Source organism: Melanerpes formicivorus, unplaced genomic scaffold, assembly GCF_026170545.1.
Source record: "Melanerpes formicivorus ecotype bairdi unplaced genomic scaffold, bMelFor1.0.p_v2 SCAF_105, whole genome shotgun sequence".
In the NCBI taxonomy this organism is placed as follows: Eukaryota; Metazoa; Chordata; class Aves; order Piciformes; family Picidae; genus Melanerpes; species Melanerpes formicivorus.
The window spans coordinates 1,543,053-1,683,725 of record NW_027142457.1 but is presented as its reverse complement, the minus strand read 5'-3'; the positions used below and the strand labels follow the sequence as shown (position 1 = coordinate 1,683,725).

General features: G+C 47.4%; 5 protein-coding genes and 1 non-coding gene across 15 annotated transcripts in view; 5 read left to right on the top strand and 1 right to left on the bottom strand.

Moving 5' to 3' along the window:
• PLAG1 (PLAG1 zinc finger) overlaps positions 1-36,820 on the top strand; it is a 48,862-nt gene extending 12,042 nt beyond the window's left edge. The window contains exons 2-6 of one of the 4 annotated variants that reach the window (XM_068166743.1): positions 14,820-15,225; positions 18,033-18,267; positions 27,339-27,438; positions 31,151-31,509; positions 32,202-36,820. In XM_068166743.1, the coding sequence (XP_068022844.1) occupies positions 31,268-31,509; positions 32,202-33,465 (1,506 nt within the window). In that variant the 5' untranslated portion in view covers positions 14,820-15,225; positions 18,033-18,267; positions 27,339-27,438; positions 31,151-31,267 and the 3' untranslated portion in view covers positions 33,466-36,820. The remainder of the gene's footprint in view (positions 1-14,819; positions 15,226-18,032; positions 18,268-27,338; positions 27,439-31,150; positions 31,510-32,201) is intronic. The other 3 variants (XM_068166744.1, XM_068166742.1, XM_068166745.1) reach the window with 3 other exon arrangements.
• A 10,729-nt stretch (positions 36,821-47,549) lies between these two features.
• On the top strand, positions 47,550-49,506 carry MOS (MOS proto-oncogene, serine/threonine kinase). Its single transcript, XM_068166726.1, has one exon. It carries the CDS (start codon positions 47,623-47,625, stop codon positions 48,670-48,672), a length of 1,050 nt encoding a protein of 349 aa, XP_068022827.1. The 5' UTR covers positions 47,550-47,622; the 3' UTR covers positions 48,673-49,506.
• Positions 49,507-55,766: 6,260 nt separating this feature from the next.
• RPS20 (ribosomal protein S20) lies at positions 55,767-59,215 on the top strand. Its single transcript, XM_068166696.1, has 4 exons — positions 55,767-55,881; positions 56,845-56,944; positions 57,977-58,050; positions 58,991-59,215. The coding sequence occupies exons 1-4, from the start codon at positions 55,879-55,881 to the stop codon at positions 59,171-59,173; spliced, it is 360 nt and encodes a 119-aa protein (XP_068022797.1). The 5' UTR covers positions 55,767-55,878; the 3' UTR covers positions 59,174-59,215.
• LOC137455710 (small nucleolar RNA U54) lies at positions 57,817-57,881 on the top strand. The gene has a single exon (XR_010990878.1). It is a non-coding gene; the product is annotated as a small nucleolar RNA U54 (small nucleolar RNA).
• A 2,619-nt stretch (positions 59,216-61,834) lies between the features above and the next one.
• Positions 61,835-83,638, top strand: LOC137455681 (kinesin-like protein KIF20A). The gene is made up of 18 exons (XM_068166698.1): positions 61,835-62,104; positions 63,217-63,291; positions 64,214-64,333; positions 65,188-65,326; positions 65,422-65,606; positions 68,278-68,368; positions 69,157-69,351; positions 69,439-69,550; positions 71,513-71,584; positions 73,581-73,727; positions 74,774-74,939; positions 75,144-75,314; positions 76,067-76,206; positions 77,286-77,451; positions 79,451-79,562; positions 79,646-79,713; positions 81,469-81,588; positions 82,756-83,638. The coding sequence occupies exons 1-18, from the start codon at positions 61,973-61,975 to the stop codon at positions 83,029-83,031; spliced, it is 2,487 nt and encodes an 828-aa protein (XP_068022799.1). The 5' UTR covers positions 61,835-61,972; the 3' UTR covers positions 83,032-83,638.
• Positions 83,639-84,912: 1,274 nt separating this feature from the next.
• LYN (LYN proto-oncogene, Src family tyrosine kinase) lies at positions 84,913-135,739 on the bottom strand. 7 transcript variants are annotated; one of them, XM_068166741.1, is made up of 13 exons: positions 135,536-135,739; positions 111,632-111,768; positions 109,341-109,389; positions 109,142-109,247; positions 107,560-107,658; positions 107,349-107,452; positions 106,058-106,207; positions 104,141-104,293; positions 99,158-99,340; positions 97,671-97,747; positions 92,244-92,397; positions 90,609-90,740; positions 84,913-86,478 (listed from the first exon to the last, which is right to left on the bottom strand). In XM_068166741.1, exons 2-13 carry the CDS (start codon positions 111,761-111,763, stop codon positions 86,276-86,278), a joined length of 1,542 nt encoding a protein of 513 aa, XP_068022842.1. In that variant the 5' UTR covers positions 111,764-111,768; positions 135,536-135,739; the 3' UTR covers positions 84,913-86,275. The 7 variants fall into 7 exon arrangements, with proteins under 7 accessions (XP_068022842.1, XP_068022839.1, XP_068022835.1 ...); XM_068166738.1 differs by having other exon boundaries at positions 111,695-111,768; positions 135,536-135,619; XM_068166734.1 differs by lacking the exon at positions 135,536-135,739 and adding an exon at positions 135,145-135,165.
• Between the last annotated feature and the right edge of the window lie 4,934 nt (positions 135,740-140,673).

Below are 140,673 nucleotides of genomic sequence, written 5' to 3'. Positions count from 1 at the left end.
TTGTTGTTGTTGCTCACACGGAATTGCGCTCGTGCTTTTTCCTCAGGAATCATACAAACAGCATTGTGCTCCTGCTGTGGTGGTTATACATAACACCTCTGACTCAGCAGATCAAAAGTTATGTTTATTGGAAAACAGAATTAACATTTTATACCTTTTTTGTTGGTTTTTTTTTTTTTTTTTTCCCAAAGACCACTTAAAAATAGCTGTGTCAAAAGAGATTATGCTTTTAACATGCTAATCCACTAAGCCACCATACATCACTCTGTAGGCAGGGCTTTTTATCCAGGCATCTACCTCTAGAGTCCATCTGAAAGGTTTCAGGTTATCACAGAGATAACTTGAATTCTTAAGGAGAGAGTCTTCTTTAATAAGAAGCTTAATACATGTTTTATCAACTTGCAGCCTTTTTTTTCCTCCCCCCACCCCCCAAGAATTGTTTCCTGTCAGCGTGGTCTGGGCTGCCTTAAGGCATTCTGGTTACTTGAGACAAATTGAGGATGAAAAACGGCATCTGCAAAACTTTCTCTGGGTGTGGGAGGGTAGCAGTTCCTAATTTTGCTGCAGAAAATGAAGTCGTGAGAGCCAAATACCTGAGTGGAATGCTTCACCGATCATGGAAGTGATAACGTAAAGGAGGCTGAGATTTTTCTGCCAGCTGGATTGGAGGCTGAGATTCACCTGGATTAGTAGTTTCAGTTGCTAATCTCACCCCATGTTCCCCTGCTGCTTTGTTTTCTGAAGGTGGATTTTCCTCATTCAGTTTCTGTAACTGTATCCTGTGGCAGTGTAAAGAGCCACACAGACGTGGGAAACAGCAAGACTCACTTGGCAGAAAATTGTCTGTCGTGTAAAAAATACAACAGAAACAGTATCGTTCCACTTACCTTTTGCCTTCAGAAATCTTAGCTGTTACTCGCAGGAACAGATGTGTGTTAGTCTGAAATGTGACTGCAGATTGCCTGCCCCTGTGTGCATCAGTGACTCCAATTTTTTAGCTGTCAGATACCAATAGAAGGAATTTGAATTGCAGTGCAGGGTTTGCCCAGGCAGCTGAGAAATAACCTATGCCACCATTTACTTTTACAAAGGTTAATTTGGGAAGGTACAAGAGGAGTGAGAAGTGTGGTGGTTGTTAGTGCTTGCTGCTCTGTTCTGGCTGGTTGTGGAGCTCCATTTAATGCTATCTGACAGATTAGGGTATTTAACTTGAAAATGTGCTGCTGCTCGACTGGCGGGTTGGGACATTGCCTACTGTGATTTCCTACTGGCAAGGAGTCTGTAAAGCCCATTTTGAGGCAAGCTTGGCCGTGCTTGAAGCTAACAGAGTTAGGTAAGATTTGAGAAGCTGCTTTCTTCTTCAGGCACTGGGGCCAACTGGAGAATTGTTTCCTATAACCTAAAGGACGCCTTAGTGTTGGTGGCATTAGCCCTGTGCCTTCAAGTGTGACTTGGTGGGGCTTTTGTTACGCTGGTAGTCTGTGAACATGTATGAGCAGACCTTAATATCTTGTGTTGTTCATGTCCATATACAACCATCTGCAAAGAACAGGACCAGGATGAGGCATGGAGAGAATATGGGAAGGAAGGTTGTGTTGAGACCACATCTGGAATGCCATATCCAGTTTTGGGCTCCTCCGTTCATGAGAGACAGCAATCTGCTGGAGAGAGTCCAATGGAGAGCTGTGAGGATGATTGAGGAATTTGAACATCCCTTCTGTGTAGAAGGACTGAGAGACCTGGGGCTGTCTAGTCTGGGGAAGAGAGGGCTGAGAGGGCATCTGATCAATGTCTATCAATATCTGAGGGGTGGGTGTCAAGATGAAGGTTGTGGCCTCTTCTTGGTGGTGCCCAGTGGTAGGAGAAGGGACAGTGGGTACAAGCTAGAACACAGGAGGTTCCACCTCAACACAGGGAAACACTTCTTTATGGTGAGGATGACGGAGTGAGCACTGGGGCAGGCTTCCCAGAGAGGTTGTGGAATCTCCTTCTCTGGAGACTTCCAGACCCCACCTGGATGTGTTCCTCTGTGGCCTGCCCTAGGTGATCCTACTTTGGCAGAGAGGGTTGGACTCGATGATCTTTTGAGGTCCCTTCCAACCCCTGACGTTCTGTGACTCTGTGAAGCCTCAGAGGGCCTGCGCTGGGGACTCAGCGACCATCCAAAGCAGATTGTCCTCCTGGTGTTCTGCTGTTTGGATGTGATAGCTCTTCCTACCCAGTGCCTTCATAAATAAAGTATTTTCACCAAGGAGTTCTCTGTATCAGCAGATGATCAAAGTGCTGCCTGAAGTCACTGTGCCAGGCTTCATGTAAATTGTTTTTAAATAGACTGTTGGATAAGGTGGTGTTCCAAACAGTCACCGTTTAAAATCCTGATAAGGAAGGAATTGTTGTAAAGTGTTTTGTTCCAAAGCTGTATACTGAACTGTCCTGGCAGACAGAGTTCTTCATTCTTCCAGGGCTGGATTTTCACTGAACTATTAGATGAAGTTACCTACCTTGGAACTGATTCCTGAAGTCTGCCTAGCAGGAGTGAAAACGATAACGCTGAAAAGCAGGACGTAACTCAATTTGTGGAGCTGGGGGTTTAACTGTATCAGTACAAAGTTTGTCCTTTGACTCACTGCTTTGAATCATAATAAAATAAAAATAAAGCACCTAGAGAGTTCTCTGTGTGAGCAGGATAGGGTATTACTCAATTTGTATGTGTAGCCAGTGCAGAAACAGAGAATGTCTCTAAATTCAGCAAGTGGTGTGTGTTGCTCTAAAGGCAGCAAGTGACTCATGTGACTGTCTTAGCAGCTGGGCAGTGAGATTAGAGAGCTACTACGTACACATTCCCTTACTGAGGGCTCCAAGCTATTGCTAAATGAAGCTGTGTTACTGCCAGCAGCTGAATAATGGGCATAAGAAAATAGAGTAAATAAGTGTGTCATCAGGTTAGTGCAGTAGTTATTTCAGACAGTTGTTCAAATGAAGGAATCCCTACCCCCACCCCCCCCCCGCCTCTAACTTTTCCATGATTTCTATTTAAAAGATATTCTTGTCCTTTTTTAAAGGACTGCCCTCACACAAGGTTATGTGTGAATTGTCCCTTGCAGTTTGCAGACTTGTAAAAGTCATCTTGAAATGGCTGTTCCTGAGACTGGGGGGAAGAGAATGTGAGTGAGTGAAGAAGCTTACTCCGAAGCACTCACTTCTTTGTGAAGGGACTACAAGTACTCAGTATTTTGATCTGAACTGAAGCTGGCAAAGTGTCCACTTCTTGGTCACTTGCTAATTTGAAGACTTATTCATGATGTTATTCCTCATGTATTTCCTAATTGTGAGACTTTGTGAAGTTTCTTCCAGATTGTCTTTAAGATCTCCTGGCATGCCAGTATGGCTTAGTGCAATAGGGATTCGTTCTGCTTAGTTTTTTTCCCCCCCCCACATTTCCTTAAACTCTTTTTAAACTCAGACCCTTACGTCTCTCAGGAGTGTTTTGAAACATTTGTGACTGCTTCTCCTTCATACATCTCTGCAGGTCCACATTGATACTTCAACCATTATTTATGATTTAAACTCCCAAGTATCACCTGTCAAACATCTCTGTAGGACTAACCCCTCAGAAGAGCTCCTTTCAGTCTTGAGGACCAGAGGACGTGTTGCCATCAAGTAAATTGATACAGAAATCAAGGCAACGTGGATATGAAGCTCCTTAGTGCTATTTTTAGTGTTCACTTTCAGACCAAATTCTGTTTTAAAGATGAGGATTTATTTTCCAAAGGGGAACTTTGCTGTTTAAAAAGCCAAGACCGGCGAGAGGTCAAGCCCATGATAAATTCCTTCAAGGAAAAGAGGAGCAGAGGAATGTGTCCCTAGCTGTCATCACCCTGTCCCACTGCCCTCGGAAAGATTAAACTGTTTGTTTGTTTGTTATTCTGCTCCAGCTCTGCTGGATTTCTGCTTTCTCCCTTTGCCTGTCTGGTGGTGACTTGTTCCCTCTCTTGTTGCTCTTCTTTTGTTTATTTCAAGTCTCTGCAGTTTTTTATCCTCAGTGGTGGTTTTCATTTCTGTCTCTTCAGAAACCCAGAGCAGGAAAATGAAGCCCGGAGCTGTCAGTGCATCTGAAGGCCACCTCCTCAAGGTGGACTACCATTTTAATAACAGTTCAAAACACTTTGTTGATCTGACCCTTTCATTTTTGCATGTGTTGGGATTAGAATAGATCAGACCAGGTTGGAAGAGACCTTCAAGATCATCGTGTCCAACCTATCATCCAGTACCACCTAATCAACTAACCCATGGCACCAAGCACCCCATCAAGTCTCCTCCTGAACACCTCCAGTGATGGTGACTCCACCACCTCCCCGGGCAGCCCAATAATTCCAATGGGCAATCACTCTCACTGTGTAGAACTTCTTCCTAACATCCAACCTAAACCTCCCCTGGTGCAGCCTGAGACTGTGTCCTCTTGTTCTGGTGCTGGTTGCATGGGAGAAGAGACCAACCTCTGCCTGTCTACAACCTCCCTTCAGGTAGTTCTAGACAGCAATAAGGTCACCCCAAGTCTCGTCCTCTCCAGGCTAAGCAGCCCCAGCTCCCTCAGCCTCTCCTCACAGGGCTGTGTTCCAAACCCCTCACCAACTTCGTTGCCCTTCTCTGGACTCGTTCCAGCAAGTCAACCTCCTTCCTAAACTGAGGGGCCCAGAACTGGACACAGTATTTGAGGTGTGGCCTAACCAGTACAGTGTACAGAGGCAGAATGACCTCCCTGCTCCTGCTGGCCACACTGTTCCTGATGCAGGCCAGGATGCCATTGGCCCTCTTGGCTGCCTGGGCACACTGCAGGCTCATGTTCAGCCTACCATCAACCAGTACCCTCAGGTCCCTCTCTGCCTGGCTGCTCTCCAGCCACTCTGACCCCAGCCTGTAGCTCTGCGTGGGGTTGTTGTGGCCAGTGTGCAGAACCCAGCACTTGGATGTGTTCAATCTCCTGCCCTTGGATTCTGCCCCTTGCTTCATAAAGAAGTCCCTTACTCTTTAGTATCTTGAAATTTTTGATTTCTAGGCAATGTTCAGTTTGGGGTTTGTCTTAGACTCAAAAGAATCATTTGTGGTGGGAAAAGACCTCGAAGATCATCGAGTCCAGCCATTATTTACCTCTACCAAGTTTTGATTTGTGCTCTCCTGAATGTTTCCTTACCACTTTCTACTTGAATGTACTGTTTTCCTGTAGCAGATTGCTTTGCTACTCTGCTTTCATAATGGTCAGTCACTTATTACTCATCGGTTGCAAAAGAAAAATGTTTATGTTCGTATTTCTGCGCTGCTGAGCCTGATGGTGCTCTGTGACACAGGAGCACTAGGAGACAGAGGGATATTTGTGTGCTGGCAAGAAGCTTACAGATAAAGCACCAGCAGATTGTGGCCAGGGATATACCTGCAAAACATGTCAGTCCTCTGACTGCTTGAAGGCCTCAGTGGATTCTTGCATGCTGTTCTTAGCACATTCCTTGAGATGAACCATCAGAAATGTCCATCTGCCAACAGAGCTTCAGGTCCTGGGTGGTCTTGCTGCCCTGTGTTCTGTGCCACAGCAGCTTCCTGGGCTTGCACTTCCACCCTTCCCCCTAACCAAGCCCCAGGAAAGAGCTCTGCCATAGTGCAGCTTGTGTTGAGCTGCTTCCCTTTTTTCTGCACCTTGCTGTTTCCTTAGAGCACCTTTTGCACATCTGCACCTTGCTGTTTCCTTAGAGCCCCTTTTGCACATCTGCACCTTGCTGTTTCCTTAGAGCCCCTTTTGCACAACTGGAAGAATTCTTTAAAACACAACAGCTGTCCTCAGAGGGTATCTGTGTGAACTCGGACTTTGCCTACTTTGTTTGTGCCTCTCAGAATTGCACCCAAAACTTCTTAGCCACAAATTCATGCTGCTCCACTGAACTGGAGAGGGAAGGATCTTCTCATGGATTCTGAGAAGGAAAGCTCTTAAGCTACCTCTAGCCAAAAATGCAGCATTTTATGTAATAAATTTCATTTCCACATGGCCAGGGAGAAACAGCCCAGCAAGATCAGCCAGAAATACCTTCTGTTTGTGTGAGATTGCCCCTTGTAAGCAGGCATGGCTTAAGAAAGGAATAGGAAAGGTTATTTGCTTGGTGTAGCCCTTCTCCCTCTGCTCCCTCATGCCATTCATGGGGTCTTGCTGTGCTGTCTGCTTCCTAGAGCTGTTAGAAAATCATGGGCATTTCGAAGGAAGCTGAGGTGCTGTTTGTGATTCTATTTCTGCCTTTCTGGTGAGAGATTCACAGCCTTACTGTGGTGGTGTGTGCCACCTGCCTAGTTTGCCTTCCTTTGACAGGAAGACCTACAACCAAGAATTTAAAATGGTTTGGGGGAAGTTGGTTGCCTGTTTTTTAAAAGGCTCAGCCTGTGCTCTCTGACAGCATTTCACAGGGCTAGAGTTGCAGTCTCACCACTTCCCTTGCATGGGACAGACCTGGCAAGTTGGCTGGAAGTTGTAAGTTGATCAGAAGCAACTCTTCAGCTCTTCAGTTTCAGATGTGATCTTGGTATTTGATTCTTGTAAGGAGTGACGAGCTTCCCAGTGACGAATTTCAGTAGCTGCCTTTAGAAAGAGAGAAATCTTGGGTCTGGTGTCCTCTGAGAAAACAAACCTTGTGGGGCAGGCTGGAAAGTAAAGCATGGGAAGGATCCGAGCCTAGATAACTGAAGCACTCTTCTCCAGTAACTATAGATACTGTGGTCTTTCACAGGAGAGCAGTGGACAGGAAGAATGTTTGTTTCTAAAGACTGATGGCCGGGTAAGAATAAATAGACCCAAAGGAGGCTTTCCGAGTCGTGAGGCTTTGTTCATGTCTTTTAAAAAAGTAGCATCCATTTTTAGGCTTCAGTGTACTAGAGGCTGAAAAGGAAAACACAGCAGGCATCTGTCCTCCCCTGACAGGCTCACAGTGTTCCTTGAAGGAGGAGAACTGAGACATGTGGAAAGGAAAGGAGAAAGAGCAGTTAAAAGTACTTGTGGTTGCCTGTATGTGTCCTGTTTAATTTTGTGTGTTAATTTAACAACAGTGGCTGACCCTCCTGTTTTTAAGTAAAATAGCAGCTGTCCCTCATTTACACAAAGCCAAGTTATGTTCCTCTCTGTCATTGCCATGGGCACTCCTATGCTGTCCTGCTTTTCAGGCCCTGGATCACCCAGTGGGATGCCAGTTCTCAGAGTTCTGTATATCCCACAGATGGGAGCTCCCAAGCCAGTTTGCTGACTGGAAACTTGCACAAGGATCCTGACAATGGAACATAGTTATACAGACTCCTGGGATGCTCTCTAGCATGTTTGATGTATTGCCTTGGGCTCTGGATCCTCTGAGAAGCCTTGTCCTACAGCTACAGTCCTTACCCTCATGAAACACCTACTTGCATGTATGTTGTTTGTGACTCACGATGGAGAGATGCTACCTGCCCAGCCTGCCTGCACCGTGGGGCTTGTACTGTGAGCACCCTGAGAGCAGAGCAGGAGAGCCTGCAGTGCATGACAGGATAGAATGCAGAATGAGAAGAAAGCAAACAGCTCCTGTGGGCTTTCTGAGGCTTGTTGTTTTGTTAAGACTCAAGTTTCATGGCTTTTTTTTTTTGGAGAACCTGTTCTGGGCTTAGCAGGCTGAGTTGTTCAAAGCTGTTGTCTTCCAAACCTCTTCAGTATGCAGCTTCCCCTGCAGCGGCAGGCACTAAGTGTTTCTGCAAATCACTTCTTGTAGACTCACGCCAAGGACCTGGAAAATTGACTCCTGTAGTGTTGAATTTAAATGACACCAAGATCTCTGGTAGAATCTGAGTCCTCTAGGACAGAGTTCAGTTATCTGAGTCAAGAGGTTGGTTTCTGAAGGGCTGAAGGACTTGTGGAATAAGTGATCAAGAAACTGGCCCAACTCAAGTGGAGTTCAGAGGCATGACAGCTCTACCACTATCCCTGTCTAATGTCAAATCCCCATCCCAAAGGGCAGGGGTTCAGAACTCTGGGAAAAGGAAATGTAGGACAAGTCTGCCAGGGTTTTTTTTTGACACAGACAAAACTTTTTTTTACATTAACCTTTTTTTTGTCTTTTTTTGAAGTGACAGCACTGTTTTGAGTGAAGGAAAAGAGAAGAAATAAAAGACTCAAGCAGACAGGAATTTTAACATCTCAGCCCAAACAATGGCAGATTGGCCGAGTCCTAAGCTGCCTTATGTAGAGAAGTTTGTCTTATAATGGCAAGTGTTTGGCAGCGTGGTGAAATGTGATCCTGCTTATTCTGCCAATAGTAAAATATGCTGGATTTGAGTTAGCACTTGTACCTGCTGACAGCAGTGTCAGCTCTCCTGTAAGTTTGCAGAGGAATTGTCCTACTTTCAGACCCGAGAGTTGTGAGACGACTGTTAGCGTAGGTATGGGCGGCCCAGTCGAGGCCTGAGATGACAAATAACTGCTTTTGATTAATCAACCTGGTGAATGCTGAAGGGATTCTGTGTTTGCATTTGATTTAATCAGAATCATTCCACTGTGTGCATAGCAAAGCCTGGTGTTCTGTTTCTGGCAGTGGCAGAACCCAAGGTGTGGTGAAAGGTCCAGCAGCAGGACGAGCATAGGCATGGCTCTCTGGGTTTCAGTACTTCACTTGTCAAAGGCTTCCTGAGCCAGATGTGGTGGGTTTGTGTTTACTAACCTTTACTGGCCTCTTTCCATAACCTTTTCCTGTGACCTTTTGAGCATTTGTAAACTCTCAAGTGTCTAATCAGACTGTGCAAGGAGTTCTAGGGCAGAAATGTTTGAAGGACAGATACAGTTCCTTCTTGAGCCTGCATCCTCCTCATTTCATTTCACATCTCCAGCTCTTTAGTGGCAGCAACTACCAAAGTGTTCAGCTTCACAACAGTCTCCAGGCAGGTCAGCCTGGGCACCCATCTGAACAATCTTCAGTTGCATCTCCCTTATCTACATGTTTATAGTTTCCTTCAGATGACTCCACTTGCTTTGTGGAGCTTGATTTCCTTTTCCAAGATGTGTTGCCTTTTTGCCAATATGTTTCATTTGTTCATGTGTCCTCTGCTGCCTCACATTGTTAATTACATTTATAGTGACTTGCCTGATGTAGAGGTCAACTTGAGTGGACATTGGGAATTAATGGTGGGAAAGACACAAACCAGGCAGCAGTCTGTGGTGTGGCTGTGTCCTGAATACTGTACGAGACGTACATGTGGAATGGTAAAAACACAGCACAAGGTGATGAATGTGAAACAGCTTCCATGCAAGGAAGGTCTAAGTGGGCTTAGGCTTTTTCAGCCTGGTAAGAGACCACAGAAGGGAGAATACAGTGGAGATTTCATATCACAGACAGCATCGTAAGGGAGTCGTGAGTGACATAAATGGGGGAGCAACACTGTTAGATGAGAGGAAAACGAAATAGTGGGAGGTGGGTTCAGAGCAAGCTGAAAGCAAGCCATTGATAATAAAATGTGAAATGGAGCTGTGGAATTCCTTGCCATGGGATGTTGTGAGTAAAAAAAATCTGGTTTTTATTTTCATGCCTTATCTCAGTCTGTTCTACCAGTTGATTCCCCTCTCCATCCTCCCAGACACTGGTCTGCAAGGCAGTGCCGAATCCCCTTCTTTAGCAGGGCGCTGAAGTTTCTGCTGCTCCTGACTCTGGCTGCTCAGTGTGGTAAGAGCCAAGAGACCATGGAAAATCTGTAGGTGCAGTTTCTGGGTGTTTTGCAGGTTGAGCTAGAACTGCAAGAAACCCAACCTGCTCATCCCTGTTTGAGGTGGCTCTTCTCTTCCTCCGCTTATGTCAACACCAGGCTGCTCCAAAGACTTACACTGTGCCTGTGGCCTGTGCTTGTTCTGGAGGCTTAAGTTGACCATTTTACTTCTCTGGGTTAATTGGACTGTTTCAGCTCTCTGGCCTGGTATGATGTGTTATCAGACAAGCACACTTCAGTGCGAGAAGGCAAGGCAGAGAGGAAGAAGCACAGTGTCTTCAACTGTTGCAGTGTGGAGGCATGCTCGAAATAACCAAGCTGTGGGCAAGCTGACAGATTGCTGTCTTGTGAGCTGGACAGATGTGTCCACCTCCTGTCCCAAAGTGCTGGCTAATGTGCTGTGCCAGAGCTGTTACCCCCTGCCTCCCAGCAGCTGGTGGGCACTTGAGCCGGGCACTTGAGCCTGGCACTGCCTTAGCCACGCAGCCAGGCATCCAGCGAGGAGGTTTCTTGTGTCTGGCCATCTCGGGGTGCTGGCTGGGCACGATTGTCTCTGCCTGTGGTCAACCCAGTAAACAAGGTACTTGCTTAGGTGGAGTGAGCTAATTCTGGAGATAGCTGCTTTGCTTTTGGGATTGAGTCCAGAGATCAGAAAGTAACTGCTGAAGCTGCTTGCCAAGGCAGCTATCAAATCTGATGAGGGATCAGGCCTTGAGGTTAACTGGCAGCAATTATCTGTACCGTAGCTATTTCCACACTGAGTGATTCTTCTTTGGTTTGTTTTGTGTCAGTTTGGCTTGTTGGTGGTTTTTCAAACAAAAAGGCGGTGTCTCACCGTTTTGCTTTTCCTGGCCCTGCAATTCAAAGGAAGTATCAGCCCTTTTCTTTGTGAGTGCAACCTTTTGGGTACAAACCCTAAAGTTTTGGTGACAAGTGTGGTGACAGGAAGACCGAAATAGAGATGTCTGACGCGTTCTCATGTTCCCATGGGATAGAGGCTCTGAAAGCACCTCTCTGCTTTGGTAAGGAAACAGATGATTTCAGAAAGGGATGTGTTGCAACCAGCAGGCTGTACCTGTTTGGGTAGCCTTGTCTCATTTTCCTTAGCCATTCCTTCACTAAGCCTAACTCTTTCAGATGTTTCTCCCCAGCACTGGTTGTGGTGGCAGCTTGCATGGCTGGGAGAGAGTGGTGTGTCTGGGGAGAGGGATGGAAGATTATCAGCACTACAGGTCAGAAATAAGTGTATTGTGTGTGGTCAATAATACAGCAGAAGAGTGATTCAGTAAAATGAGCTTCCAGCCCTCCCTGCAGGGGAGGGGGCTGCACACCTTTCTTGACTCCAGCAGGTTTCTGCGCTGGGATGGGAGGCAGGAAGGAGATGTGCTTTCTGCAGCTGAGTTTCTTAATACTAGAAAGCTTGGGTGGGTGCTCTGCTGTCAAGGTGTAGCACCCAGCCTCACATGCTCATCAATCCATGCTTCATGTCCACAAGTGTTTCTTTTTCCTTGCAGAGTGCTTGTTTGTGCAGTTACAAACACTGATGGCGCAGGCCTGAGCCCCCACCTCTGCCTCGCCTGCCCTCTGCTATTCAGCTTGGGTAAGCAGGGCAATTGTAGTTTGGAATCTGCAGTTCTAACTGTTAGAAGTAAAGAAAAAGGGGAAAGCAGAACTCCTGCTAAACCAAGCAGTGTAGACCCCACTAGATCTGCTTCAGATAAGTCTGCCCATTATTGTGTGCACTTAGACCAAGTGTTTCAAAGGCTTAGGAGATATTACCCAGAGGTTGGTTAGTGCTAGCAAGTAAGGCTGCCAGTGACATTTTTCTTCTGGAGTCCAAATGCAAAGATCTCTTATTAAAATTTATCCAGTTGTTTAGCTTTTCTTAACAGAAGGTTCATAGGTCACAGAAACAAGTGCAGTGTGAAGCCCAATTTTATTTATTCCAAGCCAGCAGTCACCTGCTTTTGGAGGGAGTTAGGGATATTGCCTCCAGTGAGGAGGCAGCGCAGTTGGTTAACCAACTGCTGCTTCGTGCTGTCAAAAGTATGCCCCTGTTTGTTTACATTCGTGTGTGTTCTAAACTGTTTTGATTTGGGTTTGTTACTGTTATTTTTAGCTGTAGAAGCCCGACCAGGCTCGCAGGGATCTTGTTACTTGGCTTTCTAGACACCTTTCCTAAGAAAAGGTGACCACAGCAAGTCTGAATAATCCTCTGTGTATTCAAATCAGTTGGATGGCAAGTGTTGCCTTGCAGCCTGCTGGCACTGCTGCTTTGCCCCTGCTGTGTGCTTCATTGCACTTTTTAGGCTCCCTTCTCTTCCACACAGGATTGTCCTTTGGGGGGATTTTTATGCCAGCTTGTCACCTGCCAGATAAAGGAGGAGCAGGGTGAGGAGTTTGCTTTCTTACAACTTTTGTGAAGAGAGTCTTGTTCCTAATCCACCTGGAATTTGTCTCTTTCTCCTCTGTTTTCTCCTTTTTAATCTCAAAATTAATCTTCTTCCCTATCTCCAAACCTTCTCACCTTCATCCTCATCGCTCCTCCCTCCCTGATCTTTGTGTTTGGAGGAAGCCAGGAGGCGTGGTTAGTTATTACTTACACAGGGAAACTTCATCCTGTCCAACAAGTATGCTATTCGTAGCCTTGAGGGATATATCTAAAGGGCACAGAGTTTCCACTCAAAATGTAAGTAGATTAGATTATGTATACATATTTGTTGTGACTTGGCAGGTATCCCAGTGCCCCAGGCCTTAAAACATACACTTTGCTATACTCCATGCAAGTTCCACTGCATGTTTCAAAAGATGCTCTGGAGAAATGGGAGGCTGCTGTTAAGGAGTGCACAGAAATGTTTTCCTCTCCAGATCTGATCCAACACAGGAATTCTGACTACTGCTCTGTCTAGTCCTGTATTTTGTCTTGGTATTAGCTGCTATCAGATGCTTCCAGGGGTGCTATAACCATAAGATACAGCGGGGGGGTGGGGGGTGGGGGGGTGGAATCCTCTCTTATTTAACTCTGCTGGTTTGGATTTTGTCCTGAACAACAAAAAAAGGAAGGATTGATGTTATTTTCTCTGAAACCCTCTTGCTATCATCATTCTGGATCAGAGGCATCCCTGCCCTTGGCAGGGGGGTGTGGAAGGGATGATCTCTGAGGTCCCTTCCAACCTAAGCCATTCAAACCTGTGTGATGGGTTGGACTTGATGATCTTGAAGACCTTTTCCAACCTGGTCTGGTCTACTCCCATTCCTATTCCTATTTCCATTCCTATTCCTATTTCCATTCCTATTCCATTCCTATTTCCATTCCTATTTCCATTCCGATTCCTATTTCCATTCCGATTCCTATTTCCATTTCGATTCCTATTTCCATTCGTATTCCTATTTCCATTCCTATTTCCATTCCTATTCCATTCCTCTTCCTCTTCTATTGTTGTCTGACTGTATCCTTCTGGCAGTGAAGGCCCCAGGCTAATACCTTGCTGTTAAAAAAATAGAACGTTGGTGCTTCTTAGTTGAAACCTGGCCTCTCTGTGGTTTCACTGGATGTTTCCTACTGTCATGAGAGCAGATTCAACCATCTGAGCAAGTTGCTCTACTGCTGATTCTTTTAATAGCTTTATCTTGTTGTTTAAGAAAAAAAAAAAACTAAGAAAATGCAGCCTCAAACTTCAGGTGCTGCAGATGTGCAGGAGGGAGCTGTTACTGAAACTAACTTGGCGTTAGGGATCTGTCGCTCTTACAGCATTTGATGCAATACTGAAGCTCATTAAGATAGCTGAGCTACCCAGCTAGCCACTCACTGCTTCAGCTGCTCATCTCTGGCACATTCAGTACGTTTCCTTTTCAATTGCTAATGGTAGCTGTAAAGAAATACTGTCTTCTGTAAATAAAGATAAACCTGTGTATCTGATGGAAAGCTCCAGCACTTGATCCATGGTGATCCGAGGGCTTTAGCTGAAGGGATTCCTCAGCTTTGCCATGAGAGCAGCAAAAGCTTTGAAGGAGGAGCATGGTGCTGTGGCTGCTGGGTGGTGGAGGATCTGGCAAGAGCAGAGTGGGTAGGGCTGCATGTGAGAAACTGGGATGGTTGGGTCAGCTTGCAAGAGAAGAGCATGCTTGACAGAGTTGGGCTGGGTTCAGTCACCTGGGTTTGTTTCTTGGCTGAGGACAATGCACTAGCTGGTATGCAGGAGTTATGGTGTGCTTGGCTCAAAACTGTACATGAGAGAGATGGGAGCAGGACTTAGATCTGAAATGGCTGTCCACCTGAGCCCTTCTTTTTTGGCATCTCAGTGGCTTAGAGAAGATATGCTTGCAAATAGGCACTACTGCTACTCAAACCCATTTGTGTTATCTGTTAGTCTCTTGAAGGCAAAGGATGAGGAATAATGTGGGGATTTTTTTGACCTTCTGCATGATATTCTTCCTGTGTGTTGGGGAGAAGGAAACAAACTGCATGCAAAATGTACTGCTTATTCTTGGTTTTTTCCCCTTCTCTTTTGCTTTTCTGAGTATGGAAACATAAGGTTCACTCAAGCAGATAATAGGTAGAATTGTTCCTTTGTGAACCTTAAAATGGAGGTAGTGAGAAAGAATGTCCAGGCTGTTGATCACTGGGAAATAATTAACAAAACCAATTTATTATGGCTCAGTCCACAGGAGGATGGTACCTTGAGCACACTCTTCCAGCATCATGTGTCTGTGCTGGGCTTAATGTCAGCAAGGACTACTTGCTGCTGCAAGTGCACTAAATGCTTGGGGCAGTGAGGTGGCTTCCTCTTGGAAGGTTTCTTCATGTCAGTGGCTTGTGGTGTGCTGGAGTTTGTATTTGTTCCCACCTGGCTCAGGACACATGTCCTCACATCCTTCTTCACTCCAGGATCCTCCCAACTGGAGGTGAATGCTCTGCACGTGTGGGCAGGTAGCCAAGAGCGCTGCTGTTTGTGGTTGGGGGTTGTAAGCAAGTTGATTGTAACCATTGATTAGTCTTAGAGAGTCTGCCGAGGCTCTGGTGGCCTCCAGTTCAGGTGTGTCTGGCCCTACTCAGATAGAAATCGTTGCAGGATGGACAGATACAGGTCACTGCCCACATAAAGGAAAGTGAGAGAGCACACCTGGACCTGGCCTCGGGGATGAATCAGCACAAAGGACCGCAAGGGACGTAGCAGAAGACAAAGAAACACACCAGGATTGTTGATCAGTGCCCTCCTGCGTGGCCTGGGCCGTGGGCTGGCGAATGACTTTGCCTCTGAACCCAGGAGCCGTTTGGTTTTGCCCCCCGGATGGTGCACAGTGCCCCAGCAGAGGCAACCGGGTCAAAACCCAGCAGCTAAAGGTCAGTAGCCTCACCTATGCTAGAGTGTCCAGCTGGGCTTGGGCCTGCTGCAAGCACTGTGACTCATCAGACGTGAACAATACCCAAGAAACGGCTACAGGATCCTGCAGAGGCTGGAGGAGGAAACCGATCCAGTAAGTATTGCATGCCCATTGCACAATAACCTCACAGGAGGCTTTCAGCTCCTTCTGCAGAGGAGCTCTCTTGCTCAGGTAGCAGCCTTCTCCTTGGCATCTAACTTAGCTGTCCTCAAACCTGGATCAGAGTATTTGTTGATTTATTTGCTGTGGACTCCTTACCCACCACAGATGCACTGTCACTCACTGACCACCTCCAAACTTCTGCCCTCCAGCTGCTGTCTACATCCCTCTGTGTCTCTTAGCCTCTTACCCAGAGTGACAACCTTTACTCTTGGTATCCCCTGCCCCCAAATGGTGCATGTCAAATCCAGCACATTCTGTTCAGTCTTCACTCAGCTACCCTTGTCTAGTTACCCATCCTGCTGTACTGAAGGACCTCTCAGAAACTTTACTGTATCAGCTCCCTCATACCTCTCTGTCTTCCTCACCTTGTTCTCTGTGCTCTCTGCCATCTGTGTGAAAGATCCATCCCATGAGGAGTGGCATCAAGTCATCTTTGCTGCCCAAGTCTTTGCAGCTCTATCCCATAGTTGCCTTGCCCTATTTGGGAAGTCTGGAGATCTCTAGAGGCAGAGAGGTGACCCTGCTCTTGGTGCTAAAGTCACAACAGAGCACACTCCCTGCCTGCCTTGGGGAGCCCGGAGGCTGTGGGAAAGGCACAGCTCAGTTAGACACAGCCAGGAGCTGGGTGTGTGGGGTGGCTCATCTCCATGCTCCCCGGAGCTCAGCTCCTTTGTGTGGCTGCTGCAGGGGCAGAGGGTTTGAAGGCTGGAAGGAGCTGAGTGTTCAGGGGGTGCACAGAGGATGGATGGGTGTTGTGTGGGACTCTCCTTCCTCCTGCTGCTGCCTACGTCCTGCCCATGCCACCTGTCCTTCAGGCTAACAAGTGCTGGGTTGCCTTCCTCCCAGACAAGTCTCATGTGTCACCTCTGTGCTGCTGGTTCAGAGCTTGGTAGTTGCTCCAGTCCCTGACTGCACAGAGCTCTTGCTTACCCTGTCAGAAGCTTGGATGGGTTTTGTATATCTTTGATCTCTTGCTCCTCTCCCTGAAACGGCATCCCTTCATCACTCTCACTTTAGAGCTTTAATGATGCATTTCTTTGCTGTGCCAAGTCCCAAACCCACGCTGCACTCTTCTGCCTCCTTTCTCAGCTGGTTTGATCCCTGGTTTGCTCCCGGCTGATCGCGGCCTTCTCCAGCTTTGGTTATGCTGCCCCCCTGCTCCAGACCTCAGTCATGCTCCGAGTGTCTGTAAATCCTGCTGCAGCCTCAGATCCAGCGCTGCGCCCTCAGATCCAGCGCTGCGCTGTCACCCGGCTCCAGCAGCCTGCTCGTGCTTTGCTCAGGGGGAGGTGCAGCAGGGCTTTGCAACTGGGGTGCCCTTCTGAAGCTTTTCTTTAGCATTGTGACTAACAACTGCTCCAGAACCCTTTGAGCTTTGCACTCTGTGTTGCAGGAACCTGTAGGAGCCATGAAAAGAGTAGCGGGGGGGGGGGGGGGGGGGGAAGGTGTAACACAAACACTGCAGGTTAAAAAAAGTGCTGGGGTTTGGGGTTGGCTTTCTTTGGTCTTTTCCCCCCTTGTTTGGTGTGTTTTGGGTGTGTGTGTTTGTTTTTCTTTGGTTTGGTTTTTTGGATTATTGGTTGTTTTGGTTTGGGTTTTTTTGTTATAGGATTTGTGTGTGGGGGGGGGGGATGTTGGTTGGTTTGGTTTGGTTTTGGGTGGGAGTGTGTGTGTTTGTTTGGCTTTGTTATTCCTTTAAGGAAATGCCACTCTAGCACTCCTGGGTGAAGCATTGCTGATAGAATAGAATAGAGTAGAATAGAATAGACCAGACCAGACCAGGTTGGAAGAGACCTTCAAGATCATCATGTCCAACCCATTAACCAATCCAACCCACCTAAGCAAGTAACCTATGGCACCAAGCACCCCATCAAGTCTCCTGAACATCTCCAGTGATGATGACTCCACCACCTCCCCAGGCCGCCCATTCCAATGGGCAATCACTCTCTCTGTATAGAACTTCTTCCTAACATCCAACCTAAACCTCCCCTGGTGCAGCCTGAGACTGTGTCCTCTTGTTCTGGTGCTGGCTGCCAGGGAGAAGAGACCAACCTCTGCCTGTCTACAACCTCCCTTCAGGTAGTTGTAGACAGCAATAAGGTCACCCCTGCGTCTCCTCCTTTCCAGGCTAAGCAACCCCAGCTCCCTCAGCCTCTCCTCACAGGGCTTGTGTTCCAAGCCCCTCACCACCTTTGTTGCTCTCCTCTGGACTCGTTCCAGCAAGTCAACCTCCTTCCTGAACTGAGGGGCCCAGCAGCCTTGCAGAGTATGACCATATTGTCTTTACAAATGAGACCCTTAAATGTCCCAGGCATTTCCCAGGGAGTAATATCCTTCAGCACAGGGACAGTGAGCTGCACATGTGTGCAGCTCCAAATGCCATGCCTGCTGTTGTTTCTTGTGTTTCATTTTCCTTTAAAAACCCAAGGAAATCAGAGCCCTTTATTACTCAGATGCCTCTCCAGCAGTGTCTGACCATTTCAAGTTCTGAAACAATAGCAACCAACTTAGCCCATTGAGTAGGTCCCAGCAAAACCTACTGCAGCATATGGAGTATGTGGAAGTAATTTGGAAGGCATCTTGCACTTCTGAAGGGAACACGGTGAAGAGAAAAGTTGGGGGTGGGGGAGTGGTGAATCGAGTGTGCTCCTGAGGGAAGAAGCTAGTTAGCATTAAAATAGAGCTTGGAATGAGTGGGGTGAGGAGTAACCTCTTTATTTCTTTCTGATTTCTCTTAGCACATAGCAAAGCTGCAGCCCATGTGAAGAAGGGAGAGTTATTAGCTAAAAGGTAGCCACCAGAGTTCAGAAGAGAAACGAAAGGTGCATCTGAACCTTGAAATTCTCAGCTCAGCTCAGCTCAGCAGGAGATTGGAAAGGCAGAGTGGTGAAAGGAGGGTTTCCTGCAGAGCTCCCAGAAGACTGCAATGGATTATGCCAGTCTGGAAGGGGACAAGAAACAGGCAATGCAAAGGTGCTGAACGTAAACGGTTGTAAACAACACACTGCTCAAGCACTTAACCTCCAACACCCTGCAAAATGCAGAAGATGTTCCACACTGAGACCACTGTGCCAGTTGAGCTCATTAGAAATGTTTGCTGACAGTGCCCAGGATCTGGTGTGCAGCCAGGGGAGCGCTCCCTGCATGACCCGCTTGGGGGTTTGAGCTCGTCATTTTTCACTGCAAAAGCACCATCAGCTAAACCAGTGAATAAATCCATTTTTCTAGACACCTCCCTTGAAAAGTGGCTGGAGCACATGGTGACTGTAACACTCACCTCTTCACAACCTGTTTGGAAATAAAATGGAGCTAAACCACCCCTTTTGGGCTGCACATTTTTTGCTAACCTACAGCTGCTTTCCACCTCCGTGAAGGGAGCTCAAGCATCTTGGCGGAGAGCATTTTAGATGAGCACGTTCTCCAGGACTCACAAAATCATCTCCTGTCTCCATCTGCCCTCCAGGAGGTTGTTTTTATTCCCCCCTGTCATTTGCACAAAGCACTGGTGCATCCCATACAGTCATAAGACCATTCCATCTCTTTTGTCACCATCTTCCTTCCACCTTTCGGGAAGCCTGCCCCATTGGCAGTCTGCAGCTGTTCAAGGCGAAGTCTTGCCTGGGTTTTTATCCCATCACTTAATGTAGGCTTGGAAATCAGGGCAGCAGAATCTGCTAAGTTGCTTTAGTAAAAGGAGCAGAGCTCTTAAATGGTTTCTTGGACTGTGGGGAACAAAAATGACCTCGCAGGACACAAGTCCTTCATCACAGACCCCCCTGGTAGTAGTGTTGGTGGATGTTTACTGTGGTAAAGCGTGTCCAGCAGGCCTGTGAAGGAATATGCCATTGATCTGATAAAGCCTGTGTGTTTGGGAGGTGGAGCTGGGGTAGAGTAGGGCAACAGGTATGCGTGTCAGAACCTGCTGCTGTGCCAGCAGGGAAGCTGATCCCTTCCGAGCTGTCTGTGACCTGCTGCGCGGTGACGCCATGTGGAGAAACCTCCTCATCCCTGTCAGCCTTCCTGCCTTGATTGCCCTGCCAATAACAAGCTGATTATCTTGTGATTGAATGATAAAGTTGTTTGGTGACTACATCATTATGACATTTCATCAGGCTGGCAGGACCTCCCAGATTGGTTTTCTGTTGGTGCAGCTCCAAGGCGGACTCTGTGTGGACTTCTGGCAGGTTCTGCCTTTGCCGCCTGAAACCGAATCCAGTAGTTGCTGCCAGTTACCTGAATCCAAACCTTGTACTCCAGGTGACTGTTGTGGGTACTGCCTGGCTTCACCTCCCTCTGCTGTGTTCAGTTGTGTAGCTCTCAATCATGCATGTCTGCTTCTAGCCGTCAGCCTGGCAGCACATCTCAGAACTGTTCCAGCCTCAGAGGTGCACCCCAGAATGTGCTGCCTGACAGGCTGAAGGGAGGTGCAACAAGGGCAGAGACGTGTGCTTGCCTCATGAATGAGGAGGCTCTCGGAGCAGAAGGGGGTACAAACAGCCTGTGAATCACTGCTCAGAGTAAGCTGCTTAGGTGTATGCTGGCACTGCTGCATAGATACAGCTGGACATCAACAGAGCTCCACTTGGTGTCTGTACTGTGCAGGTCTGCTGAGCACTGCTTAGAAGAGGGATTTGCCTTGATGTTACCCCAAGTGGTGTGTGTCTTCAGTTGTCCTTGCCTGAGGCTTCTGTGTTTTAGCACACAAGGTCAGTGATACAGTTGTCCAGTGTCCCAGCTGCAGCAGTAGTAGCAAAGGCCACTGAGACTAAACATGACACTTGTTAAAGTTGTAGTGATCTATGGAGTGCTTCCCCTTCTCAGGTAGAACAGCAGTTCTCCTCTGTAGGGTGCATTGGAAGATCAGTGGCTGCTCAGAAATGGGGCACTCTCTTATGTGTTGCTTTTCTTCTGGGGCTGGGATGAGAGGCAGAGACAGGTCAGCCAGGATCAGCACTCCAGTTGGAATAGCTCCAAGAAATCATATGAGAAGCCAGGGTTACAAGAGGCAATGTCACAGCTTTTGCCCCCAGGCAGTGTGGTTCAGGGCAGGACTGGGCTTCTGCTGTGTTCTTTGGAGTAATGTGTAGTTGCCACCTACACCTGGGATGTGGTGTATGTAGTGGGGAGACTCTTCTAGCACTCACTCACTTTCTCTCATTCAGCAGTTGTCTTTTTGTCCCACATGTGAGCTTCCCAACTATCTAACCTGATCTCTTGAGGGAAATCTCCTGTGAAAGGTCTTGTGCTAGGACAGTCACAGAATCCTAGCATGGTGGGAGTTGGAAGGGACCTCTGGAGATCATCTACTCTCTGCTAAATCAGCATCCCCCACAGCAGGTTGCCCAAGTTCAATGGAATTTGCAGTCACTCCAGAGAAGGAGATTCCACAGCCTCTCTGGACAGCACCCTTGGAGCAAAGAATTTTTTCCTTATGTTTAAGTGGAATTTTCTGTGTTGTGGTTTGTGCCTCTTGCCCCTTGTCCTATCACTGGGCACCACTGCAAAGAGCCCAGCCCCATCTTCTTGCCCCCTGCCCTTTAGCTATTGAGAAGGTGCCCTCTCAGGCTCCTCCAGGCTAAACAGCCCCTGGGCTCTCAGCCTTTCCTCCTCACAGAGATGCTCCAGGCCCCTCAGCATCTTTCTAGCTCCTGCTGGACAGTGGTTCCCTGTCTCTCTTGAACAGCAGTCCCTGCAGCTTCTGTGCAATGCTGGAGGTTTTTCAACTACCACTGCCTTGCCCCCTCTGCTTGAGCCTGTGTTAGCTAGATAGCAGACAGATACTGAGGTAGGGTAGAGGATTTCTCCCAGCCCAAATGGTGAGTCACAGGTTGGATTATTGTAGTCCCATATTTTCTGACTTACACTCCATGCTTATTTTACAGGCTTTGCTATTTAAAACCTGTCCCTGCCTTCTGGCATTCTTAATTCCTCCAGCACAGCCAGTTCCTTGATGCTGCCTGCCCTGCAGACCTTCTGAGCTCTTCAATAAGGTTCACTTTTTCAGCTTATTGAGGAGCACAGCACAAAGCAGAGTTCACTGATGTCATTGTGATATCCACCTGGCAGACCAGAGCAGCAGAAGCCCTTCTACTTGACAGACTCCTGAAACTGTTAAAAACATCTTGCACTTCAATCCAGATTAGATGACTCTGTCTCCAGAAGTACAACTTGTCACTTCTCATCCTATCTGGTTGTGCTCTGCAACCTAATGGTGGTGTTTAAAGTATATGCAGTCAGTCATCACAGAATCAGAGAATGGCTCACATTGGAAGGGAGCTCAGAGATCATCTGCTCCAACCTCCCTGCCATGGGCAGGGACACCTTTCAGCCAGACTTGCCTGCTCAAGGCCTCATCCAGGCCTCATCCAACCTGGCCTTGAACAGCCCTAGGGAGGAAACATCCACAGCCTCCCTGGGCAGCCTATTCCAGAGTCTCACCATCCTCATACTGAAGAACTTCTTCCTCAGCTCCAGTCTAACCCTGCTCTCCCTCAGGCTGAAACCATTCCCCCTTGTCCTGTCTCTGGACACCCTTATGAAAAGTCCCTCTGCAGCCTTCCCATAGGATCCCTTAAAGCATTCCAGTTTAGAAGAACCTTCTGCACAGTGGGTAAACATCATGGTTTGAGGAGTGGTCTGAGCCAGGCAGACCTGCACCAGGCAAATCTGAAATCTGCAGCAGGCAATTTGGGTATTGACTGCAGTGAAACACAACTGCTGGCCTCTGGGCATGATTTGGGAAGATTCAAAGCTGCATTTGCAGGAGTCCTGTCCCATGCAGCTAGCTTTGGAGACTTGGCAAGAATCAAAGGTGTTCTGGTTCAAAAATCAAAGTGAACTTGATCAAAAAAGCTTTTTAGGGAAACTAAGGAGCAATAATGCAAGAGGGAAGGTCTTTGCTTGAGTAGATGACAGATTAAAAGGTAGGATCAAAGGGTAGAAGGTCAGCTCTCAATTAAAGGAGGGTCCCAGCTGTCTTCCACAGAGATCTGTACTGTTCAGGACATTGGTAAATGGTATCTGTAAAGGGATGAGCAATTGGGTGAGCAAGTTTGCTATGAAGAAGAGAGCCAGCTGTGGAGAGCAGTAGAAGGACACTGAAGTGCTGAAGACTCAAAATGGGTGATGGAATTCAGTGTAGATAAGTGAGGGTAACTGAGAAGCACTGGGTAGAATACTCTGGTTATGTGTAAGATTATGAGCTTGAGCTGAGTATTGCTATTGAGGAGTAAAATGTGGGGATGGGATTGATGGTTCCATGAGATTGTGAGGTCCTTGGTCACCAGAACACAACCCAAATGTTACAGGAAAGAAATACAGCATAAAATTGAGAATGGCACTGCAAGAGTGTCTGCTCCAGTTGCTTGCCCAGGGCTGTGTGCAGCTCTGGAGCCTTCATCTGGACTATGGCTTGGAAAGGTGATTGGCTGAAAGTTGCTAAGCTGGCAGAAACCACATATGGGTCAGGAGGTCCCTGACACCTGAGTAGCTGGAGGTCAGGAGAGTATCAGTGAGCAATACCACATTTTGTGACCTGTTCTTACTTTAGACTGTTCCTGGAGCCAGAATACTGGCCTAGATGTGCCACTGATCTAACCTGCACACCTGGTCTCATACTAAGATGCCCAGGGACACAGGAAAGTAATGTTCCTTATGAACAGCCATTAATTCCTGGGGATGATTAGTGTTTAATCTCATTTGCACCTTCAAGATGTGTGCTTGCATTTACTTTGCATACACAGGATTTGCTTCTGCTCAGGGTTGCTTATAGAAATAACACATCCTATACATAGAATCACAGGATGGGAGGGGTTGGAAGTGACCTCTAGAGATGATTGAGTCCAACCAAAGCAGGATCACTGAGGGCAGGTCATACAGGAATGTGTCTAGACAGGGCTTGAAAGTCTCCAGAGAAGGAGACTCCACAACCTCTCTGGAGAGCCTGCTCCAGGGCTCTGTCACCCTCACCATACCAAAGTGTCTCCTTGTATTGAGGTGGAACCTCCTGTGTTCCAGCTTGTACCTGTTGATCCTTTTTCCTATCACTGGGTACCACCATAAAGAGCCTGGCACCTTCATCCTGGCACCCACCACTCAAATATTCATAGACATTGATCTGATCCCCTCTCAGCCTTCTCTTCTCCAGACTAAACAGCCCCAGGGACCTCAGTCTCTCTTCATAGCAGAGCTGGTCAAGTCTCTTAATGACCATCCTGATTGATTAAATGGTCTTCATAGATTAAACAGTCCCCAAAGGTTGCTTGCACAGAAGCACTCAGATTGTTCTTGGGGAAGGGAGGGGGGTGGTGGTGGTGTGATTCCCAAATCCATGAAAGCACTCCTGCAGGTTTTGAGGCAGCATCAATGTTGTTTGTATCACAGACTCTCCAAGGGCTTTAGCAGAACATCTCTGCAGTGCCACAGAGGTTCATCAGAAGCCCATAACAACCACAGTTATCAGATGGGTTAACTCCAGGCAGCTCTTGTTTCCTTTAATTTAGTATAGCATCAGGAATCCTTTGGAACCCTCAGTAACCAAAACTGAGCTCTCAAGGTTTAAAGTAGACCTAAGTAATTTGAAGCATGAAAAGCCCACGAGGAGATTGTGGAGAGTATTGTGACATTTTTCCTCTTCCCCTCTCCCACGTTAAATTACAGGCTGTTAGGTCATGGTACAATAACTGTTGGTAAGTTCATGTTCTACTTTTCTAGAAACTTAAGAATTAAAAGACAGGCACAAGAGAATATTCCCCCCCTTGTATTCTGCTAAGGCTATGTAGTACTCTTCCTAGTGTTGCATATCAGAAGAATGAGTTAAAAAGCTGCTGGTCCAGGGTTTGTGACACAGCTTTCAAAAACCTGATCTGATCCTGAGGTAAGCCAGGAGGCAGTTAAATAGTCACATCTCTAGAAATCATAGAATCACAGAACTGTCAGGGTTGGAAGGGACCTCAAGGATCAGCCAGTTCCAACCCCCCTGGCCATGGGCAGGGACACCTCACACCACAGCAGGTTGCTCACAGCCACATCCAGCCTGACTGCAAACACCTCCAGGCATGAGGCTTCCACCACCTCCCTGGGCAACCTGTGCCAGTGTCTCGCTGCCCTCATGGGGAAGAGCTTCTTCCTGACATCCAATCTGGATCTACCCATTTCTAGTTTTGTTCCATTCTCCCCAGTCCTGTCATCACCTGATGGGGCTAGGGGGAATGAAAAAAAAAAAAAACCACTTAAAAATACCTCAAAACCTGGCCTTGAACACCTCCAGGGGAAGGGATGTCCACAGCCTCCCTGGGCAACCTGTTCTGGTGTCTCCCCACCCTCACTCTAAAGAACTTCTTCCTAATTTCCCATCTAAATCTGTCCCCTTTGCATCTTAAATCCATGCCCCTCATCCTATCACAACAAGCCCTCACAGAAAGTCTCTCCCTGTCTCCCTCCCTGTCTCTCTTGTAGTGCATGTGTTCCCTTGTTCCCCTTATTTCACACTAGTTTGAAAGGCCCACAGAGGGGGGGATTCTGCTCAAACCAATTTCAGCAAATGTCTGTTAAAAACCAAACAACAAAGACTTCATTAAAATGTTGACTTGATGAAGCATCTCAGTTCTTGCATTTTTCTACCTTCTCCACAATGCTTTTTGCAGCCCAGTCGTTGCTCTGCACACAGCAGAGACCGTTCCTGTGCTGCAGACTGCAGTGGTTGCCCGGTTGTAGTTTCAGTGCTTGTGTTAGTTCTTTGTGTTAGGCTCTTTCCCTGAGGGGCAAAGTCTTCTCTGTTGTTATCTCCAAGTCATTCCTTTGTTTGCACCTGAGATTGTTGGATAGATCTTTTCACTGCTTTGCCCACATCCTTCCCTATTCCTGCAGCACCTTCCACAGGCAGTTCTGCTGCTGCATGCTTGGGTTGGGTTGTGTCCTCCTGCATCCTATCTTGCCATGCTGTGTACTCCAGGCCAGAACTTGAACCCATGGAGAAGGATTCCTCTGAACTCAGCTGCCTGCTGTAAGAAGTCCTGAAGTTCAAGGCAGGATAAACACAGCCTTGCATGGATTTGAAAAGCCCCCCTAGATCTCCTGCCCAAACACTGATTCATTGTCACAAAGCAAAGGATTTCTTTGTTTATTACCTGTTTTCCCTTAATCCTGTCAAAGGTAGCAAGTGTTGCCTTTCTTCATACAAACTTAGCCCCTTGGTGTGCAGTTTGTTAAGCTCTTTGCTTAGAAACAGCCCTGGAGAAGTTGAGATCCCAGCTGATTGTAGGTATAGCATTGCCCTCATCTGGTTCCACTGCCTCCTGCTTTTGCTGTGTTGAGAAGGTAATGAATGAGAGTTCCTGACCTTCCTCTTTCGTTCTCTTCAGCATTTTAACCACATCTGGTGTTTATCCTGCTTCAGTTTCCCCTGATACAGTCATCTTTCCATGCCCCTAATGGACTCTTCTCTGAGGGCATCTGCTTGTTGCTTGGATGACTTCAGATGTGTGGTGAGAACTGAGCCCCAGAAGCGTGTAAGAGGAAATGTTGAATGCTGTTGAGAGGGCACTGCAGTGTTTTAAATAGAATTTGGGAGAGGAAACAGTCTGTAAATAGCGATAGTGGAGGGCTACATTTATGTGGCTGTCTGAAATATTATCTAATTATTGTTGAGCTATGTTAGTAGAAACATCTTGATAGTAAAGCTCTTTCCTGCTGTGGCAGTGGAAGACGTTGAGAGAGTCCTCGCGCTGTGACTGATCTCTGGGGGTCTTGCTGAGAGAGGGAGCGAGGAGCCATCAGCATTTGCTCTCTGGAACAAGGTGATCTGGGGACTTCCAAAGGAGGAGGTGAGGGCTGTGTCCTCTCTCTCACTCCTTAGTTAGCTTTCACACTTTCTTTGGGTGGTGGAGCTGTTTCTGCCTCCTGCCCTGTGTGTACAAAGCCCCAGATAAGTGCTGCTCAGCTGTCAGAAGCTCAGCTGGTTGCTCTGAGGCATTTTTGCCTTTGCTAGGTGTCCAAGGACACTGCTTTGCTGACGTTCGTGCTTACCAGCAGAGGAGGCTGGGGCTGTGCAAAGCCAAACTCGGTACCAAAAGGAAGAATAATTTACTGGTTGGGAAGGGAAAGTGGTTTGTGCGGGGGGTGAAGGGGGGGAAAATGTTACATTACTCCAGAGCTCCTGCCAAGTGCCTTCAGCCTGTGGTGCCGTGGGGGGTGGTGGTGGTGATGTTCACCCTTACAGAACTGGAAGAGTTGGAGGGGATAAACCTCCCTGTTCCACTGAGGGACTATACCTGTGTCATCCAGGAGGCCTTCTAGCAAGAAAAGGAAGACGTGCTACGCATCTGCGGAAGGATGGTGGCAAGGAAAAGGGAGATGAAAGGGAAATTCCAGGAAGGCCCTGTGGATTTGCTCAGGCACACCAGGACTTGCCCTCTCTTGGGATTCACCTGTAGCATGTGCATCATTAACACCCTTTATGATTTTTCATTTATATTTTTTTTCCCTTCCCTTACATTAATTTTATTTTCCTTTGCAGGTCACCTTTTAAGCTGCTATTTCCTGTCTAATTAAGCAGAATGAAGGCATTAGGTTCTAGTAAAGCTGGGCCTAATCCAGAAATCCTCTCTTACTCAGTCCTTTCTGAGTAAGAAACCCAAGGCCGAGCCCAGCGTCTGACATGTCTCGCTGTTATTTCTGAATGATTTGTGGTCTGTGGATTCTCCTGTGTTTCATTTTCAACTTTATACCCGCAGCTCCTTTGCCTTTTGTCTCATTTTGTCTCCTCACTTGTCCCTGTCCAGCCTAGTGTTAGTTGAACTGCTGTAAGTATCCTGCCAACCGAAGCGCACACTTGTTGCTGGTAACGCAAGAAACGATCGATTCCCCTCCGGTTTGTCATTAACAGTCCGTAATGTTCTGTGCATGGGTTGGATCTGTCCCTTTTAACTTCTCCTTTCCAATTTCTTTCCAACCTCCCCCCCCCACCCCCAGTCTTGCCACCTCCCAGCCTCTCTGAGCACACTGGTTTTGCTGGAGTCTAGTCCCTTCTTCCTTTTGTTTTTCAGACCAGTAAAAATGGGAAGTACTGGATTCTGGTTTCCTCCAAGAAGAGTCAGCGGAACTGGTTAAGACCAAAATCTGAGGACTTTAGTGGGCAAACATCAGGTGTGCATTGAACAGCAGCTGTTTTAATCCTTCTTTTAAAGTATATGCTTCTTTAAAAGTAGTAGTATAAATTGGAGCTTTTGTGTAATGTGTTTGCTGTATTTGCTGCTGCATATAATCATCCATCCTGCAGTTGTGAAAGCACCAGTAAGAATGAGGATTTTAAGTGATAATGTGTTGAGGCACAAACAGGCAATGTTACTCATAAAATTCTTTCAGCTGGTCTTTGGAAAGTGTAATATTTGAGGATCAGTGGTTTTGAAAGTGTAATCTCCATTGCTCAGTCTGTATATCCACAAGAAAAGCAAAAAAAAAAAGGTGCTTATTTGCTATTCAGATCAATACAAAAGTTCTTAATTGCCTCATCTGTTAGAAATGGTACTGAGGGGATAGTGCATACTTGTTTCTTGTTAAAACACTGTCATTCTCAGAGAGTGGATCCACACAATATTTGTTCTAATGATGCAGTTTGAAGGACACATAAAAGCTGTTCAGAGTCAGCTTTATTAGTTTTGGTCAGAGAGGAGCAAAACCTGATTCTTCATCTGTGTGAATGTTCTGAGTTTCTCCTGGTACAGTAGCTAGCTTAGCTGAAGTTTTGGAGATGACAGTAATGTTCTGTTGGCCCATGAATAGGATGGCCTCCAGCCTGAGGTGTGGTCTTTGCATTGAGTAAAGGAGTGAGAAGGTGTCAGAGTTGTTAATTTAACAGTTAAGCCTCCTATGCTGTTCCACAAGCACTGCTTTGGGCTTCACGTCAGACTCTGCATATCACCCTTCTGCATGGCCTAACGTGCTGCATCTCCCCAGCCTGATGCATGTCCTGTACCTCCCCCCCTGCTCCCAGCATTGCCAGCTCATCCCTATCCCTGTGTCCTTAGCTATTCCCAATGGCTTTGCAGCGCTTCCTGCACCCCCTAGGCCTTTTAGTCCCATCCTAGTCCTGCCTGTCATCCCTCCCTGTGCCCTGCCAGCAATGCCTGCTTCTCTGGCCACCATCTGGGCACAGAGGCTACTTGCTACTGAGCTCTGGTCCCAGCATGGTCACATTAACCACACTCTAACCCTTGCAGCAGGCTGTGGAGGCAGGTAGCTGCCCTGCTTTTTGCTGCTAATGCTGCCCTGTTTTGGGCTAGGTGTGGATTTGGCCCCACTCTTACCCCACTGAGACTGCAGTGAGGGCCACAGCTGCTGGCTGTGCATGGAGGGTCTCATACAGGTGCCTATGGTGCAGGTCATGCCCTAAGTGTAGATCAGGTTGGGCATTTTATTCCCTCCCCCCCACCCCAAACTTCTTTTGTCAGGAGAGATTAGGCTGAAGAAGGATTTCCTTCCTTATTCAGGCCAGTATGCAGAGTGTGTTCATTTACAGGAAAGCAACATGAATTTTATTACCAGATTCTGATTAAAGAGTATATTGAGAGAAATCTTGAAACCCACAAATACAGCACAAGTTTGATATGAGCCAGACCCTCCTTTTGGTCACATTGGTGGCTTCGCTGAAGTCCTTGGAACTGGTCTTCCTTTGCTTCCATTGTGGGAAATTATCGCTCCCAAGTCTCCAAACAACTTTTTTGGCTTGGTTTTTTCTTCACTTCAGAACCAGATAGTTGATTTAGGAGACAGAAAATAACATGAAGCTGATACTTTGAGGACCTGTGTCTTATTCCACTCATGGAACTGATGTCCCCAGGCTTTGTCCTGTGAGTGGGAATGAGCCTGAGACAAATCTGAAATCATAAGTCCTTAAAGAAACTCTTTTCTGTCACTGGGTATCTTTAGAGAGGTTAGCAGTTCCACATCACGTTCAGGGGAGTAAAGGTGGCTTCACAAAACTCCTTGCTTAGAGCAGGTAGCCCAGTTTAACCTGCCATTCAAGGACTTCAGGGATGAAAGCCAGCAGATGTCTGTCTTGGTGTGCCACTGCTTCTCTCCTCTTGTAAAGACAAGGGAGTCGCTCTAGGGAGGAGGGAGGAAGAGGCATCGCCAGAGGCATACTCTGTGTGCACATTTCAAATGGAGATTTCAGCCTGAAAACTTCCTAAAACACAAACATTACAGAGGTGCATCCCCCTCACCCCCTCCCTGCCCCTGCTGCCCTGCACTGACAGAACACAGACCTTCCTTCCTTCCTTCCTTCTCTCTCTTCCGGGGCCATGCTGGGGCTCGTGCAGTTTTGGCCCATCGCACCTGGGCTCTGCTCTCCCCTCTGGAGTGAGCACTTGGCTCCCTGCATCTCTGCTCAGCTTCGGGTGCAGAGAGGAGAGCTGAGCCCAGGAGCCACCCAGCCTCCCCTCACTGCCAGCAGGGATGAGTCCCTTTGGATTACCGAGGGGGTGGTGTTAGACTGGGGAGCAGCTGCAGCCTGGTGCTTCCTGCCCTGTTCCCAGCCACCCAGCTCCACCTGTCCCAGCAGCTGCTGGCTTCCCCTGCTCCGCTGCTGGGGGCTGTGGGGGCAAGCTGGCCGCTGAGCCCCAGCCTCGGTGCTGCCCAGCCCAGCCACCTCTTGGGCAGCTGCCCCAGCAGAGGCTGGAGTGGACAGCAGCCGTGACAGCAGGGTACGGGCTCGCTGTGCCACTTTTGAGGGAGAAAGGCCACGTTTTGGGTCTTTCCAGCCCTGCCAAAGGCTTGTGTTGAGTGCCAGCCTCCTGCCCTCCTCCTCTTTGCCCCTGCTGCTGCAGACCTCTCGCTCAAGCCTTCCTGCATCGTGTAGCACCGGGGTTTGGTATCTCTAGTAGCAACTGCTCTGCTGATGAGAAAAAGCTGTCAGCTACCCCTGACAAAGGAGGGCTGTTGAGTGCCCTGTAATGGCGGGCGCCCAGTTGCTGCTAGATGTTACCAGATGACAAATTTGAAGCTGTTCTGTCACAAGTCAAACACGAGCATCAGGCACCCTCTTTAGCTGAAAGCCTCTGGTTTAGCTCACAGGTTGCAAGGCCCCAGCAGGGCTAAGAGCCTTCATCCTGACCTAGCCAAAATCTGAAGGCTTACAGCCCCTACCTCTTGCAGGATAGCATGAGAAGGGTGGGGATCTCCAGCACTGGGTTGATAAAACACCGATCTATTTAATACACCCCTAGGACTTCTGTCCTTAACACATCAAGTCTCTGTTAGCAGAGGGTAGGCTTACAGCAGGATTTCAGCTGGCATTGGCAATCACTGTGTGCATTTTACTAGAGGAGATGTGCAGGAACCACAGCGTGGAGGCACAGGCAGGAACGTGAGCTTTGCCCCCTCCTCCCCCCCCCGCCCCAAGGCTGCCAGCATGGGCACCGCCACTTCTCACGCAGGTCTTCAAACGTTTTGAGGCTTCCAGGTTTTCACTTTGCTAACCCTGTGTGCGTGTGTGCGTGTGTGTCTGTGCAAACACCGCAGGTGGGGATTGAGTTCCTTTGAAATCCGAAGCTGTCTGGGTAGGTCGGCCCTTTGCCTGCTGCCTCCCATAACCTGAGAGAAACTGTTCTCCATCAGTGCTTGGGGGGGGGGCAGGTTGTGAGGTGTGATTTCAGGGCATATGTGGATCTGTTCATCCTGAGCAATGCGTTTTAAAAGAGTTGCAGCAAAACAGTGTAAAGAAACCTGCAGGTGTTACATTAGACCAGCTGAACCTAATTTTATTTTTAAGTTTTATTCAGAAGCATCACATAGCAAGTAAAAACTTCACATTCTAAGTTTAGTTACAAACTAGTTGTTTCTTATTTTTTTTTTCCAGTCCCCTTTTGCTTTCTTTTACGACCACATGAAACTTGAGAAGCCATCTAAAGCTAAATCATTTAGTGGAGTTGGGCAATTCCCAAGTGTCCAACAAGAAGGCCTGGTTTAGGCTGCGATGGCCACTGTCATTCCTGGTGATTTGTCAGAAGTAAGAGATACCCAGAAAGTCCCTTCAGGGAAACGTAAGCGTGGTGAAACCAAACCAAGAAAAAACTTCCCTTGCCAACTGTGTGACAAGGCCTTTAACAGTGTTGAGAAATTAAAGGTTCACTCATACTCTCACACAGGAGAGAGGCCCTACAAGTGCACACAACAAGACTGCACCAAGGCCTTTGTTTCTAAGTACAAATTACTAAGGTATTAAACTCTATTTATCTTTCAGATTCTATTATCTATTATTTTTTTTTATGTTGGCCGTGTAAAAGTATTATATTTGTGTACGCCTTCAGCCGATCGCAGAGAGGATGTGTTAATTAACGTAGCCACGGGATTGTTTCTAGCCTTTCTAAATGACCTCTAAGTTTGCAAGCTGCTGATGTCTTTTGATTTCGTTTCTTCATTTGTTGTTTTGTTTGGCTTTTTTCCTGCTTCTTTTTTTTCTTTGTTTTGTTTTCCTGTTCGTTCGTTTGTTGTTTTCTTTCGTTTTTCTTCCTTTCAATGAGCGTAGAGTTTGCGTTTGTGTAAGGAATTGAGAGAGAGAGAGAGGGAGAGAGAGAAAGAAAAAGAAAGTATGGACTGAAAATTTTGTTGGCTATGGACTTTTACACGAGTACTTTCATCCTTGCCCTTATTACCCCCTGTTACGGTAGCTAAAACCCACCCAAAAAGCTAAAGTGTGGAGTTTTAAGAGGCATGGCTCGCGGTTGGCTACATTTAAATGTGTCAAACTGTGTTTCTAGTGCTGCGCTTTGAGTTAAAAGAAAAGACAAAGGTTGTGTTGCAAAGCAGCCCTTAGCGTAGTGTTTAGCTGCCGTTAAACCCCAGAGAGATATGAGCACGCGTGTCTGTTGGTCAAAATAACTACTTACAGAATATATCTGTGTTTAAAGGCATATGGCTACTCACTCTCCTGAGAAAACCCACAAGTGTAATTATTGTGAGAAAATGTTTCACCGCAAAGACCACCTAAAGAATCACCTACACACACACAATCCCAACAAAGAGGCCTTTAAGTGCGAAGAATGTGGCAAGAACTACAACACCAAGCTGGGGTTCAAACGGCACCTGGCTTTGCACGCTGCGACGAGCGGTGACCTCACCTGTAAGGTATGTTTGCAGACTTTTGAGAGCACGGGGGTGCTGCTGGAGCACCTGAAAACGCATGCAGGCAAGTCGTCGGGTGGGGTGAAGGAGAAGAAGCACCAGTGTGAACACTGTGACCGTCGGTTCTACACCCGCAAGGATGTCCGCAGACACATGGTAGTGCACACTGGAAGAAAGGACTTCCTCTGTCAGTACTGTGCACAGAGATTCGGGCGGAAGGACCACCTCACACGCCACATGAAGAAAAGTCACAACCAGGAACTGTTGAAGGTCAAAACAGAGCCAATGGACCTTCTAGATCCCTTTACCTGCAACGTTTCTGTGCCTATTAAGGATGAGCTGCTTCCGGTGATGTCTTTACCTTCCAGTGAACTGACATCAAAGCCATTTACAAACACTTTGCAATTGAATCTCTACAACACTCAGATCCAGTCCATGCAGAGTTCTGCATCTGCACACCAAATGGTTGCCACATCGTTACCATTGGGAATGCCTTGCCCCATAGACATGGAGTCTGTCCACCCTTCTCACCAGCTCTCGTTGAAATACCCACTCGGTACTACCTCATACGCAATTTCTATGCCTGAAAAAGAACAGCCATTGAAAGGGGAAATCGAAAGTTACTTAATGGAGTTGCAAAGTGGTATGCCTTCTTCATCCCAGGATTCTCAAGCCTCTTCATCAAAGCTAGGCCTGGATCCACAAGTAGGGCCACTAGATGATGGGTCTGGGGAGGTTTCCCTTTCCAAGGGCTCCGTTCCTATTAGCGAACCTCTGAACACCCCGTCGTTGGACTTCTCTCAGCTCTTCAACTTCATCCCCGTCAACGGCCCTCCCTACAACCCTTCCGTGTCGGTGGGAAACCTCGGAATGAGTTACACGCAAGAGGAGGCACATTCTTCTATGACTCAGCTTCCACCACAAACCCAGGATCCACAAGATCCTAGCAATAGTATAGGTCTTGGGTCTCTGCACTCGTTGTCAGCAGCTTTCACGAGCAGTCTAAGCACAACCACCACCCTACCACGATTTCATCAAGCTTTCCAGTAGGATGTACAAAGCTGGCTTGTTGCTGTCTATTTGTAGAAAATGCCTTAGGTGACCATTTTTAACTTAGTGCCTACAAGAAGACAATTATGAATTCTCTGCTTTTGTACAGTACCAATCTCATGAAGCCAGTAAGAAATCTAAATTAACTTTTTACAAAACGTTTTGAAAGTGTTTTTATTCGCAGCTGTGTTTACTTTGTTGGTTGTTTGGTTGGGGTGTTGTTGTTTTTTTTTGGGGGGGGTGGGTTTGGTTGGGCTTTTTTTGTTTGTTAGGGGATTTTTTTGGTTGTTGTTTGTTTGTTTGGGTTTGGTTTGGTTTTTTTTTTCCTCCCCCAAGTCTCATTGTATTGTTTTCGTTTCTTCACTGCCAAGTGACACGTTTGAAATGTTCGGTAGAAAGTTATCCCAAGCAGAGCTCTTTCTGTTTTTGTTTTAAAACCTTTTCAACCACATCAGCTGTCCTGTTTGGGTGGTGTCGGTGGTAGAGCTGCCACTTTCACCCCTGGAGGTCCATTCCCACCCATATCAGAGAATTGTCAGGGTTGGAAGAGACCTCAAGGATCATCCAGTTCCAACTCCCCTGCCATGGGCAGGGACACCTCACACTAGATCAGGTTGCCCAGAGCCACATCCAGCCTGGATGTGGAACCATCTTGCAGAGAATCCAAGATCACAAATCATAGAACCACAAAATGCTTTAGGTTGGAAAGGACCTTTCAAGGTCATCTAGTCCAACCCCCCCCCACAAAAATGAGCAGGGACTAGATCAGGTTAAAGATTCCTGAAGATGTGTGTGTAGGGGGGGGGAAACAAAGGAAAAGATTCTCTAGTCCATTTCCTGCCAATTCCTCCTCCCAAACGGTGACACTTCTGAGCTGTCCTAGGGTGAGACATGGAAATTTTATAAATACAAATGTAAGAATTCAGATTTTTTTCTGAAACCTCTGTGTGTGTATATATGGAAGCCCATATCTACACACGTACATGGAGCATTTTGACTTGTATTGAAGTCACTATAAAAGGTGTTAAGAACGTTGCCACTTGCTGGCTCAAATTTTTTCTTTGATGTTTTGTGGACAAGATAACAAAAAGAGAGAGAGAGAGAGAGATTGAAAACTAAGAATAAATTTAGTTTCATTCTTTCAAACCATGGCTGAAACAGAATTTTAACAGAGAATCTCTGCTTGCCTGAATGACAAATGTTTCAAGTTGAAGTTGGAACTGTGTTTGGTGTTGTTGTTGTGCTTTTCATGACTCTGGTAGAGGGAAACAGGCAGAAGGGAACGGCTGACCTTGAAACACAGAAGCGTTGTAGTCATGCAGCAGATTTTTGTCACAGTTGTTTGGGATTTTTTGTTTTGGTTTTGGTTTACTTCTTAACTTGCTGGTTGGTTGGTTGGTTGGTTTTCTTTGGGGTTTTTTGGTTTTGTTTTGTTGTCTTTTTGGTAGCATAGAAAGAGTACTGCATAGGAATCTCCCAGTAGTGTACTCACATCGGCAGGCATCGGTCTTCTCCCAGCTGCCACCGCCAAAGGGTGGATTTAAGTCCAGCCAGAAAGTGTGTATCTATTTGCAGTTCCAAACCAGCGTGCAGTCAGAGAGTGAGTGTAAATTTGCAAGTATCAGTTTGTTTCATTTTGGTTTTTTTTTTCCTTTTCTTTTCTGTTTTTTTCCTTTCTTACTGGAATGATCTTTTCAGTTGTGTTACATGGTGTGTTATGTCCTCCTAAGCAACAGTTTAGATGTTAATCACACTTTCTACACCTGGGTACTTGGTTAGGGACTTTTTGCCCATTGCCAAGATTTAAAGACAGGACTCTTAGGAGTGAAGTAAAAGCATATTGCTTACACCACTTTTACCTAATGCAATATATTCTATTCCCCCAACCCCTAATAACCAAAAGAGGGGAAAAAAAAAAACCCCAACAAATGAAATACCCCTCCCTTCCCCCCACCCCTGTGATGCATGGAAGCAAAGTAGATTTGCTGTCATTTCACCAGTACCCTTCTTTTCCTTGTCATTTTGGTACAAGGAACTAAAAACCAGAAATCAAGTCCATTAGTATCTCTCAGACAATAATGAGGATCCATCCAAGGTTTTAAGTGGTTGAACTTACAACTTACCAACTTCACAGAAACAAAAAGTTGCTCCCATTTAAGGAGCTGATGCTCCAGATGGTTTATCAGTAGCTCCTACTTTTTTTTTTAGGGGGGGGTAGGGTGGGGTTTGGTTTGGTTTGAATTCCAGGAGCAATCTGCAGGTGTAGTTTTACTATTTTATACATAGGTGTATTTAAACTTTATTACTGAAAGATAACATTTTTATTGAATGTGGGGTGGTGTTGGTTTATTTTTTGTGTTCCAAAGGCATTAAGAGAAGGATGTACTTGTGAGGAAAACGACCTCCTGAAATTCTGCAAGCTCCTCCTGGATGTTGAGTTTAGGAGCACGTTATCTCAAAGGGGGCTTCTAGCTCTGCTTCATGACTGCTTCCTCTGGTTTCTGTGAAACAGATTGCTCACTTACTCACATCTGTAGTTGAATGATTTGTTCAATATTGCTTTTATTTTTTAGTTTTTTATTATGATTATTTCTTTTGTCTCTTCACCTTTCTAAAGGAAAGAAAAACACAGATGAACAGAGCACAAGGTAAACACAACCAAACGTAACTCTAGTTCAGATCAACAACCGTAGCGCATCTAGGAAGAGCTCGGGTTTGTTCTCAGTCCTTTCACTTGGTCTGAGCTGAGGATAAAATGGAGTTAATGCCTCCAGTGGGTTATGTCCTGCCTGGAGTCAGAGAATCATAGAATGCTAGGGGTTGGAAAGGACCTCCAGAGATCATCAAGTCCAACCCCAGTCATGGCCCTGCAGCAAAGGAGGCTTGTGAGCGCTCGGCATCCTGCAGCCAGCCCAGCAGCATGGCCAGGCAGCCTCTGGCACACAAATCTCCGGTCTGCAGCGGCTGTTGATCAGTCTCAATTGCCAATTAGACTTCATTAAAAACACAAACCCCACCAGACACTTTGCCAAGACCGGTTTCTTAGTGCGGAACCAGAGTCCTTACAACCTTGTTCGTGCCTTAGCTTCCCAAAGGGGACTGACATTTCACTTGGAGTCAGACGTACATTTCATTTGAGAAACAGGGACCTCAGACAAGATATTGAACCTCATTCAGTCAGGGTTTCAGTGGGTTTGCCACCAAACTAGGATGTAGGGTAAGGTGGAAGCAGACTTGACAAGAAGCAATACAACCACCACGGAGTGCTTTCCATATCACTTAGGCAGAGGCAACATTGGCTACTACTAAACCATCAGCTTTTAAACCTTGTTTTCCCCATTCCAGCCAGATTTCTCGGGGGGGGGAGGGGGGAGGGCTGGCTGATCATCCACCACTCTTTGTGCAACTTCTAAACTTCTAGTGAGGTTTTGCTGTTGTTTTGGTTTGGGGTTTGTTTGGGGTGGGTTTTTTTTTTTGGGGGGGGGGGCGTTTCTATTAGTTTTGGTTTTGGTTTGGGGTTTTCTTGTTTTTGGGGCTTGGTTTTTTTGTTTTAATATATATAATTTTTTTTGTGTGTGTACTTGTTGCTTGTGCTTTATTTAGTAGTAAATTGTGGGATAGAGTGATTTATTGTTAATTTGGCAGTAGAGGTTTTTAAAAACCACATACTGACTGAACCATGAGCCAGAGCTGATTGCTTTATTAAGCTAATAATGAATGTTAAGAGTACATATTTTCAGGATCATTTGCCTAGTGAGCTAAAAAAAAAAAAAACCTTGTATTATAGGCCAATATTTTTTAAGAGATAAAAGCTTGGTCAACCTCTATGTTACACATATTACAAGATATAGCACTTTCAAAAGCAGAAAAAAAAGAAAAAGAAAAAGAAAGAAAAAAAAAAAAGAGAAGAAAACCTAAACCTTTTCAGAAAAATTTCTTACAGGTTATGCCTTTTGTTTTGTTTTTAATTATAAAAAACCTTTTATTATGATTTGTTTCAAGTGCCATTAGATGACATATATGTAGGCCTTTGGTATAATGCTTTGTGTACAAAAGAAAAACAGAAATGGTAGACATTGTAATTTTAAACAGGTACATTTTTTTACAGTGTTTTCTTATCAATTTGCTCTATTGCACAGAACCAGTGTGTCTTTCTGAAGGGTGTTACAATGGTTTTACTTTAAACTAGGTTTACATGTTTCAAACTACACTGTCTTCTACTGCCATTCTGAATACCAGTCAAACAAAACCCAACCCCCCCCCACAAGCCAACCCAACCAATTGGGAGTTTGTCCTCCCCAGCTGCAAATTGTGTCCTCTGGAGTTCTGGATGGTAAACTATGGCAAAAAAAAACAATTAATGTTGTAACATGCAGTATTTGATACCAGTTTGGGTTTTTTGGTCATATCCTACCATTCACTATGCTGCTGTCTGAAGTTAACTTAGGGCCTGGTCCCCGCGCCTGTCCAGGTGGAGGGGAGCGGGATTGCATCCTTTGTTATGTCTGTCTCATACACTGGTTTAGCAGCTCACCCTGTATTCTTCTCAGTCTTATAGATAAGCCTCTGAAATAAATGTACTTATCTCCTATGTAGTAAACCATGTAGGCTTAGCTGCCCATCCTGCATCCTCCCAGTGTACAGATAAAACCACAGCCCTCCTAGATCGCGCTCGACCTCCGAGTAGCTCAAAACACGTTGGGATAGTCCCAAAGCTTTCATGCAATAAGGGTGTCTTACTTTTGTTGGAAGGCAGTGTCTTTTGATAACAGTTATCTAGCCCTGGAAGTGACACAGAACTCTTGCTAATCACATGTAAACACTTTTTTCAGTATAAGCTTCAGTGGTACAGTTCAACCAGAGTGAATGTTTATCTCCTCAGAAACACTCCTGCAATATTGTTATATTGGATCATGCTGCTAATGTAACTTGGGATACAACTCCTCTCATGGTGCTACAAACCTCCCTGTCTCATTCAGATGTATTTTTTACCCATAGAAACAAACAAACAATTTAAAAGAAAAAAGAAAAAAAAAAAGAGGAAAAAAAATAAGAATAATAAAAAAAAAGGACTATACTAGACCTATAGTTGTATGATATATTTTTATACTGTGACTGAATTTGTCATTAATGAACTTTGTGCAACACCACAATGTATTCATATGCACTTGCAAAGAAAAAAAAAAGAAACAACCTTATTTTTGGACATGCAAATTTCAACTCTCTGACAAGCGAGCCCCAGCCCTTGTTCACGACAACAGGTGACAGCTAGTTCCCATCCAGTGTGGGCTTTTGACATGGTGTGGAGTGAAGAAACGTGCTGTATGTTGCTAAAAAGCCTTGGCAAATACACACACACACACACAATAAACACAAAACAATCACACACAAAATGAACACACACACAAAGTGAACACACAAAATGAACACACACACAAAGTGAACACACAAAATGAACACACACAAATGGACACACACACAAAGTGAACACACAAAATGAACACACACACAAAGTGAACACACAAAATGAACACACACAAATGAACACACACACACACAAAATGAACACACACAGTGAACACACACAACAAATGAACACACAAAATGAACACACACAGTGAACACACACAACAAATGAACACACAAAATGAACACACACAAATGAACGCATACACAAAGTGAACACAAAGTGAACACACACAACAAATGAACACACACAAAGTGAACACACACACACAAAATGAACACACACACGAATGAACACACACAAAGTGAACACACACACAAAATGAACACACACAAAGTGAACACACACAAAGTGAACACACACACACACAAAATGAACACACACACACACAAAGTGAACACACACACACAAAGTGAACACACACACAAATGAACACACACAAAGTGAACACACACACAAAATGAACACACACACAAATGAACACACACACAAAGTGAACACACACACAACAAATGAACACACACAACAAATGAACACACACACACAAAATGAACACACACACACACAAAGTGAACACACACACAAAATGAACACACACACAAAGTGAACACACACACACACAAAGTGAACACACACACAAAATGAACACACACACAAAGTGAACACACACACACACTAAGTGAACACGCACACAAAATGAACACACACAACAAATTAACACACAAAATGAACACACACAAATGAACACACACAAAATGAACACACAAAAAAATGAACACACACACACACACAAAAAATGAACACAAAAAGACCTAAAAAAATGAACACACTAAAAATGAAGACACAAAAAAATGAAGACACAAAAACACACAAAAAAAGGAACACAAAAATTAAACACCCCAAAAAAAGAAGACACAAAAATTGAACACACAAAAAAGACACAAATATTAAACACACAAAAATTGAAGACACAAAAAAATGAATGCACACACACACAAAAAATGAACACACACAAACACACAAAAAAATGAAGGCACAAAAAAAATGAACACAAAAAAATTTAACACAAAAACACACCAAAAAATGAAGACACAAAAACTAAACACACAAAAAAAAATGAAGACACAGAAATTAAGCACCCGAAAAAATGAACACACAAATATTAAGCACCCAAAAAAATGAACACACAAATATTAAACACACAAAAAAAATGAACACAAAAATTAAAGACACCAAAAAATGAACACACAAAAATTGAACACAAAAACACACCAAAAAATGAAGACACAAAAATTAAACACACACAAAAATAAACACACACACACAAAATAAACGCACCGAAAAATGAGGACACAAAAATTAAACGCACGAAAAAATACACACAAAAAAATGAAGACGCAAAAAATGAACACACACACAAAAATAAACACAAAAAAAAAAAGCCACGAAAAATGAATACCCCAAAAAAATTAAACACACACAAAATACACACACACACAAAATACACACACGCACAAAATACACACACACACAAAATACACACACAAAAAAATATACACACACACAAAATACACACACACAAAATACACACACACAAACACACATAGAAAACACACACAAAAAATACACACACAAAAAATACACACACAAAAATACACACAAAAAGTAGACACACACAAAACATACACAAAAAATACACAAAAATACACACACAAAAATACACACACAAAAATACACCAAAAATACACACAAAAAGTAGACACACACAAAAAATACACACACAAAAATACACCAAAAATACACACAAAAAATACACACACAAAAAATACACACACAAAAAATACACACACAAAAATACACACACAGAAAAATACACACAAAAATACACACACAAAAATACACACAAAAAATACACACACAAAAAAATACACAAAAATACACACAAAAAGTAGACACACACAAAAAACACACACACAAAAATACACCAAAAATACACACAAAAAGTAGACACACACAAAAATACACACACAAAAAATACACACACAGAAAAATACACACAAAAATACACACAAAAATACACACAAAAAATACACACACAAAAAATACACAAAAATACACACAAAAAGTAGACACACACAAAAAATACACACACAAAAATACACCAAAAATACACACAAAAAGTAGACACACACAAAAATACACACACAAAAATACACAAAAATACACACAAAAAGTAGACACACACAAAAAATACACACACAAAAATACACACACAAAAAATACACAAAAATACACACAAAAAGTAGACACACACAAAAAATACACACACAAAAATACACCAAAAATACACACAAAAAGTAGACACACACAAAAAATACACACACAAAAATACACACACAGAAAAATACACACAAAAAGTAGACACACACAAAAATACACACACAAAAAATACACACACAAAAATACACACAAAAAATACACACACAAAAAATACACACACAAAAATACACACAAAAAATACACACACAAAAATACACACACAAAAATACACACACAAAAAATACACACACAAAAAAATACACAAAAAATACACACAAAAAATAGGCACACACAGGAAAAACACACAAAATTCACACAAAAACACACCAATAAAAGAAAAGCGAACACGCAGAGAGCAAATAAATACTGGGGGATGATGCCACACCCAAACCCTGCCTTGGATTGCTGAAATTCTATGTTCTGGCGAGTGGGGGAAAGCGAGTAAATGAATTGTTTGGACTTGGATGCTTCGAAGGTTTTTTTTTTTGAAAGAGAAAAGTTTTGTGTCAAAAATAGAAGGGAGGAGGGGGGAGGGAGGGAAATAAAGAGTGAAAAGGAGAAAAAAAAAAAATCACACAAAACCCTGCATTCCAGCCCGAATTTGTATAGTGTTTTCTTGCATTTAAAACTTGCTATCCTGTGATATGGGAAAATCGAGTTGCTTATCATGTATATGTACTTTTAAGACGAACAGAAGCGAAATGTATTCACGAACTACTGTTGTATTTGTATAAAATATAGACAAAAGATAAAAAAAAAAAAAACCAACAAAAAGAAAACAACAAAAAAGATGGCATATATATTTTTGTGTATAAGCTCTGTAAAGAAAAAGAAAACAAAAAATAGCAATCACAGTACGAAGCTGCAGCAGAAACTTCGTGTTAGAAAAACAAACAACAAACATTCACATCCAAAGACACAGACTATTTATTGTCCACCTACCCTGACTATAAGAGAGAAAAAGAGAGAGAGAGATATACCTTGCTGCTATTAAACAATAGTGCTGCAGCTTCTTGTGGCCTACAGTGTTATGTTTGCTGTACAAAAAAAAACCACAAAAGAAAAGAAAAAAATAATAAAACAAACAAACAAACAAACAAAAAAAAGACAACCAAAACTATGTGAACTCCACAAAATGTATCAATAAAATTACAGAATGGTTTTAGTTAATGAATCCACGGGTGCCTGGCTGCTTCTCGAGCGAGCTGCGAGGGGGTTGAGGGGTGGGGGAGGACGGGGGAGGGGTGGGGGGGTTGCTACCTGAAGCATGCATCCGGCCCCGCTGGGTGGGGGTGCTTGGGGGTGGCAAAGGTGCAGCTTTCTCCTTTGTGGCGAGGAGGAGGAGCAGTGGATGTGAGCTGCAGCACAGGAGGTGCCACCTCGATGCAAGAGGCAACCTTGTGAGCTGCAGCACAGGAGGTGCCACCTCGATGCAAGAGGCAACCTTGCGAGCTGCAGCACAGGAGGCTCCACCTGGACGCAAGGGTCAGCCTCGTGAGCTGCAGCACAGGAGGTGCCACCTCGATGCAAGAGGCAACCTTGTGAGCTGCAGCACAGGAGGCTCCACCTGGACGCAAGGGGCAACCTCGTGAGCTGCAGCACAGGAGGTGCCACCTCGATGCAAGGGGAAACCTTGTGAGCTGCAGCACAGGAGGCTCCACCTGGACGCAAGGGGCAACCTTGTGAGCTGCAGCACAGGAGGTGCCACCTCGATGCAAGAGGCAACCTTGCGAGCTGCAGCACAGGAGGCTCCACCTGGACGCAAGGGGCAACCTCGTGAGCTGCAGCACAGGAGGTGCCACCTCGATGCAAGGGGAAACCTTGCGAGCTGCAGCACAGGAGGCTCCACCTGGACGCAAGGGGCAACCTCGTGAGCTGCAGCACAGGAGGTGCCACCTCGATGCAAGGGGAAACCTTGTGAGCTGCAGCACAGGAGGCTCCACCTGGACGCAAGGGGCAACCTCGTGAGCTGCAGCACAGGAGGTGCCACCTCGATGCAAGGGGAAACCTCGTGAGCTGCAGCACAGGAGGTGCCACCTCGACACAAGGGGCAACCTCGTGAGTTGCAGCACAGGAGGCTCCACCTGGACGCAAGGGGGAACCCCGTGAGCTGCAGCACAGGAGGCTCCACCTCAACACAAGGGGCGACCTCGTGAGCTGCAGCACAGGAGGTTCCACGGCAACGCAAGGGGCAACCTCGTGAGCTGCGGCAACCTCGTGAGCTGCAGCACAGGAGGTGCCACCTCGATGCAAGGGGGAACCCCGTGAACTGCAGCGCAGGAGGTGCCACCTCGACGCAAGGGGCAGCCTCGTGAGCTGCAGCACAGGAGGTGCCACCTCGACGCAAGGGGCAACCTCGTGAGCTGCAGCACAGGAGGTGCCACCTCAGCACAAGGGGCAGCCTCGTGAGCTGCAGCACAGGAGGTGCCACCTCGATGCAAGGGGCAGCCTCGTGAGCTGCAGCACAGAAGGTGCCACCTCAGCACAAGGGGGAACCTCATGAGCTGCGGCAACCTCGTGAGCTGCAGCACAGGAGGTGCCACCTCGACGCAAGGGGCAGCCTCGTGAGCTGCGGCAACCTCGTGAGCTGCAGCACAGGAGGTGCCACATCAGCACAAGGGGGAACCTCGTCACTCTCAGGGTGACAGCACGCTGGAAGAGGCTGCCCAGAGGGGTTGTGGAGTCTCCTTGTCGGGAGACTTTCAAGGCCCGTCTGGATGCATTCCTCTGTGCCCTTGTGCTAGATTGTATGGTCCTGCCCTGGCAGGGGGGCTGGACTGAATGATCTCTTTGGGGCCCTTCCAACCCCTGGCATCCTGTGATCCTGTGTCACTGGTAAAATGTCAGAGTTTTCAGAGAGCCTTAAAGGCTGCGTTCGGTGATCCCACCAAGGAACGGACTGCATGATGCGCCTGTCTTTGTGAAAAGACAGAGCTGAGCTGAAGGAAGCAACTGAGTTTGCCATCAGATTGCACTCTGAAACGTTGTCGGGCACTGGAAGGTGAGCTTGGGGTGTCCAGGGTGGGACTGCTGATTTGGGAGCCGTGGGTGAGTGGTTCTCCACCACCTTAGATTAACACAAGTCCTGACAGGACAAAGCACCGAGTGTGGCTGGTGCTAGGCACACCGTGTGGGCTGTCTCTTGGAAATACTGCCAGGGAAGCTCTCTTGCTCTGATCCCAAACATCTGTCTGCCCCTGACGCTGCTGGAGAAGTCTGACCAACTCCCAAGGGGAAGAGGTGCTGCACAGCCCGAGGAGCAGCCTGCTCCCACCTGCAGAAAGCTGCCTCTGCTGGTTGCACACAGTTGCTGCCTGGCCTAGACTGTTTGCCAGGGAAGCGAAGATTCCACATGTCATTAGGTTTAGGGACATGCTTTGTACCATCCCCAGCATTGTCTCTGTTCTCCTGCTTTTGGCTTCCTCTCTTTTCCAGCTCTTGACTTTCTAGACTTCTTGCTGTAACCCAGTCTGAGATAAATGGTTCATACAGAGAGCTGCTGGCTCTGTACACAGACATCTCCCCTTTGTTGTGATCCCCGTGCCTTTCCTCTGAGCTCACCACCTCTGTGTCACAGGTTTCTCACTTGCCTGAGAGCAGTGGCCTTGGTATATTGAAGAGCCAAAACACCCTGAAATACTCTGCAAAATCATTTGTTCCCCCTCTGCCCTGAGAGAAAACCACCCCATGGTGTTGCTGTCATAGCTGGTCTTGCCCATCCTTCCTGGATGAACATCTTCCAGACAGACACCCCCTGGCAACTGTAATAAAGGGAATGTGATTGCCTGGATCATACTGATGTCACATCCACAGATGTCATGGTGCAGTCCCTCCAGAGCTTGGTAAATCCAGAGCCACAGGCATCCCTCCCCCCATCCCTCTCTCCTGCAGCCAGCCCTTTCCAAAACTTGCATAAGAAAGTGCAGAAAAGTGGTCTCAGTATTCTCTACACCTGGTCTGGCTGCCCTCCAGCACTGGAAGAGAAAGACCATTCCAGTTTCCCCCTTTGTTTTCTTCCTCCCCACAGCTCAGCATGCCCTGGGACAAAGAATGGGTCTTTCTGACACGGAAATCCCAACGTGGTGCAGAGCTGCTGCTGGACTAGCAAGGACTGCAGAGCTATGTGCTGGTGCCTTCCCCACCTGGCAAATCACAACGTTGGGTTCAGTCAGATAGGAGCTGAGTTTTCCAGAGTGTCAGTTGGGGCAGCTGGCACAGCAAGGGCTGGTGATCACAAACAGGCAGAGAGCAGGGCAGGGAGATAACCTCAACTACAAAACAAGAGTTTGAGAAGTGCAATGGAGGATGAGCTGCTGCTTGCCATTACGAGCTGGGGCCTTCAGCAAACTAACAGCAGTGGAGGTGGGGATGTGGAAAATGACAGACCCCAGCAGCAGCGATTTCAAGTTCCTACCTGAGTGCTATATCCCAGGTCATTCAGCACAAACCCTGCTCCTCATAAAGGTGAAATATTTTGCCCTGGTTTTATACAATCACATTTATTTGTGGCAATGGTCCTTGTGTCCTCAAGAAATGAACACATTCAGAGTAGTCAGTATTTAAACATACAGAATTAGCAGCTGGTTTCTTCGGTAGCATCATCATCCCACAACCTTGTCTCCACTGGGGACATTTGTGTCATAAAGTCACCACCTACAAAGCCAGTTTGCCAGAGAGGGCACTGAAGAGACATCAGCTGAGCCCTCTGGAAGCAAGGAGATGATAATGCATGCTGGGGGTGGGCTGGAAATCATTTCCATTGATCCTCACCAGTTTGCCCATGCCACTGATTTTCCTGTTGCACTGAGCTGCAGTCTGCAGTGAAGAAGAATGGTTTGAGTGTCACTGCCACAGAAATCCCTCAGATCTCTGCCTGATGTCTGTGAAACAACACAGAGAGCCTGGATGCTCCCAGGTCATTGCTCAGACTGGGGTGGGGGGTGTGGATGTATATGTGTGTGTGTGCATGCATGGATGGGTGGGAGGGGAGCAACCCAACCTGGAGAAACTGCAAAACCAAGGATTTCTGTTTTGTTTGGCACTTGGTGGAGTTAGATGATGGTTGGGCTTGATCTTAAAGGTCTTTTCCAACCAAGTCTCTGATGCCATGAGAAGTCCCAAAAGAATCCTGCAGTCTGTAAAGTTATCTCCAAGTTAACACAGCCTGTGGATTCCCAGGCAAGTTGGAAGAGTTTCTTCCAAACACTTGATTAATCTCCAAGAGACAGCAATTTATCTAAGGGGTACACAGGCTCCTGCAGGGAAGGTGTTTGTCAGCTGTCCTTGTGCAGCAGTAGATAGGATTTCAGCAGAGACATGCTGTGGGCTGTGTGGCTGAAGAGAAGCTCAGCTCCTGGCTTCCTGCCTGTGTGTTACGTTGTCAGCCACATGGTCATGTGTAAATCCTGAAGTTCCCTCACAACTGCTCACATGGAAAATGAAAACAAAGCCCAGGTTGGTGTGGGCAAGGGGCATGCCATAAATGAGCAACATCCCAGCTCTCACACAGGAATACCAAACATGATTGACAAATAAAAACCAAACTGGGCTCCCAAACTCACTCAAGTCACCTAAAAATTGTCACCTCCCCTTTGGGGAGTGCCTGGCTCCTCGTGCAGTGAGGTATTACAGCATTGCCCCACAGTTCCCGTGCTCTGCTCAGCTTTTCTTCACAGGAAGCTCCTGCCTGGTCACTGGGGCAAACCTTCTACCAGCAGCCATGACCTGTGTGCCCCATTTTCATCAGGCAGGTTTAAGACCCTGGAACTCAAGGGAACCTCTGGGAATTTGTGGTGGCCCACCAAAGTGCCCAGGGTCATCTCTAGGGGCTGGAACCCCTCTGCTGTGGAGAAAGGCTGAGAACTGGGGGTGTTCAGCACAGAGAAAGCTCCAAGGAGACCTTTCAGTGCTTTAAAGGGTCTGATCAGACAGCTGGGGACAGACTTTTGAGCAGGGGCTGCCCAGAGAGGTGGGAGATGCCCCATCCCTGGAAACATTCCAGGTCAGATTGGCTGGGGCTCTGAGCAGCCTGCTGGAGTGTAAGGTATTCCTGTTCACTGCAGGGGATTGGACTGGATGACCCTGAAAGGTCCCTTCCAGCCCAACCCATTCTATGATCACTACACAGCTGCCATATGGTTCCTCTCCATTTGCCTTGACTTGCTAGAGTTTAACTTCACAATTGGAGAAGAGTGTTTGCAGGTGAGCCTGCTTGGGTTCAGCTGCTTGTGACAGATGCAGTTCATTTGGGGTGGGAGGGGAGAAAGGTGAAGAGAGGATAAAAGGTTTTGGAAGCCCTTCTGCAGTCCTTTCTGTCAGGGTATCTCTGGTCTTCTGTCTCAGTAAGTGCCTCCTGTTTTTTCCACCATATTATGCCCTCTCCTATTCCTCTTAATTGCTTTCTTCCTTTGGAGTTTTCCCCATCTGTGGATCTCAGACCCTGCAGCAGCCCCTTGATTATCCCTGACACTGACAGCAAAAGCCTCTTGGGGGAAGCTCCTTCGGGCAGGACTCGCCGCTTGCCTGCACGCCTGGCCTGGTGCTCCATTGACTGGGACCAGCTCTGCCTCCTGCAGCCCCTGGGCTCCGGTGGCTTCGGTTCTGTCTACAAAGCCACCTACCACGGGGTGACTGTGGCCGTGAAGCAGGTGAAGAAGAGCAGCAAGAACCGCCTGGCCTCACGCCAGAGCTTCTGGGCAGAGCTGAACGTGGCCCGGCTGCAGCATGCCAACGTGGTGCGTGTGGTGGCTGCCAGCACCTGTGCCCCAGCCAGCCAGGACAGCCTGGGCACCGTCATCATGGAGTACGTGGGCAGCATCACCCTGCACCACGTCATCTACGGCACCGGCGACGCGTGGGGACAGGGCGAGGATGACGAAGGAGGCTGCAGATGGAAGGCCCTGGGCATGCAGGAGGCTGTGTGCTACTCCTGTGACATCGTGACCGGCTTGGCCTTCCTCCACTCCCAGGGCATTGTGCACTTGGACTTGAAGCCTGCGAACATCTTCATCACCGAGCAGGGAACGTGCAAGATTGGAGACTTTGGGTGCTCCCAGAAACTGGAGGAGGGCTTGTCCCAGAGCCCCCACGTGTGCCAGCAAGGGGGCACGTACACACACCGTGCCCCTGAGCTCCTCAAAGGGGAGAGCGTGACAGCCAAGGCAGACATCTACTCGTTTGCCATCACCCTCTGGCAGATCGTCATGCGGGAGCAGCCCTACCTGGGCGAGAGGCAGTACGTGCTCTATGCTGTGGTGGCCTACAACTTGCGTCCTTCCCTGGCTGCTGCTGTTTTCCACGAGTCACCAGTGGGCCAGAGGCTCCAGAGCATCATCAGCTGCTGCTGGAAGGCCGATGTCGAGGAGCGCCTGAGCGCAACCCAGCTGCTCCCCAAACTCAGGGCTCTCAAGGGGAGCCTCTAGGGGAGCTCAGGGCTCTTACCCTGTCTTTTAGAGCTGACTGTTCTTTCCTTCCCCTCTGTCTTTCCTCAAACAGAATGAATCTGGGCCTTGTGTGATCTAAAGGTTTTGTTGCTGGTGGGTTGTTTGCTTTTTTTATACTGAAAAAGAAGAAACTGTTTTGATATCAGAAGAATATAAATAAAGAGATTTAACAAAGCTGTGGGGTCTTTACCATGGGAGGGGATAGACACAAGGATCAAGATGTTGGCAGGGAAGGCTTTTTCTGGCTGACCTGGTGTGTGCTGCTTTGCCTGGGGAGCAACTGGGGAATGTGATACACAGAAAAATAGCTGTCTTCAAGTGAAGTACAAAAAAAAAGGGGGGCTGCTTTTGGAGGGCTCTTTGTTCATAATACCTTCTGGTATTTCCAAACTGTCAGCTATGAGTAGTTCTTCACAGACAGTTAGGTTTGTGCATTTGAGCTTTTCCTCTTCACTTGCTAAGGAATGAGCCTGCATCACCAACCAGCGAATGCAGGAAAAAAGGACAGTGCCAGTGGGGCTTTCCCCCCCTTGTTCTTAAGTGTATTTTGTTTCAGTGAGTGTGTTGTTTCTGAAATGGGAGCTACCCAATCTCCCTACTGCAATCTGGAGCCTTTCTGTTGGTCTAAGGCTGCTAAGAGCAAGAAGGTGCATGACCAACCTGTGCTTAAGAGACCCATATGCTACCAGGTGTTGTCAGTTGCAGCTTGCTGCTTGGTCTGTCGTAACCTTTAGTCTCTGAAGAGCATCTTGTGTGGAGTAGGAAGTTCCCAGGTTTTGGAGGGGGAGTTTAAAAATAATTGGGGAAAGATGGAGGGAGAGAGAGATGTCAACAAAAACATCTCCCACATCAGGGGAAGTGTGTGTGAGGGGAGTTACCCCTTAATGTGCGGGTCAGGATTGGGAAGCACTGAAAAGAAGTTGGCTTAAAGCAGTGATAATGATACTCTGGTGCTGCTCAAACCTTACACTATTGAACTATCCTCTGTGCTGCTTGTGTCTTACCTGTTATCATTCCTGATCTGGTTGTAACCTGTCTAGGAGAGGAAGTGCTGTAGGCAATGCTGAAGACAGAGCTCTGATCCTTGATTTATCAGAGCTGATAACCGCAGATCTGTTGAGATACCAGCCCGTATCTGGCGCTATAAAGACCTGGCTCCTCTAGCTGATATTGCCATGCTGCTTCAAGATTCAGCTTCTCTTTGAGGCAGAAATGGTGATGTTTCAGTCACATTTAGTTTCCTTCTTTCCCTTTCCTCCCCCTTGCTTCCATTCTGGTAAAAGAAAAAAAACCCAACAACCTCTCAAAGGAATTGAGCCAGTTTCCTGATTTCTGACACACATCTGTTCTTAGCCCCGTGAAATCCTGGAAATGAGCAACTATGTGAATTTGAGATGATTCTGTAGGTCTTTATGGCATTTGGGTTGCTCATTGAAAGAAATACTTTATAAAGCATATCTAAGCTTAACTGTTTCTTGCTCTTCTCTCCCCCTGAATGTGTAGAATGCCAGCTGGAATCAGCAACCCAAGGTAGATTCTGGAGTGGATTTCCTGTGTTCTCTGTCAAAATAATTATGCTATAGAACCAGAACTTCTGTGGCTTGGGTTTGGTTTTGGTGTGGTTTTTTTACCACTTGTTGCATAACTTCTTTTAATAAACAAGGAATTACCTTCCAGAAGTTATCAGAATAAGCCAGGTACCTTGTAAAATGATTAGCTGAGGGCATGTTAAGATATAAATTCTGATAAAGCCATTGGCATGCCTCACCTTAACATCAAGCCTTGCATAAGAATGCTTCTCCAGCCCTCAAAGGAATGAATTAAAAAATGGAATTAAAGCTTCTAGGAGCAGTTCCTGGATGCTGAGGTGTTGTGTTTATTTTGCCAGACTAGGGAGCTTGTTGCTGAAACTGATGGAAACTTGCTGGCTTGTGCTTAAGGATACTTTAGCATCACTGAGTGCTACTCGAGTCTCTGTGCAAAATCAAGCACCCTTTAAAGCCTCTGTTATACTTGACAGGAGAATGCTGCATGGCCAAGACCTACTCTTGAAGCTTAATCAGCTCTGCAGATGTCTGCCAATTTAATTGAATTCTCTTTTGAGAGGGGGTGAGAACTCTGCACAGCACCCAAGGTGCAGGCTCATCACAATCTGCTGTCATAAGGTTGTCCTGTTTTTTCCCCCTAAGATTTTATTTGCTGCCTTTTTAATTTTGATGAGTATTGAGTTAATTCTACTCAAGGAACATCTCAGGATGATAGCTCAGAATCCATGGCTCTGTGATGTCTCCAAGGATAAACATGGATTAAACTCAGGCATTAAAAATAAACATACAACAGTTGAGAGGCCAGTGGAAGGCTGGAGCAAGGAAGATTCACCATTAGTAGAGACAGATCAGGTTAGGGAGCAATCAAACCAGAATGCATCTGATGGGATGCATTCACAAATACTGATGGAGCTCATTGATGTCACTGTGGACCCACAGGCTTCCACCTAAACATAAGGAGAAGCTGCTTTGCTGTGAGGGTGCTGGAACCTTGGACCAGGCTGAGCATAAAGGTTGTGGAGACTCCATCTCTGGAGGCATTTGAAACTGACCTGGATGTGATCCTGTGTAACCTGTTCTGGGAGACCCTGCTTTAGCAGGGTTAGGGTTTGACTAGGTGGCAGAAAAGTTTAATAGACTTTGCTGTGCTCTCCTGCAAGTCTTCTCTTGAGCAGACCTGCTGGGTCTTCTATGAAATCACATTACAGACTCCATGGTTGTTGCTCCTGCCCCCCTGCTGCAACCTCCTGATTTCTTCCTTGCAAGCTGCAGCTGCCACTTGTTAGAGAAGTTAGCAGGCCCTTTGAAACCAAAACTTATTATTTGATGCCTCTTGGATCACTTTCATGTGATGTTGTGGATCTGACCAGCTGTTCTGAACAATCACAGGGTAATGATTTCCTCAGTGGCTAACAATTCCTGCTTCTAAAGCACATCTTTAAGGCCATGCTATCTCCTTTAGTTCCAGGCCCTGTGTTTTATGTTATGACTCCTGTTTCTGTCAGGTTTGGAGTAATTTAACTCTGCTAGTTCACAGAGGGTCGGCTCACAACAGGAGAAGCATTACCGACCTGGCTTTAGTCTTTTCTTTCCAGGCTCCAGGGTTGGGAAGGGAATCTCTCTGCACATCCCACAGAACGCAAGCTGACCCCTGGATGGAATGGAGATAAAATTGAGATGCAACTAATATCCTGCTCTAATAGTCTTGTACCATCAAGACAGTGACTTCCCCTGGCTTTAAATCTCTTAATCTGTGGAAGGCACTTGCTAAATATTGTGCTTGCAGACATTTGTTACCCGAGAATCACTTTGATGGAGAGTATCACAAGGAGAAAACTGATTGTAGAGGGGTGAGGAAAAACTTAAAAGCCCAAAGCACGATGCAGTGATGTACTCTATATCAAGAGAAGTCTTTCCTCTGGTCATCAGGCAGTGTGAGGTCAGTATCATTCCTTAAATTATCCCTGCTCCATGATGGAGAGGCAGTGCAAGCACCGTGAAACAATTCCCTCCTACTCTGTCTAGCCAAAGAATTAGATTAGATTTAGGTGGTGTTTGGAGGAGAAAGATGTCATCTGTGACTTCATAACTGGGCTCTAAAAGAGTAGACAGAGGGTCCTGAGCAAAAATATGTGGGCTACATATATTAGCAATCATAACTGCTGTAAAATCAGTTGCTGTCTTCTTCAAGGGGAGACCTCCAACCATGCAAATGCTGCTCCTGGTGGCTTCCCACAAGGTCTCTGCAGGAAGCTGACAGAAAGAGGAAGGACAAGTCTGAAGTCTTTATTAGCACAGTACTGAGAGTTCACTTCCACCAGCATGTGCTCCTAGCTCCTAAATACTAAGCATAAAGTGGCTGTACAGAAGCCAGTGAGGTAAGTGCAGCAAACCAACCTGCATCTTTACAGTGAGGCTGGTGAGACACTGGAACAGGCTGACTGGGGAGGTCATGGAGGTGTTAAAAGCCAGGCTGGATGAGGCCTTGAGCAGCCTGCTGTAGTGGAAGGTATTGCTGCCCAAGACAGGGTGGTTGGAACTAGATGATGTTTAAGGTCCCTTCCAACCCAAACCATGCTATGAATCCTGGAAGGCATTGCAAATTCTGTTCTTTAAACAGATTGCTGTGTTCAGAGAGCCCCTTGGCCAGCAGGACTGGGGGAAGTTATTGTAGCCCTGTACTCCATAGCAGTAAGGTTGCACCTTGACTACTGGTTCCACTTTTGGGCCAATCACTTCGATGGCATTGAAGTGCTGGAGTGTGTCCAGAGAAAGGCAACAGAGCTGGTTGAAGGGAAGCAAAAACCCTTGTATTTACAATGGGTATTTACTCATGTGAACAGCATGAAGGAGTATTTTTTTACAGCATATTCCAGAGAGAGCAGGAAGTTCAGATACATTTCTGTTCTAGAGTTGTGGAGAAAACCAACATGTATTGGCAAATTCTAACAACAGCTAAGGAAAGCCTCAAATATAGGAACAGAAATGAGGTGGTTTTCAAATCAGCAGCTCCAGATAGCTCACATCCAAGAATTTTAAGAGCTGGCAAAGGAGACCTGTGTGCTGTTCATGTGGATTTTTCCATAAGCTTTGAGAAATCTGAGGAAGCTCAGAGAAAAAAACAAAACCAACCTCAAAGAAAGCTGAGGTGGTGCCAATTCTAGAGGTAAAAAGATAAGAAAGGAATAAATTACTGTCAGGTTTGTGCTAATCCTAGGGGAAAGTAAAAGAAAAATGAAACAACAAAACAGAGCACAAAGCAACAACTGACTTCTTGATATATGAACAAGGAATAAATTGAGGAGATTCTACTGCAATTATGGTTTAAATGACTGGAGAAGCTGTTGTTTCTTTTGATGCAATTGCAGCATGTGTTTGGTAGAGAAGTGTTGATGTGAGGCATTTGTACACTGAGTTGTTCAGTAGGAAGCACACTAGCAGAGCTATGCTTGTGCAGTTCATAGCAAGTAAATCAAAGCCAAAGTTTCAGGTCTGTCATCAAGGAGGACTCCATTCCTAACTGAATCCCTCAGGAATCAGTTCTTGGCAGCCAGCTACTCAATATTTATCTGGAGATAAAAGTTTACTAAGAACATTCATAAAAGCTCCAAGTAAATATTGTATCAAGATTGCTGATTGGGAACCATCTGGATTAGTGGGGAAATTGTTTCAGCATGATCAGTGTGAGGTCATGTATTTAAGAGGGGTGAATATAAAACACTTATAGATGGGAAAACTTCCTCAGGAAGTAGTTGGAATAGCTGATAAGGGAGTAAACATGGGCTGCTTATGCATAAGTGAGTTCAAAATTGTTAATATAATTGTTAAATGGCTCAGAAAACAAACCACCAGCACCAAAGGCTGCTTTCACTGCAGGCAGGAAGAGGCCAGAGAAACAAAGACCATCATCAAAACACATTTATTGTTTTCAGTTACAAATCTCCATTGCTGCACTTCAGGAAGCTTCAACACGATGGCAGCTTCTGTAACCCAGAACAGCATCCAGTCCAAGTGAGTTGTTAGCAAACCAGAGATTTCAAAGAGCAGGTCCAAGTGCTAAAACAAGTCTGACACTGCACATCACAATGGGACAATTAGTTTAAGGACTGTATGAAGGGCTATACAATATTTGTTAAGGGGAAAAAGTGTATTAAGGGCAGTGTGATGACCAAAACTAAGTTAATATTAAGCCACCAAGCAGGCTTTAATAACTGCAGTCATTATTAGGCTTCCAAAGCTGGCAGTGCTTTTGCTAAGGCTACACAGGTCTAATATATTGCTGGGATGTGTCCAGAGAAGGGCAACAAGGCTGGGGAGGGGTTTGGAGCACAGCCCTGTGAGGAGAGGCTGAGGGAGCTGGGGTTGCTTAGCCTGGAAAAGAGGGCGCTCAGGGGAGTCCTTATTGCTGTCTACAACTGCCTGAAGGGAGGTTGTAGCAAGGTGGGGGCTGGTCTCTTCTCCCAGGCAACCAGCACCAGAACAAGAGGACACAGTATCAAGCTGTGCCAGGGGAAGTTTAAGGTGGATGTGAGGAAGAAATTCTTCAGAGTGATTGGCCACTAGAATGTGCTGCTCAGGGAAGTGGTAAAGTCACTGTCACTGGAGGTATTTAGGAAGAGACTGGATGGGGTGCTTGGCGCCATGGGTTAGTTGATGGTGTTGGGTGATAGGTTGGACTTAACGATCTCAAAGGTCTTTTCCAACTTGGTTAATTCAATTCTCTAGCTGACTTTAGGTCATCACTTCATACCATGTGGCAGCGTTTCTCCAGTGTGATAAATCAATCGTGTAGAGTTTTTAAGAAGAAATGGGCACTTTCTCAGCAAAATGCTTGTTTTGGGGCAGAACTTTCAGTGTCCAAGCCAAATCAATGACTTTTCTCACTTAAAAAGAATAACCCTCTACTGCCTAAACTGAATGAAGACAGGGACGTCGCTGAATAAAACCAATTTAAGTTCCGCAATTCAAGAATGAAGGTAACCAGCGCCTCCGAGCTTCTGTTCTCGCACCTCCGCTTTCGACAACAGATGAAAAAGGTAAAAATAAAACAGAATAAAGACGGAACGGGCACAGCCTGGCTATCACTGGAAGCCACAGACGCTCGCTGGTGTTTCAGCTCCCGCCACTTGCCCCAGCCCAAAGCTGAAGTGCACAGGCAAAGGCAAGGAGGAGCGCAGGGTGCCCGGGGGGACCAAGCTGGAAGCCGTAACCCCGCGGGCGCAGGGGCCCAGGAAGGGCCGCCCGGGCGGTGAGCGGTGTGCGCGGCACGTCTGCGGCAGGCCCCGGAGCTCAGCCCGGCTGCCAGCCTGGCCGCTGCTGCCGAGCCCGGCCGGGCGAGCGGAGCCGCTCCCAGCCCTCTCTCTGCCCTGGACGCGCCGCGAAGCTCCCTGCCCAGCAGCGCCGCGGCCGCCGCCGTGCACCTTCCTGCTCCCCGCGCCGGCTTCCGGGCCGCGGCGGGGCAAAGGTTCCGCGGCGCCCGGATGGAGGCGGCGCCGCCCGCCTATAAAAGGGCTCTGCCACCGGCCTGCCCTCCTCTACCCGCGCCGCCCGCCGCCGCCTCCTGGCTCACCGCTGTTCGCTGGGCCCCCAGCCGCCCTTCGCCCGGGAATAAGTCGGTCAGGAAGGCTCCGCTGCCGCCATGGTGAGGCGGGAGGGGAGCGGGAGCGGGAGGGAGCCGCCGGGAGCGGCGGCGGGGAGCGCCGCGTGGCTGCCAGGCCCGGGCGGCCGCGTGTGCTGCGCCGGTGCTGGGCCTGGGCCCCGCGGCAGGGCCGGCTGTGCCGGGGGTGTGCGTGTGTGTGTGTGAGTGTGAGACGCATCCCCCGCTGCTGGGGCGGCTCCGGAGGCCGGGGCCGTGCGCCGGCTCCCCTCGCAGCGCCAGGCCGCGCCGGCGCCCCGCGGAGCGGTCCCGGGGCCGCTGTGAGCGGTGGCGGCGGCGGCAAGGCCTCCGGTGTGCGCCCTCAAAATCGGCTCCTCGCAGAGGAGTGTGGCGGTCGAAGCGGCAGGTGGTGTCTCGGCAGGCTGGGGAAGCAGCTTGTTTCATCCGCGGGCTTCCCCGACACGTCTTTCCCCGTGTTTTTACCTGTTTCCATCAATGAACGTGGCTCCACGTTGCTGCCCAATTATGTGCAAGCGAGTAATTGCATCAGCTCTACAAACCAGTTTAAAGCTCGTAGGTCAGCTTTCCTTGTGGCTGAATTAGCCCTTCTGCCCAGACGCCCCTTTTTGTTCTCTCCCTACTGGTTTGTCGAGACCTTAGGTGCTTAATGGGTGGCCAGGTTAAGTTACAAGATAGGTGAAATGTAACGTGTTTTGAGGACAGGAAGGATTGGTGACTGGACAGCAGAGCAGCAGAGATTCACATACAGCTTCCCCTTTTTAAAATGCAATTGGGCACTGAAAACCTGCTGTTCCTTAAAGCTTTGGGTTCCCTCTCTGTTCCCACCATCTCTTCCATGCCACTGTGCCCTTCGGGTGTGGCATCTACTCAGCAGGACGTAACAAGCTCGTATCTATCCTTTCTTCTGCTCCAGAAGCTTAAGAGGCTGTGGCTGGCATGAGTTGGTGTTGGCTGTGGTGTCTCATGCGTGTGATTGCAATGTTTTAGGCGTTTAAAGATACTGGCAAAGCACCTGTGGAACAAGAGGTGGCCATCCATCGCATTAGGATTACTTTGACAAGCCGCAATGTGAAATCACTTGAGAAGGGTGAGTGACAGTTTGGGGTTGCCTTTATTTAACCGGGGTAGCTTGTTAAGTAATGGATGACATCGTTGACAGAATGTATTTGAACCAGGTGTTTGCCTGTTTGTATGTGCCTTGGCTAACAAAGTCAACCCAGAGTGCTGACAAGCAGATTATAATGCAGTATTTAATGCAAGCTGATGTTCAGGGCGTTTCATCACGCTGAAAACTTCATGTCATAATGACTAACCTAAGTGCAGCTTCTTTGATGGGGCTCTGAGCCACCTGAACTAGTTGAAGATGTCCATGCTTGCTACAGAAGTGTTGGACTAGCTCTTGACTATGAGGGTGGTGAGACATTGGAACAGGTTGCCCCAAGAAGTTGTAACTCTTGTCCCTGGAAGTATTTTAAGACCAGGCTGGATGAGGCTTTGATAAACCTGGCTTAGTAAGAGGTGTGTCAGCCTTTGGCAGGAGAGTTGGAACTAGATGACCTTTAAGATCTCTTCCAACTCAAGCTATTGTGTGATTCTGTGATGACCTTTAAAGGTCCTTCCCAACCCAAAGCATTCAATGATTCTTCCCTTTAGTCCTTGTGGGGGTTTTTAGTTATTATTTGAATACACAAGAACTGAGAGGCACCAGTCTCTTGATTGATGTTTTGTCACTCTTCTTATGAAGAGTTTAGTTTAGAAGCTTTAACATCCTGTAAGAAATTATTTAGTCTCCTTTAGGAACTGGCTTTAGGAACTCAAATGTTGTGGAATCGCTGCTTGATGCAAGAACCTCAGGCTGGTAACAGCTTAAGTGCAGCTTAAACTTGTAGTGATGGCTTCTGCCCGCTGTTGTAACGTGATTTTGCTCCCCAGGGTATAATACTTTCACTTGTGTGTGGTTGGCAATGAGGATAACGTGGAAAATGAATGGCAGTGATCACATCATACGCTATTCTGAGCCAACAGCTTGTTTGAAATCATCACTTAAGGAAACAAACAAACAAACAAAACCCCTACCTCACAAACCTGAGCTGTGTTTGTAATTTATTCTTTCTTTCAGTCTGTGCTGACTTGATCAGAGGTGCTAAGGAAAAGAATCTGAAGGTGAAGGGACCTGTTCGCATGCCCACCAAGGTACTTGGCACTGTGGTCCTGTCTTACACCTCTGGGGATTTTCCTGCAGATGTGCCCTTCAAGTATCTTCTTACATAAAAATTGAGAGAACTGTGGCCAGCAGGTGAAGGAAGGGATTCTGTCCCTCTGCTCTGCTCTGGTGAGGCCTCACCTAACAGGGCTCTGGAGCTCCCAGCATAAGAAGGACATGGACCTGTTTGAGCAGGTCCAGAGAATGCCACCAAGATGATCAACACCTCTGCTGTGGAGAAAGGCTGACAGAGTTGGCATTGTTCAGCCTGGAGAAGGCTCGGGGGAGACCTTTCAATACTTAAAGGGGGGCTTACAGGAAAGATGGGGAAGGAGGCTTCATCAGGGAGTGTAGTGATAGGACAAAGAGTAATGGCTTTAAAGTGAAAGGGGAGATTTAGATTGGAAAGAAGGAAAAAAATGTTTAGCATAAGGGTGGTGAGACATTGAAACGTGTTGCTCAGAAGTTGTGGATGCCACTCTCTGGAAGTGTTGAGGGCCAGCTTGGATGGGGGTTTGAGCAAGCTGGTGTAGGGAACGATGTTCCTGCCCATGGAACAGGGAGGCTAGAACTAGAGGATCTTCAAGGTCCCTTCCAGCCCAAACCGTGCTATGATTCTCTGAAAAGCAGCACTACTGAACAGAGGGTGACCCAAAGTGAAGAGATAAGTGCTTCACAAGTTGCTTTGACAGTGCAAAACATCTTGAACGTGGGAAGGAGCTTTTCTGTCCTTCACTTCTAAGTTCCTGCATCTAATTTATTTTGATTGGTATTTCTTAATTGAATCAAATGGCGGGGAGGAGTGCTAACATCAGTTCAGTATAACCTCAGTAACTTTAAAATGACATAGACACCACACAGTGCTTTTGATTGTTGGCAAGTCCTGTGTTTGCATCACCTCATTGCCCTGTGCTCACGATCTGTCTGCAGACTCTGCGAATCACTACCAGGAAGACTCCTTGTGGTGAGGGTTCCAAGACCTGGGATCGGTTCCAGATGCGGATCCATAAGCGGCTGATCGACTTACACAGCCCTTCTGAGATCGTGAAGCAGATCACTTCCATCAGCATTGAGCCAGGTGTAGAAGTTGAGGTTACAATTGCTGATGCCTAAGTGATGGTCACCCCTGAATAAAGCTGGTTTTACCAATTTTCATTGCTGTTTGCTTCCACGTCTGTGCTGAGAGTCTCGGGTAGCCCTCTGATCCTCCTCACCAAGGAGGATTGTGTGGGATTCAGGGAAGGATGTACCTGTTGTAACCATCAGGAAGGTGAAATTTGGGCATCATAGTTTGATTGGAGGTGGGTGACTCTGTGTTCAGCACTTAAATTGTTAAACATACCCCAGAAAGAGTTTCACTTGGGCTTGAAATCCTAGCAGAAAGCAGTAGGATGAAAATCAAAGTGCAGCTACATTACCAAGGGTTCAGTTCTGGTTTTGCTCTGCAAGGCTGAACGAACACTTGGCCTTTTTTATGCCCCATGCTTTTCACTGTCTCTGGATCCTGAGGATGCTAGCTAGAGGACTTCATAATTTGTGGTGTATACATTGAATTTAGCCAGTTCTTCCTTTAGACTTGCATGTAGAGTCACAAAACTAAGCTGTGGAACTCCCTAGTTGTATGTCTAGGTTTAGATTTCCACAGATTTGAATATTAAAGGAAATACGAAGAAATAGGAAGCAATAAACCCACCATTTTCATTGCTGCTGCTTAGGCCTCTCGAGTTCAGTGGTGGGGTATTTTTTGTCTGCAAACTAATCCTTAAAGGAACTATGATTAACTGTCAAACCAACAAGAGAAAGCTCCCAAGGTAGGGGGTGGTGGGAAAAATAAAAGCTTCATTTCATCCACTTTTTAAGATCAGGTTGCTACTCCTGCTTCAAGCATGGAAGAGAACTTGAATTCTAATGAAACAAGTGGGGAGCTTGAGGACACATGTACATCTGTTAAGGCCTACAAAACAGCAGCAAAAGCTTGAGTTTTCTCCCTCAAAGGATCAAACTGTCCATCTAGATGCCTACTTGTCTTAGTTTCATTAAAAGTAAAGCCTTGGAAGGATTCTCAGTCTGGGTAGCAGAGGGATTGTGACCAGCCTGCTTCCTTGGGAAGCATCTCAGTTGTGAGCAGAAGAACAGAGAACAACCATCCTAAAGGCTGGCTTTGGGTAATGTAAGTGTGAGGTGCCTGACAGATACTTTTTAGCCTTAGTTTTATAATTACTTGTATTTTAATTATGTGTATTTTATGGAGTGCCCTGAAAAGCACGGGAAGATGGGTTGGACACGATGATCTTGAAGGTCTCTTCCAACCTGGTTTGGTTTATTCTAATAAAGAGCTTGCTCACAGGCAGATTACAAGGAGATAAACAGGAGAACAAGTAACAAACTAGAAGTGTTACTAGCTGAGGCTGACTGACCTTTGCATGTGGTTGGCTGTTTCACCCAAGACGTCTTCACTCTGACTCAATAGCTTGACCAAAACCACTTGGATCTAGGGAGGGCTTGGGGGGCTTTGACATCATTGCTGTGTTTGGTCTTGCCTGTTAGTCAGACTGCTGCTGTGAACCTGCCTTTTCCCAGCTTTCAGCTGGCTGTGCCTGAATCACACAGTGCCCCTTACACATTCCTAAACAACCTCCACTCCCACCTAATGTTCTTTGAGCAGCTGTGGTTTTTCACGGGTCTTGCAGTTTTCTGGGGCTATTTTCACCTGCCTCCAGCTCATGCTGAAGGACAAACACAACCTGCTCCTTGCATCTGTCATGCACTGCGCAGAAACGCAGCTGCCTCCCTGCTCTCTGAATGGATGCACTCAAAGGTGAAGGTTTCCCACTCTTACCAAAAAAAAAGAGATGTTTGCTTGCTGAAGGTGAGGGACCAGAGCCAGGTCCCCCCTCGGGCAGGGTTTGTCCTCCTCCCCGTGGTACAGAGTTTGCTGTCCCAGTTCCGGCTTGGTGTAACCTGAACACTTTGTGATTTGTTTTCTATTCAGTTTACCACAACCCCACGTCGTGTCCCGCATTACGAAAGGCCCACAGTAACTTTGTATAACTTTTGATGGCAATCTTTAGCTGTCTGCGTCTGTCCCCCTACCCACACGCCAGACAAGTCGCCCCTCCTCTGGCCGCTGAGCCGCCGCTGTCGGTGCCGCTTTACTTCAGGATTCAAACCCTCTCCTTGCCCCCGTGCCTTATTAAAAGTGACGAATAAACCCTGCGTCACCAGTGACGCTGCCCCGTCCCGTCCCGTTCCCCCCCCCACCCCCGGTGGTCCTCTCCCCCCCCGTTACCGCCGGCAGCGTCTCCGCCTTGCGCTGTGTGACGGCGCCCCCTGCCGGCCGGAGCGAGCCCGCACCGGCCTGCTCATCACTGTCGCTCCACCCCCTCTCGCTCGGCCAATCAGCGCCCGCTTTTCCCTCCGCCCAAATGCTTCCCCGCCGCGCTCGGCAGGGGGCGGTGTTCGGTGCGTTCCCGCGCGCGGCAAGGTAGGGGCGGTTGGGTGTTGCCGCGCTCGCCCTCGCTTGGCGGGAAGCCTCGCGCCGTGCCTGGGAGCGATCCCTGCGGGAGGGACCTGCCCGAGCCCCGCGGCCCCTGCCCTTTCCCCTCTGTGTGTCAGAGGGGTCCTGCTTGCCGAGTCCCTGGGGGCTGGGGAGGGCTGAGCCTTGCAGGGGTGAGGGGGTGCCGGGCTGTGGCCCCGCGCTTCCAGGTGGGTGAGAGAGGAATGCCCCCCAGAGCCTGTTAGTATGCTTTCAGTTGCTTGTTTCTTAGTATAACCCAGGTTCTACTACGGTTCCTTCGTCCTCTCAAGCTACCCTGGTGTCTGTGTTGCTCCCTGTGCATTGTTACCTGTTCAGGGGGAAAATGATGGAGTTCTTGTCTTTGTTTTTGTCCTCACAAGTTCCTTTCCACACCAATGGATCGTGAGAAGAAAAACTATGTTCCTGACGAAGTGTCTGATGCCTTAGGATCAGTTTCCTTCCTGAGTGCGGCAGATAAACCTTCACCTATGGAGTCAACAGTCTTGCCTGCTGCAGAGGAGCAGGAGGTGTGGGTTGCTTCTGTAATACAACTCCTGCCTATATTTAATTTCCCCCCCCGCCCCCCCCCCCTTTTACAAAAGCTTTTTTCTGGCAATTTTTTCCCCCCTAATAAGAACTGTATTTTGCCTTCATGTTTGATTCTCCTTCTTCTTCCTCATTACATAAATACAGGCTCATAGCCAGCAGTAAGTGCAGGTGGTCAGTGCTATGTGGTGTGCTGAGCTTTCGAGAGGCAAAGGGCCTAAGGAGTTGCACTTTGAGTGTTACAGGACTCTACTTTTTAGTAAAAAAGCTAAAAAAGGATCCTTGGTGCAAGCAAGGGGAAAAAACCCAACCCCACCTATAATGTTGTGCAGCTGTGGAGTTTTGAACATAGCTTAGCCACCTCTGCTTTCTGAGAGTTGGAGGTTTCTTTACTGAGTGTCCTCAGGTGACTTCGTTTTGTGCCATCAGTGAAGTGCTGCGAGCAGCTCTGCTACGTCCAGCTGCTTGGCCAGCAAGTTGCCAAGATGAGGCAGGTTTCTCTGCAAGAAAGGAAGGAATGCTGGAATCCTTCTTACAAACAACCAAAAATCCCCCTGGTATCATCACTTCACCTGGATGGGGAGACCTTTGTGAAATGGAAGGGGATGGGAAAGCTCACCTTAGCAACTGAGAACTGTCTCGTGGCTGCTAATGTGAGGAAGATGAGGGACTAGTGCCTGGATAGTGACAATGGGGTGGTCTCTCGAGGCTAAGCGTGTTTTAACCCGTGGCAAGTGCGGCACCGCAGAGCGGCTGTTGGGAAAGGCAGCTGGAGTTCAGTACCAAGGGAGGCCAGGAGGTGGGAGCAGAGCAGAGCAGTTTGTGCCTCCTGCAGGGAGCTCTCTGAAACCCAAACACTGGCTTTGTTATAAAAGACCACTAAGGAAGGGAGGGGGGCAACCAAAAAGGGGTTACTTAAGGACATTAGGAGGTAAGAAAGCAAATGGGAGCTTGGAGTCTGAGCTTCACAAGGAAAGCAGTAGTGAGCCAGGAAAGCGAACCAGGAGATACTGTAACTGGGGGTGTTCTGCTTAAAAGTGGCCATTGTAACTGTGTCTTGTCTTTTTTTTTTCTCTTCTTTTAAAACAAACAGGCAAATCAACCACTGAAAGTCTTCTTGAGGGTGAGACCCTTTTCTGTAGCTGAGCTTGAAAACCACAAGTCTCAGGTTAGTTGTAGAAGTAAAGAGTTTTTCTTCTCCCCTCAAAGACCACTCAGTAGTGCGAGCTCACTGTCTTCTGTACATCAATGGACTGCTTCCAAACAGCACCTGTGGGTTCACCTGGATGAACATGAACTTCTTGTATCTCAGGTTTTGCTGATTCACAGGGCACAGACCTGCAAATCTGTAGCTTTGCTACATCCCCCTGGGTGTGTTGTTTAAATAAGTTGATGACCCTCTTGACTCTGAGGGCTTAAGAAAGAAAGGGTTTTCATGCAAGAGACAGTGCAATTATAATTCAGGTATCTGACCATTGGGATTCTTTGGAATGCTAGAATGATCTGCTACCTTGTCCTAGTGACTTGCTGCTCATGCTGTTGAATTCCTCTTGCTTCCTCCCTGGGGGTGTTCAAGACCAGGCTGGATGAGGCCTTGAGCACCTGAATCTAGTGAGAGATGTCCCTGTCCGTGGTGGGGAGGTTGGAGTAGATGATCTCCAAGGTCTCTTCCAATCTAAGCCATTCTCTGGCTCTCTAACCTTTAGAGTTGTGCTGTTGTTTCACCCTGAAAAGGACTGAAGTGCAAGCCCAGTGTGTTTCTGTGTAGTTTTGCTTTTATAGCTGCATAGGGAACAGGAACAGGATTTAGAAAGCTAAACCCCAAAAGCTGGTGGAACTTTTAAACCTCTGGGAAAACTCCAGATAATTGCCTGAGCTTTGTCTACCCTCTGGCTTCCACTTGAAGCAAGTACCTCTCTAGTTGTTACACCCTTCAAGGGAGATTTTATGTACACTGTGCAGCTGTTTATAAATAAAGCCTCAAGTTTGTTCTGGGTGGGTGGTTGGGTGGGTGGTTTTTTTGGTCCCAGGTAGCTTTCTTCCTAAATAATTTCCCCTCCCTGGTATTTATGTTGTTGTGTTGTCTTAAGGGTTGTGTGACTATTGAAGATCCCCAGACAGTGATTCTGAGTGCACCCAGAGAGTCTTCTGCAATGAAAAACAGTGAAAGAGGGATTGGTCATTCTGTGCACAAGTTCACCTTCTCTCAGGTAGGCAAACTTTTCCCTCACTTTTACTCACAGTTTGTTTGGGTTTTATTTCATGTCCCCTGCAGTGACAAACATTGAATTTTTTACTTTACAATGCAATATGATGTTTGTTTTTCCCTTCTTGGAATTACATGTGGTGGACTTGCCTTAAAAAACCCCAAACTGATTATTATTTAGTGTGAGGCTGCCAAGAAAGCTGTGTTACAATGGAGGTGTCTATCAGATGAGACAAGAAAGCTTCTTTGTTCTTGGTTTTGATTAGATGTAACAGAAGCTTCTTGTGGACACAAACTCCCTCTGCTCCTGCTCTTCTGCAGGTGCTCTCACCTTGGAAGGCCTGCAGGAAATCATGTTTGAAGGCACTTACTTTGGAAAGAGGAGTAGCCCAGCTGCTTAAACCTTCTGTACTGGAGTTAAATCTGTTACCTACAGCAGGGACTTCTGTTCTTACAGTGTCAAGTGATAAATAGCTCCAGGCACTGAGTCATTTAGACCATCCTAATGCTGAGCTGGGTGACTGGAGTGGAGTGAAGAGGGAGTTGTGCCTCATCACCAGAGCTCTTGAAAGTGTCCACTGAACAGTGTGTGCTCAGAAGCATGAGGAGTGGTTTATTTTAGGAGTAGGAAAATATGCAAAATTAAGTGCAAGGCTGAGTGCCTCCCAGAATGAAGCAGGCACCCTCTGAGAGCTCAGCAGAAAGCCTTGTACCAGGAGAGTTCAGGCAAGACAGGTCCTGCTCAGCTGGCTCTGAGAAAGCAGCCACCATTAATCAGTGCTTAATATTTTGACATACTATATGTCTTTGTGCCAATTAGGGTTGTTTTTTGACTATTTTTTTCCCCCCTTTCCTAAGGTCTTTGGACCAGAAACTACTCAGAGGGAGTTTTTTGAAGGCTCGATGAAAGACATAGTAAGAGCCTACATTAATGGAGTGAATGGCCTGGTGTTTGCTTATGGGGTTACTAATGCAGGCAAGACATTCACCATCCAAGGTATGGAAAGCTTGCCAAACAGCACACATAGCTGAGTCAAGATCCAGTGAGACATTTGTTTGCATGTCTGCATTTCCTCTGTTGTTATTTTTAAGGGACTTCAAAAGATTTTGGTATTCTGCCTCGCTCACTCCATGTGGTGTTTAACCACATAAGGGGAAGACAATACCTGAAGATGAACTTCAAACCATATTTGAGCAATGAGGTTAAGAAACTAGAGGATGTGCAAGTTAAGCAAGAAGAAGCCTTGAAAACTGCTATTCTTGCATCACTGAAAGAGGTCAGTGACCAAATACTTCCTTGTTACTGAATGAAACTTCCTTAAAGCTTCCCATCTGACAGACTACCTCCAGCACAGTCTTTAGGTTTCTCTAAACACTTGGCAAACCTTGGGATAAAGAGGCAACTGGCTGCTTGTGGAGCTCAGTGTAAACTGGAAGAAGTCTCAGCAGCAGGCAGCACACTGTTCAAAGCAAAAAGCCATTGCAAAGCCAAAGCCTGGGTTTCTGTAGAGGAGCAGTTCTGACAGTCTGAGAGCTGAGCCATCTAAAAACCTGCCTCTTGATATGTCAGTCTTCTGGGGCAGCTCCCAGGCTGGATCATAGAGCATTTGCTCAAGTGCCAGCACTAGCTCAGGAGAAATGATGGCAGTGTCTTAGCAGGGGCAGTGGAGAAGGCAGGAGAGTGCCTTTTGGTGGCAGGCAGACACCTGTGATTGGTGTCACTTAGTGCAAAAACATTTCATTGTAACAGCAGTGAATTTGCTGCAAGGATTCCAGCCTGCTCTAGAGGGTTGCATGAATCTTTAGTTCTGATCCCTGAAGGCTCTGGCTAGAATAGAGAAGTCTTTACTGGGGCAGCCTCCTGGTCCCATTCCCTAGCCATTTCTGTTTCCAGTGTGAGACGTGGGTCTCACCAGAAAATGGACACCCTTGTGTGTGCCTGCTCTGTGCTTCTACACCCACTTGCAAATTGTCACAAGCTGGCTGGCTTTTAAAACTTCTGTCCAGAACACTTCTTTTAATGACTGTTCTGAAGTGTGATTCCATGCATTTGATCCCTACATGTGGTAGGCTCAGCTGGTGATCATTCAAAGCAACTCTGAATGAACTCTGGGCAGCACAGCAGCAATGGCTGACTGGGTTTTCTGTGGCCTTCAGTATCAGTGTTATTGAAGCACTCCAGTTGGCTCTGACAGAATATCCTTCTCTGAATCAAATTCATATGTCAAGTTTCCCCTCTAAATTCCATTCCTTGATTTAAACTCTGCAAACCAAGCTTTGTTTAGTCTGGGTCTGGCTAACTTCTGAGCAAAGAGCTCAGCTGAACAATCTCTCAAGATTGTGTGTTTTGAGAGGGTCTTAAAAGCTTGCTCCCATTGTGTGTGTGTGCAGGGGGTGGGAGTCTTGAAAATTGAGATGGTCAGGAGGCCATTGGATAAATACTGTTAAACAAGCTCACAAGAAAGAGCAAGCAGAGCTCAGGGGCTGGAACAGGAGCACAGATATCTTCTGTTGAATATAACCCTGTACTGACAGATAATCCTTCCTGTTGAATCACAGCCTGACTGCATTCATAGTTTAGTTGCTGAATGTTGCAGTAGGTGATGTAGGTGCACTGCAGGGAGAATCAAGCAGGACTCCACCATCAGGAAGGGAAGGTAAAAATGCTTCTAGAAAATCCATCAGCAAGATCTTGTGTCGCAGTGCTTGCACAGCCACAGCTCGGCCATCCCTGGGACCAAGGCTGTGCTTCCTGATAGCTTGTCAATGAATAGTCTGGCTGTTTGGATGCTCACTCAGGCTTGTAATGTGAGAGCAGATACGGTTTGGTGGGCTTGGTTTTGGTTTACAGGGATCCCTGCAGGCCCCTTTCCCAGGCTCAGTTTACATCTTGTGCAGACAGAGCTTCCTGTGCCTTTCATTCTCTGTTCAAGCTCTGAGGTACTGCAGAACCCTTGTATTTGGTGTTCTTCTCTTGACAGTACTGCTGCAAAAACTCCTGGCATGGTTCACAGCCTCTCTTCCCTTCTTCTTTTTGTTTTTAATTGGTTCTATTTGGGGGATTAAATACTGGGGGTTTCTGGTTTAAAAGATTGCATTTCTGTTCCCACCTGTCCTCATATTTGCTATTAAATGTCAGCTTCTCTCGCTGGCAAACAAGGTTCCCACTTGTCATCTTCATGCTCCTTGCTGTATTTGGTCTTATGATTTGAAGAGCAGTGCAGGAACAGAACTAATTAACTCAGTTTGGTTGAAACACCTTGACAGAGACTTGTCACCTGCACAAGCTCTCTGCTGCTGGGGTTTCACATTCCTCTACCTTCCTCTCTTGCTTACCTCTGCTGTGTCTTGGCCTTGTAATCCTGCTTTACAGTTCTGCTTTGTACTTCACCAACAGAATGAAGAGAGCCCACACTTGTGGTTGTGCTGCAGCTACTCAAGCAACATTAATCCATAGGCAGTGCAGTCCTTGAAAAGGTCACTTGTGAATTACAATGAAATCATGTGCTGCTGATCTTGGAAATGGAAGATCTGCAAACCTGGCTTCATACTTCCCTGTTGGGTCTCCCAAATAGCAGGCACCAGCAGACAACCCACAAGGAACTTAGCACTGCATTTGTGTTGCTAAAGCATTAACATCTTTAAGTCTGTTCCACTCTTCTACTGTAGGACGACCCTCTGCCAGGCTTGGGGAAGTCAGGGTGTCCTGGTTTAACTGGGACAGCATCCTGGGCCAGCCTTGGGCTACAGTAGGCTGTTAGCAGTTTGGAGTCAGCTGAGCTGAGTTTGCTCCAGGTGAATTGATTACAGCTCAGCAGTGTTAGAAACAGTTCATTTGCAGCTCAAGTGGGGGTGGCTTAACACTTAACCCTGCTTCAACCCTTTAAATCTTACTGGAATGGCTATCATTTTGAATTTCTGATCATGGGGGTCTCTTCTTTCCTCAAGGAGACAGAAAGCATTTCCAATGCAAACGTGTGTGGTGGTGTGGACTCGGAGGCTTCCAACTGTGCTTCAAAGAGTCCTACTGATTCACTGGGTAAAGTAGGGAAAAAAAGGGGATAAAAAAAGACTGACTAGAAATCTGGGAATAGAAGTAGCTAACTGGGGTGGATTTCAAAACCTTTCTACTTAAGTAAATATGGAGCTTTAAACCCAACTTTAATGGCTCAACTTTGGGGGTGGAACATGTGAAAATACTTTGATAGCTTTGCTCCTTTTGGGGAGAAGGAGGCTTAGTTCTGCTGGCAGGGGGCAAGAGCTTAGAACTTGGGTGTAGAATAGAGTAGAATAGACCAGGTTGGAAGAGACCTTCAAGATCATCATGTCCAACCCACCTAAACAACTAACCCATGGCACCAAGCACCCCATCAAGTCTCCTCCTGAACACCTCCAATGATGGTGACTCCACCACCTCCCCAGGCAGCCCATTCCAATGGGCAATCACTCTCTCTGTATAGAACTTCTTCCTACCATCCAGCCTAAACCTCCCCTGGCACAGCCTGAGACTGTGTCCTCTTGTTCTGGTGCTGGCTGCCTGGGAGAAGAGACCAACCTCTGCCTGTCTACAGCCTCCCTTCAGGCAGTTGTAGAGAGCAGTAAGGTCTCCCCTGAGTCTCCTCCTCTCCAGGCTAAGCAACCCCAGCTCCCTATTCTGCTGAGAAGTTTGTTCTTGGATCAGCTGAGAGCTGTGCAGTAGAGTGTACCTCATTGTGCAGCACAGATCCACAGGAGCCTCCTCCTTCTAGGGGGCTCTGTACATTGTCACTAAAATGCATCAGCGTGCTGTTTAATTGCTGAACTCTTTCTCTGGTTTTGGGTTAGCAGAGAGGAACTTTTTTCCACTTGACATATACAGGACCAACCTGCACCAAAGAACACAAGCAGCTGTGTGGGTTTCCTTCTGTGAGATTTACAATGAGTATGTCTATGACCTGCTGAATGTGTTTTCCACCTCCAAAACCCCGAAGCGCAGAGTCCTGAGGATCTGCGAGGATCAGGGAGGAAATTCTTACATTAAAGGTAACAGTTCTGGGTTGTGGGCTCAGCAGTCTCACAGGGTTTCTTTTCTGGTCAGGAGTGTATGTAAAAGACCTCTCTTTTTCACAGACTTAAAGTGGATTAACATTCAGAGCATTGAAGAAGCCTGCAAATTACTGAAAATAGGAAACAAGAACCGAAGCTTTGCCTCCACTAGAATGAATGAGCAATCAAGTAGAAGGTTTGTCCCTCTAATTGTAAGCATGCTCTTCTCTTTTAAGGGGAGGGAGGAGAAGATTGCAGAATGCTTGAAGGGAGCCATTCTGCAATAACAGTTTTAAGACTTTCCTTGATTATTCTGGGTTTGTTACAGTCTCACAGTATAACTAGGGTTGGAAAGGACCTCGAGGATCATTGAGTCCAACCTATCAACACAGACCCCATGACTAGACCATGGCACCAAGTGCCACATCCAATCTCCTCTTGAACACCTCCAGGGTTGAGGACTCCACCACCTCCCTGGGCAGCACATTCCAATGATGAATAACTCACTTGGTGAAGAACTTTCTCCTCACCTCGAGTCTAAACCTCCCCTGGCACAGCTTGAGACTGTGTCCCCTTGTTCTGGTGCTGCTTGCCTGGGAGAAAAGGCCAACACCTTCCCGGCTACAACCACCCCTCAGGTAGTTGTAGAGGGCAATGAGGTCACCCCTGAGCCTCCTCCAGGCTAAACAACCCCAGCTCCCTCAGCCTCTCCTCACAGGGCTGTGCTCAAGGCCTCTCCCCAGCCTTGTTGCCCTTCTCTGGACATGTTCAAGTGTTTTGATGTCCTTCCTAAACTGAGGGGCCCAGAACTGGACACAGGACTCAAGGTGTGGCCTAACCAGTGCAGAGTACAGGGGCACTATGACCTCCCTGCTCCTGCTGGCCACACTATTCCTAATGCAGGCCAGGATGCCATTGGCCCTCCTGGCCACCTGGGCACACTGCTGGCTCATATTCAGGCAGCTGTTGATCAGCACCCCCAGGTCCCTCTCTGTTTGGGAGCTCTCAGCCACTCCGACCCCAGTCTGTAGCTCTGCATGGGATTGCTGTAGCCAAAGTGCAGCCCCTGGCACTTGGACTTGTTAAATGTTCTGAAATTCTTTCTGGAAGGAAGCTCACAGAGGGTCCTCTGACTTTAATGAGAGCTGAACTTGGGTTGCTGGTTGTGGCTTTGGACAAGCCAAAAAGATCAAATGGCTTTGAGTTTCGAGTCAGCAGGGCTGCACATCTTGGCACATGCTGATGGTGCTGAGTGGGAATGGCTGTGCAAGGGTGTTGAAGCAAAAGGTGCTTAATTCTTCACCACTGGCAGTATAAGGTGGCTCAGTTGGTAGCACATAAGACCCTTAATGGGAAGGTTGTGAGTTCAAGCCTGCAGTGGGCAGTAGTGTCTTCCCTACTCTAAGGGTGAGGTCTGTGGTGACAGGTTGGACTCGATGATCTTTGAGGTCCCTTCCAACCTTAGGAATACTGAATCCTTGGAAGCCTGGAGCCTGTCAGTAGGGGATGTAGGAGGGAGCAAGTTGTACAACACCTTGCAGGGGCCTTAGGTTATCCAGATGCTCTTAGGTGGTTGTGTTCTAGCTGAGCTTACTTAGTGTCTTCAGGATTAAGCTCCTGGCTCATGTCCAACTCTGGAGAGGGATCAGAAGGATTCTAGCTTGATGGAGTGGGAGGAAACAGAGAGGGTGGTATGCTTTCTGTTGGAAACACCTTCTTGATTTTAAGGTCTTATTAATTTGTCCTCTGTGTGTGTTGAAGCAAGCAAAATTACAGGACTGGTAAACCTTAACTTATTCCTGTGCCCTCCATCCTGTTTTGTCCTGAGTTAATTCTTCAGTTTAACTGAGTTGGGTACTGCCTAAGTTTTGTGCACAAAGTGGCTCCCTGGCTGCTCATTTTCAGATCAGTATTGAAGTGAGCTGCCTTGGGTTTTGTGGGATTTTCCCCTTTCTTGTGTGTACATGAAATGGAAAGGCACAAACTACAACTTTTATTGCTGCTTTTTGCTGCTGAGTGAATGCACTGCAAGGGTAGCTAATGTAAATCACTGAATTCTTGTTCTTCAGCACTGAACTCTCTGTAGCATGCACAGGTTTTACATTGCTTCAGTGGCTGCTTAGTTGTGGTTACTAAAAAGGACTTCTTTCCATTCCAGTCACAGCATCTTCTCCATCAGGCTGCTAAAGCTAACTGATGAGCCCCAGCCCCGTGTTCTTGGAGTTTCAGAGTAAGTGCTTCAGCTGATCACTGGAGTGTCAATAGTTCAGGAGGCTTGGTAAGGTGTAAGCATGCTGAAATGGGGAGCTTGCTTTCAATAACTCCTCTGAGAGCTGAGAAGGAAATCACCACTCCACTGGCTGCAGAGAACTGTCCCCAGTAAGGAGAGGTGTAGAAGTGTTTTCCTCTCTTTTATTCTGTTATGATTTAGCTGAAGGAACCTGTTAAAACTCTGTCACTGCATGAATTGAGGGAAACAGAGGTATGCTGGGGAGGTGGGGACAAAGCAGGCCTGTGTAACACCACACAATGCATTCTGGTGAGCAGAAATCAAATGGCTGGCTTGGCAGAAGCCAATCTCTAAGGCTGGAGTGCAGCAGCTAGTGCTGAATGCCCAACACACAAACCGTGCTGGTGTATCCTTCAGCTTTGGAGCCAGCCTAGAGTTTATGGGTTGAATGTTTGTGGCAACACATTGGATGTGCTCCTGGAATGCAAGATCAGGCAACAAGATTGCAGGTGACATGCTCTGGGCCTCCTCTGTTCTGCAATTCATGGTAACAGGAAGGTGAGTGATTTGCTTCCAAACTCTTCTAATCTAAAACCCCAGTGCAGGTGAGAGCAGTGCTAAATCCTCACACCTCTTTCTTCCTTTGTGCTTTAGGGGAAGTGGCCTAATCTTCTGACTTGAAGCCATCTGGATAGCTTTTGTTCTCTCCTGAGTAGCTGTCCGTTTAGGTTGATATGGAAAAAGGAGGACAGGCTGTAATAGAGTAGTTTAGTTCAGTCCCAGCTCCTACTGATTTCTCTCATGTCTCTGCTGAGTAGAGATGGTAACAGATACACCTCACTGTGAGATAAGAGCTTTTCATGTCAGATGTCCCACTGATAAATACTCTAAGGCAAGATAACTTGAGGACATGACTGCATCTGTATCCCTCACCATTCCCTGTCTTGGTCTATTCCCCTGGCAAAGCCTGCAGCAACTGTTGGGTGAATGTCAGAGTTTGTATGTTGCATAAGGAAGCAGAAAAACCTCCTCATCTTGTGCTGGAGAGAATAAAGCTCACAGCCTTTCACACAGTTGAAGGATGTGCCTGGATGATATTGCAGAGTTGCAGGAATTAATGCTAATTTCAGCTGGGTGGGAGGCTGTTGTCCTACAAATAAATGTATGTGTGTGGAGCATCAATTATCTGACTTCCAGAGCTTCCTGTGTCTCAAGGGCTTCCTTAACAGTAAAAGTGATGAAATTTCATGATTATTCAGGATAATTATGAGGCTTCCACCCTGTAGTTTGCAGCTTGCTTTGTTGCTTTGCCCTGTGGGGAGAGGCTGAGGGAGCTGAGGGCATTTAGCATGGGGAAGAGGAGGCTCAGGGGAGACCTTATTGCTGTCTACAACTACCTGAAGGGAGGTTGTAGCCCGGTGGGGGTTGGTATCATCTCCCAGGCAACCAGCACCAGAACAAGAGGCCACAGTCTCAAGCTGCACCAGGGGAGGTTTAGGCTGGAGGTGAGGAAGAAATCCTTCACAGAGTGATTGGCCATTGGAGTGGGCTGCTCAGGGAGGTGGTGAAGTCACTGTCCCTGGAGCCATAGTTTAGTTGATTAGATGGTGCTGGGTAAGAGGTTGGACTTGATGATCTCAGAGGTCTTTTCCAGCCTGGTTAATTCTGTGATTCAAGGCCTGAGTTTAGGAGCACACAACTGCTAAAGCCAAGCTTCTTTGGCTGCTCTGAATAGACAGAGGAAGCAATCTTGTTCAAATATCTCAATATACAGTGGAGAGGGAGTTGTTGGTGCTGGGATCCTAAATACTGTGTGTGATGCCTCCTGGACAAAGGGTCAGCATTGAAGCACAGCTTGGTCTGTGATCTAGGTAGGCTGCAGCAAGTCATCTTCTACACTTTAGACCCAAAGAGGTAATAAAAAGTCAGGCAGTTCTGTTTCCCTGCTGTTTAGAAACCAGTTTGTGTGTGTGTTCTGGGTAATTCTTCCATGCAGGTTGTCTTTCTGTGACCTGGCTGGATCAGAGAGGTGCAATAAAACACAAGCCTTTGGAGACAGACTGAAAGAAGCAGGGAATATCAATAACTCTCTCCATATCCTTGGAAAATGCATTGCAGCATTGAAGCAAAACCAAAACCCAAAGTAAGTGACAAGTTGTCAGCCATGTGCCAGGCTTCCTGTTGAAACCCTAAGCACCCCTGGAGAGTTCTGAGGGGCTCAGAGGAAAATGGAAATGCACACAATCTTGTGAGCAGCATTACAGGTCTCACTGGAATACCTGAACTGAACATCTGTCTCTAAACCTGTTGTTTGTGGAGAATGAAAGGGCCAATTGGCAGCAAACTGCAAAGCTTTTCCCAGTGTGTGTGTGTGTGAGAGCAAAATTCTTCATGTAGAGAGCTCCTGTTTTGTCCTCTTTCCATCCACATCCAAATTATGCAGGCAGATCAACCTGGCTTTTGGCTTGTTTCAGTCTCTGCCTTCTGACACTGGGAAACTCTGATGTAGACATCTTATTCCTTTTTACTTTTAAGTATTTCCATTTGTTGGAGAGCTGCTGGCATCCAGGAAAGACTTCACTCTCTGATGTGAAATAGGCAAGGCTCAAACAGGAGTATTTAGCATCAAGTGATAGGAGGAGAGGAAGTGGCCTCAGATTGCACCAGGGCAGGCTGAGGTTGGATATAAGGCAACATTTCTTTCCTGGAGGAGAATAGAATAGAATAAACCAGGTTGGAAGAGACCTTCAAGATCATCATGTCCAACCTATCATCCAACACCACCTAATCAACTAACCCATGGCACCAAGCACCCCATCAAGTCTCCTCCTGAACACTTCCAGGGATGGTGACTCCACCACCTCCCTGGGCAGCCCATTCCAATGGGCAATCACTCTCCCTGTGTAAAACTTCCTCCTAAACCTCCAAGGAGTGGTCAGGCATTGGAACAGGCTGCCCAGAGGGGTGGTGGAGCCACCATCCCTGGAGGTGTTCAAAAACCATGTAGCCATGGCACCTGGGGACAGGGTTTAATGGCCATGGAGGTGTTGGGTAGAAGGTTGGACTTGATCTTGGAGGTCTTTTCCAACCTTAGTGATTCTGAGCATCCTCTTAGATGAGGAACAGAACAAAGCTCAGTGGCAGTGTCTCACAGTTCATTTACTCTTTCCTTGTTCTTTCCTCCATGAGGATGAAGCCAAGCTATATTCCCTTCAGGGAGAGCAAGCTGACTCGTCTGTTTCAGCCCTTCTTCTGTGGGAAAGGCAAAGCTTGTATGATTGTCAACATCAACCAGCATGCTGCCACCTACGATGAAACACTGCATGTCATGAAATTCTCAGCTGTAGCCAAGCAGGTAAGAGAGCTTCAGCTTTCCCTGCTCTCCTGCATTCTCTGCTCCTCTTGGCTTGTGAAGTGATCAGGCTACAGGGACCTGTGTGTTTGTTGGACTTCCAGTGCATTGCAGGCATTCTGCTTGTGACTCCCCCCTGAAAGGTTTCTATTCTCTGCCATGTTGGCAGCACTGACAAGTCAGTGCCTTCAACTCTGCCTTTTGCAGGTAATCCAGACAATCCTGCCCAGGAGCTTCAGTTATTTTCCACCCAAGCTGGTTGGAGGTGATGGCAGAGCTATCATTCACTTTGATGCCAACACCTCTACAGATGACTTTCCTGACAGTGCTGAAACCTCTGCAGAGGAGGAAGTGGACATCACCATTCTGAGTCATGAGGTAGATGCACATCCATTTGAAACTCTACCCTCAAAATGCATTGCTGGTAGCTCTGCTGTTAGAATCTCTTGCTATAGGAGGTGTGCTGGAAGCTGTATCAAAGGGGAGCTGCAAGCTTCTGCTTAGTGTCAGGCAGACCCAGACTTTGTGGTCCAGATCTGAGGGAACAGGTGTAGCTGAGGAAGGCTGCTGGTGGCTTCCTAGTGAGGTCAGGTGCTAGAATTGGAATTCAACTGGTTGCCCAACAAGAAGAGTCAGGAAACTGTGTGTTTAGACCAACATTTTCCAGTCATTTGTGCTCTTTGGGGGAACAGCAGGGGCAAGGTAAGGTACTGGATGTGGCACTTGAAGCCATGGGTTAGTTGTCAGGAGGCGTTAGGTATTAGGTTATAGGTTGGACTTGATGATCTCTGAGGTCTTTCCCAACCTGCTTGATTCTGATTCTACAGCATTTGAAAAGCAAAACACCTGCAGTCTGCAATGAAACTGTGTGCTGAGCAGTTGTACAAATTCAAGTTAAATGCCAAAGCAGGAGTGAGCTCTTAGAGAGCAGAAACCACCAAGAAAGAGGAAGGCTTTATTTGAAGGAGAAATTCACAGTTGCAAATACCTAAGCATTGGTGCTGCCTGCTGGGGATGCAGGCTGCTGGGAGTTCCCTCTGTGGCTTGCTGGCTGGGTGAACGCTTCATTTGACTTGCACCTCAGTGTGTGGCTCCAGCTTGTTTTCTGACCTCAAGTTTGTTACATTTAGGATCTCTTGAAAACTACAGAGAGCCTGAAGGAGAAGCTAATTGCAGAAAGGCAAAGCAAACTCCTCCTGGAGGTGAAGATCCGCAGGGAGATGGCAGGAGCCATGTTCCGACAGCTGTTGGAGACGGAGGAAGCCTGGAGGCAAGTCATGTTAGCCTGCTGCAGAGGGCTCCACAGCTGCAGTGCCCACACAGCTGTGTGCAGCACATGCACTTATGCTAACCGTCCCCCACAGCAAACTGCTGGCCAAGCTGTCAGCTCGTGGCTTGGGCCACTACACTCTGTGCTGGGTTAGGAACTGGCTGGAGGGCCGGGCCCAGAGAGTGGTGGTGAATGGTGCCACAGCCAGCTGGCAGCCAGGCACCAGTGGTGTCCCCCAGGGATCAGTGCTGGGCCCCATCCTCTTTAACATCTTCACTGATGATCTGGATGAGGACATTGAGTCAGTCATCAGCAAGTTTGCAGATGACACCAAGTTAGGGGCAGATGTTAGTCAGAGGGTAGAAAGGCTCTGCAGAGGGACCTCGACCGACTGGACAGATGGGCAGAGTCCAATGGGATGGCATTCAACAAGTCCAAGTGCCAGGTGCTGCACTTTGGCCACAGCAATCCCAGGCAGAGCTACAGGCTGGGGTCAGAGTGGCTGAGAGCTCCCAAACAGAGAGGGACTTGGGGGTGCTGATCGACAGCCACCTGAATAGGAGCCAGCAGTGTGCCCAGGTGGCCAGGAGGGCCAATGGCATCCTGGCCTGCATCAGGAACAGTGTGGCCAGCAGGAGCAGGGAAGTCATTGTGCCCTGTACTCTGCTCTGGTTAGGCCACACCCACCCAGTCTCTTCCTGCAGTGATGGTGACTCCACCACCTCCCTGGGCAGCACATTCTAATGGCCAATCACTCTTTCTATGATGAACTTCTTCCTAACATCCAGCCTAAACCTCCCCTGGTGCAGCTTGAAGCTGTCATCTTGTTCTGGTGCTGACCAGCCAGGAGAAGAGACCAACCCCCACCTGGCTACAACCTCCCTTCAGGTAGTTGTAGACAGCAGTAAGGTCTCTTCTTCTCCAGGCTAAACAACCCCAGCTCCCTCAGCCTCTCCTCCTAGGGCTTGTGCTCCAAACCCCTCAGCAGCTTTGTTGCCCTTAGGTGCCTGTGTTGCACACATGGTCAGACTGCTAGCTGGAATGGCAGTCCAGTAAATTCATTCACCTGTCCTCCTCAGCAACCGCTTGGAAGACCTGAAAGACAGTTATGAAGAGAAGCTGGAGAGCAAGTTTGAGATGTACAAAGAGGCCATCAAGAAGCATGCCTATGTGTGTGCCATGGAACAGATTGAGCATCACTATGTTCCCATAGAGGAGTTTCTGGCTGAGCAAGAGAAAGTTGAGGTATGACTTGATTGCTGTTAAAAGATGTCTGTAAAGCTTGCTCTTCCTTTGCAGAATCATCTGGGAATCCTAAATGTATCAATGAAGAGTCAAAAGAGCTACTGGCCCAGGCTAGCTGTTCTGGTGTCCAGGGCTAACTCTAAGGCTAGAGACATTTCAGTCTAAGACTACCTGCAGTCTGTACCTAAACCTCCTGATCTTTGACATGGAAATCTAAGTCATCTTCATTTTATGTACAACAATGACTGAAACACCTCGAGGGATGGAGTGTGGAGCAGCCTGGCTTTGTGGAACTGTAGAGTGAAAAAGCTAGTCTGAAAAGGTGGTGGGTAATTGAGGACAGGATAGCTATCTTAATTATAATGGATCTTTGCTCTGAAGGTCTAGAGGGAGATCTGTGGGGTAAGAAACTGAGGTGACAAATCAAACTTTCTGCAGGAAAGGACTTTCTCTCCTGAATGTGCTTAGAACTGCTCAGAGTTGGCATCAGGAAGTTGCTGTGCCTTTTTGCAGCTGAGCCAATTTAGATGTGTGCAGCTCCTCCTTCTAGCCTCTACAGAGGTGGCTAAGTGTGTCCAGGCAAGGGATGAGACCTATTAGTGTCAGCCTTTCAGAAGGTCTGAGGTGGAAGAGTAGAACATCAACTGTGGTGTGCACCAGAGCTGCTCCCTCCCTCCACTCTCCTGTCCAGGAACTGATAAGAAGCCTTCCTCTGCTGGTAGGCAGGTTCCTTTCAAGACAAGAGGGAAGTGGGTTTCTGTTGCAGGTGGTGATCCACAAACATTTCAGCTTTTACAGCTTGCTGTGCAGGTGCTGCCATGCAGCGTTCCAGCAGGCTCTGATTTTCCAGTTCCTTCACCCTTGTCTTTTTGCCCTGTCAGGCTCTGGTTGTGTGTTCACTTAAGCCTGGCTATAAACCATGTCAGGGTGGAGGAAAAGCATTTCAGTAGTGCTCCCTGCACTTATGGCTGCCTCCTCATGCTGGTGAGAGGGTTGTGTAAGGGAATGCTCAAAGGGCAAGATGCTCTTGGTGGCAAGTCAGATAAGGAACTGAATTCCCTAAGATGTAAAAGTCTGAACTGCCAGAGGGAAGCACAACATGAAACCTGAGCAAGGAGCTTCAGAGACCCACAGTTAGATTCATAACTTTTCTTGATGGTCAGATGGTTGATTTCTCACCCTGTAATGCTCCCCTAGCCACCTGAGAGCTGCAGAGAAGGAGGATGCAGGTTAAAACTGAGATCTAGGAAACACACTCTTCCTTAACTGGAAGCAGTGTTCAAGCCAGATGCACAAAAGTTTCCTTTCTGCCACATGGGTACTTTTTATACAGCTTGGCAATGTTTAGACTGGAAGAGTTGGCTCCTGTGTAAAGTAACTTCCTCCTGGAAGGTTTCATGATCTGAGCGTTACTCCTTGCTGTGATTTCTCACAGCAGCCATCACAGCATCCACCTGTCAAGTGCTTCTGAAACTGCACATACTTGTGTAGCTTGTTTGAAAGGTCTGCAGTAGTGCATCAAGGAGGGCCAGGAAGATGACCCAAGGGAAGGAGCACCTCTCTCATGAAGGCAGGCTGAGAGAGCTGGAGCAGAGAAAGGTCTAGGGAGACCATGTGGTTAAGTGGCTGTCCAGAGTTTGAAGGGGGCTACAAGAGAGTTGGAGAGGGACTTCTATAAAGGCATGAAGTGACAGGATGAGGAGTAATGGCTTCAAACTGGAAAAAGCTGGGATTAGATTAGACATTAGGAAGAAATCCTGCCCCATGAGGGTGGTGAGGCACTGGAGCAGGTTGCCTGGAGAAGTTGTGGAGGCTGCAACCTTGGAAGAGTTCAAGGCTGTGCTGGATGAGGCCTTGAGCAAGCTGGTCTGTAGGTGTCCCTGCCCATGGCAGGGTGGGTTGTAACTAGATAGTCTTTAAGGTCCCTTCCAACCCAAACCAGTCTATAGGTTAAGCAGAAACTCATACAAATTCTACCCTGTGCCCTTCTTTCTTTCAGGACAGAGAGAATAAGATACAGCAGTTGGAAAGACAACTGGATGAGCAGTCAGGGAGGCTGCTGGCTGGGGCAAGTCTGAATTCAGATACACCAGTTGCTGACATGGAACTAGGTAGGTGTCTCATCTGGGCACTCAAACAAAGTTCAGTTTATTCTTGGCATTGGGTACAAACAAACCAACTTTTCTGCTTCTAGATCTTAGGACCAAGGCGATGCAGAGAGCCAATGAAGGACTGCAGAAACAGTGCAAAGAGAAAGAAGAGGTAGCTACTGCTTGGTTTAACCAGCCTGGGGATAGTGACCCTCAACTCTGGCACAGTTGAAAGCTTAAAGAGCTGCACTGTAGACAAAAGCAGGAAGATTCCTGCAGATGGGTGTCAAGCTAACAAGAAAGCCCTTGCCTCACCCTGGATGGCTTTTGCTGGAGGTTGGCCATGTTCTGGCCAGCTTAGGTCTAGAACCAAAACAGTGCCTTAAACCAGTCCCTTCTGTGAGTACTGAGCTCCACCATCCCCACAGACTGAAGTATAAAGGGTCATGTCTCTGCTCTTCAAACAAGACACTGGTGTTTTGCATAGCTCATAGAGATAGAGAGTGAAGTTCAGGCTGTGTTGTGGAGCACATTATTCATAGGTATGCATTCTTAGTCTATACCTTGAATGATTCTCATGCTTAAAGAGGATGGGGAAGAAAGAAGAGAGAAGCCTTGCTCCTTTCACTGCTAGCAGATAGGAGTAGGGCTTGGAGAAACAGTTCCAGCTGGTTCTAATAAACCATGTAAATGGAAAGTGAGCTTAAATCCCTTTCTATTTACAAAGTGTACTCCAAAAATAACTTGTTCCTTACCAAGTCTTGTGCTATGGCCTTGGCATTTGCTTTCCACTCCTGTTCTTGAAAGCCCTACATAATTTTCCATTTCCTATGTCAGTTTCAAGTGCTGATGAAAGTTTGGCTTTCCTGCTTGATACAGGGATACAGCATTGGTTGTTTTGTGTGGCTGGGAGGGGTTAGAGGGATGGGATTGCTGCCTGGCAGAAAATTGGTTCCATCAGTGCCCATCTGCTGCATCACCTCATGTGTCTGTTTGTGCGTGATGAGCAGTTCACTCACTCTCTTCCCATCCAGCCATCAGACATGGGCAAAGGGTGATTTGGTTTCTGCATCAATCTAGTTAGAGTAGAATAGAATAAACCAGGTCTCTCCAGCCTTGTAAAAGTCAGTTAATGATGTTGATTTTGCTGGTTGAGAGTTTCTCTTCCCTCTTAGAACATAATCCATCAATGATTCTCATCAGAAGGGTGAGGTCTTCTGTTGTAAGTGTGCTCCAGTTAATTATATTCCAGTATCTGAAGAGGGCCTACAGGAAGGCTGGGGAAGGACTTCTCAGGATCTCAGGTAGTGATAGGACTAGGGGGAATGGAATGAAGCTGGAGGTGGGGAGATTCAGGCTAGATGTGAGGAGGAGGTTCTTCCCCATGAGAGTGGTGAAGCCCTGGAATGGGTTGTCCAGGGAGGTGGTCGAGGCCCCGTCCCTGGGGGTGTTTAAGCCCAGGCTGGCTGAGGCTCTGGCCAGGCTGATCTAGTGTGGGGTGTCCCCGCCCATGGCAGGGGGGTTGGAAGTAGATGATCCTTGTGGTCCCTTCCAACCCTGAATGATACTATGATATGAGTAGTGTTAGTGAGACCAGCATTCTCTCACCTCCACTCCCTGAAAAAGAGCAGACTGTCCCACAGGTAGCTTAGTCTGTGCTGCTGTTCTTGGGTTGATAGGTCTGTGCAAGTCTGGTAGCTCAGCACACTAGCCCTTGAATGCTCCACCTGTGTTTTATCACCAAAAGGGCTGGGTTGGGACACAGGAGGTGGAGGGAAGCAAACTTCATCAGTGATTTGATCCTGCAGTTTGCCCTGCTCACCACTAATCAGAAACGCTTCCAGTGTCTCTCTGAGTTCTAGTCATAAACAAAGTTAATGGAAAACATGCTCCCTTCAGCCTCACTGGGTATGGCTTTTATTTCCAGCTTATAAAGTCTCTGAAGTTTAAAATACAGAAATTAAATGAAGCCCTGCTAGAAGCTAACGAAGGCTACAGGAAAATGGCAGAAGAGAACAGCCAGCTGAAGCGTGCCATCGCGCTCAAGGTTGGGCAACCATTTCAAAGCCACTTGCAGCTTCTTTGTATCCATACTTTTACTGGATGCTTCTTGTGCATGCAGAAACACCCCTCAGCCTTGCTCATTTCCTTTGCTGTTAGCATTTTGCTGTCCCTAACTGCCTGAATTCTGAGTCAGAGCTCTTGTTTCACTCCTTGACTTTGTGTCCGGTAAGACAAGACTCGGTTTTCAGCCGAAGTGATAGGTTTGGTCAATAGGCTAACTGTGCTGGCAACATCTAATCTAAAGATGCCATAAATTGTTGTCAAGCCATGAAAATACAACCCAGAACTCTAATTGTGAACTGCTTTGCTGATGGCAAGCAAAGTGTCAGTGCACAAATAGGAGTGGAACAAGACCTAAGGCTCTGTGCCTTTGAAGCTATCCTGACACCCCTGCAGAGGTGGCCAAGCTGGGTAAGAGATGTGGGCAGGTAAACTGCTTTGTACTGAAACAGAGGAAAGATTTCCTCCAAAAGCAGGGATTAGATGATTATCTGGCTTCAGAGGGCAACTAGATTCCAGAACAGAAAAAACCTTGAACTCTTAACACTTTGCATCTCTGCCTCCTCTGTAATCTGCAAAGGAAGCAAGGCAAGACTGCTCAGTGGTGTTCTGCTTGATCAACATTCATTTGCCTTCTGCCAAGCTTTTGGGCTTAGGGCTGAGGCTCCAGGGTTTTTCATCTTGAACCCTTGTTTCTTAATTGGTTCTAGGATGTAGGAAAAGGTGACTTTTGGTTAACCACAAGGATTAGAGAGCATCTTCAAGCCTCTGTGTTCTGCCCACTCAAAGCACTTCTTTGGTCCTGGTTAGCAGACTTATGACTGTTCAGTTTTGATTTGAGCAGTTCTGCTTTCAGGAGTTGCAGGTTAAGACAGGGGAGCTGCCTTTATTTGGTTCCTAGAATAATGTAGTGTGGCTGAGCCTTTTAGCATCAGCTTCTTGGGCAGACTTGGTCTCTAACTGCATCTGTTGACCCCAAAGGTTGCTGCTCTCTAAATCACACACAAGTCAATCATAAGAAATGGGCACTGAGTTTGGCATAGTAAAAACAAAGGGGTCTACTGCTGTGGTGAAATGATCTGAAACAAAATTAACTGCCTGATAAAGACCTGGGAGTGTTCACAACCCTAACACAGCCTTGTCCTCACAGGATCAAGAAATGAATAACCTTCAGAACTGGGCTAAACGTGTTCTGGAGCTTGAAGAAATGGTCTCTTCCCTGCAGAAAGAACTTGATGAACAGAAAAAGCCTCTCCCTCCAGAGGAGCCCAACCCCCAGAAGCCCAGGAGAGGTTTATTGGCTAACCTGAAATCCACAGTAGCAGCCACTGCTAATACCTCTCTTGGTAAAGGCTGGGGGAAGCATGAAGATGCTTCATCCTCTTCAAGAAAGCAAGTACTGTGGGCTCATAAAGCAAAAGAATGATGTTTGGTTGACCAAAGTGTGCAGTTACTGGGCTTCCTGAATCTTAGCTGTCAGCTTTCTCTTCCTCTAAGGCACCATTTCCCCTGTCCTGTTAACTGACAGACAAATGTTTAATACAGAATGTTTTAAAATGGGATCAGGGTTGAATTTAGAGCTGTGCTTTAAGATGTGCACTTGTGCTTTTACTGTTGCCACAGGGATGTGATCTGAGAGAGAGATGTCATTTTAATTCTTGAGTGCCTGCTGTTGTGGTCTTTGGTACTGATATGTGTGATTCATGCAAAGTGGGATGTTCCTCAAAACAGGTAATGAGCAGCAAATGAGGAAGTGTTTAATTGCACTGTTGATTCCTAGAGCTCAGGTGGCTTGTTTAGCTGCATCTCCAGTAGTTAGAATAGTTGGGTTCTTCATAATCTGTGACCTGGGGAATGTCATCTTGGGACCAAAGCCAGCAGATTGCTAGAAGGGGCAGCAAAATGAGGTCTTGTCTGGCTCCTTGCTGTATTTAAACTAACTTGCTTTTGCAAAGGAACTTGTTTTAATAGCTCCCTTGAATTTCCACTAAGAGTGTGCACTGAAGTCTGAAAAATATCTGTTTTATAATAAATTTTCCCATTGCTAAACTAAGCTCTGACTATTCCTTCTGCTTCATAAGGGTGAGGAAAAAACCTGCAACAGCAAGGTAGGATCATAAACTTAGGTGATCATAGTGACTGACACAGGGTGATCTTGAGTGGAAAGAATCATAGCCCTGATTGTGTTTATCTAGTAGCTCAAGGAAGGAAGACTGGAAGGAAGATCAGAGCTTTATGTAGCTCCTGTGAAAGTCCCCAGCCTGTAAGTGCTGGAGGGTTGCTTTAGAACAAGGCAGGACCTGTAAGTAAATGGGACTGCAGTCCCTGTAATGCTGTTCCAGTTGAGAGGAGAAATGTCACCCTCCCTGTGGTGACACTAGGTGGTGCCCCCTTCCTGTGTGACACTGAGAACAGCCCTGCTCGAGTGTGACTGCTTGTGCCAGGCCTTTTGAGTTTGGGGTTGGACTGGGCATATGCAGTGCTAAGTAATCACTCTGCTGTGTCTTTTACTAGGCTGGAGATGCAGTGCTGGTCTCCTGCCCTGAGGCTTGCCTTTTTCTGCCTCCAGTAGCTCTCCAGGGTAGAGTTCCTAAAACATTATTCTAGTCCTGCTCAAACTATTCCAGCTATGCAAAATATTTTGGTGTAGTGGTACTGGACACTGAGTGTTGACCCCTGGAATAAGAAAGCTGTGCTGTATGAAGTGCTCTAGGAAGAGCAGGAGTCAAGCAGAAGTTTAAAACCAATAGAACCATCAGAAGAGGCCACTGCTGGCAACTTCCTGCTAATGCCATTTCCAACAATCCAGTGCTGCACCTTGGCAGCCTGGCACTTGTCTGAGACTGCAAGGTTGTGAGGCACTAAGCTCTTATTCCCCCAGCAACTCCTGTTTCCATGTTCCTACTTCCCAGAGCTCTTTGGCTGGCTAGAGGCCATGATTTGAAAGACAAGGTTATCTATTATCTCAAACTATTTATTTTTGACCTCAAAATGAAGCCTGTAGTGAAGTACTGACCAACTGCTAACTGGAGTGTTTCCCTAAGAGCTGCAGTGGATTGTCTTGCTGTTGCATTAAAGACTTTGGAGAAGCTGTTTTAAGGGACAGCTGAGCACTGACAGCTTCTCTTCCTGCCCTCCAGCCCAAAACACAACCCTAACAAAGATGCAGAAAGGTTGGTTTGGTTATCTTCAGCTTCTCAAAGTGCAGTAGGTGTAAGGAGAGCAGAGTCTCGTTAGTGGTGCTGAACAGATGCTCTGTCCAGAGTGGAACACCAGCCCTTTGTATCTCAAATTAGCAGCCTGCAACTTGCTTCAGAGTAAGTGTTTATTAAAATTAGAAATCACCATACAATAGAAACTATTTACATATTTAACTGAGAGGCTGCTCCAACTGCACAGTTTGAAGGAAGCCTTTGGAGAAGGGAAGCAATGGATATTTATGCTGCTGAACTTCGACTGCAGGCACACTGAAGCTGTATCAAAAAAGGGTTTTAAGCTTCTGCAAAGTACCATTTGCCTAAATAAAACGGGAGGGGGGCTGAGGGGTGGCAGAGATGGTTCTGGGTCTCAGTTGGGGGAAAACCAGAAGTCATCTGTGCTGTGGTTACATTGCAATTGCACCAGCTTGGCTGTTCTGGTGAATGGTTTGGTAGAACAAAAGGCAGAGCTTGGCCAACTGCCTTCATGCCTGAGGGTTACATACTGAACACCACACACATAGTGTCCCTGCAATGTAACTTGCTGTCCACAAGTTTCTGATAGTGCTAGAGCTAGTTTAGGACAGACTTGAGGTTAGTTGATTAAAGCAGCAAAAATACAAGGAATATTCTTGGATAATCACAGGGGATTCAAAGTGAATCTTAACATATTTTCACTGGTAAGCCTCAGCAACTGCAATGATTCACTTCCTTCAAAATCCTGTGCTTTCCCAGGGGCTGCAGAGGGTGGCCTTGGCCTGGTGGGCAACTGAAGGGTTGAGCATGGAGCAGGGTGTGCTGCCACATGTTCATATTGCACTTCTGCAGCTGTGATGGCTTTGGAGAGGAGCTCAAGTTTAGCACGAGTAATACAGCAGAAAACCAGACTCATCTTCAGTGTAAAGAACTTTATCCACAACCCTTCCTCAGAGGAGCCCAGGACACTGTTAGGAAGTCCTACCAGAGGTGACAGCGCTCCAGACACCAATGTGAATTAACAAGGATATAAAAATAGCTTTCATAATATGCTGGATTGAAGGGAAAAAACCAAACACCTGAAGAACATCAGCATGTTAAACCTGCAAGTTCTCCTCCATGGCTTGTTCTTTTGCAGACAGCTGTTGGTGCATCCTCTTGCCCCTTCCACAAAGGTCTCCTTGTCATGTATTGCATGACTTGGATCCTGAGGAGGTGTTGCCAAACTGCACCACGATCACTTTTGCTTCCTTCTCCTGCCCCACCCCGAAAAGCCTGCTTGCCTTGGGGTGTTTCTGCAGCTGCAAAAGACAGAGCAGTTAAGGAGAAGGTCAAGCTTTAGAGGAGCTGTTTTAACCAACTAAATCCATTCTTATTTTGCTGCAGAATCGCAGTGTTTCAGCTTCCACACTCAGTTCAGACCTCCGAACTCATGAAGTAATTGGCTCGAGCGGCCTGTCCCAACCAGCCATGGCAACAGGAAAAGTCTCCTTTGTTCTATGGCTGCTGTTGATACTGCCCTTCTGTGGCTGTGTAGAAGTCATCAAGCACACTCTGTAGGTAATCAAACGTTGGCCTCTCTTCTGCTTTGTCTTTCCAGCAGGTTTTCATGATCTCATAAAGCTCAGCCGGACAGGCTTCCATGCGAGGCATCCGGTACCCGCGCTGGAGGGCAACCATCACGTCGGAATTGCTCATCCCTGCAGAGCCAAAAAGAAAGTTGTGCTGAAATGATCTCGCCTCCTACAGGAATCTGTCTCCATCTGCTTCACTCTAAACATCTTCACCCAGCAGTACAAGGCTATTGCCAGCTAAAGGTAACTGTTAAGATGAGGTCAGTAAGCGAGGCCGGTGTGCACCAGAACCAAGAGACTTGCTCTGAAAATCTTAGGGGAAGATCTCTGTTTCCTCCCTTGAGTGCCTCAACCTCTCTAGAGCCAACTCCAACTAGACTGTGAGAGAGATCATAGCTGTCATCTCCAGAGCCAGCTCCCTTCTGTTCTTCTGCCCAGTTCTACCACCATTTGTTCTGCTCCCAGGGGTGGGCAAAAGCCTGTGTTGGCATCAGCTGTTGTCTCTAGCTGCAGAGCTGCTAATCCTCCTGCTGTAGACCACATCCACACAGAGAGAGGGAGAGCAGCTGCCCTGCCTAACCACACTGCCTAGCAGAGTAACACCTTCAGATTTCCTTCTGCATCAGCCTGCGTGTAAGCGCCGCTGCTGGCGTGCTGCTGGTCACGGCCACTCCTGACAGTGTTACTTGTAACTGGCAATTTCCTTCCCTCCTTCCTCATCCTATTGTGCAAAACCACCTTGCCAGCTGTGCTGAGCTTTGCTTTGATTCCCTGCTATGGCTTTCTTTCAGAAGGTAAGAATTGTAACTGCCAGAAGTGTACCCTGAGCCTCACATGCTAACTGTCGTTGTGTGAGAGAGGCCTGCCCTGGTCTCCATCCTCCTCACCTCCTTTTTCCCCCATCCCCTGGCCTGCCCCCTACCCCCCTACCCTTTTTTGTTTTAAAGTCTGACAGGTTGGTTCACAGAAGGATTTCAACACCTCCTCTCAGAAGGGTCAGCTCTGCCAGGGCCATAAAAGGACTCATCACTTCCTCCCCAGAAACTTTGCTTTTATCTTGTCCCTTCCTCTGCAGGCCTTGCACAACCCAGCAGAGTAATTGTGTCAGGCTTGCCTTCTCCAGGATGTGGACTCTGAGCTTTCTGCACTCCAGTGGCTGCTGTTTCTGCTGATGACTGGCCATGCAGGGAGCACCAGTGCTTCAGCCAAGAGCTCTGCCACCCACAGTGAACACATCCTCTTTTAAGAAAGGTGTTCCAGGCCCCTCAGCCTCCCTGCTCCACGTGGCTGTGGTTTCTCATGGGATCCTCAGGCAACTCAGCCTCTGCTCCAGGACTTGTGACATTCACCACTTCCCAGAGATGTGTACTGAGAGGAGGCAGGACCCATCCTGCCCAGCCAGGTTGGCAGTGGAGAGGCAGAAGTACTGGGTGACTGAACACTAGTGCTGCAGCCCTTTGTACCTGTTGTCTGACTGAGAGCTATGACTTAAGCCACTTGACAGGTAAAGACATCTTTGAACAACAAGCAAATGACAGCTTCACCCAGGATTACTTGGATTATTCAAGATGGCTACAGGCCAGAGCTGACTTCAGGCCTTTTGGCTTTAACCTGGCCTAGAAACAGTCAGCTCTAGACTCTGAGTCTGGATCAGAGTGCTTACTTTGGGCACATCTCTTTTCAGTTCCTCTTTGGAAGGAGCAGTGAAGCTTTCCTGAGCTAACACTGCAGATTGGGGGGGGGAAGCCTTGTGGAAGGGCATGGTGTCAGAGTGAGACATTCTAATGCTGTGTAGAAACAATGCATAATTCTATAAAGAGACTAAATAAACACAGAAAGTCAACCAATAAAGCCTTTTATAGAGAGCAGTGCCCCAGCTGCTGCAGCCTGAGGTAGATTGTATGTAATATATGCAGTAAAACAGTGATTTGTGTTATGCAAGTCTTAGCTAATTTTCACTTGATGAACACTTGGTGCTCCTGGATTTGGTGATGAATGAGGCCTGCAGACAACCTGCCTGCTCACTAACCCTGGATTTGGTGCTGAATGAGGCCTGCAGCCAAACTGCCTGCTCACTAACCCTTCAAGCTCCCAAGAAACATGAACTTATCTGCATCCCTATTCCATAGTAAATGCACCAGGAACATACCTGCAGCTCTTTGGGGGGCTCATTAAAACAAAAAGGCTCCCTTCTACCCCACACTGCTTCTAACTAGCTAATTGTTGAACTAATGCATTAACTTTTCCCCTTTAATTTGTCTCATCAAAATCACACCCTCATTGGTAAAAGAAATCTATGCCACATGCATGTTTGTTACACTCAGACCTTCTTCAATGCCAGTAAAGGATGTGAGCTCTACCTCTTTGGTATGTCTCTTACTTTATGCTCTGGTAGCTGTTAAGATTCCCACATGCAGACATATTTCCTTCAGGCAGAGCCTGGGCTAGGAGGTGAGCACAGAAAAGGGCCCAGCTGGAAGAGCAGCAGGCCCAGCTGGAGTGCAGGTGTGGATGGTGCCACAGGGATCTGCCCTGCTCTATAACCACCAGAGTAGTTCTAACCACCCAGTTCACCTTCTTGGCCCAGAGAACCAGATCCTTTTTTCACATTTCAGAGGCAGTTCCTCAAACCACAGCCCCACTAATTGCTCAGGGTTTCTCAGGAAGAGCTCTTGGGATTTATAGAACAAAGACCCCCAAAAGCTCCAAGTTGTTTTGGCTGGAAAGGCTTCCTCCCCCATTATCCACCTGGATTTTCTTCACAGGTATGAACAGTCTGCCAGTTTCAACTCAGACTGTTTCCTAGGCAGCTTTCTCCTGAACTCTGGCTAGTTGCTGGGGCTAGTTAATAATTAAAGACAGTATTCTGAAGCATTGACATTGGAACTGAAACATTTAGTGTTTCCCTCCAGTGACTGCTGCTTACAATCTCCCACCAGCTTGCTCTTGCTGTGCTGGATTCATTTGCCTAAACCTGTCCCCTCTCTTGCTGTGCCTTGGTCACCCATTTCATTTGCTGTCCTGGTTCTTCACTATCCCCTTTTCAGCCTTAATTGGCTCTGTCCATTTCTACTGCTGTTTAAAACAGAGAGGGATCCCTTTTCCAGCTCCAGTGCAAGCAATGCCTGCAAACCATTAAATTCTTCTACTCTACAGGCAAGAAACTTCTGCTTCTAATTGCTGCTTGACAAATGAATCCACAATGTACAGACTATTTATGGTGCTCATAAAAAATGCTCCCATACATAAAGCAAAACAATCTGCCCAGACTTCCCCTGGAAGAGATCTTTTCCCACAGCAGAACTGCTCTGATTTTGCTCTTGCAGTCTTTACCTCTGTTTTGCAGAGGTAAAGACAGCCCAGACCTAGCTGTAGGCTTAACTAGGGGATTGGGGCTTGTATGTCTGTTGTGAGGTTTGCTCAGGGAAAGGACAAGAGTCAAGGCATCACTCAAGGAGCTCAGTGCAGGCAGCTCTCTGGATACATAGGCCTGGCCTAAGCCAAACCAACCAAGGCATCCTGGCTGTGGGAAGAGCCATGCATTACTTGCCTCCTTACACTTCCAGGGTTGCAGCCTCCACAACTTCTCTGGACAACCTGTTCCAGTGCCTCACTACCCTGCTGGGGACAGACTTTCTTCCTCATATCCAATCTAAATCCAGTTTCTTCCAGCTTGCAGCCATTCCTCCTTGTCTTGTCAATACATGCCTTTGCCAGAAGTCCCTCTCCAGCTCTCCTCTAGCCCTTGTCACAGACTAGAAGGCTTTCAAGCAGAATAGATCTCATCAAGTCCAACCATCAGCCTAAGACCATCATGGCTATAAAACCATGTAATCATGTCTCTAGAGAAGATGACTCCACAGCCTCTCTGGGAAGCCTGTTCCAGTGCTCTATCATCCTTACCCTAAAGAAAGGTCTCTTCATCTTGAGGTGGAACCCACTATGTTCCAGCTTGTACCTGCTGTTCCTTGTCCTCTCACTGGGCACCACTGAAGAGAGCCTGGCACATTCCTCCTGACACCCACCCCTTAGATATTGATAGTCATTGATAAGATCCCCTCTCAGTCTTCTCTTCTCCAGACTAAACAGGCCTCAAGTCTCTCAGCCTTGATAGGAGAGATGTTCAAGTCCCCCAGTGATCCTTATAGCTCTCCAATGGTCTCTCTCCAGCAGAGCCCTCTTTCCTTGCCTCCTTTCTCTGCTTTTTAACACCAAAGCACCAACACAGAGGTGCTGCTGCAAACACTTGTCCTTACCTGGATAAGGAATCTTTCCATATGTGACAATTTCATACAGGAGAATCCCAAATGACCACACATCAGATTTGATAGTAAAAGATCCATAGTTGATTGCCTCTGGTGCTGTCCATTTAATAGGGAACTTGGCACCTGCAAAAGCAGCACACTCTCACTCAAAGGCAAATTGAAACACGCAGTACCAGGTCCCTCAAAGCTCTTCATTGACTTGCCTATGATCTCCTGAGAGGAGCAAAGTGACCACCACCTCCTCTCCAAGAATAATCAGCAGAGATGCACTGTGGGATGCCACACTGCATGCCCCGTGTCAGAGGTGCAAATGAGATGCTGCAAGTAGCACAGCAGCTTTGGGCTCAGGCATGGTCAACTTCTGCTACACTTAGTCACCATTTTCCCTTCTGCCCAGGGTCAGGCAGCAGTCTCACACTTCCCACCACGTGGAGCTTCACAAGGCTTTCGTTTGTCCTGCTTGAAAAGGAAGTCATTCTAGCTGCAACCTGCAGAGTCACAGATTGCAGGGGGTTGGAAGGGGCCTCAAAGGTCATCTTCTCCAAGCCCCTGCAGGCAGCAGGGACATCTCCAACTCGATCAGGCTCCCCAGGACCACCACATCCAGTCTGATCTTGAGTGTCTCCAGGGACAGGGCCTAAACCACATCCGTGGGCAGCCTGTGCCAGTATTTCACCACTCTCATAGTAAAGAACTTCCTTCTGATGTCCTACCTAAACCTGCCCTGCTCCAGTTTCAAACCATTGCCCTTCCTCCTATCACTCCAAGCCCTTCTCCTCTCGGTCCCCTGCAGATACTGAAATGCAGCTCTAAGGTCTCCCTGCAGCACATCCACCTCAAAGCTACAGCTCCTAAGGCAGCTTCTAGAGACCACAGGATGCCAGGCTGGGAGGGACCCCAGGGATCAGGAGTTAAAAAAGGCCAAGAAGTGGGGTGGGGAAAAAGGGTGGGAAAAAGAGAGCAGGAAAAAAGGGCCAAGAAGGGAGCAAGGAAAAAGGGGCTCGAGTGGGACAGGGGAAAAGGGTGGGAGGAAAAAAGGGCCAAGAAGGGAGCAGGGGAAAAGGGAAAAGGGTGGGGGGAAAAAAAGGCCAAGAAGGGAGCAGGGGAAAAGGGGCTCAGAGAGGGGGCAGGGGAAAAAGATGTGGGAAACAAGGGCCAAAAAGGGAGCAGGGAAAAAGGGCAGGGAAAAAAAGGGGCCAAGAAGGGAGCAGAGAAAAAGGGGCTCAGAGGAGGGGCAGGGGAAAAGGGTGTGGAAAAAGGGTCAAGAAGGGAGCAGGGAAAGAGGTGGGGGAAAAAAGGGCCAAGAAGGGAGGCAGGGAAAAAAGGGCCCAGAGGGGAGGCAGGGGAAAAAGGTGGGTAAAAAGGGCCAAGAAGGGAGCAGGGGAAAAGGATGTGGGTAAAAAGGGCCAAAAAGGGAGTAGGGGAAAAAGGGGTTCAGAGGGGGAGCATGGGAAAAGGGTTGGGGGAAAAAAGGACCAAAAAGGGAGCAGGGAAAAAGGGCCAAGAAGGGAGCAGGGAAAAGGGCAGGGGAAAAAAAGGGCCAAGAAGGGAGCAGGGGAAAAGGAGCCCAGAGGAGAGGCAGGGGGAAAAGGTGGGAAAAAAAGGGCCAAGAAGGGAGGGCCTCACCTTCCCTGGCCGTGTATTCGTTGTCTTCGATGACCCTCGCCAGCCCAAAGTCAGCGATCTTGCACATCAGCAAGTCCGAAACCAGAACGTTTGCTGCTCTCAGATCTCGATGGATATAATTTTTCCTTTCTATGTAGGCCATGCCTTCTGCAATCTGCAAGCAAAGAAACCACTGCTTTGGTACTTCAGCACCACATGACGCCAGCAGCAGGTCCCTACCTCTCTCCCTTTTGAAGGCAGGGGCAAAGTCACAGCCCTACAGTCATCACCAGTGGCTTGGGAAGGGTTTTTAGGTGGAAGGAAGGAGAAGGTGATGATCATGGAAGAAAGGAAAGGATGATTTAGCCTGGAGAAGAGGAGGCTCAGGGGAGACCTTACTGCTCTCTACAACTGCCTGAAGGGAGGCTGTAGACAGGTGGGGGTTGGTCTCTTCTTCCAGGCAACCAGCACCAGAACAAGAGGACACAGTCTCAAGCTGTGCCAGGGAAGGTTTAGGCTGGATGTTAGGAAGTTCTTCACAGAGAGAGTTGTTAGCCATTGGAATGTGCTGCCCAGGGAGGTGGAGTCACCATCCCTGGAGGGATTGGACGTGGCACTTGAAGCCAGGGTTTAGTTAGTCAGGAGGTGCTGGGTGACAGGTTGGACTTGATGATCTCTGAGGCCTTTTCCAACCTTATTGACGCTATGATTACCATGGAAACCCCAGGGGTAAACCCAGCTGCAAAGCTAGGCTTACAGTAGCAGCTTGAAATGAATAGTTTAGGTGAACAACAGCTGGCAGGATCAGAGAGATGCTTTAGAGGCATAAAAATCTTCAAACATTCCTAATATTTTTACTTAGAGACATAGAATGGTCTGGGTCAGAAGGGACCTTAAAGATCATCTAGTTCCAACACCCTGCCATGGGCAGGGACACCTCCCACCAGACCAGGTTGCTCAAAGCCTCATCCAGCCTGGCTTTGGACACCTCCAGGGAGGGGACATCCACAACCTCCCTGGGCAACCTGTTCCAGTGCTCACCACCCTCACTGGAAAGAATTTCTTCCTAACCTCCAGTCTAAGTCTCCCCTCTTCAAGCTTCAATCCAGTCCCTCCCATTCTACCCCTTAAAAGCCCTTGCAAGAAAGGGCTCTTCCCCTAATTATTAACAAGTTCCATTTCTAAATCCTAAGAAGAATGGAAGGAATTAATAAGTTAAACAAGACACAGATTGCTCCTTTACAGCTTAATGGAGACCCACTAAAAAACAGCCCAACAACAAAATCACCCCAAGGACTCTGTGTTTACCCAGAATGGGTCTGGACAATCAGGAAACAATTACTGAGAGAGGGCAAACAACTTTATTTTCTTCTACTACAACAACATGTTCCTGCAGGAGGAGTGTTTGGCAACAGCCAGCTCTCAGATACTATCATGAGTACATTTGATTTGCATTTCAGCAGCCCAAATGAATCTCCTGACAAGCTGAAGATGATTCATGTCCTCAGAATAGGCACTGGGGATGAGTTTTGCAGGCTTTGTCCAGACTACCTTTCTTTTTTCTCCTCCCCCACCCCCCTTCCCCCCACAAAGTAAAACATTTTACTTTTCAGAAAAAGAGAAGCCACTGAAATGAGAGTTTTAAAACTCAGAGCAATGAAACTGATGTGGAGATGGTGGATTCAGAGGAACTGGTTTAAAATAAACCCAGTGCTTGTAAGCTGTCAGCTTTCCACTTCCTTGTGAGATTGGTGGTGGGCAAAGCCAGTGTGGTGGGTTGAAGTTTTCCTCCCCACCCTCCAGCATGGTCCAGCCCTGTGCCACAGGTACTTCCCCAGGCTGGCTGGGGGGGGGGTGGGTGGCAGCTCACTCCCAGCTGTGTGGTTTGGGGAACACACACAAGCTCTCAGGCTTGCTGCCAAAGCAACAGCAAAAGTCCCTCTCCAGTACCAGTCCCCAGCACACTCATACCCAGGCTCTTCCCACCAGGCACAGACTCCTCCGCAGCACCAGAGGTGCTGGTTTGGGCCCTGCAGTAAAGCAGGCAGCAGCACCCAACCAAGCTTGAAGAAAGCATCACTTCTGCTTATCCATTTTCACAAGCCCCCCAGGGGTGCTGTGAAGGCAGCCAGTGCCACCACTTACAACACAGAACCACATGCTTCCTGTTCCTCTTTTTCTCTTCAGGCAATGGAAAAACAGAGCCACTTGCCCTCCCACTGCAAACCTCTCACAAACTGACAAACTCCCCAGAGCAGAGCCTTGCATTGCCTGTTAACGGGCAAGGGGCTCCCAACCGAAGCAGAAAGAGCCTCTGCTGGTGAAGAGAGGGGACACCTGCAGCTCCCAGGCTCTAGAAATCAGTAAGGTGTTTTCTGAAGAAGGAAGCAGCTACTGGTAAATGGTTGCCACAGAGTCTTACTAGAGGTAGATAAGAGACTTACAGACAAAACAGAAGTAATTGAATAGAGGCTGCTCTGCCTCTCTCTCTTCCCCATGGGTCTCTCTTTCTCTCTTCACTCCTCATCCACTATTTAGGCTTGAGGAGGAATGAAAGGGAAGTTTTGGCTCTGAGGTCAGTGCTGAGATTGGACTTGGCAGGTAGGAGCAAAATGCAGACAGGTTTACCAGAGTCACCAAAACCACATCAGCCATCACAAAGGGTCGATTTCCCCCCCTGCTCCCTGGCACAGATCAAACATTTGGGTGAGCTGCTGGCTAGGGAACCAAGAACCACTTCAGAGAGACATTCATGGTGATATTTAGTTTCCACCCCAACCGAGCAGAATGGCCTTTCCAGTGGCTCCATTTCCTCCTGTTTGTGCCTGGCTCACTGAGCTCACCATCTGACCAGTCATGGCTGAAGAATGTGCCATCAAACAATCCACTCTGCTGTCAACAAACACCAGCTACAGTTCCTGGAAATTCCAGGAGCGTGGCTCTGACTGCACTGAGCCAGGGAAATTCCAAGCAGCCACTTGGATGTGCAACCATCTGGGCATGCAAAATAGTCCCAGCTAGGAAAAGACTAATGGGCAAGGAAAGTTGAATGGGAGAAGGAGGGGAAACACAACTGGACAACTGAGTTCACACCTCTGGCCATGTTAAACCTCTGCTTGTGGGGAAAGGGGGGGGAGGGGAAAAAGGAGGATTTCTTTTTGATCAAGGGAATGTGTGCCAGAGCCCATGTGATAAATCTTTCTGCTAATTGTTGGGTTTTCATTGCCAAATGATGTGTTAAAGGTACAGAAATTCACAGGAACAAAAGAAAATGAAAGCCTTTCCCCCTCCTCTTTCAGTGCTCATTGGTACCTGTCAGCAGTGCTCAGCTACAGCTCAGGAACAGGCTAGGGAAGCTGGTTTGGGCTTCTGGAGTCGTGGCCTTGAAGAGAGGATTCTGCTTCCACTGCACAAGTGTTACTACCAAGCAGGGAGCAGTTTCCCTTCACCTTTCATGCCCTTCTGACTCACTTTTTCTCTTCAGGATCCAATCTGCAACTCTCTACAGTTGATCCCAGGGATAGCTGAACAAAGGCAGCTTGGGAATTGCCTCTGTGTGGCTGCTGCCTGCCAGGCAAGTGGGGCTGACCTGCTGTACCAGGGTAGGGATGCTGCCCTGAGGCTCCAGCCACCAACAGGGCATCCTGGCTGCATTCCCTCCTGTGCTGGGGGAGAGTGGCCTCAGAACCATAGGAGTGTTTCAGTTGGAAAAGACCTCTAAGATCATGGAGTCCAACTATCAGCCCAGCACCACCATGGCCATTAAACCACATCCCCAGGTGCCATGGCCATGAGTTTCTTGAACACCTCCAGGGATGGGGACTCTTCCAGGGACAGTGACTGCACCACCTCCCTGGGCAGCACATGGCCAATCTCTCCTTCTGTGAAGAATTCCTTCCTAACACCCAGCCTAAACTGCAAAATTGTTTTAGAATCATAGAATAGGGGACCTCAAGGCTCAGCCAGTTCCAACCCCCCTGCCATGGGCAGGGACACCTCACACGAGATCAGGTTGCTCACAGCCACATCCAGCCTCACCTTAAAAACTCCCAGGGATGAGGCTGCCACCACCTCCCTGGGCAAACCATTCCAGTCTCTCACCACCCTCATGGGGAAGAATTTCTTCCTAACATCCAATCTGAACCTACCCATTTCTAGTTTTTTTCTGTTCCCCCCAGTCCTATCATTACCTGACAGCCTAACTGTCCCTCACCTGCCCCATTTCCCCCTTTTTTCCCTCAAACCCAGAGCACCTGGGCTCTGTTGGAGTCTCCTCCCACCCCAGGTGTGGCCCCTTTGCCCTCCCCACCCACTCCCCTATTTAATCCCTGCCAGGAAGGGCAGCAGCCCTAAGCTGAGCCCATCTGGGCTGGAGGATCCTCCTCTCATCACTGGTGAGTGCCCATGGTGCACACTGGGTGATGGTGGTGGTGACTACAAAGGCCGGGGGGCCTGGTGGCCCCCCGGTTGTTAGGACCAGAATTGATGCTTACTCCAATATACTCCATGGGTGCTGGTTGGGGCTCCTCACTGGGGCTGGGCTGTTTGAGGCCAGGTTGGATGAGGGCTTTTGCAGCTGAGCCTAGCTGAGAGGTGTCCCTGCCCACGACAGGGAGGACAGAGCAGATGATCTCTGAGGTCCCTTCCAATCTGAGCCATTCTGTGATTTGAGGTCCCTCACTAAAAGCAGTCTGCAGGTTTGAGGCAGACATTTGTTATCGGTCCAGACGAGATTGTCTTTGGTCTGGGCTTAGCCAAACCCAGGTTCCTTTCAATAACCTCCAGACAAATGATAAAACAAAGTACATTTCTTGACCACAGAGCTTTCAAAAGGAGAATTCATCCTCACACAACTGTTTCATAGAATTGTCAGGGTTGGAAGGGACCTCAAGGATCATCTAATTCCAAGCCCCCTGCCACGGGCAGGGACACCTCACACTACAGCAGGTTGCTCACAGCCACATCCAGCCTGGCCTTAAAAACCTCCAGGGATGAGGCTTCCACAGCCTCCCTGGGCAACCTTGCCAGTGTCTCTGAAGAGGGTACATGAGGGAACTGAAAACCCTCGAGGAGCAGCCACAGTTTAACCTTCAAGTGATACACGAGTGCAGCATCAGTTCTCAGCCTAAAGGCAAAGGCAGGACAGGCTGCACAAACAAATTCCTCTTGCTCTGCTCAAGTGGATATGCAGGCAAAACAGCCCCACAGGGGGGGAGAAAAAAACCCCAAAGGATTATTAAAGTAAAATCTATAATTATGCACTGGAATGTTAGAGGGGATCATTAGACATGAAAGACACCTGGAAAGGAATATGGCAAAAGTGCTGTGCAAACTCTCACTTGGCACTGGGGAGATTAAAAAACAACCCCCAAACCCTTAGGATAAAGTTGCCCAGCAAGCTCCAGACCATAAACCCCCTTAACTTTGAGCATCTTCCTGCAAATTTACCTGAGCAGAGAAGTCAATTAGCTTGGGAAGCAGCAGTTTACTTCCTTCATCACTCTTCAGGAAATCCAGCAAGCTTCCTGTGATGACAGAGAGAGGTTAGCTCAGTGCAGTTACTGGCAAGACAAAGGTCAAGTGAGGTCCTGCTTGTTCTGCACCACAATATTCCCCCTCCCCCAGTGAAGTGTTTTGATGTATTTTCAATTTGGCTAGAGGAAGGCAGTCTCTTTGCATCAGATTTAACATCCAGTCCAGAAGGCAGGCACCTAAGTTTTGCCATTTTCCTGGGTGTAGAAAAAAACTCCCCTCAGCACCTGTGTGAGGGGTGCTGAGTTTGCTAAGTACCTGTCCTATGGGTTATCAGGAAAGCTGCCTCAGAGAATCACACAGATCACAGAATCACATAAGCACAGGGTTGGGAAAGACCTCCAAGGTCATGGAGCCCAAGTGTTGCTCTAATACTGCCAAGCCCACCACTAAACCATGTCCCTAAAAGCCACCTACACCTTTAGTTTTTAACACTCAGGGACAGTGACTCCACCACTTCCTTGGGCAGCCTCTTCCAATGCTGGAGCACTCTTTCAGGGAAGAAATTTTCCCTAGCACCCAACCTAAATCTCCCCCAGTGTAACTTGAGGCATTTCCTCCCAGTCTTTTAATTTGTTAGCTGGGAGAAGAGCCTGACCCCCACCTGGCTCCAACCTCCTGGCAGAGAGTTGTAGAGAGCCAGGAGGTCTCCCCTTAGCCTCCTCTTCTCCAGATTAAACAACCAGGCTGAACAACTCCACTTCCCTCAGCTGCTCCTCTGTGACTTGTGCTCTAGAGCCTTTATCAGCTTTGTTGCCCTCTCTGTACTTGCCCTTCCCAGGTCATAAAGAATAAGCAGCTCAACACTTGCTTATGAAGTCCAAGCAGAGTTGCTTGGAAAGAGAATGAAAGCAGAGCAAACCCAGGAAACCTAAGAGAACCTGAGAAGGAAACCTCGCTTGCTTTGTGAGGTAATCCTCTACTGAAGGTTCTCCTTTTCTAGTAGATGCTCTACTGAAGGTTCTCCTTTCCTGGCAGTGCAGCCACTCGCTGCTCACTGCATTACACACATCTCTGTCAACTCAAGGCCCAGCTAAAGCTGTTCCTAAGGTTTGTTTTAACTGCCTTGCTATGAAATCAGACCCAAGAGCTAGGTAGGGAGGCCAAAAGGAACCAGAGCTCTTTGGGGGTGGGGTGGTTATGTCTTGCATCTGAAGCAGTAAAAGGAAATGCTAAACCCCAGTTTATATCACAGATGCAACAATGGATCAGCAATTTAGAGGCTCAGACCCCCTCCAGGACAGCTGCTCCTTCACTTTAGAGCAGAGCATTCCAAAGAATAACACTAAACCCCCACCCAAGCTTTGATTGTTTTTATGCCTTCCTTTTGCAAGAACAATTGGCTGCTCTAGGAGAAGCAGAAGAGTTTGCTGAACCAGGCCTTGCCAAGGCAGTGCTCTCACCTTTTGCCATGAATTCTGTTATGATATAAATAGGTTCTTCTTTGGTGACTACAGCATAAAGCCTGACCAGCTTGTCGTGCTGGAGCGTCTTCATGAGGTTGGCTTCCTCCAGGAAGGCTTGCACAGACATTGTCCCAGGCTTCAGAGTCTTCACTGCCACCTTTGTGCTGTTGTGGTAGTAACCTAGAAGGAGGGAATATGATCAGGGCACTTGAAGTCACTCAGTGCCACCCAGAGCCCTGAGTAGTCGGGATCTGGAAAGCAGGTGAGGCTGGATTCTGGCAACAGCTCAGAGCTGGAGAGCGAATGCCAGACATAGCACAAATATTTATGCTGCAATTCCCTTTCCTTTTGCAACTGATAGAACCCTGCAGTGAAAATGAAGCCAATCCTTGTTTTTAGCAATCAGTTATCTGGGGGGGGAGGGGAGAAATCCCAACAAAACCAACCTAAAAATAAAAAGCAAGCAAACTATCTGACTTAACCAAGCTTTCATTTACAAAGCAGCCCATAAAACATTCAAACACTGAAGAGATGTTTTAAGGGATGGATGACAGCAGAAATTGTCTCAGGCCAACCAAGCCTGTGGATTGCTCTCAAGGATCCTGGAGCATCTTTAACTGCCACAATTATAACCATTGCATGCATGCATGCCAGCCTCGTGCCTGGAATCCTTTGTGTGACCCTCAGAGCTCAGCACAGAGCATTACAGGGAAGTGCAACCAAACGAGGATTCTCATGACCAACAAAGATAAGCTGCCAGGGCTCCAACCCCACAGTGCCCAGAGCAAGATGTAAAGGGTGATAACTTCTGACCACCCAGCCTGTGCCAGGAGGGGAAGAGGCTGTGGCTGTTTCATGTCTCTGCTTAACAAACTTTATAAGGCAACGTTCTAATTGTGTAAGCAGCAGCCAGCAGCACAGTGCTGCATTCCTCTCTGCTGCTGCATTTCTTTATCCAAAGACAAAATAAACATTAAAGTAGGATTTAGTTCTGTTCCCAAAGCTTCTCTTGTGGAGTCATTTGATTTGGAAGAGGGGAAGGGGAGGAGGGGGGGCAAGGAGGGGAAGGGGAGGAGGGGAAGGGGAGCAATATAAGTGCAACTCTTGTTCCCTGTCATACCCATTTCAACATTGCAAAATCCTTCTCAGAAGAGGGTAAAACTGTCCTGACTCAGTGAAACAGCCTCATTTCCTTAGTCAGCAGCCATCCAGACAGCATGACCACAATGGATCTCCCTCTCAATGGGAGCCCACAATTTCCCTACACTATTTATCCTCCTAAAGCAGGAAATCAGTGGCAAAGCAAGGAGCTAATTTTCGGATCTGTCTGCTTTAAGCACTCCACCTCCTATCACCTTTCTTCTAAAGAAGGATCATCCCCTGAGAGAAGTCACTCTCTCTGTCACAAAATATCATCTGCATGGCTATTAAATGTATTTTCCCCCAAACATGGCCAGGTCAAGGCATGCCAAAGCTATGCCCCTAAATGATCTACTCCTAAGAAACAACAACTCCAGGTCAAATCTGCTGTTAAAGCTCAGCTATGCAGTCTGTTTCTATCAGGAAAAAACCCACCCAGATACTAAATGTATTTCCTTCTGCTTAAGGAGCAGAAAGCTCATTTGTATCCCTTCTACCATTCCAGCCCTGAAGCAGAGCACTCACTCCACTCCCAATTAATGTGTTTAGCAGAGCATTCAGCAAATTAATATCCTTGTTTCTGTGAAGCAAGTGTGACCAACACTCTTAACATTAATGATACAGTATTTAACATTCCCTGAAGAGATCCTCCATCCAGGCTTCCACTCATGGAAACTGTGTGTCACTGCCCCACCTCACCCACACTGAGCTTTTCTGCAGGGAAATGGAGAAGAGGAGGCTCAGGGGAGACCTTATTGCTCTCTACAACTACCTGAAGGGAGGCTGTAGAGAGGTGGGGGTTGGTCTCTTCTCCCAGGCAACCAGCACCAGAACAGGCTGGAGGTGAGGAGAGAGTTCTTCACTGAGAGAGTTGTTCACCATTGGGATGTGCTGCCCAGGGAGGTGGTGGAGTCACCATCCCTGGAGGTGTTCATGAGGGGATTGGATGTGGCACTTCACAGAATCACCAAGGTTGGAAGAGACCTCAAAGATCATCAAGCCCAACCTGTCACTACAGACCTTATGACTAGACCATGGCACCAAGTGCCACATCCAATCCCCTCCTGAACACCTCCAGGGAACTTGGAGCCAGGGTTTAGTTAGCCATGAGGTGTTGGGTGATAGGTTGGACCTGATGATCTCTGAGGTCTTTTCCAACCGTTTTGATTCTATGACTCTACCCTGGCCCTCTGCTGGCAACACACAAAGCAAATTAGCTGATGACAGCACAACATTGATCCTGATCTCTCTCACCTTCATTTATTCCACCAGGTACTGCAGAATCACAGCGTCCTGGGGGTGGAAGGGGCCTCTGGAGATCACCTACTTCAATCCCCTTCTAAAGCAGCTTCACCAAGAGCAGCTTGCCAGGATCACATCCAGGTGGGTTTGGAATCTCTCCAGAGGCGACTCCACCATCTCTCTGGGCAGCCTGCTCCAGGGCTCTACATTGTGAGAGGTCCCTTCCCCCCCCTAAATATTCCATGGGTTTAGATGCCTTTTATTTTAGAAAGGGCATTTCTGTGGTATGATTTGCTCTGGTTTTTCCAAGAGCTGCACAAGAACATACACACCCAAAATACATGTCCCTTACATTCTGAATCAGGGGTTACCAAATCAGGGCATCTTTTACACATGAGATGCAAGCAGAAATGTGTCACATCAATAAAAGACACTGTAATGGCTCCATTTGGCTTGTTAACTTTTCTCTTAGCCCTGCTTGAGAATTCTCTTCATGGTTTATTGATACCACAGAGCCTTCTGATTAACATCCTCTCAGTGCACACCAGGAACAAAAATGCATAAAACATAGCCCCTGCTCCTGCAGGGCTACCCTGCCTCAGCCCAGCACTGCAGAAGCTGCACTGAACCCCTTGGTCAAGAATCCTTTCATACCATGGCAGGAAGAAAACCTCCTGGCAGCTTAGACTTCTAAAACTTAAAGGTGATACAAGCACCAGTGCAGAAGCCTGAGGAGTGTGATGATGACACTGAGAGCCACATCCTTCTCTCTTAGGTATTAGGTAACAGGTTGGACTCGATGATCTCTGAGGTCTTTTCCAACCTGGTTGATTCTATGATTCTGCACCTTAGAGTCATCCAAAAATCCTGTTTCAGGTGTTGATTTTGGTTGTGGAATCTCCTCTGGAGAGATTCCAAACCCACCTGGACACTGTGATCCTCTGAGGCTCAATCTAGTTGAACCTGTTCCAGCAGGGAGTTGGACTAGATGATCACCAGAGGTCCCTTGGCCCCTTCCAACTTGCCCCACCACGCTGTGGTTCTCTGAGAGGACCTGCACTGTGCAAATCAGCTTCTCCTTCTTCAGAAAGGAAGCTCAGAAGAGGAAACTCAGCCATCACTTTCACAGAACATTAATTTTTCTCACAATGCCACAGCTCAGATGGAAGGGCTAGGCCCAGTTTAGATGGTACAACAAGGAGACCAACAAGAGGAAACATCTTGAACCAGAAACACCCTCGTAGCTTGGTGCCCTTGTGCGTGCCTGTGCAGAGAGAGTCACTTCCCAAAACGATTCTCATTTTCAAGCAGGGAATTACCCCCTGCCACAAAAAGCTTTCAGAGCATTTCAGTGTCAGTTAAACATCTCTTGACCTGGTTCATTAGGCAGAAAAAAACTGCACCATGGTTGATGCTTGTCTTGTCTTAACTGCTCTGTGACTTGTCACTCACACACACCATAGCTGGGGGGTTTCTTCAGCCTTTTCTCATGGGGACAGATAAAAGGCTGGATTTGGCTAGATGGTAGTAGAGAGGTGTGTTGCTTGTGGGGTTTTTTGCATGCTGTATATCAAAAGGTGCCTATGAGTGAGTTGGAGCTTCCTGATTGACACCAGCTGTGGGTGGAATTTGCCATCTGAACAGCATCCCTCTCTGCTTCATTGTTCTAAAGAGAATCGTCTTGGAAGACCCCTTTCAGATCATCAAGTCCAACTGCTAACCCAGCACTACCAGGCCACCACTAAACAATGTGGTTTGTTCCACCAAAGGATTTGTTCCACTTCCCTGTCAGGTATCTTCCCCTTCAGGAAAATCAAAGAATGTTAGGGGTTGGAAGGGACCTCCAGAGATCCTCAATTCCAACCTTCTACCAAAGCAGGATCACCTAGGACAGGTCACACAGGAATGTGTCCAAACAGGTCCTGAAAGTCTCCAGAGGAGACTCCACAACCTCTCTGGGCTGTGCTCCATCACCCTCACCCTAAAGAAGTGTCTCCTCATGTTGAGGTGGAACCTCCTGTGCTCCAGCTTGTACTCATTGTTCCTTGTCCTGTCACTGTGTACCACAGAAAAGAGCTTGGCACCTTCATCTTGACACTCACCCCTCTGATGTTTATAGACATTGATCAGATCCTCTCTCAGCCTTCTCCTTGCAAGACTAAGCAGCCCCAGGGCTCAGCCTTTCTGCCTAGGAGAGCTGTTACAATCCCTTCATGATAGAATCAACAAGGTTGGAAAAGACCTCAAAGATCATCAAGTCCAACCTGTCACCACAGACCTCATGACTACTAAACCATGGCACCAAGTGCCTCATCCAGTCTCTTCCTAAACACCTCCAGGGATGGTGACTCCAGCACCTCCCTGGGCAGCACATTCCAATGGCTAACAACTCTCTCAATGAAGAACTTTCTCCTCATGGCTGGGTGCTCTCCTGGGTCCCTGTCTCTCTTGAACTGGGGAGACCAAAGCTTAGTGTGGGCCTGACTTTGCTGCTCTACAGATACATTGGACCTGTTTTGTGTCCCTTATTTTCCTGAATGACTCTGAAACAAGAGCCCCTTCAGCAGGTTTAACCACAGGTTTCAGAGCAGTACTTACCCATCCAGACCTCTCCAAACTGACCAGCTCCAAGTTTCTTCACCAGTTTAATGGATTCCCGTGGAATTTCCCAGGCATCTTTATCCCATGGTTTCTGAGGCTTGGGGCTGATGCAAGCTTTTTCCAGCTTTCTGCACAAGCCATCTGATTGCTCTGGTTTTGAAAGGCAAAACACAAACCCCCACAAATCCATCAGACTTCTGTGCTCCAGGATGTGAGACAAGGGTTACAGCGACTGCAGGTGTGCAGCAACCAGCTGAAAAACGACATCCAAGCTACTCAGGTGCTTGGAGGAAAATGTCTCCTTGCTGGTGCCTTCACACAACCTCAAGCACCTCTGCACTGAAATCTGGTATTCAGAGACACAATGAAGAAGGAAGTGTCACAGCCACCTGGTTATCATCAGGTTATTAAGAGGGTTTAGTCCAAATTATCCCAAATAAACACAACCTGAGCTCTGCTTACTGACAGCGTGGTGATGAAGACACACACTGGGGCCAGGCTTAGGACCTGTGCTCTGAATTTGTCATTGCATTTTCTTGCAGCATGGTTTCAGCCACATGTGCATGCAAGCATAAGTAGGTCACTGTTGATTTCTCTTTTCCTCCAGACACTGACCAACTATAATGTGAAACTTCAGAATTCTCAGGCTTTCCAGCTGTGCCCAGAGAATTGCCACACAGCTAGCAGCTCACAGAAATCCCATGGCCAGGACCTCAGTGTGGCTATGAGACAAAAAAACATCCCTGGGTGATTTTCTGTCCTACCTTTCTCATCTCTCTGCAAAGGTACAAAAAAAATACCCCTGTGGTGGGTTGAAGTTTCCCCTCCAACATTTAACTTTGCCAGACAGACTCAGTTAGAAGCAACTGAAGCTGTATCTACAAGCAAAATCTACACTCTGCAATAAGGTTGGAAAAGACCTGAGAGATCATCAAGCCCAACCTGTCACCCAACACCTCCTGACTAACTAAACCATAGCACCAAGTGCTACATCCAATCCCCTCTTGAACACCTCCAGGGATGGTGACTCTACCACCTCCCTGGGCAGCACATTCCAATGGCAAATTACTCTTTCTGGGAAGAACTTTCTCCTCATTTAAGCCTAAACCTCCCCTGGCACAGCTTGAGGCTGTGTCCTCTTGTTCTGTCATAGGTTGCCTAGGAGAAGAGACCAACCCCCAGCTGGCTACAACCTCCCTTCAGGTAGCTGTAGACAGCAATAAGGTCTCCCCTGAGCCTCCTCTTCTCCAGGCTAAACAACCCCAGCTCCCTCAGCTCGAGGCTCAAGGTGAGGAGAAAGTTCTTCCCAGAGAGAGTTGTTAGCCCTTGGAATGTGCTGCCCAGGGAGGTGGTGGAGTCCCCATCCCTGGAGGTGTTCAAGAGGGGATTGGATGTGGCACTTGGAGCCATGGTTTAGTTAGTCACGAGGTGTTGGGTGACAGGTTGGGCTTGATGATCTCTGAGTTCTTTTCCAACCTTATTGCTTCTATGATTCAATGATTCTCCTAGCTGTGAATGCAAATCTCCTCTCAAACCCACAACCCATCTCTTTACAATGCAGGGCAATTCTTCCCAGAGCTTCAGATCACCGTGGCTCTGCTGAGGTGTTTTACAAAGCTGCTCTTTATTTCCTGCTGGGGCACCACAGAGCAAGCAGCATGAGGGCTATGATTATGGTAAGGAAATGACTTGGGTTCCATGCAGTTTTATTTTCCCTCTGCTAAAATGCATGCCTGGGCTGTGGAGAAATAATAACAACAATGATGATGGTAATAAAAATGATAATAATATCACCAGCAGCAATAATAATAAAGATGAAAAAGGCTGGGAACAAAACAAGAAAGCATTTCTTTTCCTTCACAGGAAATCATGGCTGTGTTCTAGCAACTCACTCACTGACTGGCTCCCACTTACTTTGGTAATGTTTGATCATATCATTGATGTTGGGGAAAGTTATTCTGGGTGAGATGTAAAACCCTCCGTTGTCCAGGCTCCTAATTTTGTAGTGCTTAATGACATCACCATGCTGAGGATCATAGTCTCTTATGGAGAGAGAATAGCTGCCTGTGGAGAAAGAAACAATGACCATCACCAGATAATAGATGAAAGCCTGCAGCGTCCACACATAACACAGCTGAGCCTCAGGACTTCACCTTTCTGTCTGTTTCTCTTTTTCTTCGCTTATTTCCTCAAAAACTCTTGTGCAATCAACAGGAGGAAGTCAGCCCTGAGCTGGCCACCAAAATGCTTACAGACACACTTTCTTTTTCAATCTTACTCAACACATTCAGGAGTTCCCTAAGCCAGACAGCTCCACATCCAACTCCCACTTCTGCAGGAAGTGCCCCCTGGCACAAGTGGAACTGGCTGGCAAAGCAAGGTCAGGGCTGTGCCACTCCTTGGGCAGAAGCTGACGTTCAGAGGTCAGTGTTGCACAGGGGGAACACACTGGATGTCATGGGCCAGCTGGCCTAAGGGCAGCTTGGAGGTGGCTGGGGTGCTTGGTGCCATGGTTTAGTTGATCAGATGGTGTTGGGTGATAGGTTGGACTCGATCTCAAAGGTCCTTTCCAACCTGGTTAATTCTAATTCTAATTCTAATTCTAATTCTAATTCTAATTCTAATTCTAATTCTAATTCTAATTCTAATTCTAATTCTAATTGTAATCTTTTTGGATATTAGAAAGACAAAAGCTATCCTTTTGGGTGTGGGATGGATGATCTCAAAGGTCTTTTCCAACCTGGTTAATTCTAATTCTAATTCTAATCTTTTTGGATATTAGAAAGACAAAAGCTATCCTTTTGGCTATGGGATGGACATTAGGAGGAAGTTCTTCACCATGAGGGTAGTGAGATACTGGAACAAGTTGCCCAGAGCTGTGGTGGAGCCCCCATCCCTGGAAACGTTCAACATCAGGCTCAATGTGGCCCTTGCACAGTGACCTAGCTAAAGATGTCCCTGCTCCCTGGAGGGGGTTTGGACAAGATGACCTTCAAGGGTCACTTCCAGCCTGATGTACTCTGTGATTCTCTCTTTTCCTGGTGATTTTTCTCATTCATCTCCTCCCTACAGAACTGCAGCAAGATCACACAGTAGCTACTCCGTGCCCAGTGCCACCTGACACAGACATTTGCTGAGGCAGACTTTATGTTTTAAACTCTGCTATCAGTTTGGAGGTGACATCCCTCCCCCACCCCCAGCCTACCTTTTAATGTCTCACTTTCCCTGATAAGGAAAGCTCCAGGACTATTTCCAGGGGCCAGCAGCTGTCTTTCAGCATCTTTTCTGGTTATGCCTTTGAAGAACCATCTGCCAAAAGCATTTCAAAGAGTCAGCATCACTTCTCTCCCCCACCCACAAGGATACACCACCAGGGTGAAGGAGTTGCTCAGCGCCCAGAGCCGGGCAGAACTTACTCTTCTGTTTCCAGGGTGTTTACTTTTGCTACATAGTTGCTGGGAATGAAGCCTTCCTTCCTGGTTGTGAGAGATTTCGCCCTCCACCATTCCCCCTGCCTGAAAAACAGAAACAACAAAGTATTCACTGCCAAGCAAGAGGGTAAGCTGCTATTTGGGTCCTGCTGTGCTGAGAGCTTTAGGTGCACTGGAGAGAGAAGCAGCATCTGCCCTCTGAACTCCAGCTCCCTGAGATGCTGTGGGCTCTGTTGGTCCAGAGAAGGGCAATGAGGCTGTCTGGAGCACAGCCCTGTGAGGAGAGGCTGAGGGAGCTGGGGTTGCTTAGCCTGGAGAAGAGGAGGCTCAGGGGAGACCTTATTGCTGTCTACAGCTACCTGAAGGGAGGTTGTAGCCAGGTGGGGGTTGGTCTCTTCTCCCAGGCAACCAGCACCAGAACAAGAGGACACAGTCTCAAGCTGTGCCAGGGGAAGTTTAGCCTGGAGGTTAGGAGAAAGTTCTTCACTGAGAGAGTCATTTGCCATTGGAATGTGCTGCCCAGGGAGGTGGTAGAGTCACCATCCCTGGAGGTGTTCAAGAGGGGATTGGATGTGGCACTTGGTGCCATGGTTTAGTAGTCATGAGGTGTTGGGTGACAGGTTGGGCGTGATGAGCTCTGAGGTCTTTTCCAACCTTATTGATTCTATGACTCTATGAATGGTTGGTCACTGTTACTGTGGGCACAGAATCATAGAACTGCTTTGGTTGGCAAAGACCTTTAATTAGGATCAGCAGTTCCAACCACCAACCCAAACCCACCATGCCCACTAAACCCTGTCCCCACCTGCCATGCCCATGTGTTTTTGGAACACCTCCAGGGGTGGTGACTCCACCACCTCCCTGGGCAGCCTCTTCCAATGCCTGACCACTCTCCTAGTAAAGAATTTGTCCCCATATCCAACCTAAACCTCTCCTGGCCCAACTCGAGTCCATTTCCTCTCATCCTGCCAACACCTTCCTAGGCATTTGTATTTTTCAATCTATCACAGAACCACAGAATCATAGAATCAACCAGGTTGGAAGAGGCCTCCAAGATCATCCAGTCCAGCCTATCACCCAGCTCGATCCAATCAACCAGACCATGGCACTCAGTGCCATGGTTTAGTTGATTAGGTGGTGTTGGATGATAGGTTGGACTGGATGATCTTGGAGGCCTCTTCCAACCTGGTCTGGTCTGGTCTGGTCTGGTCTGGTCTGGTCTGGTCTGGTCTGGTCTATTCTATTCTATTCTATTCTATTCTATTCTATTCTATTCTATTCTATTCTATTCTATTCTATTCTATTCTATTCTATTCATCCAGTCTTTTCTTGAAGATCTCCAGTGATGGTGACTCCACCACCTCCCCAGGCAGCCCACTCCAATGGCAAACCCCTCTCTCTGTGAAGAACTTCTTCCTAATATCCAGCCTGAATCAGAGAATCTGAGGGAGCTTGCTTACCATTCACACAATTATGTTATCAGGAGGATATCAGAACATTATCAAGTGAATCAGATGAGCTCCAGGGGGGGTGGAAATCACAAACCCCTCAGTACTGCCATACTTACTCCTCAATGACTTTCATTTTTTCTCCTTTTTTGAAGGACAAGTCATCTTCATGAATGCCATCATAGGGATACAGAGCTACCACAATGACTCCAGGCTCCTCTGATTCTGCAAAGGTAGAAAGCCAAAGGCAGGTTTGTGTCACTTCACAGCCTGTCACAGGCACAGCACCCAGCAGAAAGGCTCCTGATGAAAACCTACCTTCACTGACAAACCTCTGTCCTGGTAGGAGCTGGGCTTCGTGGTTTGCCTACAATAAAAGATATCTTTAATTAAGCAGTTTTAGATCCTTGTGACAATCTTACATTACATTGACATAGGATTCAGTTCAAGATACCTTCAGTTAAAAGGAAATGCTTCCATCTCCTCCCCTCCATCATTATTTTGTATCAAAAGCAAATTGCAACATGAAAATCTGACATTCCCCACTAGATTTTGAAGTGAGCAGCTTGGACTTCAAGAAGGTGTGACACAAGCTTTGTGACTTCAAGAAGGTGTGACACAAGCTTTGTGTCTTCTGCAGAAGAGGCTTTACAGAATTAACCAGGTTGGAAAAGACCTTTGAGATCATAAAGTCCAACCCATCACCCAACACCATCTAATCAACTAAACCATGGCACCAAGTGCCTCATCCAGGCTCTTCTTAAACAGCTCCAGTGATGGTGACTCCACCACCTCCCTGGGCAGCACATGGCCAATCTCTCCTTCTCTGAAGGATTTCTTCCTAACATCCAGCCTAAACTGCAAAATTGTTTTAGAATCATAGAACTGTTGGGGTTGGAGGGGACCTCAAGGCTCAGCCAGTTCCAACCCCCCTGCCATGGGCAGGGACACCTCACACAAGATCAGGTTGTTCACAGCCACATCCAGCCTCACCTTAAAAACTCCCAGGGATGAGGCTGCCACCACCTCCCTGGGCAAACCATTCCAGTCTCTCACCACCCTCATGGGGAAGAATTTCTTCCTAACATCCAATCTGAATCTCCCCCTTTTCTAGTTTTTTTCCATTCCCCCCAGTCCTATCATTACCTGACAGCCTAACTGTCCCTCACCTGCCCCATTTCCCCCTTTTTTCCCTCAAACCCAGAGCACCTGGGCTCTGTTGGGAGTCTCCTCCCACCCCAGGTGTGGCCCCTTTGCCCTCCCCACCCACTCCCCTATTTAATCCCTGCCAGGAAGGGCAGTAGCCCTAAGCTGAGCCCATCTGGGCTGAGGATCCTCCTCTCATCTCTGGTGAGTGCCTCTGGTGCACACTGGGTGATGGTGGTGGTGACTACAAAGGCCGGGGGGCCTGGTGGCCCCCCGGTTGTTAGGACCAGAATTGATGACTATTCCAATATCATCCACAGGTGCTGGCTGGGGCTCCTCACTGGGGCTGGTGAGGGTCATGCTCCTGGCTCTGGGATGGCTGCAAAAATGGTGGTGGTGGAGGAGCAGGAGCTGTTTAGCCAGATGATACAATGCTAGTTACTCTGCTTTTACCTGGGGGCCCCTTGAGTTTGCTCTCATCATTTTGTGCCTCATTTCCAGACCATTTCTTCCCTCTCACTGCTCCCTTTCAGAAACAAGGAAGGAAAGGATGCAGTGCCCTCTAACAGGGCAGTTACTAACATATAACTGAGTTGCAATTGCCCCTGCTCACTGCAAGGGGGTTGGACTAGGTGAGCTTTAATGGTCCCTTCCCAAACCATTCTGTGATTCCATGTAGCTGTCATGCTGAAGAACCACAAGCATGGTTGTGTTGCTAAGACTCTGCCAGAAAAAATAACAAAAATAGATAGTTTGTGGTGTGTGTATTGACTGAGATCACCCTGAGTCCACCACCAATGTCAGCTGGTGAGGGGTGAGAAGGGTGCCAGCCCCACCCGCAGAGAGCACGGACTTAGGGTAAGGGCAGCCAGGAAATGTGGTTTCCCCAGCACAGTGCAGAGGGTGGGGGAAAAGCAGCCACCAGTCTGCAAAACAGCAAACTCAGCTGTTAGCCAGTGCTCTTCCCCTTCCCAGCACTGCCCAGGCTTTTTCCTCCTGCAGCACAGCACTGCTTTCCTCCACCCTCCCATCCCTACCTTCAGTGAGCGCCAGGGAAGTTGCCTTGAGCTGCACAAGAATCACCTGGGCTGCCTCCAGCCTTTTTAAACACAATAACCCATGCAAAACCCCCAATGCCAATGCTTTTAAAAGCAGTTCTCAGCTACTGCAGGGTTTCTAACATTCCTCTGCAGAGGCAGAAGCCTTGCCAAGGATGAGTGCTGCCTTAAGCACCCTCAAACTACGACAGGCAAAGCCACGAGCAACAAACCACCGATTACTGCTGTTTATTTCTTCGATGCTTAGTTCACCGAGGGCGAACTGCAGAAGGCTAAAAGCCCAGTTGTGGGGTTAAAAACCCCCATTTGAATTGCTTCATGCACGTGCTTGGGATTGAAATGTAAGTTATGCCAGTCATGCTTTGATCTTGCTACTGGAATTCTCCCCTGAGACTATCTACTTACTGGCCTTTGCTGTTTATTGGACGTTGGATCCCTCACATAAATAGTTCGTTCAGTTTTACGTACTGGTTGGTTCTTCAAATCTAGCCCATCTCCATGCAGACTCTCTTTCCTTTTTGATTTTATACATCCCATATTTCCTGTTGGAACAAAAAAGGCATTAAACAAACCAAACAAACCCACCCCCATTATGCCCTAAAGCCAAGCCATTTCCCATCCAGTCCTCCGGGCCGTGCAGCCTAAGCTTGCTTCCTTTTCACACACAATAGTTCGTGGGCAGAGCAGCTGAAGGTTAGGGGCACGCATGGAAAGCTCTTTTTGGGGTGTGGGGGTTTTTTTATTCTCCTGCTGCAAAGGAAAGAAAAGATTTGTTTTGCCTGAGTCCACAGGTGAGGTGAAGATTTCAACTTAGTTATTGATCATCTCGACACTTCCAGATTGAGCAGCCCGTCGCCCCGAACCCCACACCCCTCTTTATGCCTCTCTGCAAGCTTCAGAACAGAGAGAAGAAAAGATAACTGCTGTAATGAAAACTTAATTCCTTGTGTTTTAGAGGAAAAGGCTGCTTTGGAAGAAGCAGGGGAAAATTCCAGTCCAGATGATGAGGTGCAGCTGGAGTTAGCCCCACCTGTATCTCCCCACCTCATCCTGCGCATGCCAGGCTGGCAGGGAGCTCTGTTTGACTCTGTTCCTCGCCTCACAGGAGGCTGCTGACTCGTGCAGCCCCAGCCCCATGGCTGCTACACGGCTGCTGTCATCTCCAGTAATGAATCTCCATGCTCAGACAGGGCTGTTGCTCTGAAACAGCTGAGGTGAGGGCACAGCAGCACAGGAGGATTTCTCCTTCAGCACAGTTTGGAAGGCTAATTCTTCTCTCAGGATGTGCATCCATGCCCGACCAGATACAGCTGTTAGCATCTACATGACTGCAGCCTGCCTGCTAATCCCAAGATGTAATTACACAGCACTTCAGCAGGCATACCTACAGCATTACCTCTAGATCCCTCCCTCAGAGGACAGTAATTATACTTACTCTTCAAAGAATCCACTAGGAACAATATTCAAACCTCTCCTTCCTTCTTCTCTCTCCCTCCTTTCAGGTCAGTGCTCTAATGCTAGGTTCACAGTCACATTTTTCCCTGGCAGGCACACACTCTCACCCCCTCCCTTGCTCTAATTAATCTTTAAAGGCAGATCTTTGAAGAACAATGTAAAACCTAAAATAGGAGCCCAGTGCACACATGGGCTCAAGAAACCAGCACTGACTATAAAGCACAGCTGGAGAAGCTAAAGAGGAGAGTAACACCCTGTGCTCCATCTCACTTCTACCTTCATCTCTGGGATAGAAAAGGTCATTGCAGTTAACAGTTGCAGCAGCAGAGGTGTCCACTTGCAGACACAACTGTTCCTTGTGCTGGGGTCTTACACACCCTACCCTTACAGGCAGGAAAATCAGCCAGAGTGGCCCAAGTTGATATTTGGCCTTGTACTTTTGAACAATGCTGATAATAACCACAATCCCAACTGACTATAGTAACAAGCCCAGGCCACAAGCACTCTCACAGGGCAGGTCTCACTGCGTCACATCACCCTCATGTAATCTTCCATCCTGCCATTGAGGAAGCACCACATGATGACAGATGCACTGCCCTGTCCACAGAAATCATGGAATCACTGAAACATTTCACTTGGAAGAGACTTCTAAGACCATCAACCCAACACCTCCATGGCCATTAAACCCTGTCCCCAAGTGCCCCATCTATGTGAGGAGAAAGTTCTTCACTGAGAGAGTTGTTAGCCATTGGAATGTGCTGCCCAGGGAGGTGGTGGAGTCCCCATCCCTGGAGGTGTTCAAGAGGGGATGGGATGTGGCACTTGGTGCCATGGTTTGGTCATGAGGTCTGTGGTGACAGGTTGGACTTGATGATCTTTGAGGTCTCTTCCAGCCCTGGTGATTCTGTGATCTACATGTTTTTTGAACACCTCCAGGGATGGTGACTCCACCACCTCCCTGGGCAGCCTGTTCCACTGCCTGACCACTCTTGCAGCAAAGAAACTCTTCCTAATATCCAACGTAAACCTTGCCTGAAAGGAGCTGAAGCTTTTCTTCTGCTTCTTTCCTAAACACAAGGACTGCACCTCCTCTCCTACCATCTCTACAAATCATCTGTCACCTACCCCCAAGAACTCTCAAGTGTCCCTAAGGTTGCAGCAGTGATGAACTGTGATACTGGCTTATCATTGCTCCCCTTCTCATCTTCTCTTGAAATAAGACTAAAAGGCATCATACAGAAAATCAATAGGCAATGACCAGGCATCATCATCCCACTGAGGCAGAGAAGAGTTTCTCCTCTTGTGTGTCCACATTTCAGTGTTCCCATACTTGTTTGAAGGCACTGAGGGCTCTTTCAGCCAGATTCTTCCCTTGGAAGCTGAACTCTTTAGATGTTTAATTTTGGTCTGTGGGCAAACCAAACCAAGTCCAAACCACCCAGATTCTTCCAAATTCTCAGTTCTACATGGGTTACAGACCAGCTGTTTTGAAATACTGAGAAGGATTTAAATATATATATATATAAATGATTTATATCTAATAGAGGATGACTCCTGTTCCGCAGTTAATGGTTCCTGGGAGCATTTCTCTGCACCCCCAGGCAGGTTGGGGTTTGCATGCTCACATCAGCAAGCCCAGTGTTCAATTACCTGCTGGATCTGCAAGGTCAGGTATTTAGCCACCTAAGTGCTGACCTTTTTGACCTTGGGTAGTTCTGCTTCTGCAGAACAAAACAGCTGAAGTGGAGGACATCAGGTAATTGGATCCAAGTTGTCAGCCAAAAATCCCTTTCCCCTTCAGAGGCTGCACCTTGCCCAGCGCTGCTGTAAGCTCAGCAAAAAGCCTTTTTGCTCCCATTTTGTTTCTGCAACTTAAAGCACACAAACAGCTCTACCTTAAGCCTGCTGTGAGGAGGTTGTGCTGTCAAAGCCAAGGTTTGCATTTGTTTGTGACAGTAGCCACGAGGGATCAGTAATGCCAAGGTACAGGGGCTCCATAACCCCACAGGAGTCTCCTTGATGTTGTGTGAAGTCTCACAGTGTGGGAGAGAATAGATGTGATGGCTTCATAGAGAACATCCTGAGCCTCACCACAAAGCACTGGTGTTTGGTTTTCTCCTCATGGAGGTGAAATCCTGTGGTTCTCACAGGACTCAGCTAGGTCTCCATTACCAAGCAGCCCCCCAGCTGATGCTGAAACCCATAGCTGCTTCAGGAGGGGTTACTGCCCAGTTCACTCCAGCACAGCCCCAGGGGCTGAACATTCATTCAGTAGGAGCAAGACCACAGCAAGGCTTTAGCCATCTGCATCTTCCTAAAGCAGTACCAGTCTTGTACACATACCACAACACCAACTACAGCCCAGCAAGCAAGGACAACTGCCTTGGGAGTGGGACCCTGACCTAACTAAACTGCTGGTGGAGACACATCCTGAGACTTAGAGCAACTGCCTTGGGAGTGGGACCCTGATCTAACTAAACTGCTGGTGGAGACATCCTGAGACTTACAGCAACTGCTTTGGGAGTGGGACCCTGACCTAACTAAACTGCTGGTGGAGACACATCCTGAGACTTACAGCAACTGCTTTGGGAGTGGGACCCTGATCTAACTAAACTGCTGGTGGAGACACATCCTGAGACTTACAGTTTCATTATAAAACAAGCCTTGCAGAATCTTGCAGAAGCAGCATATGAAAAATACCCAAGCTAATGCTTAGCACTCTGTGTAGATCGATATAGTTAGGTTCATGATCTTCAATTTCATGTTTAACTTCGTGGCTTTGGTAATTTCTAAACAAACAGAGGCAGACAAAGGGAGACAAAGCATAAACAAGGTTGAAAAATAGTTTTCAAGCAGGAGAAGAAACCAGATCAATGAGCACTTGTTCTTTTGATACTGTGAAACAAAAGATCTTTGAACTCTTCAAAGGCCACAAGATCTTACACTGCTGTACAGGCTAAAGCTGCGTGCACTCAGCTCCAGGCTGCATGTTTCAAGCTTCCCCGAGAGCAGGCAGTGCCCAAAGGATTCATCACTGCCTTGGTTACAAAAGTTCCTGCTCAGCTTTGGCAATGCCAGTCGGTCTTGTTTCCAGCACAGTGTTACACAGTAAGGTTTTTAACTGAAATCTGATCTGGGGTCTTTCCCAGGGTGTTGAGAGCAGCGGCAAAGCAAAGATTCACAGGGCAAATACAAACCACAGGCACTGGTGGGAAGGTCTCAATCACAGAATCACCAAGGCTGGAAGAGACCTCAAAGATCATCCAGTCCAACCTGTCACCACAGACCTCATGACCAAACCATGGCACCAAGTGCCACATCCAATCCCCTCTTGAACACCTCCAGGGATGGGGACTCCACCACCTCCCTGGGCAGCACATCCCAATGGCTAACAACTCTCTCTGGGAAGAACTTTCTCCTCACCTCCACACACATTGTACTGGCTTTTCAAATGACAAAGTCCTGTCCCATTACCAAAGTCAGCTTCACAAATGCTCAACCCTAGCAGATTCCCTGTGCAAAAACAAACCAGAAAGCAGCTTTGAAACAGAAAGGAAAAAACCCCATGTGTGTGCTGTGTACATCTTTTAGTTTATACAGTAGGCACAGGGAGAATCTGAAAGGGGGGAAGTTCACTAATGCATAAATAAAACACTTCACTCAGGTGCAAAAATCTCTATTTGCATAGCTCTCTGTTGCTGTAGCAGCAAGGAAGCCTTTTGAGCAGACATAAAGAGAGTATGGTAAGCAAAGAGCAATCCAGAGAGCACAGCACCTCTAGAAGGGAAGCTACATTAGTGTTTGCAGACCTTAGAGGGAATGCTTTCAGTCTCTGCTCCAACATTTCCCCTTCCAATTGCTTTGCAATACAGGAGACACTGCTTTCTAACCATGCTTCTCATTTATTTCACACATAAAAGAGAAACTCTTAATCAAAAGAAACTCTATAATCACAGAATGGTGGTGTGGGGTTGTGTGTGTGCAAGGGACCTCTCAAGATCATCTGGTCCAACCCCCCTGCTAGAGCAGCATCACTCAGGGTAAGCCACCTAGGAACAAGTCCAGGGGAGTTTTCAATGCTGACAGAGTCAAAGACCCCACAGCCTCTCTGGGCAGCCTGTTCCAGGGCTCTGCCACCCTCAAAGTGAAGATTTTTTTTCCCCTTATGTTTACATGAACCTCCTGCGCTCCAGTTCGTGCTCTTTGCCTCCTTGCCTGGCCCCATCCTCTTGACACTTGCTCTTTAGATATTTATAAGCTGCACCAGGGGAAGTTTAGGCTCGAGGTGAGGAGAAAGCTCTTCACAGGAAGAGTTGTTAGCCATTGGAATGTGCTGCCCAGGGAGGTGGTGGAGTCACCATCCCTGGAGGTGTTTAAGAGGGGATTGGATGTGGCACTTGAAGCCATGGTTTAGTTGTCAGGAGGTGTTGGTGACAGGTTGGACTGCATGATCTCTGAGGTCTTTTCCAACCTTATTGATTCTATGAATAAGATCCCACTTCAGTTTCCTGTTCTAAACAGCCCCAGGTCTCTCAGCTTGCCCTAAGGCAGCTGTTCCAGCCCCCTCAGCATCTTAGTGGCTCTCTGCTGGACACTACCTCCTACAAACTGCTACCAAAGTAACAGCTTCTCGCTGCAGGAAAAGCACATTGCATCACACAGCTACAACAGTCCCTGCAGCAGGGGGCTCCATGGACACCAGTGTTGATGTCTGCAGAGGCATTTGCCTTGAATTTTCACTCTGAATCCCCTATCTCATCTTGCATCACCTGGGTCTTAACTCCAAAATGGCCTGGGCTGGGCAGGTGGGTGGCAGGGACTCCTACATTGTTCCAGGGTTAAAAGCTGTGGTCTGTCCCTAAAACACCACTGCTTCAGCAGTGCTCTTTGCTACTTCACCTGCAGAGCAATGGGGCTGAAGCCACACTAGCACCTACTGCATGCAGTTGAGGTTCATGTGACCACTCCCTGTCCGTCCACCAGCAGCAGCACTTGAAGTTTCATTTCCTCCCAGGGCTTATCCTCTGCGTCACCTACGAAGCCAATCTCTTCTGTTGCTCTGCTCATGGGCACAGCTACTCTCCACCTGCTGATTCTGTTACCCATGAGAATTCAGTTCCTATAAGATTCACCTGACACACCTGGGCTTTCCTCCAGCCCAGTCATGTCTTCATGAAAATGATCCTCAGATCACACAGGCTCACAGGATGTTAGGGGTTGGAAGGGACCTCCAGAGATCATTGAGTCCAACCCCCGCCCCTGCCAGAGCAGGACCATAGAATCCAGCACAGGTCACACAGGAACACATCCAGATGGGGCTTGAAGGTCTCCTGAGAAGGAGACTCCACAGCCTCAATGGTTGTGCTCTGTGACCCTCTCAGTGAAGAAGTTCCTCCTCATACTGAGGTGGAACCTCCTGTGCTGCAGTTTATATCCATTACCTCTTGTCCTACAGTTTAGAGTGGCTTCATTTTAGCCTTGGCAGAAAAATGCAAGCCTTAAACAGCACACACCCCCACCTCCCCCACCCCCCAACTAAACCAGGTTATACTTTGGCTTTGCCAATGGTAAAGTCCCTTCAAAAGGAATTAGAACCACACCACACCTCTATTTTATCAAATGAATATCAGAAGGTCAGAAATCATGACTAGAAGCAGCAGTCCTGAGGGTGGTGCTCACAGAATCAGCCAGAACTTTGGTGCTGCCTTTGGCTTGCAGCACATTTATTCACATGGACTTCAGCAGGGGCATAAATGAAACAAATTTGTATTCACTGACGAGGTTTATAAGCAGCAAACTCTTCATTTCAGCCACAACAGTTCTTGTGCCTAGGTGTAAGTTGCTCTCCAAATAGGAGAGGCAGTGCAGTAAGAAGTTTAAAGGGGGGGGGGTGTTTACAAGTTTAAAATGTTAAATATTTAAATAATCAAGAGCCCCAGATTATTCTGAGCCTCAAACTTTGGTCTGTATTTAACCTTCTGAATCAAAGAACAAGAGGCAGTTATTTCCACCTATATGTATTTAAAACCCCAACTGCTTTTAAACCTAGGGCTTTAAAGCAGCTTAGAGAGCAGAAGGGTAAATGATTTTCACTCTTAACACCTCTTTCAAAGCTGGAGTAGAATCTCTCTCCTCTCCTCTGTTCCAGACACTTCACTCTGGCCTTGCATGCCAGCTGGTTTGCTGCTGCTTCACAAGTTATCCAGGCAGAGGTAACAGCGATGCCTCCAGCAGATCTCCTGAGTAATCAAGAATGTGAGACTTCTCTGCCTCGTCCTCAAGGTCAAGGCAGAAGTGTCTTGGAAAACAAACACACAGAGTGATCAGTTGAGATCTAAAACTGCTGGGGAGGAAGACTCAAGCCCCCTCTGGCCAAGGACAGACAAAAGCATCACTGTAAAGAATTTCTTCCTAATCTCTGGTCTCAATCTTGCCTCCTCCACCTTCAGTCCATTGCCTCTCATCCTGTCATTACAAGCCCTTGTAAAGAGTCTCTCCCCAGCTCTCTTCTAGCCCCTTCAGACACTGGAAAGCTGCTCCCAGGTCTCCCTGGAGCCTTCTGTTCTCCAGCCTGAACAGCCCCAACTCTCAGCCTGTCCACACAGGGGATGTTCTCCAGCCCTCTGATCATCTTGGTGGCCTGCTCTGGACCCTCTCCAGCAGTTCCATGTCCCTTTTGTGCTGGAGGCACCAGAACTGGATGCAGTGCTCCAGGTATGTTCTTACCAGAGCAGAGGGGCAGAATCCCCTCCCAGTGCTGCTGCTCTCCCTGCTCTGGATGCAGCTCAGCACACAGCTGCCTGCTGGGCTGCCAGTGACCATTGCTGGCTCCTGGGGTGTTTGTCACCACCTGACACCCCCAAACCCTACATGTAGATGTACACATGCACACACCCACCCCGCTCCTGAAATTGTACTGTGAGTCCTGGCTGCCTGGTAACTTTCACCAGACTCGAGTCTTGCAAACACACAACTCCTGGGGCAGTTTTCATCTTGGGCTTCTTTCACTTCCTGCATCTTGGTTTTGCACTTGAGACCAACTAGGGGAACTCAAGCAGCTTGTTCTTCCCTTGTCCTTCTGCTGAAATGGTTTTGTGTTTCAATCACTCCTCACCTTCTGTATTTTAATCTCTCTCTTTTTCTTTTAGTTAAGCATATTTGTGCAGGTCCAGATTCTCTGGCTGGGGCCAGTCTCTTTTCAGTGGTGTGCAGCAACAGGACAAGGGGCAATAGGAGCAAACTAGAGCCCAGGAGGTTCCATCTGGACATCAGGAGAAACTTCTTTACCTTGAAGTTGCCAGGGCCCTGGAGCAGGCTGCCCAGAGAGGTGGTGGAGTTTCCTTCTCTGGAGAGCTTCCAAACCCACCTGAGCATTGTGATCCTGGGCAAACTGCTGTGGGTGCCCTGCTGTAGCAGGGGAGTTGGAATGGATGATCTCCAGAGGTCCCTTCCCACCCCCACCACGCTGTGATTGATTCTGTGACTTATCACCTTTCAAACTTCTAAGTATGATGTGATCTGAGACAGTCACACAGAAATCTGCTGTGCTCAGGCAAGAGCTGAGGATTATGTTCTTCCCTCTGCAGCCTTTGAAACAGGAGCAGCTTGGTCAAGCTAACTGTATCTGTTCAGGTAAATCAGCTTTGTATATTCAAATGACACTAATCCACAGCCCAGCCCTTAAGTCTCTTGGGAGAGGATAAGTTTGTTCAGCACTCAGCTGAATGATGCAAGACCTTTGTTGGAACTCACAGGTGACACCACAACACAGGTAATAAATAACATCACAGCTGATGAGATGAAAGGTGGCTCTGATAGGGGGGAGGAATCTTGGCCAAGAAAGAAGCATCCTCTGGTTTTCTATAACCCTATCACAGCTTTTGCCTGGATTTCTTGAAAGCTTTTTTCATGCTGGAGCACCTGGTCTACAAGGAGTGGCAGAGGGAGCTGGGGTTGTTCAGTCTGGAGAAGGGAAGGCTGAGAGGAGACCTTATTGCTCTCTGAAGGGAGGTTAGAGCAAGGAGGGGGCAGCCTCTTCTCCTTAGTGGCAAGCAACAGGACTAGAGGAAACGATTACAAGCTGCACCAGGGGAGGTTCAGGCTGGATATTGGGAAATATTTCTTCACTGAGAGGGTTCTCAGACATTGGAATGCTCTGCCCAGGGCAGTGCTGGAGTCACCATCCCTGGAGGCATTTAAGCAGCCTGCAGGCCTGGCACTTAGAGACACGGTTTAGTGTTGACCCTTCAGCGCTGGGTCAAAGGTTGGACAGGATGATCTTGGAGGTCTCTTCCAACCAGCTCTATTCTGTGATTCTGTAATTTTGGCAGTGGTACCAAAAAAAAAAAAAAAAGAAGTGGCAAAACACCACCAAAATGAAAACCAAACCAACTCTCCACCCCCACCCACCCCCAAAAGTCAGCGGTACAAAAACTAAACTAAACCCCAAACCTAAACAAACAAACACAACACTGAAAAGTCAAGACAAAACCACTGAAAACAGCTAAAGTCACTGAGGTCCTACACCAATGGGAAAAGCTGAGAATGAGATCCTGAAACAAAACATTACACTGAAGTGAAACAAAATATAGTGGTACCAAGGACTGATCCTTCCCCTTATTTATTCAACCGAAGGCAAATACCAAGGCAGAAGAAAAAGTGAAGCTGCACCAGAGGGATTTTTTTGTTAAGACTGCATAACAGACTTTCTATGGAATGAAAATGTGCCAGGCCCATGGAGTCAGTCGTTTTGGCACTGATTTTAAACCAAGCCTTAAACTAACATCTGGTTCCTGACCTCACAGCACTCGCTGCGCTTTATGACAATCATTTGCCTCGACTGCACCCTCCCGAATTTGGAACCAATATCAACAATGAATTAATTCACTTTGCCAGCCCTCAGGCAACCACAGCTTCCATTTCCTCAACTCTTTGCTTGCTTTTTTTTGTTCTCCACAGCACTCTCTTTTGAAGACAGGGGAAAAGGCCAAATGACTTCTTCGTTTGTCGTCGCAGAATAAATGCTGCTGCCAAATTCTGCTGAAGGATCGTATGAAACGGAACAGAGAGCCCAGAACCCAACTGCAAGGTAAAGATCCCAAAGGACCTCCCCATTAGGGTGGTTAGAAACTGGCACAGGTTGCCCAGGGAGGTGGTAGAAGCCTCATCCATGGAAGTCTTTAAGGCCAGGCTGAGCAACCTGATGTAGTGTGAGATGTCCCTGCCCGTGGCAGGGGGGTTGGAACTGGATGATCCTCAAGATCCCTTCCAACCCTAACAATTCTATGATTCTACTTTCCAGACTGAAGTGTCATGCAAACTCTAAGCAAAAATGTCACTTCTTTGCTAATAAAAGCCTCAGTAATGACAAACAGGAGCTCCATACAACCAGATTTCCATTTCCAGACGAGAATTTGGCCAGATGACTACACTGAAGAGGATCAACAGTCTTTTTCCCCCAACTCATTTGGAAGTGTCCATCTCCAGCCAGCAAATCCCATCACCTACATTCCATTTTGAGTGTATCTGTAATTCATATGCATTTTTCCCCCCTAGTTTTAAATGAATGATTTTGGCCTATAATGGCAATGTGCTGAACCTTCAGTCGTTTAATAGATGTCCTGAGCTTTGTAGATATCCATGTTCCACAAGGAACCTTCTCCCCTCCCTTTTTGATGACTGTAACAATCACTGTGGCACAGGAAAACAAGAAGCTACCCATAAAAAGGGTTTTGGAACTGGGGTGGTTTAGTCTGGAGAAGAGGAGACTGCAGGGAGACCTCATTGCTCTCTACAGCTACCTGAAAGGAGATTGTAGTGAGGCAGGGATCAGTCTCTTCTGCCTAGTATCAGGTGATAGAACAAGAGGAAGTGGCCTCAAATTGAAGCAGGGGAGGTTTAGGCTGGGTTTTAGGAAGAACTTCTTTCCTGACAGAGTGGTCAGGCACTGGAGCAGGCTGCTCAGGGAGGTGGTGGAGTCACCACCCCTAGAGGTGATTGAGAAATGTGTGGACATGGTGGTGCTAGGCTGATGGTTGGACTCAATGGTCTTAGAGGTCTTTTCCAATTGAAACAGTTCTATGATGCTGTAAGTAGCCCAAATGATGTCATCCTCATAACAAGCAACATGACAGAAGGGCAGAAGGACAAGCTTCACGGTGAGAACACAGATCTGCCACCTGTCCTTCACTCCCAGCACTATGTACCTAGGTCCTCACTCCTCCCTTCTTCACACACAGTTAGCCTCCCAAAACAAGGTCCAGTCCTGAGGGGTGCAAGAAGGGTTTCCACATCAGTAGAACAGCCAAAATGCCTGCCTGAAACAGACAGATGGTTTACCCTGGTGTTGATTTCAACATACTTGTGAATGTACTTGAAAGAACACAATCACACTGAGTGAGAAGTGACCTTGCACAAGATTCTTTGCAGCAGCCAGCATTTAACTAGGTATCACAGTATCACAGTATCACTTAGGTTGGAAAGGACCTCGAGGATCATCGAGTCCAACCTATCAACACAGACCCCATGACTAGACCATGGCACCAAGTGCCACGTCCAATCTCCCCTTGAACGCCTCCAGGGTCGATGACTCAACCACCTCCCTGGGCAACCGGTTCCAATGCCGAATGACTCGCTCGGTGAAGAACTTCCTCCTCACCTCGAGTCTAAACCTCCCCTGGCACAGCTTGAGACTGTGTCCTCTTGTTCTGGTGCTGGTTGCCTGGGAGAAGAGACCAACCCCTTCCCAGCTACAACCACCTTTCAGGTAGTTGTAGAGGGCAATGAGGTCACCCCTGAGCCTCCTCTTCTCCAGGCTAAGCAACCCCAGCTCCCTCAGCCTCTCCTCACAGGGCTGTGCTCAAGGCCTCTCCCCAGCCTTGTGATACTTGAAGGAGAAACTTAGCCTCTCCCTGTTTGATTGAGCCTCAGAAGACATGGGATGAAGGCTCACAGGAAGGTGTATGCCCAGCCAGCAGCTGATACTTGAACCCTTCACCTCCTTCAAGAAAGGCAGCCTAAAGCTGACCCTCCACAGGTCCAGACAAACATGGGTTGGGGAGAAGCATTAACAGCTACTATGGCTAAGGGGAGGAGCAGGTTTATTTATAAACATGGCCTTCGAGGTGTTGCTGGCAATGAAAAGTCTTTTGCAGGTGTGATGTTTTGCTTTGAGACATACCTGTAATTCAAACCCCATTGCCACACTGTAAGCAAGAGTCAAAGATCATGGAATTATCACACTGTGTCCTTGAGAACTTGAGGGGGGACAGCAAATTCACAGCCAGTGAGCTCTGATGAAGGTTTTGAGGGTGGCCTCAGAATGTACACCACTTCTGCTTTGGGTTTGTCTTCTGTTTTCAGGGTGTTTAAAAAGACAGGAGAAAAGGGGGAGCAGATCCCTTGTGCATGACAAGCTCCTGTTCTCTCAAATCCAGGGAACCACATCCTCATGGAACAAATCAATTGTTAGAAACCTTCCCTGCTCTGACACATTTCAGAGAGAGAGTTGTGATTAAATTAGAGCAGAAGGACTTTTGTGTCTCTGTACTAGGGCTGGTGGTTTTGGAACTCATTATCTTGCACCATGCTGTGTTTACCAGCCTGCTCCATTGGTCTGAGGGCTTCTTCATCTGCTCTCACCTCCATGTTTAAATGCTGACAGGCGCCCCATGGCCAAAATTGCAACTCAAATACGGCATTCTTGTTATAACAGCACTGCATTATGCCTTGAGCTTCTGTCTCAAGCAGGAGCAGGGGAGTCGTTCTGCCCCTGTACTCTGAACTGGTTGAGTCTTGTGTTCAGTTCTGGGCTCTTCAGTTTAGGAAAGATGTTGAGTTGCTGGAAGGTGTCCAGAGAAGGGCAACAAAGCTGGGGAGGGGTCTGGAGCACAGCCCTGTGAGGAGAGGCTGAGGGAGCTGGGGTTGCTTAGCCTGGAGAAGAGGCTCAGAGGAGACCTTCTTGCTCTCTACAACTACCTGAAGGGAGGTTGTAGCCAGGTGGGGGTTGGTCTCTTCTCCCAGGCAACCAGCACCAGAACAAGAGGACACAGTCTCAAGCTGTGACAGGGGAGGTTTAGGCTGGGTGTTATGAAGTTCTTCATAGAAAGAGAGATTTGCCATTGGAATGTGCTGCCCAGGGAGGTGGTGGAGTCACCATCACTGGAGGTGTTTAGGAAGAGTCTGGATGGGCACTTGGTTTAGTTGATCAGATGGTGTTGGGTGATAGGTTGGACTCCATGATCTCTGTGGTCTTTTCCAACCTGGTTAATTCTATTCTATTCTATTCTAAATAACTCACAATAGAAAGTCAGATTCATTTTTCACCCTCTTCAAACACCAGCATTCAGGTTCAGGTATTTCTCCAGCAGACTGGTGTCTATACAGCACCAGACCCATACAAAAGAACCCCCCCTGAAATACAGGCCATTGTACTGGGGTATGTGACACAGAGCTGAGAAAGGACTCTAAACTCAGGTGAAGTTTTTGGGGTTAAATCATTCAGGCTGATGTGGACTCTTACTCAGAATCCAGTTCCTCCTGGAAGTTAGCAAATCTTGAACAAGTTTTCTGAAGTCGCAAGAGGAAGTTGCAAGAGTTCTCAAAAGAAATAATCGTCAGACAGTGTCTAATCCAGTGCCAGGAAATCCCAGCAGCAAAAAACAAAGCTTTGTGCTTTGCAGGGATACCAGAAGAACATTCAGCACTAACTGTGTAAGTATGTCTGTGAGGAACCACCACATCTTGTCCTCACTGGTTTAGGTAGCAAAACATCCCTTAACTTCCAGGCTGTAAGATTGTACTCCAGGCTCTGGCACTTCACAGAGGTTTCTTTACCAACTTATTTACGGCACAAATCTAAACCAGGCATGTTCCAGTTGATTTCTCCCCCAGCTTAGTAAGCTGCTGCCATTTGGGAGAGGTGCAGGGGCACCAAAGGGTATTGTCTGAACCAACAGTTTGATGCAGATATGAGAAAGAGAACTAAAAGAGCTGTATCAGGAGCAAATTTTGGAGGATTTTAGGTTAAGTCCTTGAGAGTCCTTGGGAGTCTGTTCTCCAAAGTAACAAGTGATAGAGCAAGAGGAAACAGGATGAAGTTGTACCAGGAGAGGTTTAGATTGGACATTAGGGAAAAATTCTTGCCTGAAAGGGTTGTCAAGCCCTGAAGGATCCCTGGAAGGATTTAAAAGCCTTGTAGATGTGGTGCTGAGGGGCAGGGTTTAGTAATAATGACACTGCACCTAGCAGGCTCTGAGCAACCTGATCTAGTGTGAGGTGTCCCTGCCCATGGCAGGGGATTGGAACCAGATGATCCCTAAGGTCCCTTCCAACCCTAACAGTTCCATGATTCTAAAACATCTTAGACTGTGCCCAAGCCCCAGTGTTCCTATGTGAGTTCAGCACTCACAGCAGCTAACTTCCCAAGCAAGAAGTAAGAACAAATCAGTGTTCACAGTGGTTACCCAAGACTGTTTCAGGGGAGCTGCAATGAGTCCACAATGAACTTTCATTTGAATTCCATAGGATTAAGCATTGTGCAAAGAAATTGATTTTAAAACCCATTGAGACTGCTTCATTATTGGGCATGCATGGGAAGCTCTTAGTCTAACAAAAACCATAGGAGAAAAGGTGGAGGAGTGGAGGCTGAAATCACTGAGAGAAGAGGAGAGAGAAGAGGAGAGAGGAGAGGAGAGAGGAGAGGAGAGAGGAGAGGAGAGAGGAGAGGAGAGGAGAGAGGAGAGGAGAGAGGAGAGGAGAGGAGAGGAGAGATAGAGAACAGAAGAGAGAGAGAAGAGAGAGATAGAGAACAGAAGAGAGAGAGAAGAGAAGAGAAGAGATGAGACGAGGTTGGAAAAGACCTTTGAGATCATCAAGTCCAACCTATCACCCAACACCACCTGATCAACTAAACCATGGCACCAAGTGCCTCATCCAGTCTCTTCCTAAACACCTCCAGGGATGGTGACTCCACCACCTCCCTGGGCAGCACATTCCAATGGCCAATCTCTCTTCCTGTGAAGAACTGCTTCCTAACATCCAGCCTAAACCTCCCCTAGCACAAATAAAGAGGGGAGACTGCAGAAGTTGAGAGAAAAAGAGAAAGCCCAATCCAATAAGAATGCAGGAGGTGGTAACTAACAGGGTAGAGACAATCACAATCCCTAGGACAGCACAGAATCTCCCTCAGTATGAGAAGATACAGAACATGTAATGAACATAATACAGTTACATCACTGAAACTGTATCCCATGCCCAGAGGAGAAATTTCTCTCCTGTGCCAAGCCATGCCAAGCATCTTGGTATGTTTCCTTTTATTGCAGGAGCAAGGGAAAGATCTTTTCACCCACCCAAACCCAGCAGGAAAAGCCTACCATTGCACACAATCAAATACATTACATTGGAGAACACTGCTCTGACCTCCAGTTCCAATAAGCTATTCAAATGCTGCATTTTGCACTTGCTGACACTTGTACCTCCAGACTTGCTCAAATGCTCCACTGGGAGCAGAAACATCTCACCTGAAGCACCTTTCCCCCCTGACTTGTTCACCAGCCAAATCTCTTCTCCCGCTGCCAGCTCTACTGAAGTTGGTTCTTCAGAGCTTGCATTGCCTTCCCAAAGCTCAGTTTCTCAAGTTTCACTTTCTGTGGGGGCAGAGAGAGTGTGTGGGGCATTGCTGACACCAAGGAGAGCACAGCACAGAAGTCCTGCAACGAGAGCTGTTGCCTTAGCACCACCTCCCCACAACACCAAGCCTTGTTTTCCTCTTCACAGGCCAGTGCACACTCCAATAGATCCACGCTCTGCTTCACCGAACCAGGTGGATTTACAAGCAGGGGCAGTGCTGGCTCAAAAGGTTTATTTTTTATCTGCCACCACATAGCACAGAAAAAGCCTCCTGCACAAACAGAAATGGAACTTGACCACAGGCCAGAGCAGCATGGCAGAACAGCAGAGAATCATAGAATCAGCCAGGCTGGAAAAGACCTCAGAGATCAAGTCCAACCTATTACCTAACACCCAACACCTCCTGACTAATTAAACCATGGCTTCAAGTGTCACATCCAATCCTTTTTAGAACACCTCCAGGGATGGTGACTCCACCACCTCCCTGGGCAGCACATTCCAAGGGCAAATTACTCTTTCTGTGAAGAACTTTCTCCTCACTACCAGCTTAAACTTCCCCTGGTGCAGCTGGAGACTGTGAGAAAGGGCTAGCAGAGTCCATACTGACCATCCTGGGGACAGAAACTAGCTTCCTTCAAGTCAGGTTGTGGCCACCATTTAAATTTAGATGCAGTAAACTCTGGCAGTTGGCTCTAAAGGCACTTCACACCTACCCACTCTATGCTCTAGCTAGAAGAGTTGGCCATCTACAGAAGTACAAAGCTGCCCCTTAAGGAGGCACATACTGTGAAGACCAGGTCAGTACTGCCAGCTTGGTACTCCACTGACCTTCACACCTCTTCAAGGGGCTGAGGGTGCATATTTTGGGGCAGACATTCCACAAGTAGAATACAAATGGCAATTAGATTATGAAAGGTGCTGAGACCTTTTTTTCTGGAAGGGGGAAAAGTTGCTGCACAGGTATCTAAATCAGGAGATTATATATAAACAGCTTAGACTGCTGACAGTCCTGAAGACAAAGCTGGACAGAAAGGAACAACAGAATGATTGGGGGTGGGGGCTGTGTGTGGAATAAAAGAATGATGGGAGAAGGAAACAGCACAGTGGCAGGAAGGGAGTTCTGCTACAGCAGGAGAAAGACTAAAATGTGTCTTTTCCCAGGAAACTAGGGAGAAAAAGGCCCAAATTTCACAGCCCATTAGTGATAATGAAGACATTTGAAGCAGGGTGGTTCCAAGGTTTTTCAGACACACTTGCAAGCATCACAGCAGAGGGATGGGAACTGCTACCCAGGAAATGCAGTGGGAGATGTTCAGATGAGGCAAGCTCAGCACTTGCGTCCACTGCTTGCCTAGCAGAAACCATCAATCAGGCCATCTACACCCCAAGAGAAATGAGCTTAGCATCCACTTGAGCATGGCCTGGTGTTTCTGCCCTGGTGTCAGGACAGCTGCTGCAATCCCTCTTGCAGCCACTGCAAATACGTCTGGAAACTGGTGACAAAGCAAAGACCTCACAAGGCAGAAAAAGGAAGACAAAAGTGCCACAGCAGCAATACTGCAGCAGAGTTGCTTAAAAGGAAGGACTTCCCACACCCATCACAGGCTGCAATGCTCCTCTGTAGCCTTTGCACAGCTGAGCAGACCTTTTGCAATGCTAGATCTGGAGTTACAAAAATGTACTTTGAATCTCATTTTCATGCTCAGCTCTGCCGTAGCAGCACATTTGAATGACTCTTGCAACGTCTTTTGGACAAGCTGAACCCAGAACATCCAACATAGGATTTCCTCTTTCTCCCACCCATCCCCTTCCTGCGTGTTTACCCAAAACTTTCACTTCCTCAGTGGCACTCACACCAACTCTGACCATCACTTAACCCTGTTCTCCAGCTCTCATCTGCTGCCACCTGAATCACAGCTACCCTGAGGCACTCAGCACTTACTGAAGGGTTTTACAAATCCCATCAAGACATATGGTGAGGCTGGGGCTGCCCTGGAGGAAACCATTTTCTGCCCACTGGGTCTCTTTAGTGTAAGCCTCACGTTGCTGGCATGAGCTACTTGAGGAGGCAGCTCCAATGAACACAACTGATGCACTGCTAGCCACATCTTTCCCCACTCAGTTGATACTACCAGGAAATGTTTCCTTTGGACAGAGCAAAACTTAGTCATAGGTCAGACCTGCTGATGTATAATTCTCATCATGGAGGAATTCACTCAAACACACGCTTCACCTTTTAATATGAGTTTTGCTCTAAGCCCCTAGTACAGCCATGCACACAAGGAACAAACCTGCTTAGCAGCCAACTAACTCCTGTAAGACCATATTGTTTCAGTTTATGCCCAAGAAAGCATTTGAGTAGGATTTCAATCCCCTCCAAAATTGATCAGGCAGGTCTGTAAACACCCAACTGCACCAACTAATGAAGGAAACAGGAATATGTTACAGATGTCACATCAGAAAGCCCACTTAACAGACTGTGCTTTTGTTGATGAACTTCCTGAAATGGCCTTCTGCTAAAGTAACAAAGGAGTAGTTAAGAAGATGTCCCAGAGGGAGTTCACTCCCTCCAGGCTTTTATCATGTTTAGACTTCCAGCAGCTCTGCAGAAAACACCAGTCCAGAGGAGTAGCTGCATCCCAAACTTTGATCCCCGTGGTGAGCTACCCCAATTTCCAGTTTAAGATAATCCCAATTTGCTGTCACAGGCACTTCCAAAGAAGTGGCTTGGTTGCAAGAAAGGTCACAGTACAACAGAGGCCTTTGCACATTGCAGCAGCAAATTCTACAACACTTCGACCTCAATTTAGACAGGAAGAAGTAGCCTCATGATACAGACAGCAGAGACCATAGAGGAAGAAGGACACATTGTTCAGACTGTTTATCATCTGAGCCCTTTGAACTGAAGAAGCAAGATAGAGCTGTGCAAACACAGGAACCCATTGTAGATACTTCAGATGCCAGCAGTTTGAAAAAGGCAGACCATGATGCTGACTTCAGGGATGCAAATGGTGTTAGTGACCCCTTTTTACCCCGGAGAAATGAGATCCACCCATTCCTCCACCTTCCCCTGGTCTCCTCCTTCCTCCCTCCCCAGCAAAGCATTGCTGTCAAAATAGCAACCTCTCTCCTGACGTTTGGCTGCCAAAAATACCTCCACCTATTTACCTCCACCAGGCACACAACAAATACCAGTACCTCATAAACATTTGGAGGAAATGCTTCCAACCCAAGATGAATCCTGCCTGTGCATTTTGTTCCACGAGGCCACATTTGCAGGAAAGATGCTGAACACCACGGTGAGTGATTCAGCCTCGGAAATGACAGCATTTAGTGACAATGTCAACAGGAAATGTATTTCAATCAGGCAAAAATAAATATGAAAGCACAGACCTTTCCATCCTTCCCTGAAGGACAATGAAGTTTAAACTAGGGACAGCCACACTAAGGACAGCTATGTTGCGTTTGCCTTTTGTTAGCACAAGCTGGTTTCTTTGAGGAGGTCCCATGAGTGTTCACACTATGGCAGTCTCCTTCTCCTTGGATGCCTCACTAAAGGCTGTTCTCATATGAATAGAATTTTACTTCTTAGGGTTTTAACCTATATTGTTTCCCCGTGGCATGGCTGGAATCCTTTCTCCCTGTATCATCTCTAACACTTCAACTCATGAAAGAAGGGACACAAATAAAGGAGAGAAATAGGGAGTAGGAAAAGAGAAGTCCTAATCAATAGAATAGAATAGAATAGAATAGAATAGAATAGAATAGAATAGAATAGAATAGAATAGAATAGAATAGAATAGAATAGAATTAACCAGGTTGGAAAAGACCTTCGAGATCATCAAGTCCAACCTATCGCCCAACACCATCTAATCAACTAAACCATGGCACCAAGTGCCTCAGCCAGTCTCCTCTTAAACACCTCCAGGGATGGTGACTTCACCACCTCCCTGGGCAGCACATTCCAATGATCAATCTCTCTTTCTATGAAGAACTTCTTCCTAACATCCAGCCTAAACCTCCCCTGGTGCAGCTTGAGACTGTGTCCTCTTGTTCTGGTGCTGGTTGCCTGGGAGAAGAGACCAACCCCCACCTGGCTACAACCTCCCTTCAGGTAGTTGTAGACAGCAGTAAGGTCTCCTCTGAGCCTCCTCTTCTCTGAGCTAAGCAATCCCAGTTCCCTCAGCCTCTCCTCACAGGGCTTGTGCTCCAAACCACCACCCCTAGCTTTGTTGCCCTTCTCTGGACACATTCCATTCTTCACCCGGACTCCTGGTTCTCCATCACAAATGAAGCTTTTCCTCTTAGAGGCAGAAATTGTATAGGTGTGAAATAGCAACAAATACAACAGAGTCAGGTGGTTTGGTGTAATTATTTACACACTGGGCTCCATAGCTTCAGAAGGAAGTATGCACACAAAGCTCACACACACACTCCCAGGATCCCTAGCCAAGAGATTCTCCTCCCATCTCCTGCACATGGCAGCTGACACCCACCAGTGCTGCAAAAATACACCTCTGTGTACAGCCATCCTTCTAGAGCAGTAGGAGTCCTCATCTACCTCCAGGGCTCACCCCATGCTTTCATATATTCCTCATCTACTTGTTTCCTGCGTCCATTCAGTTTTACAGAGGACTTCCTGGAGCCCCAAAGTAAAATCAGCTCTACAGCTCCCTGGACATGAAATAAAGTCACTCAGTCACTCAGAATATGCACACACGGAAAGGGGGAAAGACTCAACCCCTCCCCAGATCACCAAGCCCTTTCAAACAGATAGAACTTGGTTCAGGACCAAAACATTTCCATCCAAAACCTCAAGGACGCCCATTAAGAGTCCAAATAACAGGTACAGATAGGAAACACAGCAGAAATGCAATCACATCTGAGATCACCAAGCCCTTTCAAACAGATAGAACTTGGTTCAGGATCAACACAGTTCAATCCAAAACCTCAAGGACGCCCATTAAGAGTCCAAATAACAGGTACAGATAGGAAACACAGCACAAATGCAATCACATCTGAGGCTAAGTACCGCAGTTCTTAAACTTTCCTGAGCAGAGAGGTCAAGTGCTGCTCTCTCACGTGCAGTACAAGAAGGCCCAGATGTAGGGTCTCTGGTCCTGTGAGCCACCCACTGAAGATCAGCTACTAAGCTGAGCCAGGAGCACCTTGGACCTTCTTCAGTTCCCACTTTAGGACTTGCTTCCAGCAACACTTGCTGCTCTGCAGTGCCATTTATCTTACAAGAGCCAATGAGGCCATAGGAAGAGAGATCAATTACATAGATAAATGGGGGGGGGGGGAGGGGGGAAGAAAGTATTATGACAGAGTTACTCATACATTCATAAGCACTTAGATATTCATAAATACATGCAAGAATGATTTTCACATTTATGGAAACTGTCTTGAAAGGGCACCATTAAAAACTGGACATCTTAAAGGCAATGAGGGTTGACTTCATATGTGAAAGCTTCATAATTCATTGCATGGCCTGAAAAAGCCACTGCACAACTCCACTGGTCCAGGAACTTACAAGGACAGCTCTTACCTTGTCCTCTGCTTATTTGTGTAGGAAAAACCCCACATTATTTGCTCAACAATAAAAATAGAGGAGAGAAGCAGAGTAACTTCATGGCAGCCAGCTACTGTACAAACAAAGATGATCGTTCTGCACCGTTACAGGTAAGAAAACCCTCTCCACAACAGATCATTACAACTAGAACTTTCTCTTACTAAATCAGTAATCATTTTCTGACTAGTCTGTCACTTACAAAACTGAGATGAGGAAGGAAAAACGTTATAAATGAGCTTCATAGAATGAGACATCTGTTGATGGGAGTTCATTAATTTTCATCCTTGCCCAAGACTTCACAACTTTCTGCTACCAGGACCTAGCTGACTTCTAGCCTGTTGCTACTGTCTTTTTTTTTTAGGGATAAACCATTTGATTTTTCTCATCCATACTTTTCAGTGCCTCTAATAAAGATACAGTATCCCAGCACAAGAGAGAGAGAGAAGGCAACACCTGCTCTGCCCTTCAGTCCTGGGTTAGAAACGATTCACACAAACAATTTGCCTCGCCCATCAACAAAACTGGGCTACATTTTCCCAACAGAGCTTTGCAATTTACCAACAAAAAATAACCTCCTTTTAAATTCAAGCAAACAAACCCACCGACAAACAAACAAACCAACCCACCCCAGCAAACCCCAAACAAACCAAAAGAAACCCAGCTCTTCAGTGACACCACAATGAGTGCAGACACCACGGCCGGGACACCACCTAGCTCTCGGTACTTTAGGCACACTTGCAGCTAACAGAGACTTTCAAATTACAGAAGTCTTCCAGGTGCTTTATGGGATGCAGCTACAAAATGTCATTTCCACTTTGCACCAGGATTTAGTGACATCACCAGGAGCAGACACAGAATCACCAGGAGCAGACACAGATAATACAGGAGACTGAACCTTCCAGCACAGCAACAGCAGACAGGCTGCAAATGTAATTGAATTTTGACAAACAACGACTTGATGTACCATGGCTTGTGGAGCTGGCTTATCCTGCCCATGGAAATAGCTTCTTGCTCACATCTATGGCTTGTATAAGGACTGGGGCTGTACAAGTATTCCCCCAGACCCCTACAACAGGCACAGCAAACCCCTTCCTTCACAGACACAAAGGTTTCTCAGTTCTACCAGGGAAACAAGTTCTCTCAGACCTGCAAACCAACTTAAGAGTTTTGTTCTATAATCCACACTGGTTCCTATCTAATTATGCTCCTCATGTCACTCCTGCCACTTCCTTTCTCAAGAGGATTAAATCAAAGAAATTAAAGGTTTAGCCCATGGGTTTTATATTAATATTCAGGCTTGAGAATAACTGTGTGTACAAATGATTAACACACACCAAGCATGTATCCTCCATAAGAAAAATCAAGGTGAAGACTGGAAGAGACTCTGATGTGCTAAAATATGCTAAGAATGGTCAGATGGCTTGGTTTTTTTTCCTAAAGGTGGGAATGGAAAGCAAGAGATGGGCTACTGATGTAGGGTTTCAGATCAGACAGCAGAGTAAGAACTCAGCCTCTGTGCTCCCTGGGTATATCCACAGAAACAAGCATGTGGCTAAACACACTTTAAGTGTTAATCTCTTTGATCCTTAGTGTCAACAGCAAGGAGCAGGATGAGTTCTTGCACACCCAGTCACTGCAAACACAGAAAAGATGCCATTCCAACAGAAACTCTTAACTGCTTTACTTAAGGTGAAACATCAGCTAGGAAGACCTAGCTTGAGTTTCAGATCCAGAATTAAAACTGGAAGGAGAAAACTCCTCAAGACCATTCCTCAGGCACAGAATTCTATTACAATAGCAGTCAGCAAGGAACACCACGCACCAAACATCACAAGGGCATTTTCTCTTCTCTCTTTTAAGCTCAAGCACCTTTGAACTTACAGTTAAGAGGAACCAGCTTTAACTTGGAAGCCACTCCAGGAATTACTCTCCTAGAAAAAAAGCAGTGCAAGAAGGCATCCCCAGAGGCCACTCTGTTTCTCCCAGGTCAGGGCTATCTCCTTGGCTCGGAACACCGAATGCAGCCTTTGCTCACCTCATTTCACACGCTTGCTTTCCAGCACGGAAACAGCCAGAAGGCACCCGAGCCTCACAGTTGAAGCCGGGCAAAGCGGCGAGAGGTAAATCCCGCTTTGGGGAGTGGTTACCGCGTTTCAAACGCCCCATTTCCTTTAAGACCCCATCGGGAAGCTCAGGCAGCGGTAGCAGCACCTCGTCCGAGAGTCAGGGCTGCGGGCAAGTCGCCCCGAAAAGCATCTTGTACCTGCCGGGCCGTGGCCGGGGGCACGGAGGCAGCCCAGCAGGGCACCAGCCCCCGCTGTTCTCGGTGCGATCTCGGTGCATTCCCGGCACATTCCCGGGGAGAAACCAGGCGAGCCGGGGCTGCTTCCCCACGCTGTTCCCGGTGCACTCCCGGGGAGAAGCCGGGTGAGCCGGGACTGCCTCCCCTCGCCGTGCCCGGCGCATTCCCGGGGAGAAGCCGGGTGAGCCGGGACTGCCTCCCCTCGCCGTGCCCGGCGCATTCCCGGGGAGAAGCCGGGTGAGCCGGATCGGCTTCCCCACGCCGTTCCCGGGGCACTCCCGGGGCGAAGCCGGGAGAGCCGGGGCTGCCTCCCCTCGCTGTGCCCAGCGGAACGATGGGCGAAGGCACTTACTTCCCGGGTGCGCAAGTTGAGCGTCAGCGAGCGAACTCAGCGGCTCCCGGCGGGGCGGCGAGCGGGGCGACCCGGGGGCGGCGGGGCCGGCGCTGGGAGCGGGGAGCGGCAGCTGCTGCCCCGCCGGCCGGGAGAGGGGGGACGGCCGGCGGAGGAACCCCGGAGGGCCGGCAGCGGTTGGTTCGCAGCCTCTGGGCTTCACTTCCTGGTGCCGGCTGAAATTTGCATGCGGGGGTGCCAAGGGAGAGCGGGGCGAGAGCAGGGGAAGGGCAGCGAGGAGCGGGCGGCCGATGGCTGCCGGCGGGGAGGAGCGGATCCGTCGGCTGAAGCCCGGAGCGGAGGAGCGGGGCTGTGACGGGGACAAGGTGGGGCAGGGGCCGTGGAAGGAAGGTAGGGGTTTCGAGGTTCTGCCTTTACCCGGAGCAAGTGTCCCTGAACTCCAGAGCAAACTCGATGAGGTCTCCATCAAAAGTTGAAACTAAATAAAACCGTGTTAGTCCGAGAGGCAAAGCAGAGAAGGCTGGCTTGTTCCACCAACAGCCCCCCAAAACATCATAAGCTTCTACAAAACTCAACTATGGCAACTTCCAAGGTCCGTTGGAAGAAAAAAGGGGAAAAAAAAAGGAACGACTAAGGTCATATTTTAATTTTATTTTCCTTTTTCTTTTCTTTTTCTTTTTTTTCCTTTTTTAAAGAATGATTTACTAGCCTGTTGACAAGTGAAATAAAATTTCATGGGTCAGCAAAACAGGAAATCACAAATGTGTGGACATAACACCCAGAGGATGCAGCTGAAAAGAAGAACTGGAAGAGCAAGGACTGGAGTCAGCGTGTCCTATGTGCACTGCCAGAGCACCTGGATGAAGTCAGGTCATTAGGATTTCAAGTGCAGAGGTTCAAAAGAAAAGCATTTAAACTTTCCATATAAAGTGCTGAGGACAACAGAACAAATTTGGGGAACAGTCAAAAGTGGTGCTAGGTGCAAGATGCTCAAAGGTATCTCTCTACCCTTTACTGCAGCCCACCAACAAGGCCTATCTGTAGGTTGGAGCAGACTGGGCAGCTGGTGAGGACTTCCAGCAGGGCATACAAAGAGCTGAACGTGGCTGAATGCTGCACACTCCCATGGGTTTAAGAGGGAGAACCTGAATCATGTCAGTAGGACAGAGATGTAAAGCTCTGCCACTCACGGTGAGGTGCAATGGGCACAATCCCTGCACCCCAATATGTGCTGCAGTCCTGCTTTGAGGCTGTGACTCCAGCACATGGGCTAGAGGACTCAGTCTGCTGTAGAAGCAGTCAGATCTTAATCACAGCTGGAACTGGCCCTGGACAGTTAAGTCAAACTGTCACAGGCAATGAAAACAGCAAACTTCACTCTGTGTTTTTATGTATGCCTCATTCTCATAGCTGCTGAGCACTTCCTACAGCACACTTGAACCCAGAAGCAGAGCAGCAATAGAATATTGGTTAGTCATTAAAGTGTTAAGTGGCACAGGGCAGTAATTTGAGAGAGATCCCAAGAAACACTTGAGTTCATTCCCCAAAAGGTCCAGCAGGGAAAAGATCACTTTGTTAAAAAATAGGTTTACAAGGATTTGAATTCTTCACAGAAGAGGGAAAGAGAGAGCAAGGAACCATATAAAACTAAACCACTGAGATATCTGGGGGTTTATTGTGAATGAGCCAGAGTGTTGGAAACAAGTTCTCAGTTTGACACAGTAAAATGTCTTTTTCCCTAGAAATTCCAGCATTTGCATGGTCACTGCAGGCATTGGCTTTCTGTGTTTTATTTCTTCCTCAGGGGATAGTCATTAAGCAGTTAAAAGTCTGAACTGTTAACCTGCTTTGGAAGAATGAAGCCATTTCTACACAAGTAGTGAAAAGTGGATTATTAAAAGAGATCCAAGTCACACAGCCATTCTGCACACCATGCTGTTGGAGGGGGAAAAAAAACCACCCACCCAAACCCCCCCTCCAAAAATAGAAGCAGTACATTCTGGCATTCATTCTGCATCATTTCCTTTCTTATTAGAATGGAATAGAATAAACCAGGTTGTAAGAGACCTTCAAGATCATCAAGTCCAACCTATTATCCAACAGCATCTAATCAACTAGACCATGCAACCAAGCACCCATCAAGTCTCCTCCTAAACACCTCCAATGATGGTGATTCCACCACCTCCCCTGGCAGCCCATTCCAATGGGCAATCACTCTCTCTGTGTAGAACTTCTTCCTAACATCCAGCTTAAACCTCCCCTGGAGCAGCTTGAGACTGTGTCCTCTTGTTCTGGTGCTGGTTGGGGTGCTTGGTGCCATGGTTTAGTTGATTAGATGATGTTGGATGATAGGTTGGATGCGATGATCTCAAAGGCCTCTTCCAACTTGGTATGGTATGGTATGGTATGGTATGGTATGGTATGGTATGGTATTCTATTCTATTCTATTCTATTCTATTCTATTCTATTCTATTCTATTCTATTCCATTCCATTCCATTCCATTCCATTCCATTCCATTCCATTCCATTCCATTGTGTGTGTATTCATCAGTTCCTGTTCTTGTTTCCAGGTTGCAGCCTGGAAAAGCAAAAAGTTTTGTGACACTGAAGAGAAATTAAAACAGGCCAAAAAGTAATCTGGACTTTTAATGGCAGTTCCACTGTGGTTAGTTGAAATGTTTCACACATGAAGTTGGGATCTTCACTGATTTGGGGGGAAAGCTTGGAAATTATTTGAAATGCTTTGGGGAACAATGCACAGATCTCTCTGTTGAATCAATCCACATCTGAGCTGTCATTCAGACTAAGACTGCACACAGTCAGGAGGGTGAATTAGGGAAAGCTGGCATCTGTCCTGTAGACAGTGGTGTGCCTCATGCACAGCTGCTTACATGTCATTACACTGATATTTTCCAGCCATAAATCCTAAATTCACCCTTTTAAAGTTTCATTTTGTTACTTCTAATTCCCAAGCACACAGCAAAAGTGCTTGTCTTAAGGTGCTCTAACTCTGGAAGTCAATAAAAGTTGCTGCTGCTTTGTTGATTTTAACTATTGGATCCATCTGCCATTGCCCTTCCTTATTTTCTATGTACAGGAATCTTTCCCATTTGTTTTCCACTTGTTTCATGGCTGTGTGCTGAAACATCGCTTGTTAGTGAATCAAACCGTGCCCATCACTGGCAGCCAGTTTGAGAGCTGCTTGCAAGGAGCTAGGCTGTGTTGGTGGCACAGCACTGGTGAATATCCTGATGGAGACTGGAAATGGTCTACGTGTGCTCTACAGAGTCTCTCAGTTGCCCTTCTGTAGAAATGACAGCTCAAATAAAGACACATCTTGGGTCTCATGAATATCATCTTACAGCAGCTGCACTGATGAGTTCTTCACAGCTCACTTGAGTAGGCAAGGATAAGGGTGAGCTGACAACAAGTGGTTCCAGGAGCTCTCTGCTTGCAAAGATTTGTGGCCACTTGCAGATGTCCTTGGTCCAGAGAGGCTGCCCACACTGTCGAAGGATGGGTTTGAATTTACTCTTAATTTAGAGCACAGTTCTGTAACCAGTGGTATTTAACCACCTGCAGGGCCAGGTCTGAGCTGATGCAGGAGCAGGTGTGTGATCATTTCAGATTACCAGCACTACACACTGGTGATGTTCCAGTTTGTGCGTGTGTTTGCTGCCCAGTATCGCCAGCCTGGCTGGACACCCAGCCTGTATCCTGCCTGTGCTGCCCCACGTGAACTGTTAGCTCAAAAGCAAGGCAGCTTCCAGACTGGGTTGCTGTCAAAATGCACCTTTCCTTTTCCAAGATCAGCCAGTTGCTACAGAAAATTTCCTTATAGGGAGGCAGTGGACCATTATTAGCACTGCAAGAGCAGTGCACTGCTCAAACTGCTCTTGTCCAGCCAGAGTAGGAGGGCAGCCCCATTCCTGTTCACAGCCTACAGCTCTGTGAGGTGTCCCTGTACCAAGTGCAGCTTTCATTTTCTTCTGGGACAGCACAGAGCATCACGCAACATATCTGGATGTTGGGTTAGTGAAGTCAGAGCTGGTAGCAGTGATGACAACATTTGGTGCCAACTGAAGTTGTCAAGCCCCTTCCCTTGCTTTACAGGGTTCTGTAAGAAGTTGCTCTTACCTGGGACAGCAAATGGTTAGCACCAGAGTACCACTGAGCACTGAGAAGGAGGTTGCATTGGTTGTATGAAACCTGGAAGCACCTTAATTTTACCCACCAGCCTGGGTTTGGGAATGTTTGGGTTTGGGACAGCTACCCAATTGAGTTAGGTGTCAGCTGCCACCCATAAAGTTCTCAGCCTGCATTTTCTGTGGACATAGAAGATGTGTTGGAAGGCTGTGCTGCCTGTAAGGGCAACATGGTGGAGTGACCTCTTTATGCCTGGCTGCTGACCTGGCACAATTTCCCATCAGCAGGAATTCCAAGCGGAGCCATCATGGATCCTTGCAGATACTTCACTGCTGTCAGCTCAGGCTGGCTGGTCTCACAAGGCATGTGGCCCTCACATCTTTTATATCTCCTGCCTGCCTGATGCTGTGCAGCCATGCCAGGACAAACCTGCTGCTGAGCCTGTTTGGAGCAATGCAGCTGCTGAACCATCTGAGCCTGCTTACTTCTTGCATTTAGCAGCAGCTTGGGCACTGCTGGAAGCTCTTGCATTACCTCCTTAGGGAAGGGCTGCAAAATGGCAGTGCAATGTGGCTAAAAGGATGCTGGAGGCCTGCTGACCTGCCCTTCCAGACCAAGCTCCTGTCTGCATGCTGTGCCCTTCGCAAAAAACCCGGAGAGCCAAAAGAACAGATGGTGGTGGGGTAGGAGTGGAACAAGTGGAACTTCAGCCAGTTCCTCCACCAGCTGCAGCTCATTCATTTCCTGTGAACACTGGGAGGGTCACTTTGTCAGGGACAACCTAGGGACCAATTGTTTTCTGCTGAGTGGTTGACAGCTGTTTGCTGTAACTTGAAATCACGCATGTGTCAGACGTGAGCACTAAATCAACTTTTCTCTGACTTTCCTGTTCCCAGTTGCTGTTTCCCCCTGAAGCCCTTTATATCTTGTTCTTGGAGCCAAGCCCTGCTGGTCTGAAGTCCCAGCTGTGCCATCCCATCCATCCATTGCAG

What these genes read in the sequence shown, in the direction of transcription:
- MOS (XM_068166726.1), top strand. Translation starts at nt 47,623, where the DNA reads ATGCCCTCTCCTATTCCTCTTAATTGCTTTCTTCCTTTGGAGTTTTCC.
- RPS20 (XM_068166696.1), top strand. An exon ending in TGTGAAATCACTTGAGAAGG is followed by an intron (nt 56,945 to 57,976) that starts GTGAGTGACAGT and finishes TCTTTCTTTCAG; the next exon opens with TCTGTGCTGACTTGATCAGA. An exon ending in CTGTTCGCATGCCCACCAAG is followed by an intron (nt 58,051 to 58,990) that starts GTACTTGGCACT and finishes ATCTGTCTGCAG; the next exon opens with ACTCTGCGAATCACTACCAG.
- LOC137455681 (XM_068166698.1), top strand. Translation starts at nt 61,973, where the DNA reads ATGGATCGTGAGAAGAAAAACTATGTTCCTGACGAAGTGTCTGATGCC. An exon ending in CAAGACATTCACCATCCAAG is followed by an intron (nt 65,327 to 65,421) that starts GTATGGAAAGCT and finishes GTTATTTTTAAG; the next exon opens with GGACTTCAAAAGATTTTGGT. An exon ending in TTCTTGCATCACTGAAAGAG is followed by an intron (nt 65,607 to 68,277) that starts GTCAGTGACCAA and finishes TCTTTCCTCAAG; the next exon opens with GAGACAGAAAGCATTTCCAA.
- LYN (XM_068166741.1), bottom strand. Translation starts at nt 111,763, where the DNA reads ATGGGATGTATAAAATCAAAAAGGAAAGAGAGTCTGCATGGAGATGGG. An exon ending in TAATTGACTTCTCTGCTCAG is followed by an intron (nt 92,398 to 97,670) that starts GTAAATTTGCAG and finishes CTTTGCTTGCAG; the next exon opens with ATTGCAGAAGGCATGGCCTA. An exon ending in CGAATACACGGCCAGGGAAG is followed by an intron (nt 90,741 to 92,243) that starts GTGAGGCCCTCC and finishes CTGCTTTTGCAG; the next exon opens with GTGCCAAGTTCCCTATTAAA.